The 144179-nt window shown below is 39.3% G+C and overlaps 1 protein-coding gene across 1 annotated transcript; it reads right to left on the minus strand.

Moving 5' to 3' along the window:
* Positions 1-10282: 10282 nt before the first annotated feature.
* Positions 10283-87078, minus strand: KCNN2 (potassium calcium-activated channel subfamily N member 2). The gene is made up of 8 exons (XM_075078905.1): positions 85921-87078; positions 85531-85626; positions 65720-66138; positions 33267-33408; positions 20056-20166; positions 17451-17578; positions 12491-12560; positions 10283-10612 (listed from the first exon to the last, which is right to left on the minus strand). The coding sequence occupies exons 1-8, from the start codon at positions 87076-87078 to the stop codon at positions 10325-10327; spliced, it is 2412 nt and encodes an 803-aa protein (XP_074935006.1). The 3' UTR covers positions 10283-10324.
* Between the last annotated feature and the right edge of the window lie 57101 nt (positions 87079-144179).

Raw genomic sequence — 144179 nt, forward strand, 5'->3', positions numbered from 1 at the left:
CTTCACTCAGTATCTAAGACTGTAATGAAAGTGGCCAAAATAATCTGATGGGCCTGATTCTAAGACAGGACATGCCTGATGCCTCTCAGGGCTGCAACAATAAGAGGCACAAGTGGGCAGGTCAGCAGGCTTGCCAGGTGCTGCCAGCTACAGTCAGGGAGCAGCATCATGCATCCAGGCAACATAAAAACACCTGCCAGACAGAAGTTGGTGCTCCAATGATCTGCTGGCTGATGGGACACATTTTGGTAGTGTTCATTTGTGGGTTATTACTGTGCTCAAACATAGTACTTGGACAGGTAAACAGCAATCTGTGTGTTGGAACAGATCAGCATTTACGCTCATAAAGCTAAAAGTATTGTTAACCTGTTGTGCTGGAGATGCTATAAGTGTTTCTGAATGCCGACAGGGCAATGAAGCTACTAGAAAGCAAAAACATTGAACTTGGTTGGGCAGCCTGTGAAACTGCCCGTCTTCACTGCTGGCTCCCTGTGGGATTAGTCCCCGAAGTACAGAATCATTCCATTATTCCTGGGAAAAAAGACATATTATTTGTTCATTCTTTCTGTTATATAAGAATTTTTAAAGCAATTATCTTTTTGCTTCCTCTTTAAAAATTGTTATAGGCTTTTCATTTTTTTCCTTTCTTTCCCGCAAAACCAAGGTGGGGATAGAAAATACCAGCACTAACTTCACAAGAGGCATTTAACAATGGCATTATTTCTCACAGCGCTTCTGGCACTTGCTTCACAGAGCTGCTTTCTGTCTGTTTGCGTCCAAATCCCACCAGACACAGCTTCCTTTTTTTTTCTAATATTACACTTCCAAAGGGTTGCCTGGTGCAAAAGTTCAGACTGTCTCTGACTCCAAAGAGGAAGCAGCAAAGCACCAAGTCATCAGGGCTTCCTCCCAGACAATAAGATAAGAAAGAAGCTGAAGGGAAATATATACTTTGTACTTTCTATGGGGATCTGAGCCCAGCCTTCCTGCTTTCTGGGGGAGAGTATCCTGTCACAGGGAGAATGAAGCTGATGGATGGGTAGTTATTAGAGCATGCACCTGGAAAGGAGTAGAGAAATCTGCATCCCAGTTCCTGCTCTAAGAAGTATCTTTATGTTTGAGTCATCTGAGCACATACAGGAAATTAGACAGCTGAACCAAACCACTCTGTAGAAATGAAAAGTCTTTTTTCCTATGAGTGTCATTACTACCCAGCTTTTGGGTTAATTGAGAGGAGAGGAGAGGAGAGGAGAGGAAAGGAAAAGGAAAAAGAAAAGGAAATGCCTTCCTTTTTGGCAGAGGCATGGAACTCCAAGTATATTTACAGGTGTGGGTGATGTACATCCATCCCTGAGGGGATAGAAATAAAATCTCAGGGAAAAAAGTGGTATTTCCTACAGATCACTTTGGATAGATAACTTTATTGTTCTCAGTGACTTCCCTTCTATGGGAGAGTTACCTAGCAGAAATGCCAGGGCTTGCAACAGAAATTAATTTATTTGCTGTCAAGATTTTCTGACAGTCATCTTGCAAATTACTTGGAGCAATAATACACATGCAACTTCAGGGAAGCTTCTGGCTCTGTTTAAGTGAGTTAAACAGAGCAGTGGGGTAGTGCTTCTTCTTTCACAAGACCAAAATCACCTCACCCTTTGCTGGGTTCCCTTGTGCAGTTGCCTTGTACATAGCCTTGGTGCTTAGCCTATTTATCATGCACTCAGCTGAACTGAGCCAGAACTGTTCAAACAACTGTGAAACAACTTGTGAAGCAATGCAAGGTGTGCTATTCTGTAGCTCCTTGCAGGGCAAATAGTATGAGTCAAGGCTGGTGGAACTTCATATCCTGAATTGTGCACTCAAATGCCACCAGCGAGTATTTGGCAATTTCATACACACATAAGAGGCATTTTCTCCACCAACTTAGAAGGTTACAAAAGGCCTCTGCATCTGACAATGTCTTTTTCACATCCACTAAGCAAAGATCAAAGGGGGGGGAGAGTGAAGACAGCTTTAAAAAAAAGAGAGAGACTTTGCCAATCTACTTGTCATTTAGAAAAAGCTTTATGTATAAATGTCATGGAAACAAGCTGTTCCTACTGAATAAAACCAATACTGTTCATCATATTTCTTCTTTCTTAATCTTTTTAATGCAAAGGAAAAAGAAAGCAAATGTTAAACAGTTAAGAGCAAATATTTTCTATGGTAGCAGTCTAGCTGTCTGTATTTTTTTTTTGTCTAGTCCACTTTGAATATTGTATCCTACAGCTGGAGATCTTTGAGCAGAAAGATGGCAGGGGAAGTAGATGTTCACATGGTCAAATTGTGGACTACAGACAGATGCCCTTGTGCTGCCACCAGACACCAGACCCTGTCTACATTATCTGTAGATATGGTCCAGGGCTTCTGCATGGCAGATGTGCACACAGCCTCCAAAGGACAATTCAGCTCTATCCATTGCCTACTAATAGAGAGCCTGCAGGCTGCACCATTTGAAGATCAAACGCTTTATCTGTCCTATTTCTACCTCTCTAAAATATGTTGCAAAACTTATTTGGAAAGCCTACCCGCTACTTGCCCATTTCTCTTCTGTTTCCCTTCTGCTGAAGAGTATCTGCAGTTCTGGAAATGCACATATTTAATGTTGCTGTATTACAGCAATTGCTCCAAGCTGAAAATAAATAAAGCTGAATCACTAAACACATTTTATAGGCTGGAGAAAACAGGGTAGCATATAACCTGAAATATAACCCTGAATAAGGGAGTTCTGGAAAAGCAGTCTATTTCTTATGTACAATTTTTATGTTTCTTTTCATGCGCTTGGTAATTGAAATAAGTATGGCCTAATTTCCTACCACTGCCTGATTAGCTTCCTCTGTGTGTAGATTGTAACTAAAAAGTCTGAAAGAACTGAAACCCTTCCAGCTATTCCTGCATTACCTTCCAAAGTAGCTTGGGAAATCATGGGGAAGCATCTTCTTCCCAGACCTGATTGGGGATGATGAGCTGAGCAGCCCGTAAAAGGTGTTACAGCACCTGCTGACCAGGTGGGTTCAGTGGGCATAGATATTTTCTGGCATGTCTATGGAAACAGCCTGGCAGCGGTGCCAGCTGAGCTGCCTGAAGTTGATACACTCCTCAGAGGGTCCTGGGCCCAGCAGTGGGAGGTGCTTTCAACGTGTGTTGAAACCACAGAAAATGCAGTGCATTTGATTCATCGTTATTAGCCAAACTGACTGAAAGCTCTGTTTTAAGGGAAGTTAATGAAGCTAGGTGGCTTGCTAGCACATTTCAGCCTTGGGACTGTATTCTGAACTTGCGTGCTTGGGAGTAAATCTGCAGGTCTTTTTTCTCACTGTCATGCAGCACAAGTGAGATGCTGAACTCCATCCAACAGAGATATCAAGAAGGGTTAATTGACGTCTCTCCTTGCACCATTTTTCCCCCCTCTAAATTTTTTGGAAGTAGACCTTAATGTTTAACAACTTAAAAGCTAAGCTCCTAAATCTCATTGCTCAGCCAGAACACCTTACTAGAGTTTATTCCCCTCGAATCTTGATAACTGGCACTGGTAGAGTGCTGTCAGTTTCAACCTCAAAAGCAGGCAGCTGTCTGAAAGGGTCCTGCTGAGTGCCACAGCATTGCCCTGTGCTTGCAGTGGAGCAGCAGACCTCGTGCTTTCCTCACAGCAGTGGCACAGCCTGTCAATATGAGTGAGGTCTTATCACGCTTGAGATGTGATGGGAAAAGCATTTTTCAGTCCATAAGACAATTTGTGAAATATAAGAATTTAGTGATACAGTGATGCAGGAGCAAGAACAGACGGAGTCATGGTAACCCCCAGGTTACAAGCCACTGCCCTGCCAAGGGGTCATGACCACCTTCAGATTGGGTCTTGCTATCTGCTCTCTCCAATTACACGCACTGGGCCAGTGGCCTCTCAAGTACCCCTCGGCCACCTCACCTTTCAGATCAGTACTGGCAACTCTGTAACGGGGACACTGACAGAGGCAGCTGCAGTTCCCCGTGTTCATCAGCTGCTGGAGGAAAATGCATAGAGCAAAATGTTGAGGGTGGGCCGGAGCAACGGAGGCAGTGTGGGTGGCATGTACTGTTGACAGACCTTTTAACCAAAGCGTGTGTGTGCACGTGGGTGTGTGGTAAGCGATGTTTGCAGAACTAAAATCTTGGAGCTCTGATTGTTACTAAAACATTACCCAACCACGTATGTGCCACAACCATTTGAAACTGCAAGTTACGTTTAGGAGTGATTCTTAAGATAGATTTCTTGTTCTCCCACATGCATGTCAGGTTGATGTTCTGACCATTGAACAGTTTTAACTTCTCCAGCAGGGATCTGGACTCAGTCACTCTCGAGAGGCAGAGCAGTGTCACACTTCATTTTGCACAGATTTGTGCTACTCAGCACATTGTGTAGTTTGGGTGTTGTTTTTTTTGTTTGTTTTGTTTTTTTTTTTTAAAGAGAAATTCTGAGTGTGCAAAACTTCTCCCAAAGTTTTGGGTTTTTTTAATTGATTTTTGTTTGAGACCATTTGAAACCTCTTCTCTTGCAATTTTTCTGGAGCACAGATGCCTGTCTTATGAGACAATAATCTAGGACAAGCTCTTTCAGGTTTTCTCCTCATTCCTATTAGAGTTTGGAGTTCTTTGTTAAAAAAATGTTGCTTTATTTCTGTATGATAAGCAGTCCTCACACTTCTGTAATAACTTAACTAGTTCTCCATATAAGGTGATAGATAGTATTAAACACAGTGTGTCCCTATTGTTGATTGTCAGGAAATGTAATTGCTCAGTCTCTTACTTTTCATTGATACCCATGACTGACTTACAGACCTGGAGTGAGGCTTCATTTAAACCTCTTCTAAGCTCTAAAGCCTGTAGCTGGTCCATTCACCTACCTGAATCTTTCAGCTTCATTATTAGTCCTTGTGCCACATGATGTTTGACCATTTATCTTGACTGGAGGTGTTTTTCCACTCAGACACCTGCTGTGTTGTAACAACATAGCAGACCATGTGGCTTCTCTTTAGACTCAAGATGTTTGGAAATGCAGGTGTGGAAGGCAACAAGAGGTTAGAATAGGCATCACTTTGAAGTAGAACCTTTTCCTCTAACTAAAAGCTTGTTGCTTGCTTCATGTATAATTGAAAATAGTCTAGAGTCTCCTAAATATTTGAAGATACTAATGGGTTTAAGTGAATCTGAATGCAAGGGAAGTCAGCATAAAACATTTTATGCTTCGCTTCTCCATCTGATTTGGTCACTTGCCACGTTAGATTGCAACAGGTTCATGTTTGTGGCTTATGGTTTTTCTTGCACTGCAGCTGTGTTGCAGAGCCTCTGTTATGCAGAAACACTTCGCATTCCTCTGCAGGAGAATCTTTGTCATATACAAGCCTGAAAATTATTGACCTAATGGAGCTTCAACTGTATCACTGTAATAAAGTCTAATATACAGAAGTATGGTCATGCTAATTCTGGCAACTGGCTCCATTTTAGCTTTCTCAGAGCATGTCTGCACACCCTAGCCCAGACTATGCTGCACCTGCTCCATCCATGTGCTGTACTGCCCAGCTGCAAGCAATTCTTGGCATGGAGTCAAGTGTCTGCATTAGGTTTGGTGATATGCTAAGCCATAAGTCTTGCGCAGAGTTGAGTAAATCAACTCTCCTGTTTACTGCGATCATCTTGTGCATCAGGCTGATCTTGAGAGATGAGGCTTATTTACTCAGTCGTGTGTTCACTCTATAGTGAGTGAAAACTGTGGTTTCTGGACCGGAGTTGACATGCAGATGTTGAGGCACTTGGGCAGGTCAGAGCCATACCTGTGCACACCTAACTACAAAGTGTCTCCAAAGCATATCTTTTTCTTTAATGTCTCAGTCATGGAAAGGGCAAAGATATTTATAGATACTCCTTACAAGGTTTGGAGAAAAAAAGCTAATGGACATTACAGCTCAGTCTTCTCTGCACTTGTGCTAACAGGTATAGGATCAGATTCATAAGCCCTGATTGAGAGATGTAGGTTAATTTTATTATGCATACACATAGTTCCACATACATAAATCGTTGGCTCTGAATGTGTGTAAGCTCCAACTCAGGGCTGTGCTGATACGGCAGCACTCTTCCTGGGCTACAGCTGGCTTGTATCTAGGTAGCCAGGAGTGCTGGTGGAGGAAATCTGTGACTGTTTTCTACCTGAGCATGTAGATATGCCGAGGCAGGGGTAGGTTTCTTAAAGTGTGACACAGCAGTGTTAGCTCTTTCCTCCCTCTTTATTGGGCTGCTTCTCACCATTTAATAATTGAGAGGGGTGGACTAAAAAGGCAGAAGGACTTTTAAGGACTTTCTTTTGAAAAAAGAAACAATATGAGCAACAAAAAATTTGGCAGATGGGGAGAACAGATTTACTAATCAGAAAATCTTCCTTCCGTACCAGGAATTTTTCTTAACTTTTAGTTAGGGAAAAGAGGTTTCAGACAATTTCCATTTGTAGTAATGGTATGGGTAACAAGTTTTATTCTCAATATTAAGACACTTATGTTTAAACCATTTATTCTTTTATGCTCAGATATGCTTTTAGTGTGGGGTGTATCTATTTGTATGTTCACATATCTGACATGGAAGCAGTCTTATAAACTGAGTGGCAGTAAAGTGGTGTGCCTGTCACCTATCTTTGACCTCTAATGATGACAGTGATTCAGACCCAGCCTGAGGAGCCACAGGTTTCAAACAGCTCACAAGGAAAGGTATGGACTTCCAGAAGGTGTTCAGAGCTCCTAAGCTGGATGCTTAACTTTAGGATAGTGAAGCTCTTTCCACATTGGATCCATCCTTATAGAGCACCAGGAGGTAAAGCACAGCTGAGTCGTGCAAGTCTGTCCAGCAAGATCTGCAGGCTTACCACAGATAATGATTTGCACAGTTAAGAACTGCTAAGTATTTACAAGTATAGTATATGTGAAAGTATTATTCTGATCCTGCAGAAACTTAAATGTAACTAAAAATACTATTTAAATCAATGTACTTAGTTTTAAGCATGGAGAATAGGGCTATTTGTGACCTTAGATTTCAGTCTTTACAGGCAAGATACCTTTGCTTGGTGTCATTAAAAATGCAGGGATTAGCAACAAGACTCCAAAGTAACAGATAAATAGAATTGGTGTCTGGAATGCAGTGAAAAGGAGAAGTTCAATAGCACCTGAAAGCTGAATTTTCCTATTGTCATCATTTGTAAACAATCTTTCAAAGAAAAAGCTACGTTCAACTGCGTAAGCAGTTTCAGAGATCTGTCATAATTCTACTTTTTCCTTTTGATGAGCTCATACACTGAACACAGTGAGGAAGCTTAAGTTCTGGAAATAAAAAATCAGTAATGGAATTTGTGGTACTACAAAACTCAGACAAGGAAAGGTTTGAAAAGAGTTTTGTATCAGGAGTAAGAAAATAAAATCCATGCTGCTTTGTGCCCTCCTGAATATAAGTTTACATCTTTCTTTTCTTGGACTGGATTCACATGTAGTGCCTAAGTGCTTTTCAAAACCAGGTATTAGAAGAAAAGAATCATTAGTACTAAAAATGCAGATTAAATATTTGTAGTGAGTTTTACAGTAAATTAAGGAACTGGAGTATTCCATGGTGTCATAATTTGTTGTTTTCTTTAAAAACCAAGAAACAAATTAAAATTTGGCAGGTTGTTACAGAACCCTACTGATGGGGATAGTCCTGGAACCTCTCACAGCTCTGCTTGCATAAAGCTGCTGCAAGAATTTAGTAAGTTCAGACTCCTGAGTCCTACTGTGTAAAAGAAATTGAGAGGTGAAAAGATGACAGTTGCTCTTTCACATCAGAATAAACCAGCTCAATACTTATAGCTAGATCTTAATTCAAACTTAACTCTGACAGATTGGCAGGAATTTTCAATGTGGAGCTACAGTTCTTTAAAAATCCAGTTGTACAATCCAGAGGACAAAAAACTCCCGTGTCTTACAAATATAAAAAAGATGTTGTACACAATGAAAGAGCTAGTTCAAGTTGACACGACCAAAAGGAATGTATTCAGGCTACAGCAAGTGTATTTCACATTCAATGACAGGAAAAATACTCTAAATTAAACACACACAAAAAAAGGGAGAATGGACAAACAAAAATCTTCAAAATGGAATTCTAAAACTTGACTAATAAATTCCAATATTATTAATTACTACTTCTACTCCTGCCAAGAGTATAAAGCAGGTGGCCTCATGACCACTCAAAATCTCATCTAGTTTAGGACTGGGCTAGTACAGTATTAGCACTATAATATCCATAGTTTCTTTTGGAAATAAACTTCATAAAAACAAAAGTAGAACTGAAAATACTGTGTATACTGCTTGTTATCTACAGTGACAAAATATCACAGTCTGTAAACAAGGCAGTCCAAAGGCATGCAACTGTCCTACTCATCCAGGGGAAAAAAATACTGGAAAGTTTTTTTTTTAAGTATCCTTCTCAAGGACGTAAGTGTTTGGAGAAAATCTTGACCTTTTCATAAACAAGCAATGCCTCTGGATGTAACATATTTGTTAGTTATGTATTTTGTAGTCCCAAAAAAGGCAGACCCTTTCTTTTAAATAGGCCTAAAGTGCCTGCTGTTTTTCAGTGCCTGCTTTTCAGATTATGTAAGTGGCTTGGGGAATTTTTGTTTCTGGAGAGAGCAGCACTTCTGTCTTGTCCAGCATGGCTGTGCCCTGACTTCCTGCACTACTATCTTCCCTGCCTGTTGCTACCATCCAGAAGTCACAATGTCTCATTGAGCAATAGGCATGTCCTTCAACGTGCATGTTAGTTACTTCTAGGCAGACATAGTATTCCTTGGAAACAGTCAGCCATGCCTACTTGATACGCTTAGCTATAGTGTCACCCTCATCTGTAAACTGGGGATGGGACAGGACTAGTATATTTCATAAATAGCAAGTACTATAAAATATTTCATAAAATCAAATAATTTCCTGTTTATCATTAGGAATTGTGAATAAAAGTTGCATGTGCTGAGCATTTAAGCTCACCAGGTTTAGCTACTCTGGAATAAAAACCAGAAGAGAAGTCAGCCAGGAATTTTTTGTGAACGTGTATACTATGCTTTGTGGCTTTTGTTTTTTAAGAAAGCAGGAGACCTTATTATCTGTGCGTGAAAGTAAAGTACCACAGATACCCCACTACCATAACTCCAGTCTACAGCAGGTTTTTTACAACAGTTTTTGGAAATATTGCTAAACGTGTCTTGCTAAGCATGACTGCATAGCATAAAACATGGGGATCACCCAACTGTAATGTATACAGACACTGTGCTGCCATCACGCAACTGTGTATACTATAACTCCGTGTGTCAGTCATTCATTCCAGAAGCATTAAACAGAAAAAAAGGGAGTAGGGAATATAGTAACCTAACACTTTCAAAACCCAAATTGCATTAATAGGGGACTTCCAGCTTGGAAGTAATGCTTCTGTCTGGACATACTTACCTGGCATAACTAAATGACTCTGAATAAATGAACAGGACTTTACCTGTGCTTTGTGCATGCCAGTAGCTTTAGAAATAGTCAGTTTAAAAGATCTTTGCCATGGGCATTGCATAAATAATTTTATATACATACGTATATATGTATATATATTATCTATGTGTGTGTGTACAATGCATGTTAAACAAAAGCCCTAAGAAGATTTAAAAAACCCATAGCATACTTCATAACTTATTTTCTAGGATAAACTGTATTTTTAATTAATCACTTCAGAAATCGAAGCTGCCAGTGACCTTTTAAAATGACTATACATATACAGCACACTGTTAGATGAATATTGATTTTTTTCCCCCTCCACTGCAAGCAAAGTTTTCATACTGTGAGAGATAATTATTAAGCTTCAAATTTGTTTCTTAAAAGCTTACAGTTCGGCCTTTTGATTGTGAGTTTTTTCAGTTGTTAAGTCCAAGTAACCAAGCAACTATGTGCAGAAATTAACCTTTTTATTATATTATATACTGTAGTAGTAAAGTTTGTTTGAAGTGCATGAATAAAAAGTTAGTGAAATTACAGGAGGAACAATCTAATATAGCAATAATAGGTGCATTCGCTGTGCATCTGAGAGGAGGAGGGGGGAAAAAAGAAGAGTTTTCACTCATTTTGGCCTAAAATGTGTTCAGGTTTCCAGGATTCTGATATCAGAACCCAGATAACACTGGTTAGAACCATAGGGCTTTACAATAAAAGCTAAAATATTGACCATATGATGGCAAAAAGTCTTTATTTTGTGGTTAACTTATTCTCTTCTAGCTACTCTCTGATGAAGTTGGTGGTGCTGTGGAGGATGATCTCCTTCTTCTTGACAAAGATCGTGATCGTTCAGCACTGTAGGCAACGTTCTTATCATAATTTTGTATCTGAGCCTCGAGGAAATCCCTCTGTTGCTGGCTGATTGTCTGGCTAATCAGTCCAGGGAGAGCTTGAATGCTACCAATTAAGGTTTCCAGTTTAGTTTCCAGAGTAACAATTCTCTTCTCAAAATCTTCGCTTCTTTCATTTAAGTCAGAAATCATGTCATACATGATGTTTTGAGTCTGAAAGTAGAAGGACGTAAACAAAGGTTTAGAGAAACCTTACAAATATTGTAACAAGCAGCATAACTCTACAAGGGTTTGTAAATGCTTTTGCACTTCACAAAAAAAAGAAAAGGTATGAATGTTAATATCTAGTCTTGAGAAATAATTTTCCTTGTAGGTTCACAATAAACTTTCTACTAAATTTGTTGAGCAGAAATGTAATATATTTTGAGTAGCACTTTAGCTGTCAAGGTCACAAAAGACAAGATCTTTTTTGGAAGTTCAGGTGCTTAGAAATGCGCCGTGCTAAGCTTTGTTAACAGTCCGTTCTGTACACCACGAGGAGACCAAAGGCTCCAAAGCCGTGACCCACCCTTGGCTCTTCTGTATTTGCTCTGGTTTTAAACACTGTCATTTTTCTAAGCAGAACACAGATGTTGTTCATTTGTTTTCTCTTTAAGCTGACCAGGTTTTCTTGAACTGACTGTATTAAGAGCAGTTGGATGGATTGTTTTTGAAATGTAGTACAAGGAGTAAAAACTCAATTGTATGATTCTCTACTTCTGTGTTCCCCAATCTATCTGCCCTCAACAACACAGTGTTTGGTTACGGCAAGTATATAGGGTGCACTTTAAAATGCTATTGTGGTCAGTAAAAATGTAATCTGAAATGTGTTATTTCATAGATACTTGGAACTGGTTAAAAATAATGACTGAATTTCTCCCTCTGATAGACTAAGACATCAGATTAGATTTAAACTAGAGTCAAAACTGGATGTACTTCAATAGACGAACTGGTTGACATTTATAAACCCTCCAAAGGGAATGAAAATTAATTGAATGATTGGCTGCCTGAAGTAATGCACTTCAGTATCAGATGAGTGTCAATAACTCATTTCTCTGCCCCCTGTTTCAAGACGCTAGCATAACTCTTGAAAACAAAATAGTCTACATTAAATAGTATCTGAAAAGCCCTTATCAGTTGCCAGAAGCATTAGGCTGAAATGTATTTTCAGCAACTGAAGCTGTCACATGGTTCTCTAAAGCAGAAGGGGAATGAACACTGAAGAGTTTAATCTTTGCTTTGATGCACTTTAAATTGAGGAGGGTTTTGAGATACATGAAGAGGTGTATAAGAAACCCGTAGGAAAGGTGCATTAACACCTCTAATGTAGCCTCAAATTAAGATCAAAGTAACTGTTAAATACTCAGGTCTAATGTGAAACCTGGAATGCTATCAGCTGAGCCCTCCAACTCTCTAGTTATTATTTTATATTAATGAAAAATCCCAGCAACAACAGACAAGCAGTTTGCAACAGAAGAGCCTCTTTTACCACATCTCAGATGGCTTTAAAAATATTAATAAAGCCTTATGATATAGAAGCAAAGTAGGCAGCTATTATTAATTATAAAAACTTGAACAATTGCAGACCTAAATTTACTTTTCCAAAGTCACTGTTGAATAAGACAACAGGAATAGAAAACCAGAATGTCTAATTCCAGTCTGCATGAGAGCCTGTGTACTATGGACCTTCACAGCACAGTCACTATAACCTGATGGGAAATCTCTTTACTACACAGCACTACACTACTATGGCCCATTCACAGTTCAGCATTTACCATGACCACTGCAGTCACTTCAGGAGCTCTCAGGATCAGCCTGTGATTGTGAAATCTTTTTCAAATGTCAAAAAAAAAAAAAGGCGAATTCAAACTTTGGTCAGAGCCATAAAAAAAGATATTTCATTCAGTAGGTGTTACCACAAAATACACACATATTTTCATTTTCTACAACTAACAAGCTTGTTAAAAGTATTTGCATTTATAATGCATAACATTTTCATATGCAAACCCTTCATTTTTAAAGGATGAATGTTAACAGTAATTGCCTACTAACCTTTGCCAGGTCCACCAAAGTGTTGGCTTGATCATTCAGTTTCCTTTGTTCCATTTTTACACTTCTTAACCTAAAAAGTAGAGTTTTAAGTCAGGTTTTTTTGCGTATGTGGTCTTATTAGGATTTCTAAAAAGCATGCACAAAACTTACAAGAGCAAATAACTGCATGGACAATGTCTTGAGTACTTTGTGTAAAGTCAGAATTGGTCATGTGCCTGCTACAATGAGAAGCATGCTTCTTCAACACCGCAAAAAAGGAAAGAGCAAGGAAATGTGATGTCCTTGGGAATACCATTTGCCATGGTCAAAGTTGAATTCAGAAGGGAGGTAATTTATCCAGACTATATGAAAGAAAGCCAAAACATTCCTCAAAGCCTCAGTATCGTGACAAGTAGATATAGGAAGAAACATAGAACAACTGTTTTTTGTCATTAATGTTGTAGCAATCAAGAATCTTCCCATGCCTACATGACTAGATACAGGTATCAGCCCTGTTCTGTCGGAAATGGATTGGGTTAGCAGGTGTTTGAACCTGATGGAAATACAGTGATAAGTGAGTTTCTCATTACTTTAAACAGAACTTATATATGACCAGCAGCTAAATAACCAATATACTTGCCAATACATTTGATTTTCTTACATAATTTGTGAATCTAAAGATGACTACATTTTAAACTTACATTAGATATTCCTTTTCAATGTACTATTTAAATCACAGCATTGAAAAGCCGCAGCAAGGGTATATCTTTCTCTTTGATGCCTACCTATCTGTGTTGGTCTCTTCTCCCAAGTTACTAGTGATAGGACAAGAGGAGATGGCCTCAAGTTGCATCAGGGGAGGATTAGATTGGATATTAGGAAAAATGTCTTTACTGAAAGAGTGGTCAGGCATTGGAACAGGCTGCCCAGAGAGGTGGTGGAGTCACCATCCCTCGGGGTGTTCAGAACACATGTAGACGTGGCACTTTGGGACGTGGTTTAGGAGGCATGGTGGTGCTGTGCTGATGGTTGGACTTGATGATTTTAGAGGTCTGTTCCAAACTTGATGCTTCTATGATTATTGTTAGTTACGCACATTCTTTGAAAGATATATACATGACCTTTCTTACATGTTCCCTGAAACAAAGTCCACGTTTTTCAGATTAACTGCTAGAGGAGTGTTTTGTAAATGTGATTTTCACAAATAAGCAATTTTGCCCTAAAGTAAAAATCATTTGTTCAACATTTCCCAACAGAGAAATACTTGGACTTCCAATGACTTTTCTGGCAGCTGTTCTGAACAGGAAGTAGCATTTTTCAAAAACAACATATCGATTTATAAACAATGTGTGATACAACACCATGCAGTCTACTCGTATGTCAAGGGCTAACCAAGCTCACCATTTTGTTAGCCGTCAAATGAAAATTTGGCAGCATTCTGTGGCAGGTGGATTGCTAATGCCTATGCCTATACTCTGACTATTTCTCAGTGATGGCGTTACTTAGAAAGCTAGTTTAAAGAAAGAGTTCTTGGAGATATTCCAAAATCAAGACGTTTCTGTTCGTATCTTTGTAAGTTACCAAGCATTTCCTTCCATATGTAGGCTAACTGTCATGAGAAAATAAGTGGTGAAGAGTGAAATATCTTTTAAAACACATGGAAATAACTCTGTTATGGTAGTAATAAATTGTTCACATAAAATTGACATTCCAGCAGCTTGTTACTGGAATGTCATATGCTCTTCTTCCCCTGTAGGCTTCCTTCGGGGCACAACATAAATGCAGACTGTATGAATGGTGCTTTCAAAGGCTATGCGCTGGAGCTATTCTAAAGCAAAAAATATGGAGGAGTCTTCAAGGTATGGAGTTATATCATTACAGTCTCAGAACAGAGTAATTACTCAAAGGTAAGCATGTAATGATTTGGCTGGAGAATGATAACCCTAGTGTTTTGGTGAGCATCTCTCAAATAATTTGCAGAATATGTGTTTTCTGCTTTTCTTAAGATTCATTGACTCATCTGTTTGCCAGTTAGTATTTTAATTTTAAAATTCCAATAAATCCATTGTTATTGTAGCAATACAAGTACCAGCTGACACCAACATGATAATTCCTCATGGTAACCAACCCAATACCTATCACAAATTGGAAAAAATGTATCTCTACGTAATGGCAAGTCTTTAGCTGCAGCAGCCGGATTTAAAGAAAAGTGTCAGACTTTCGTTCCTAAATTCTTTAAGAGAAAATATGAAACATCTTGATTTTATGAACTTCACTTATCACAGCAGAAGATCATGATCTGGACCGCGTTTCCATGGCAGCAATCAGACCACTGAGATTCACAAATAAAGACTCTTATTTTTTGCATGCAGACAGTGGTAAATTCTGCAAATTTAGAAACGAACAGCTTATACAACTTACTTCCGAGCTCTATTTTCATTTTTGTTGAAATAAAAAGACAAAACAAAGGAAAACAAATTGTAAAATATACTAAAACAACCAAATGAGCACAGTGGGCTCGATTCAGCAGGTGGGAAGTCCTAGGGAGTTGCTGCTACTTTCAATCAGTAACTGCCTGAGGTGGAGTCTAACTTGCATTCATGATGAAGGAACCTGCAATAGCTTCAAACCTTGCCATTAACAACCATCTGTAGATCTTCTGATTCATATAATACATAAAATACCTTTTAATAGTATCATTTAGAGTGATGATTTCACCTTCTTCTTACTTAGTGTGCATAAGGAGCAAAAAAGACACAGATCTACTGAAGGCAGTTTTAGAGCTATGACCGTGAGTTTGAGACTGTTATCACTATCTGCTTTAGTTTCTTGTATAAAACTGGACCTGAAACTTCACTCCTTTTATTTCGGGCTCCAGTGAAATGGTTGGAAAGGTGGCGGTGGAGGATCAATAAAAACCTAAGAATCTGGAAAACTGAAAAGAGCCATATACTGCCATGAGTCACTTGCGAAAAGTCCAAAGATGCAAAGGCAGAAAAAAATAATTTTTACCCATCTACTCTGCTACAGCTGGAAGAAAGCAAACTGCTAAGCAATGTTTTAATCCATGGCACATTCTTCAGCATATTGAATAAATTATCTTGTTTGTTTGTTCGCTTAAAGACAAAAGTTTTGGGAGTGGGACGCGAACCACTAAAGGACAGAGGAAAATGCATTATTAACATAGCTGTTCAAAGTTTGGCTGGCACACCTAGGAAAAAATTACAGCTGCCATCTTCTTCACCCCACCTGACTAATGAATTTTTAAGGCAGGTGCAGAACATCACTTTACATCCTGTGAAGCTCTTCTGCGCTTGAATGATATATAAAGCTGCAGATCAAGCCTGCTGTGCTTTTTAGATTCTTTCAAAACATGTGTGCGCACACGTGTGCATACACACACACACAAAAAAATAAACAGAAAAGTTAAAATGTTAAGGAATAACCATTGCAATCAAGGATTCAAGTCCAGCAAAGGATGCACAGGACATGCCACCCTCTGTCCCAAAAAACCTGCCACTCCTCTCTGCCTCCCAATCCTTTAAGCTAAGCAGGATAACCAAAGTTGGAAAATATATCTTTTATATCCACAGAAAAACGTCTCAACTTTTGTAATCTTTTTATTCCTTCAAATATTTCTGCAATAGCACAGTAATATTTAAACCTGCAAGTTTGCTAAATATAATATAGTAATCAAAGTTTACAGAATACTTCATGCTGTAAGCTTAGCTAGCCATTGCTTTAAAACATTGCTATGAAACAGAGAAACAATGACTGTTAGCCTAAATTTACTAACAGGAAATATGATAACCTGGCCTTTCCTTCCTGTCTTTCCTGCAAGATGACACATAGGTGTTCTTTTCATGATGGATGCTTCCCTCACATCTCATCACAGGCTGGCTCAGACACAGACTCACACTCAAAAGTTATCAAAACATCAGTTCAAAATTACACTTACTTAATTTATCGACATCTCCCTAGTATCGCATGAAAACTAATTTCATAGGCTGTACAAATGGCTGCCTCAGGCTGGATGTGGACATCGAATAGATCAGACAAACAGTGGCATGGGTCCTGACCACTCCTCAAGAAGAATCTATGGTTGCTGAGGATAAAAGTCTCTTTTTTTCTCCCATGTAGTCCAAGGAAGAGCAACTGAATCATTGTGCAATTCTGCTGGTTTTGATGTGCTTTACGACAAATATATATTATGAATTTTAGATAAATACATATAGTCTGGCTATACCACAATTCAGCTTAATCCTACTACTGGTTACAAATCTCAGACTTGTTTTCAGTCTCTCAAGATTTCAGTGGAGGGAAAGAACTCATCTGAATCATGCCAGATGTGCTCACAGGTCACACAATGACTGTTGGCATATACTCCCATTTTCCTGAACAGACGTCAAGGGTCATAGCTGACACACTAACATTTGATTCTATGCACTGAGAATATATGGTGGAGAGAGGCAACTAATTGCTGTTGGGCTGTACAATGACGCTTGATGCATATTCTTTTCATTAAACACTATGTACATACTCACAGGCTCTCTTACATAATTCTGATTTTATATTATTAAAATATCTACTAGAAATGAACTTTTTAAATTTTTTTTGTCTGTTGTAGTTTGCATCTTACTACCTGTAAGCAAATACATAACAACAAAGGATAGTCTTAATGGCAAAAGCCAAAAGAAGTCTTAGATCATTCAAGAAGCATGGGAAACTTCTAATAAAATACAAAAAAGTTTGTTTTACACCATATTGGGCACACACACCCAGCATACTTCTATATTTTTGTAAACAGGTAATACAGTAAAACTTTGTCTTAGCCTTAGAGAAAGCAATGTTCTATGAAGGCAGGGGGAGAGAGAAGGGACGAAGCAGGACGGGACATGGGTACTAACAGTGACTATAAGGGAGAGGGAAACTAAGAGAGAAGATAACCTGGAGAGGAAAACCAAAGCAAAACTGTACTTACTGATGAATAGCTTGCAAGAATTTGCGTTGATGTTTCCTTACTTTTGCATGGTCTATCTTTTTAACCAGCTTTGTGTTTTTATAAATTAACCATGTTTCCCTGAGTACATTGGCCGCTGCATTTTTCACCTGTTTAATAGAAGAAAAACACCAGGCTGACAAAAGTAGCATTGTATCACATTTTGTCTTTTCTAGTATAAATTTCTCTAACACGCTTAAACCTCTGCCTAACTATGGGAAGTGGGTACCTCAAGAAGCTGCAGTGATGAGGGCAGAAAACAATAACTGGACCAAGGGGACTGCTGAACAATTTCTGTCTTACTTATAAACATGATATTGGGACGAGCTCTCTCTGCATCGGGGAATAATTTGTCCCTCTTTAAAGAGCTAGCACCGTTTGGGATTATGGCAATATAAATTACAGTGAGAAAATTATAATGCATTATCTGTATGGTAATTAAACAAAATATATTTAATAGGATCATAACATTTCTCTGTTTCTTGTTCTATGGTTAGTACCTTTTCATTCTCTAGTAATTTAACATCCTTTAAATTTCCAGACCTATTTGAACATATCTTTTTGGTTTCCATTTTTATTCTTGTTTCTTTTTTACCTTTCTCTGAGGAGATGAAAAATATCTTGTCAATTAATGTGGCCAGTGTTCTGCTTCATAAGTGCTTTGAATTATTTTTTTAAATGAGGCTTTCCATAAAATGTTAAAGGTAAGAGTACCTACAGTTCCTTCTTAGGTCCTCCAAAATTTTCAAGAATGCTTGAAAACAGCAGACAAAGAATTTCAATATAATGTTGATTAATGACAATTCTGTCACTAGGTTACTTGCAAAGGAAAACTGTCCTTACTATTCATCTTTATTTTTTCTCCCTCCAACTTTATATCATGCTAAGTCAATGTCTAAGTAAAGGCATTGCAGGAATGCCATGCAGTAGTTCTTCCCAGCAGAGGTCCCCACCTGGTACCTGTGGAAGTGTTGAAGAACCTTGGTCCTGACATCAGTGGCAGCACAATCACATTTTAGAGACCTCCTTACAACCTTTACTTAGTCCTCACATTTCCACAAGGTATTGCTGCTGTCTTCAGGCTGTGAGGAAACCTCTCTAGTATCTGCGTAACCTATTTGTGACCTGATGTGCATGTCAGATTTGTTTTCCTAGTTTGCGTTTCATGGGTCTGAAGCTACCAAAGCACCACTTGGATACAGTATGAGACCGTTATTTAGATTTCTATGAAGGAGAGCTAAATAACATAAACTTTAAAAGGCACAAAATAACACCAGACTCAAAATCAAGCCAATCTTTACAAAACCTTTTTCCCTCCTGGGAGTTATTTTGAGCTCAGCTGTCAGATTACACTAGAAAAGTGCCTGTGTTAGGGACAAATTCTTGTCTGTGGTCTAGTATCAACAAGACTGTAACTGACTATAACAGGGGTGTAAATGAACAAGTTCAGGTCGACACCTCAAGTCAGACACCCTTTACACCTATACAGTAACATCCTTCCCACCCATCCTTAGCCTTTCCCCACAGTGACTGCTTAGGGAAGATACAGGCTGTTAGTGGTGACCATCGTAGAAACAGGGAGGCAGCACAACCAAAGCAGTGTGCTAACATGTCCTGGAAACACAGCGTATAGAGACATGACCTGTGGCAGCGCAGCCCGGCACTGCTGCATGGAGCTGTGCTGAGGCAGCCAACCTCCTTCCCACCCGGAGCAGAGCCATGGTTTCCAGCTCATGCATCAACATCCCTCTCCACCCATCTGTAAGGACAACCTCTGCTGAGTTCCTGTTGTGAGTGTAAGGACCTTCCTCTCTGTTTTGGCTCTTCTCAAGAATGAAGATTAAACAAGTTGAGAGGACTGTGTAGCTCCTGCTCATTTTCTTGTTCCCTCAACACTAACCTGTTTTATTTCAAGAAAGGATTTCTATCGCCTTGTTTACTGCATTCTTTCATTTTCCAAGATGTTATTCTAATTTAAGTTATACTTCATAAGGAAAATTTTAAAATATTTTTTATGAATTCTAATGATTTCTAGAGATTTCTTTTAAATAACCACTTCTAAAAACATTATTATCTACAAATATCTTTCAAGGCACTTTAGTACTGTGTGCCACTAAGTGAACCCTGTGTTGAGTACACAAAGCAATTGGAAAGACTGTCTGACTCACAAACTGTGAATACGTCTTTTTCTTAAGAACGTCCTTCATAGCTTGAAATTCTTGTGTGGATCAGTCATTTCACCTGTTTTATGTACAAAATTTTTATAGTCTTCTCATATGCTGCATGAAAGTTTTTTAGTTTAATACAATAATCTTTAGTTTCACAGCATTTAACTGTTGGTTATACCAGTCATCTTCCAGCTGCAAGGACCCTCTATAGAAGAATACTCAAATCCTCAAAATCTGATGACAACTTGCAGTTGCCCCCAATTCAGAGAAAGGCTCATGGCATTCGATTCCTCCTCCTTGCAAAATCACACCTGTGCAAAAGTTCAGTAAGCGAACGGAGCAGAAGACTATTTAAAACAAATGCAGAAATAAATTAACACACGTTTCCTTTTCAGTTGTGAATATAAAGTGTGACTTACTCTTTTAGTTAGCTGGGTGTCCATCATGAAATTATGCACATGTTTTTCAGCTTTGGTAAGTTCTAACTTCCTTGCCACCACAGCTACCACCAGGGCAGTGCACCCAGCACCCTGAAAACAATAAAACAAACCCCCAAGATGTTACTACTGCATTTTGCAGAGTTTTAGTGGAAGTTTCTCCTTTGCAGTAGAAGTATGGCAGGCATCAGGTGATTCACCCCTGGTAAGTCTAGTGAACACGCTACAGCTATTTCAGCTCAGAGTAATCGGAAAAGTCAGTAATTACAGGCTGGTAAACTGTCATGGCATCAAAATAATTAGTGAGCAGCATCATTTAAAAGTTCTGCTTTTTTTTCTGCAGGGGTTGAAGATTTGAACACATCCCATTTATAGTGCAGAAACAAAGAGGGTGATGAAAAAAACTTTTAAAACCCAGAATATTAGTAAATAAATGCAGAATACCTTGTTCTTAACAATTGCCTCAAGGTTACACCAATTGCTAAAGAAGAAATAAGATTAGATTAGTATTTTGCATACAAAAAAAAAAGTTTCTTAGCATTTTCTGTAGGGCCTAAAAATAATCATAAATTCAGTATTTAATCACTTTAGTATACTTCTCTATTGTTCTGTGAGTCGTACAAAAATCTTTTCCTACAGTATTTATGCTTATCTTATCACTGTTTAAAATAGCACACATATACAAGACCATTTATTCAAAGCTTGGATGGAGAAAATATCAGTTTTCTTATTTTTGCTTTGTATATGTATGCATATGCATGTATATGTGTGGACACGCGTGTTCACAACAGGACAAAGCCAGTAGGTGCCTGTTCCTTTGAAATGACAGTGCCTCTACCAGCATCACAAATTCAGATGTTTTCTTGGGGGGGGTGGAAAGGAAAGAAGGCTAAAATGAGCCAGGTAATAAGACATATCTGGAAGTATCCTTTACTTTAATAAATTCTGCTGCCTTGTTTGGTGTTTTGTTTTGGTTTTTTTGGTTTTTTTTTGTTTGTTTGTTTGTTTGTTTGTTTTTGTTTTGTTTTTTTTATCTTCGCAGGTTCTTTTTAAAAAAGTACAAAATCACATTAAATATACAATGCTGTGTTTAACTTGCAGGTTCACCTCAACCTAGTTGTTATTGCACCTGTGTCAGTTACTCTCCAGTATAAAGCACACTGAAGCTTACCACAATCTTCTTTGCAGAGCTTTCTTCCACTCTCTGTATTTCTCCTATTAATTTACTCTCTCTCCATTCCCCTCCTCTGTAACTGCCTTATGCTCTCCAGAAAATCCAGAAGAAATCTCTGAATCTAGCTTCCAAAACACAAATTCCATTAATAAAAACACAGAGACTACAAATTAAATTAACTCATTGGTAACCCTTATTGGCATAGTGTCCTCAAAAAAATTAATCTGCTGCCTCTACTTACTTATCCAATGAATTTTATGAAAGTCTCCAATTAATTAATTCTCCGTTCCCTGGTAGATTGTTCCAAGAAATCCATCTGCTCCCTCACAAACACCTAATTCTCTGCAATTAGTTCTCAACTATCAAAGCTTCTATCCCCAACAGTCCCTTGAGTGAGTCCCTTGTAATTTTGCTACATTTCCTGTCTCTCTCCTATCCTCAGTACTAATATTTCTAGCTTTGCTATTCCTTCTCCCTCTGCTCTCCAACCCTGTGTCAATAGAAGTTAATAGAAATTTACCTGAAGTTTTGCTCTCTCCATGAGATGAGTCAAAATGGGGCTATAAGTTCCTTTGCTTCCCCAGATCCCACTAAGAGTTAAAAAGGAAGATGACAGCCAATGCACTTAAGGTGAAGGTTGAGGTCTTCAGAAATGCACTGAGCCTCCTGAAAAGAGGACTAGGAAGGCGATGCTCTATCATATGCCTTACCTCCCTAGAAAATAGACAGCTCTCCTTTGGTCTCCTTCCTGTGAAGGAGGGCAGGAGGGAAGCGCTAATATGCAGAATACTTCTCTGTAGGCAAATAAATAAATAAATAACCCTATAGAATAGTAAGAACATGAAGAGAAAAGCAGACATTTTTTATCCCAGTATGTCAGGATAACGGGACCAGATGTTGATTTAATGACATGAGTTCTACCTTCTTACAGCAAGAATGCTAAAATGGAATGAGATTGTTTATCAACACCACTGGCAAAGTGGCACAGAACAGCTATTGATGCCAAGTTACAAGGGGAGAGAAATATTAGATCCCCATTCCCAGCCTGCCCCAAAAAGGCTAGAGGAATGGTGACAGACAAAAGGAATTTGGTTTGAGTTTAAATCATTCTAGCCTTTGCGATTAACTCTCATGCTTTTTATAAGGGCTGTACGCTGTTAAAAACAGTAGCTTTATATCTCATGTGAAAGATGCTGCCTGCAGCAGCAGAATATTATCACTGGTGAGCTACGACAACCACCTCTGTGGTGTATATGCACCAGTATCTTCCTTATCTCCAGGACAGGTTACTGCAGTGGCGAAGTATTCTACATTCAGGTTACCCCTCTTGGCTCTCTGGGATATGATGGGGTATCAGGATATCAAAATGAGATCTTTTAGCATTTCTGCAAAAGAGGGAAGTATTGTGTTATCCGCATGTTTATGTTTCACAGCACCTTGAAGTAAAACAAATTACACTCATTCTTTAAATTACTAACAGCTTACAGAAATAAGACTGAAATCCCACTTAAAGTACACAACGCTAATTAATGTTTCATGTTACGGTGCTCTGCACTACTATATTGCTTCCCTAAAGACCTTAACATCATTAAAAATACTAATAAAGTAAGAATTATTCCGAATTGCAGAAATGAGAGAGGCAATACAGTTACTTTAAAATGGTCACTTTGTAGGCATCATACTTGCTATGTTTTTGAATACCCCGATTCACACAAAAAATCAGTTACATGAATTCAATGAATTAATACTCATATGCTCGGGTTTTTTTGTATCAATACTACATAATGCAGCGGCTACCTTTTTATTAAAATTACTTACACTAAGTAAAAGCACAATATAAAAAGTGTTATATTTTATTACTGCATTTTATAATTTCCAACAACATTCTTTTTATACTGTTTCAAAGTAAACAATAAACTAAACACTGCTTCAAGCTCTTGCTTAACTTTCAGGGGAATTATATATCATACAAAGGAAATGAAAAAGGCAGGAGTATATATATTTTCAAGTATCAAGGCAGTAATTAATTCTACTTGGAATTTGCACTCCTCAGCCAGCCCCTGTCCGCCTCTCGGATTGCAGAGTTATTGTAGTGTATTTTGGCTTGGTAAGCATCGTGATTTTAAGGGCACTTAGGACTCCCATTATGTCAAAATTTGATGAAAAAGAGAATGAAAGAATGAATATTCATAATGTTCCCACATCAGTCCACTGCAGTTTTAGCTAGAGATATATATGTATATCTGAAAACTACCAGCTTCTACCCCGTTGAACAGTCCATTCAAGATGTGGCTAAGGTAAAACATGAGAAAGCAAGCATCAGATTTCAAAGAATTAAAAAGCATCAGTTTGTGCTAGCTAGTAAAAGTTCGTAACCACATACATCAGAACTAAAAAGTCTGACTTAACACTATTTCACAAAAAAAGGGAAAAAATGGCCAATATTTAATTAATTAATGTTGATTATTCAGATTTTCAGTGATTTCAGGCAAATTTGATAACCAGACAATTCAGCTTTCACAGTTTCTCAAAACTGAAGAATTCTTTTTCTATGCAGAAAAGTTTTGTATGTGTTCACACGAAATGAAGCATTAAGCAGTTACAAGATGTGTTGAGAATTTAGACATAGCTGTTAAAAAATCTGGACACATATTATTACAACACATGCAGTGTAATCAACTTGGGCAAGCCAAAGTTAAAGTTTGAGAATGTTGCTCATTTACCCCATTTAATAGAAATGGATAATAACAGAATTAACCATCCATTATTTTGATTTCTTTCAAGTACTTTATGATCAAGGGTTTGCTAGCAACCACCAGTTTTAAAAGCTGATCTACCTGAATTTTTCTGTTTTCCAGAAACCATGTGCAGGCTGAACAAACTTATCCACTAAACCAGGAGAAGCCCTTATAGATTGTATATTTAAAAATGGGCTTCTCTGAAACAAGAAGACCAGGACTCTGCTGATGAGCTCTGCAATGTCTATCTTCTATTTGCAAGGATCTGAAGATGAAGTACATGAACCTCATCCTGAATGCACAATATTTCTTACTTGATATGAAACGGTACATATTAGCCTTCAATGAAAGCAAGAAGTATGAAAACAAACATATGACACATCCTCAGGCTTTCAGACAGGCAAAGCAACAAACACTGGACTGCACAGTGGCATCAGATCTCTGATGGTGATGTAAAACTTGCGTTTGTGAGCAGTACAATCTTGAAGCAGAAGGTTTACAGCCATTTACACTGGACAGAACTCGCCTTGACTTTCAATCTTTTTAGCTGCTGTCCTGTATGAAAACATTTTGAGGTATCTATCTGCAAACAACTTCAGGACATTCTTAATCTCTTTAATTCTAAACATGCTGCTCCTGTTCAGGACAAAGAATGATGCCTTACATTCAAATGCTCATGTGGGTAAGCAATAGTCCATGAAAGCCCTCCTTCGGTACACTTTTTGATGCCTAGAATCCAAAGTAAGTTGCCCTGATAGCAATAAGTGTATATGCATATTTGACTCACACATATACTTACATGCTTGTTAAATACTAGTAGGCTAATTATTTCCTCAGTTACACAAGCCTAAATGATGACTGATGTTCCTTAGAAAAATGAATGGAAGAATGGACTAAGCTGAGGGAAAAAATATGTCAACAGGCATTGGCTTTTTGACATAAAGTCCATGCTATTTGGAAACAGAAAAGAAATGTGAAAGTCGTTGTATTTTAAGTTTTACTTTAAATTTAGCAACTGAACAAAATGCTTAAGCACACCCATCAGAACAAAATAGCTATCACTTGGTGTTATCTTTCACCTTACCCTTAGGCATCATAAACTGCAACTTTCCCTATCTGTCCACACAGCATCTCCTCTGGGCACTCAGTTCTGACTTATTGCAAGCTTCCTTTCATCTGCTTTAATAAAGCAAATTATCTCTTTCTTAGCCATATCAGAGATGGCTGGAATAGTTATTTTCTTTGCCTGTCATTTTTACTATGTTACTCTGCCTTGTGTCCATCTAGTCCCTTCTCTATGAAGTTTGGATCAAGACCATGCCTTTCCTACTGCTCACAAGTGCTAAGACTGAGGGTTCACACTGGTGCAATACACAGTGATTGCAAAAATGCAGGGTTTAGGCTTCAATGAAGTCTAGCATTTACATCTAACATTCCAGTAAGGGCTCAGTTTTAGTGATAACCAAAGAGAGGTGCTTGCAGCTCTTCAACTAAAGGGTTACTTAAGGCAAAGAATGGTTGTAACTGCCTGATAAGCTACACTGAAAACAGCATTCGGTCAGCAGAGAAAACCTGTACTCCTCTAAGTAAAGCCCCTGGCATTTCCACTTGGTTCTTTCTTTGGCAAGGTTCCAAAATACCTTTACAAAACAAAATGAATTGAGCCATTTCTGAAACTGCCTGGAGGTCATACGTATGCCTGGAGGGTGATATTGGTGAGACAGGAAGCAACACTGTGTTTTGATGTCTCAGCTGAAAGACTCCTGGCAGCTTTCGTTTACTGGACTGGAAGCGAAGTGCAGTCTTTAGTGCTGAAGTTGTCACAGAAATGTCCTGCTATACTTGCCTGTAGCTGAAAGAAGGCAGTTGCCACATTTCTTGCTCATTTCCCTTGGGATCCACTGAGGGAGAGAGAAGGTCCGCTTTGCAGACATATGGTTCTGGTGGGAAATTTAGCTCTGCACCAGAAAAGGCACAACATTCCTCCTGCTGCTCTGCATAAAATGAAAACCCTGTAAGAATTTAAACAGGTACTCTCTTCATTTGGCTCTCTAGAATTTGGACTTACAGGACCACCAGGGAAGGGGGATAAAAAAAAATCTTGCTTGAAGTAAAAAATAAAACCTCTCCAATGCAAGCAATGCAAAAGGTGAGGGAAGAATCCATCCACAAGACAGACAGGGGCTAAGGAAATGGTGTTGTATAAATGTGTTTTTGCATTTGTCATTCTTTACTGGGACAAACGTGTAACCCTGCAACACTGAAACAGAATAGGATGAGTAATAGGACAACTACTATGTCATCTCAGCCAAGGTGACCTAAAATAGTTTTGTATTATTTATACTTTCATATATTCAGTATTTGCCTGGCTTCTAATTTCTTCGGTGGAGTTTGTCTGCACTGCACTACACTGCTAGAATTTTATTGCAACATTTAAACTTTTAGTCTGTACAAAAGCAGATGAGCAGATTCCTTTATTTCTAATTAGTCTCTACGGTTTTTAGCAATGTTGCAAAAATAAAAATTATGAAGAGCATTAAATGTCATACACAAATATGAAATTGATTCAATACTGTCAGACACAGTAACAGGTAGTGGTCGTGGGGGTGAAGTAAACTCTTCTTGAGTAATGGAAGCAGGGTACTAGAAAAGGCTTCTGAGACAGCACTGAAAATGATGATTTATAAAATGAACACAGTCTCTCTTCTACAGGGGATAGTACTGGTCTATATAACAGTGTTCTAGGGTCTTCTATAAATGACAGTAGTATTAACTCAGAGAATCCCAAGAATTGAATGCACCCTGTTGGCTGGGCTCCTGGGAAACCTTCAACAGTCATAACAGCTAAAAACTCTCTGGAGATCAAGACAGCTTCTGCTGATGCGCAAAAACCCTTTTTGCTTATCAAGGAGGTGAAATCTGACTTCACTAAGCAAGCAGGCTCAACAGCCTACAATGCTGATAGGAAACATTAGCTTAATAATTCAGGATGACGGTTACTGATAATGTTCTTGTCCAACACGTGTGGTGTAAATAAAAAAGTTTCATGAGAATACCTGTAAAAATATATTAAAATTGCTGTATTAAATCTGAAGTTATTGCTGATGAAACCAAAACAAATTACATTTTTTCAAAACAAAGTAGAAGTTTTGCTGTAACAGTCATCAGCTCCAGTCACATCTATGTAAACAGAGGTATCATGGAACAATTGCTGTTCATTCCAGCCAGTAACTGGCTGCCTTTGAACTTGCTGAAATATATCTGTTACTCCTAGCTAGACCTAAGTTCCTCCGTCCTCCAACACTTCAAAAACTTCCCTGCTCTACTGCTATGAATTGAAGACCTTCCGAGGGAGGTGTTTTCCTTAATTTTTCTAATTCTAAAAGAGGGTTACACCTTCCAGGAGATTTTGCTTACTCAAATGGAGACAGAGCCTCTGCTGTCCTCCCACATTTCAGATTACTGACCTAACAACCACTGCTTTGGAGATCACTCTCTGGAGCTTCTCAACTAGAATTTGGTAATTTATTTTTCTTCAGTTAGGAATTTCATCCCAACATGCGATAGCAATAAAATAATCCCAAGCTCTGTTTGTTCCTTACAGAAGTTTCCATTTTGGCAACCTGGTGTGCTGGAACAACAATAATAGAGGAGTTGAAGAATTTCTGAGCAGCCCAACTTTTAATAGTTAACTTTTTAATTACATGCTTAACTTCTTTTTCTCTTTTTCAGGAATCATCCCAGAAGATCTGCAGCCAATGGTAACTATGCAGTTAGAATTTACTTTTTTTTTTTTTCTTCTTGTTTTTCTTACAATCTAGTAACTGTTAAATTTCAAAGTTATTACGCTTCAGATTTTGCTACTCAGATTTTGCTACCAACAAAAAAATATATGGTTAACAACTTTGACACTCTATATGCCATGTTCCTCTTGTTGATAGTTCTCTGTATTTATTGGTACGATCCAGCTGGGGCTGAGATAAAACTGAATGCACAAACACCACAATATAACCTTAGATGAAGAGTCCCCTGTTCTCAGAAACACTTCATCCTTGTCACTTTTTCATGATGCACAGAAAAGGAATTGTGAATTTTCTGAACTAAATGCAGACTTCCACAAGTACATTAAAATCTGCAGCATGAGAAGCTTCAAAATCAGATCTGATTAATTTTTTATTCACTACTTAATACTAATAAAAACTAGTATCCCTAACGTCAGATTGTACACATTCACTGCATTGCAACTACAATAAAAGTTCTTCATCCGCATGAAAGGTGTTCAAATCCTGTAGTTAAAAGATGTTACTTTGAAAATTTCCAAAAGAAACACCTAAACTTGTCCACCTTTATGATGTAGATTTAAGAAATCTTTCCTAATTTATTTGGTTCTTTCACAGGCTTAACAATTTCTTTGAAGTTCATTTCAGTAACAGAAGCATTTAAGCTTCACTTTCAGCATTAGGGAGCCAGACACTCTGAAATATCAGCTATTTCATTTAAAGCAATCTTCATCCAAGCAATAGCCAACAACCCTTCTGCATCCTGTGACAGGACAATTGCAACTCATCTCTTTTATTGTAGCAACATAGGTTTGGCCTACTAGTTCTGCATATCTGTTTCTAACTGTTGGTTGTTGGCTCTGCAGGAAGATTCTGCATCATACAATAAATGTACTAGCTCACTACTTAATGCTGGATGTAAAAGGAAAAGAATCGTCTTTAAGCCTTGCAAGAGATCCTTGCATTTAGAGTCAGAAGTATGGATTGCCATTATTTTATCTAGTGTAGGTGCAAAAGTTTATAAAGATCTGTTAAAATTATCCATCTCGTAGTCAATAATTATGCATCTTCCCATATCTTCTCACACTTGTCCCCTCCTTTTACTTCTACTGATTCCTACTTGCCTTTAAATTTTTGCTAACTTGATTATACTCCTCATAAAGCAAGGAAAATTTGGCAAACCACTCTAAGGCCCTAACTCAAAAAAGCCATTAAGGAGGTGAAAGCACTGCGTATATAAACAGTTCCACTTAGAACCAGCACAAAGTGCTCCACCTGAGTCTGAGCTCAGCCTGCTGACCACCATCTGAGAGATCTGCTTGGGTGTGCAGTGACAACCATGATGGTGGCATCTTCAGTGGGCAGACAAAACTCCTCATGAGCTGCATGGCACAGTGAAGATACCATAGGCCTCCCCACCTCCTCTATACCATGTCCTGATAACAGTGACAGCACTCATATTTCTATCCATCCATCCATCACACTCTTGCAGACGTACTTAATATATACAGACGGCAGAAGATGCATTTGCCATCTCATTTGTAGTCCACCTGGCCCATAGTCTACTACTGCTACCTAGTCAAATCTCATTGGAAAACACTGGTAGGCAATCGAGTTGAAGTACTCAGTGCAGTTTTACTTGCCTGTCTGTAATGCATGTCTGCATTAACCCATGCCACCAACTCTGCACTGTGCTGTGTCAGCATTTTCATTAAAGTTTCACATATTTAAGTGTTTTGCAAGATCAAAAAGTTCAATATGACAATATGTATTTTTTCAGTATTTGCCTTCTTTGTTCACAGGTTTCTGTTTTGAGTTTTTTTTTCTTTTTAATTTTTCTAATACATCAATCAGACTTCTTTGCTGGCTTACTCTTAATGATTCTCAAGGCTTTTTTCCTTCTAGTATAATCTGAATAAGTGTAAAGATTTTCCTATTTTCCAGCAGCGTGCATCTGCAGAATTTAAAAGATGTCACTTGAAACAGTGCCTCAAAATAGCAGTAGCTGCAGTTTCAATAGCCAGCACAACATGGTGCCATCAGCAGCCTGCATAAAGTCTACTTCCCAGGCTGGAGCACACTGCAGGGTTCAGCTTGAGCAGTCCAATTCCCATTGCAAAGAAAGAAATCCCTGAGGCAGAAGTGGGAGGACAGCCAAGGCACCTGGGCTCTCCCGTCACTGGGGTCAAGACACCGAAGGAGCCCTCGATGGGCCACCAGTTTTGCAAAGCCAATATTAACTCTTCAGTGGTCTGTGTACTGTGGTATTCACAGCTATGTATATTTATTCTCCCTTCCACTCTTTTTAACAGGGACCTTATCCAAAAGCAAAAACTCAGTGGTATTTGGTATTGGTCACACTAATCCAACAACATATTTGCTATTTCAGATGCTAGGGAATTATATTTTCCCTCTTAAAATCACATGCACAGTTTGATTTGGTTACATTCATTCAACAATTATCCTGGCATATCTTTAATTAGACCATCAAACACTCCTACTGAAATAAAAATCAGTAAGTCTGTTCTTTCAGGATCTTTTCCACAGCAAACATTAATTAGTTACTGTACAAGTTTCAGAAGAATAGCTGTTTTTAAAGAATTATATTCAAAACCTATAAGCTTTTTGGTATTGCAGGTTAGGCTGGAAGATGGTTCATTATTACGTTCACTGTTTCATAGCTCATATCTTTCAGATCCTTTATCAAAAAAAAAAGAAATTAAGACTAATTTCAACATCTGCCTTTCTCCCATTGCTCCATAATTTTTTTTCTCAAAGGTGAGGTTTGCCAAAGCCATACTGTGGATGTCCTTAAAAATATATTTACAGAATCACAGAATCACGGGTTGGAAGGGACCTCAGGGATCATCTAGTCCAACCTTTCTAGGAAGAGCACAGTCTAGACATGATGGCCCAGCACCCTGTCCAGATGACTCTTGAAGGTGTCCAACGTGGCCAAGTCAACCACTTCCCTGGGGAGATTATTCCAATGGGTGACTGTCCTCAGTGTGAAAAATTTCCCTCTGGTGTCCAGTCGGAATCTCCCCAAGAACAACTTGTGTCCGTTCCCCCTTGTCCTCTCCATGTGACTCCATGTAAAAAGGGAGTCTCCATCTTCTTTGTAGCTACCCCTTAAGTACTGGTACATGGTGATGAGATCCCCTCTGAGCCTCCTTTTCTCAAGGAGGAACAAACCCAGTTCTCCCAGCCTATCCTCATATGGCAGCTTCCCAGTCCTTTGATCATCTTGCTGGTCCTTCTCTGGACCCCTTCCAGCCTGTCCATATCCTTTTTGTATAGGGGTCAGGCTTTCAGTATTGTTTTACCTATCATCACACACTAGCTACCTGGCTCGTTCTTTTTTGTTAAGAATGCTTTCTGTCTCTGGAGGTATTTATCCCAAACTCATTACAATGAGGTTCTGATTGGAGCCTTCGTGCTTCCAAAGCAGCTGCCGAATTTTTAATCATAAAAAAACAATCAAAGACATGAAGATGAGTATCATCCATACATCTTACAAGTCTAATTTTCCACAGAATCTTATTTCAGTTGTGAAAAAGCAATGCCATGTGTGCAAATGGTACGTATTAATCAGCACTTTCGTTTTTCACCAAAGCAAGGGAAGCAACTGCCATAAAAAAATCTTACATCTGAATCCAAATGGTGCTGTCATAAGCAAAATTACAAATATATCTTATTTCTGCTTCCGTGTAGTTCATACACAGGTGTATAAAATAACATTTGCAATAATCTGGAGTCTGTTTTTCCAATTTTATTTGTACCTTGTTTTCATCATAATAAAATCATAAGCCTACCCCCACCTATTAAAAATAACTACCCAGATGCTGCTATCATTTGCACTAGCATAAACCTAACAGCAGTGTGAAACCCATAGATGATTAGTATCAATACTCCTATTCCCATTGTACTTCTGCAGAGCTTTGAAAGCCCTAGATTTCTGTTACTGTAAGTTTTTATAATAATGAAATGCCGAAAAGTACTGAACAATTTGAGGGAACAAAATGATCTGGTAACTGCACCTTCAGGTACTTGCTTCTTATTTCTAAACAGTGCCTGGGAAGAAGAAAAGCTTTATAACAGGGTTCTGACCCCATTCTGTACCTCCCCATGGCAATGTGTACTGCTCGTCCTCATTTTTTCCTAATGAACTTATGACCACATTTTATTCTTTCTGGCATCACAATCCAGCTCAGCAAGAACAGCAAAGGCAAACACCCCAGAAGATGGCAGATTTGAGCTTAGCCAACAATGTTTTAAAAAGCCTTCTGTGTCATTCCTCTGCTTTCAGCCAGTACCTTCCAGCTACATTGCAAACTCTGTATTTAAGCATATGTGCATTTGCCACCACTGGCAAAATGTGCTGGAAGTCTTTCTCAATAAAGGCTAATGACCTGAAACCTGTCAGATGTTTAAAAAAAAGAAAAGGCATTTGGGAAAAATTCTTAAACATTACAGAAAGCCATTGATCTATTTTACTCTCTGGACACAAAATACACTCTTTTAAATTAAAATTCTACTAAAATAGCTGTTCAAGAGGGGCAACGGTTTGATACCATTTGTTTTCAGCCATAATCCCAATATACCTGTTTTAACAGAAAATAGATATTGGAGCTACATTACTTATGATCAATGGCAAAAATTCAGAAACAAGTATGTATCTTACTGTTATATATGGTATATATGATGCTCACTCTGCCCTTCTCATTCACAGGGACATTTACACAACAGTTGATACAAATAAAAGTGGCAGAGTCCAGAGCTTTTTTACTTCTAATTTACTGTAGATATGCATAAATTTCCCAGACGTTATAATACACCACTTTACTCCCTGCTTAACTTTGATGAAATAGTCCACTACAGAGAAATTAAAACCAGACAGATATTAAGTACAGTCAATAAATACATAATGAATATGCATAGACTTAAAATTGCTGGATTGTACCAATGGTAACAAAAACTCTTACAGTGCAAATTGCACTACATAAATCCACTTAAAGCAATGGAATGCTATGGATAGTATGTTGTTAGACTTGTAAGAAATAATGTAGAAAACTATGCTCAAGCAAAATGCTTTAGGAGATTAGCCAACATCACGTTTCCTTGTTTGTGAGTAACTTAATTTTAAGAAAAAAAAGTCAGAACTGTAGATTCATTATTAGTACTGGTCAAATTACATGTCCAAAGATAAATGAGATTATATGATATATTAACATTTAATGAAAGACCTTATTGAGATTTTGAAGCTGTAAGTTATGTCAGGGTGGAATTTGTTTCTCTGTATTTCATTACATAGCTGCCACATTTTACCTAAAAAAGAAGAAAACCCTCCATTCCATTACCAGGAATGAAAGAGCATGGGAACAGTGCGAGTAAGTATATATACTCTACAAGCCAGCAAATAAATATTTCTTTATGACTACCACAAGTTTTGGGATTAATTGCAGCAAGCAACCTCATATGAATAAATTCAGAAACACTCACCATGATTCCAGTGAGTAAACAGACTCCTTTCCCACAGTATGTATTAGGTACCATGTCACCATATCCAATGGACAAAAAAGTTATTGAAATCAACCACATTGCTCCAAGGAAGTTGCTAGTAACATCCTGTTGATCATGGTACCTGAAAAGAAAAAGAAAATTCTTTCTTTATCATGAAAATGTTTGTTAAACTTTTGTGCTGTCAGAAAGAAATCTCATTAACTGGTCATACAATCATGCTTGTGTTCTATAGTTACTTCCTTTTCAAAAGTACCTATAAGGAATTAAATAAAACTCAAATGCAGTGGCATCAGCAGTAAAGAAACAAAGCACAATAGCACCAGTAGTAGAGATATTCAGGATGGTTTATAATTCAGTATTCTGTTATTATTATTAAAAAAGCAGGAACCTCTTGTTTTTCAGTAGAATCTCTTCATCAGTGATAAGATTCCTGCTAAGCCTCTGCAGCAGCATAAGACACCAGTCTACTATAGTTGCTGCACCCTGAGGCAAATATAAAAGTCAGAAAAGGATGTGTGAGCAAGCAGACAGCAGAACACATCTCCATCTCCTTGCTCTAAATATAAGTCTGTGATGAGAAATCTCATCATGAACTGTCATGTAAATGATGACTTTGACAACCTAAGATCCTCTCTCTCCTTCAACATGTCCAAGAGAAATAGAAAAGTATGCCATTGTATTTCTCATCATCAAAAGATAGAATAGAATATACTATTTCAGTTGGAAGGGACCTACAATGATCACCTAGTCCGTGCAACTGCCTGTCCCCTTCTATGCTGACCAAAAGTTAAAGCATGCTATTAAGGATATTGTCCAAATGCCTCTTCAACACTGGCAGGCTTGGGGCATCAACCACCTCTGCAGGAAGCCTGTTCCAGCGTTTGCCCACCCTCTTGGTGAAGAAGTGTTTCCTCATGTCAAGTCTGAACCTCCCCTGGCGCAGCTTTGAACCATTCCCAGGCGTCGTGTCGCTGGATCGCAGGGAGAAGAGATCAGCACCTCCCTCTCCGCTTCCCCTGCTCGGGAAGCCGTCGAGAGCAATCAGGTTGCCCCTCAGCCTCCTTTTCTGCAAACTAGACAAACCCTGTGTCCTCAGCCGCTCCTCACAGGACATGCCTTCCAGCCCTTCCAGCAGCTTTGTTGCCCTCCTCTGGACACACTCAGGTGCCTTCGCACCCTTCGTGAACTGCGGGGCCCAGAACCGCACACAGCGCTCAAGGTGAGGCCGCTCCCACGCTGAATACGGTGGGATAATCACCTCCTTTGGCTGGCTGGCTGTGGCTGTGTTTGATGCTCGCCAGGATGTGGTTTGCCCTCTTGGCTGCCAGGGCACACCGCTGACTCCTGCTGAGCCTGCTGTCAACCAGCACCCGCAGATCCCTTTCTGCAGGGCGGCTCTCCAGCCGCTCCGCTGCCAATTTATACTTGTGCCCAGCGTTACTCAATCATTGGCATGGTGTCCAGCACTTGTTCTTGTCAAATTTAATCTCATTAATCATTGTCCAATGCTCCAATCTATCTAGATCCATCTGCAAGGCCCATTGTCCCATGAGAGAGTCAACAGCACCTCCCAGTTTAGTATCAACAGCAGGCTTGCTAATGTGCATTCAACTCCTGCATCCACATCATTGATAAATATATTGAACAGAACTGGCCCCAGAACTGAGCCCTGAGGAACACCGCTGGTGACCTGTCACCAGCCAGAGGCAGCCCAATTCATTACAACCCTTTCAGCCCAGTCCTTCAGCCAGTTCTTCACCCAGTGCACTGTGAACCTGCTCATCCCCACAGCTGGACAACTCATCCAGAAGGATGCTGTGAGGGACAGTAACAAAAGCCTTACTAAAATCCCAAAAAACTGCATCCATCACCTTCCCTTCACCCACTAGGTGGTAGATCTTTACCTTAAATATGGAAAACCTCCCTTTTATGTCAAGTCAGCTATTAAGTGTAATTTCCTGATGTGCTATTTGTTGTCTTACTTTCAATATTCTAACGGAATATGTTAATTTTCCCTTTCAAAGAAAACACATTCAGATGAATAACCTAGTCTTCACATGACATATACACCTGATCAACTTGGAAGCCATAAGAACATGTTTTAGGGCTAAAACCTGTTGTGACCACTCACTCTGTGGGGGAAAAATAGCCTAATGTAGGTGGAATTTTGCTCCCTGGAGAGGGTAGCTCTGCAACAGAGATTATCTGTAGCAGCCACTGCAGCCTCAAGGTTGCAATATTCCCAGCAGCTGATGTGTAGCCTCAGGTTAGCTATCTGTACTGTGGATGCTCAAGGGTATTATATTAACCAGTTCCTAAATCTGTGTCGCACAGTGGGTCCCTGAAGGCCATTACGGAATTAGTTCACAAATCCATAAGCAACCTGTTTTCCACAAATGAAATAATTGCTTCAGTTTTCTTCCTTTCTGGACTGCAGCCTCCATGCCGGAGGAGGAATGCAGAGTGAGCACAAGGACACTCTCAGGAAATTCCCTATCCTCTCACTTGCAAGATATTCACTATAAATATCTGCAAAATGCCTTCTCCCACCTATGCCCTGATGGTTACAACAACCTAAAAACTCTTTGCCAGAGTGTACAGCAATCACCCCAAACAAGTCTGTTCCACATTTTGCCTGTACTCTTCTCTCTCCTGGTGTCAGTGTTGCCTTTCTCACACCCTTTACACAAGCTTTCAAAGGCTTTTTGTTCTGCACGTAGAACTATGCAGTAACAGCCCACATCTGGAGCTCCTAAGGATGACAGTGACAGAAATAATGATAATCACAACAGCAACAAGAGCAGTAGAAGAATAACAGCAAACTTGATTTAACTCATGACCACAGAGCTCTGCACAACAAAAAGAGATCTGACACTGCTTTTTTTCCCAGTCTGCACTAAAAGTTATGGACTTTAGTCTCCACTTAACAAGCTTAGCAAATCATGGCTCTGAAGTATGTGGATACAGGGAGGGAGACCTATTCATCCCATCCAGGAGGCAAGAAGAAAGCCTATGTATCATGCAAGTCCCTACAGAGTATCATGTAAGTGATATGACCTTTGGATGAGCTTCACAGAAGGCCACTAAAGCCACAGCACATATTCTAAGGCTAGCAACTAATCTAAATACCAGAAAATGCTTCCATAAATATTTATCATACTTTTCTTTAATGCCCCTCTTTGGGTTTTAGACCTGGCCATTTCCATACTTCAGACAGAAAACAGTTTTCCTGTGAAGATGAAAATGCAATGCAATGCTTTTGATTTTTATTATATTTTGTCCAAATGGTTACATCCTTACCAATTTCAGCCCTACCTGGTGACAATTACAGAAATCTTGATATGACTGAAAACAGAACATTCAAATCCAACCCAGTGAGCTCCTGAACATTCACATAAACAATGCCAAAACCTCTCGCTTAAGCCTTGAACAACACAGGGAAAAGATAATGGAGTCTTTATCCATTTATCCTCCTCTACCCATGCCAGAAACCACAGAAGCCAATCTACATATGGATCATTTAACAAAGGTGACATAGGGTTAAATTTTAAAAAGCACAACAGTAGTTTTTCAAGTTTCATTGGAGACATGGATCTTAATTAGTAAGGTCCCCTCAATGAAATATTCATTAAAGACATTTGCATCCATATGTAGCAGCACACTTTAAGGGCCTGTTCAAATGTTTTTATCTTGTTAGCTCAGTGCTCTTAGATTTCCTACTCTGAATATTTCACCTGGTTGTGATTTTAAGATTATAGTTCAGCAATCAAATGGTGCACACTTATTTTAAAAAGTATCATCAATACTTATAACTTTACTGTGACTAAGAAACAAAGAATACTTTGTACCCTCTCTATGGGCTCAACTGCCAAAGCATAGCAAAGCATGCAAATTACAAGCTAACTTCATCTTCTAACAAAACCAAAAACTTTTTCTCTCACGACTGTACAGGGAAAGTTGAAGGAATGACTTCTCAAGCTAAAAATCTGTAAGTAGAGACAGTCTAAAAGGGTGTGTGTGTCGTTGTCCTGAAACTCCCATGATTTCTATGCTAGATAATAGGAAGGTGGATTTGTTTTGTCTTGGTTTTTAGCAACCTCACTCATGATGTTTTGAATCTCTATGGTCAGTAATTCTGGTACACGCCTACATCCTTCTGATTTTCATATGGTTACAGTTTTGCCAGCATACACTTCCAAGTGCTCTGCTATGTCATTAGGCACCAGCATTGCTTGGGATTCCAGCGCGAACAAGCAAAGCCAAGGGAGTCTTTGGCTACCCTGCATCCACCATCAGGTAGCAAATGATTACGCCTATATCAAAACAGGAAAAGCAATTTATTTAAAAAGTAGGCATTGCAATGTCTTATTTGTCCAGCCATGGGAATGGCTGAAAATGAGCAGTAGAGGCTTTTAAACTGCTTTATTTTGAGGAGGGGGAATGAAATCAACTCATTTACTTTACACTTGCTTTCAAAGTTATCGCAGCCCTGAAGACAGAACTTCTACGTTTATGCAGAGAACAGTAAAAAGAACACAACAGAAGTTAAACTTTTCCATGTTTTTCCATCAGTACACCTCTGTCATGGTTCAGCACCAGCTGGCAACTAAGCACCACAAAGTTGCTTGCTCACCCATCCCCAGTGGGATGGGGGAGAGAATCAGAAGGGTGACAGTGAGAAAACTAATGGGTTGAGATTTAATATTTGAAATAAAATATAATAATAATTATTAATAATATTGATAGTAATGATAGTAATAACAACAATGACAAAAAACTGTAATGAAAAGGAAAATGACAAAAAGAGAGAGAAATAAAACCCAAGAAAGGCAAGTGATCCAAATGAAAAACAATTGCTCACCACCAGCTGACTGATGGCCAGCCTGTCCCTGAGCAGCAGCCACGCCCCAGCCAACTCCCCACAGTTTATATGCCAACAATAACATCATATGGTATGGAATATCCCTTTGGTCAGATGGGGTCAGCTGTCCCGGATGTGCCCCCTCCCAGTTCCTTGTGCACCTCCAACCTTCTTGTTGGCAGGCCAGTATGAGAAGCGGAAAATTCCTTGACTGCTCAGCAACAACTAAAACATCAGTGTGGTATCAACATTATTCTCATCCTAAATCTAAAACACAGCACTAAACAGCCACTAGAAAGAAAATTAACTCTGTCCCAGCTGAAACCAGGATAGAATCCACACCTTATTCTATACCATCTACGTTATGTCCAGGTCCCACGCTGTCCAATATGTTCCAATTAATCACCACCCCTTTTCCTGTCTTTTGATATATACACACAGATATCATTCCCTTAGTCTACAGGCCATCCCTCTAAAACATCCAGTGAGTTCGTTTAGTCCATGACTTTGGGCTCCATTTGTCATAACAGTCCTTCAGGACAGGAGACATGGTGCGTGGTGTTGGATTGTGGAGTGCTGAAACCAGTTTTGGTTCCATCACTGCTGCACTTATCCAGTTCCATCAAAGTTCATTCTTCATTAATCGGGGAGACCCTTACCGTAATACCATTGATAGGACATATAAGTAACCATACTAATGATGACATACAGTATTATATAGCAGTTAACATCACAGTTATCATACTTAGCATATCCATAGTATATGCTAACTCCATAGTTATGATCCTATGATCCTAACTATGATCTATAATCATAGTTAGCCTAGCCAATTCAAATCACTGGCTATTCTCACTCAAAATCAAATCCCCTTGAGGTACACATAGGACTTTCCATCCTTCTGCATCATCCACAAAGTGTTTCCACATGGGAAAAGCAGTCCCACAGATGAGTTTGCCTTTGCTCAGGGAAATGGGGCATAACGTGCTGGTTTTGGCTGGGATAGAGGTAATTTTCTTCATTGTAGCTAGTATGAGGCTATGTTTTGGATTTGTGCTAAAAACAGTGCTGATAATGCAGAGATGTTTTAGTTACTGCTGAGCAGGGCTTACACAGAGTCAGGGTCTTTCCTGCTTCTCAAACCACCCCACCAGTGAGGAGGCTGGGGGTGCACAAGAAGCTGTGAGGGGACACAGCTGGGACAGCTGACCCCAACTGACCTAAGGGATATTCCACACAATATGATATCATGTTCAGCATTTAAAGCTGTGGCAAGAAGAAGGAAAGGGGGGACATTCAGAGTTATGGCATTTGTCTTCCCAAGTAACCATTACGTGTGATGGAGTCCTGCTTTCCTGGAGATGGCTGAACACCTGCCTGCCGTGGGAAGGAGTGAATGAATTCCTTGTTTTGCTCTGCTTGTGTGCACAGCTTTTGCTTTACCTCTTAAACTGTATTTTTCATAACTGATGAGTTTTTTCACTTCTACTCTCCTGACTCTCTCCCCATCCCACCAAGGGCGAGTGAGCAAGTAGCTCTGTGGGGCTTAGTTGCTGGCTGGCGTTTAACCAAGACAACCTCTGATGTGTTGCACTCAAGTCACCAGAAGGCCTGAGAAAAGTAATTCCCATCACTGTATTTTTCACTTTGGTATTGAGACTATCCCCAGCAGAGACAATTGCAATGGTGAGGACAAAAGCCATCCACACAAACAGCTGGAGCAGAGCTGTCTCACTCACTGTCAGTCGTCATCAGCCACTACAAACATCTCCTCATTCCAGCTGGACTGTGAAAGACAGCTTGGATGTAACAGCCTCCAGAATTCAACTGCAGTTTTCCTAAACTATCCATTCACTCTCTCTCTGAGAGGTCTGAAATCTCACAGGAAAACATTGTACTATGAATAGCTCAGAAACCCAAAAGCTCAGGAAGTGAAGAAAAAGAAACAAAGACTTTCTTTCAGTGACAAGTTCCACAGAATGCAAAACCAAGTCATTAACAACCAAAATCCAAATCATAAGCTTTTTTTCATTAATCTTTAGTTTGATACAGGTTTTTATTTTTTACATTTTTATTTTTAAAATTTGAATCACTACAAAAATATTTATTTAAATATTTAAAGCCCACTATTCCTAGCCAATAAACTCTTGCACTAGAAACAGTGAGCCACTTGAAGATAAGAGCTCCTATTTAACTGTGTTAAAACTGCAGCTATAAACAGGTTTGTTTTCTGGATCACATCCAGTCTCACATGGCAGCAGAATAAAGGGTCATTTAGAAAAGCTGTGTACTCCCCTGAGGCAGGAAAATCCTTGGCTGAAGTCACACAGGCATAAGTATTATTTATCACTTTTTCTCTCCTTTTATAACAAGGAATGTGCTAGCAGGCACATTCTGGTGCACACATGGTGCTGCAGCTGGAACACCCTACTCACCAGGCATCCTCATCCTGTGAAACACCACTATCCAGTTCTCACCAGCCAGCATATATAAGTCTTGAGACTACTTTAATTTAAACCAAAAATAGCTGAATTATTAGATTCGTGCAAAAATAGCACGGCTTGATTCCTTCCCAAGCCAAACTGAGTGGGAGTTTTACCATTCATCTCAGTAAGACATAAATATATTTTTCAGCTGACAACACTGCAGTGGCTTGGGTTGTCAAAGCAATATTCCAGATTCTTTATCAAACAGCAGCTCTTTTCTGGTTTCACTATTGGTATCGCGATTTTCAGTACTGCTTTCCTTCACACCTATGCTCATATTTGATGAGGTTTCAGTGAACCAGTAAAACATCTGCTTTTTAGCTGCACACAGTTATCACACATTGACGTCTTGACATCTAAAACACATTTGTCTTAAAAAGCAATGAATAAGAAAAATCAAGTATAACATTGAGCTTGACCACTGGTGCATTAATTCACACGTAGCAGCTTCATTTCAATTTATCTTGCCTCCACGGTCAGACCCTGATAACTTTGCCATCTTTGTTTTGCTGTCTTGAAAAAGACAAGGAAAGAACTAAAAAAAACGGTTGAAAAGATTACCCTTTTTTGAAGGGAAGAAAATGGCCTGCTTTTACCATAATCATGAAGAAATTCCTGGCCTGCACTACAATGGCAATCCAAGCTGAGTTTAGTCTTGTCAAATCTTAAAAACTTTTAGACTAGTAACAGTTGGAAATGGGCTCAGCCCATTAAATCAGAAACCTGTCAAGACTCTGCTGAGGCGCTGATTGATCTAACCAGCTATTACAGCTCTCCCACAGTATCAGTCCATTCTGTTACTGAGTGCCTTTTTAGTCTTAGTTAGATGTAGGTACTGGCACCTTTTTTACTGTTAATACAGTGATGATAATAGACAGGCCTTTTAATTCCTTCTCACTTCCTCTTGTTTAAAAGGAAAAAAAAAAAGAAAACTAGAATGGCACTTGGAACGAACAGCAGGGCTGACTTAAGTCAATGGAAGATATTTTGCCTACCTTGAAGGGTTTAGGATCAGAGAGGCAGCTTGAAAAATGCATGCCACTCCTCATCTTTTTTCTAAAATGTCTGTTGACATCCCCCAAATATTTATGAACGGCACCAAAAATGTTCTTGTCATAAAAACCACTTCATGAAAGTGCAAAACACCATGGCAAATGTCTGGATTTCATACAGACAGACTCACATCAGTCGCAGCTCTCAACCCAACCAAAAGTAATGGATGCGAGTAAGCTGTCTGAATTGCTTCTACAAGGGTCAAAATGTTCATGATTTTTCTATTAAGAGTATTTCTGGACTATTTATGGAAAACTAATAAATCCAATAGAGAAACGTTAAATATCATTACATAAGTAGCATATGTTACTATGTTACCTAAGGTAGATGGAAAAAAATAGTCTAAAAGAAAACAAGAGGACGGAGAGAGAAAACACAAAACCAGAAGGGTGAGATGGCATATTTTGAGAAATTTAACAATTACTCTTGAATATAAATTGCAGTTTAAGCATAAGTGTGAAGACATAAAATTATTTAAACCCCTAGATGCTGTCAGATATCTACCTCTCAACGCCTGGGCAATGGGTAACCTGCCAGTAGAGAGACAAGGACTAATTGCCATTTTTTCAGAGAGTATCAAACTTCTATTTGACCTCCTCTGGTGAAGGTTTTGCCTTGTTTTCCTGGTGCAGTGAAGAGCTGATGTTCTGCTAAATCAGTATACCTGTCTGCAGCTGTGGTAGACAGAAAAATTTTCCATCTTTACAAGAGAAGCCATTCAGCTACAAGCATAATCTGAAGATACCAAAGATGCTGAAGCTCCTTGAAAGTATTACCTGGTGGTTTGTTTTGTTTTTTAACCTGCACACAATAAATGTGTAAGAGTGTTATGGAAAATCTGTTTAGTCAATTCTACAGGTATTATGAAATTGGAAAACCTTTAAATTTGTGACAGACAGCAATCCACTAAGAGGAACAGCAGCAAAGATAGGAGAGCTCAGTATTGGTATACAAAAAAAGTAGTGCTGTGAATAAAGTGATATCTACTGCTTCAGAATGTCTTAGATTATATGAAAACACTAATGTGTCTTATAAAAGTTTTCAGAGAGTTTGCTCAAAGAGAATTTTTTCTTGCCTCAGTTAAGAAACACACAAGCGCACCAAACCCCACCTTTGGGGCTTATCGACTAATATAATCATATTCTTACTCCCACCATGTTCTTTTCAGCAACTTCAAGCTCTTTTGTTCCTGCAGTGGCATAACTGAAGTAAAATCTTACCTCCACTGAGGTCAGCAGCAAAGTTCCCATTGACTTAAGTGGGACCAGGGTTTCTATTCTTTTTTTTTTTTTTTGCCAATGTTTCCACAGATCATCCTTTAAAATGTTTCCATTTAGTTTCTCCATGGTTATCCATTTCAGAATTCTTGCTTTGCCTTTGCCTTTATCTCACATTTTGGCTGCCAATACAGCTTTGCTTTATTTATTTTATCATTATGTATACCAAGAAACATCCTAATAAAATTGTTAAGCTAATTGAACTAAAAAAAGTAAAAATGTATGCTTCTCCCTTTCAACACTTAGAAGCATAATAATGAAATTAATCATTCTTTGGGGATTTAAACTTAGCAATAACATACATTTCCTTCCAAGATGCTTGTTGTGACACAGTAGAATCATGAATAACACTAAAGATCATGGAAAGCTGCACCCAGAGCCTTACACCAACCCTTAACTCCTAGAGACCTGAATTAAGTCTGCGTGCAGTAGGGTTTCTTAAACATATATCCTGATTGCTCTCAAAAGCATGTCTAAACATGCCTCATTTTAATAAATTATGCACAAGAGAAATAGAAAAGAAGGTCAGTAGGAACAAAAACAAATTTTGTTTGGGAACAAAATTGCCAATTGAACCAAACACTGACCCACCATCAGTGAAGGAAGAGTTAGTATATGAACTACTACAGGAGCTTGATCCCCGCAAATCAATGGGCCCTGACGCCATCCACCCGAGGGTGTTGAGAGAGCTGGCTGACGTCATTGCAAGGCCACTCTCCATAATCTTCGAGAAATCATGGAGAGCAGAGGATGTCCCAGAGGACTGGAGGAAGGCAAATGTTACCCCTATCTACAAGAAGGGCTCAAGGGAGGATCCGGGTAACTATTGGCCCATCAGCCTTACTTCAATCCCTGGGAAAGTTATGGAATGAATCCTCCTGGGGGCCATCACAAGTCAAATGAAGCACGTGACGGGGAAAAGCCAACATGGCTTCACTAAAGGCAGATTGTGCTTGACAAACCAGATGTCCTTCTATGACACAGTGACTTGCCTGGTTGACATGGGGCGGGTGGTGGACATTGTCTACCTGGACTTCTCCAAGGCCTTTGATACGGTCCCCCCCAGTCTTCTCCTGGAGAAATTAATGCGTTATGGCCTAGACAAGTGGTCTGTGCAGTGGGTGGGGAACTGGCTGACAGGCCGCACCCAAAGGGTGCTGATAAATAGCTCTTGCTCAAACTGGCAACCTGTCACTAGTGGAGTCCCCCAGGGATCGATATTGGGCCCAACGTTATTCAACATCTTTATAAGTGATCTGGATAACGGCATCAAGTGTAGCCTGATGAAGTTTGTGGATGACACTAAGTTGAGTGGGGAAGTAGACACTCCAGAGGGGAGAGCTGCTCTGCAGGGAGATCTGGATGGGCTGGAAGAGTGGGCCAGCAAAAACCTTATGAAGTTCAACAAGGACAAGTGTAAAGTCATGCACCTGGGAAAACATAATCCAGGAGTGCAGCACAGACTGGGACCCACCTGGCTGGAGAGCAGCTCTGTGGAAAGGGACCTGGGGGTCCTTGTGGACAGAAAGCTCAACATGAGCGAACAGTGTGCTGCTGCGGCCACAAAGAAGATGGAGACTCCCTTTTTACATGGAGTCACATGGAGAGGACAAGGGGGAACGGACACAAGTTGTTCTTGGGGAGATTCTGACTGGACACCAGGGGAAATTTTTCACACTGAGGACAGTCACCCATTGGAATAATCTCCCCAGGGAAGTGGTTGACTCGGCCACGTTGGACACCTTTAAGAGTCATCTGGACAGGGTGCTGGGCCATCATGTCTAGACTGTGCTCTTCCTAGAAAGGTTGGACTAGATGATCCCTGAGGTCCCTTCCAACCTGTGATTCTGTGAAATACCGTTCTGCCTCTCAGAGATGAAAGCTGGGACTAACAGTAGCAGCTGCCATGAAGGTTACATGACTGATTCCTCACATTTCAGAGAACTTACAGTATTTATCCTTTGTGCAAAATTTTGCCCAATGTTAAGTATTTGGACTAATAAATTTGTTATATTCAGACAATCTACTTTTGGACAGATCTAGCTTCCTAATGCTATGGAGCAGGCTCAGGGATTCAGCTTTTACCAGCTCTATCAAAATTTAATTACATTTGATGTTATTTTGTCTCCAAGAAAAACAGTTTTCATGTTTCACAGGGTTGCCTTTGGATTTTAAAAACTCTACTTTCCCAGCTCCTATATACATGTCCAGACCATGAGAAAACCTAAGCATGGTTTGTATTGCTCAAATGCTAAGAGGCAAACTCAAGCTCGAATGGTTGTTGTTAGCTGCTGGATGAAGAGTAGCCACTGGAGCTGAAACAGTAAAGCCTGGAACAATCTCTATTCGTGAACTTTGGCACACATTACAATGTGCTCCATATTTCCATGATCGTATGCTACTTTTTAGTTTTCACAAAAATGTTACCTTTTTCAATACAAAGTATTGAAAAAAAAGTATATAAAAAAGTATTGCTTCAGGGATGGACAACCGTAGCACAAAATACTTGATTGTCATACAGCTTTCTGCCTCATTTTTTGGAAATGAAAAGTCGTGTTTTAATTTTTCATAGCTCTCTGACAGACTCCTTGCATGAAGTTAACCATCTTAATTACAGCTTATCATTATTTTGGTGGTCTTCACTTTCTGAGCTATCAGCTCTGTACTTCATAGTTTGATCAGCCTGGATGCTCAAAGCTCCAACTAAAACCCAATGAACTCAAAGTCCTCTATAACAATGTGTATGTTTAAAAATAAACCTCTTAAATTAGACATCCAAAAATTGCATAACACCAAAATTCTCCACTTTGTCAAAAATAACAGCATGTCCTGAAGCAGAAAAATAGCCCTTTAAATGCCTCAGTATCCATATGTGAAGCAACATGGATGACAAAATTCTTAGGGAACAAGTAGCTGATCAGGCTTCCCACAATGCACCGGAAAAAGTGGTGTTGGTAACCTCTTTTCACTTTAGCAGCTTAATGACAAGAGCATTCACCATGGGAGCAAACTTGTTTTAAGTCTCCTCTCAAGAACAAAGCTGATAGACATCAGCATTGTCTTACTGCCCTACCTGTTAGGATACAGATGGTGAAAGTATCTCAGAATATTTTATGAAGCTATTTCAACTTTACACTGAATTAAAAATGGAGAGAGCATGATTCTCTAATCTAGCAGAGAGAGAGATATTGCCTAAAAGGTTTAGGACAGGAGCTGGAGAAGGGAACATGTCTGTTTCAATCCCTGACAAACCCCTCTTTTGAGTAAACAATAGCTCTGCTTTCAAAGCAAAATTCAACATGTAATCCAGAAAGTACTGAGTCTGCAAACACACTAACAGAAATAAAACCCAAATTATCCAAGAGCTGCCCTTTCTGTAGTTCTGTATATAATCTTTATCAAATGAGGTTCAGTATAAGAAGCTACTATAAATGCACAGTTAAAAGAATATTATATGCATGAATATTAAAAAAGTAAACTGAAGTGACATAAGCAATCTTGAGCGAAAACTTTTCAGCACTGCACTTCGCAATCTTATTTTAAAAGATATATAAATGCATGTATATTTCCTTTTGCATCCATATTTTTTGCAGTATATTTGAAATTTGTCAATAAAGTAAAAATGAATCTTATTTTTAAGCTTTGCTTTAATTTTTTGAAGTCTGTAACACCATTGGTTAAAGCTGTGTTATGACAGAAATATGAATCATTCAAAATCAAAGAGTTTCTTAATGAGCTGTACTGTGAATCATTCATTATATTCACTAGCAACTAATTTACTTCTAAAATTTTCCCCTATCTTGCATTTTGCGTTTTCTCCGGAGACACCCTGTTACTATTTTATACACACAAGCCCCCATCAGAAGGAGGAAAGGTTTGCATTTTGTTCTTTTTTTTTAAAGTTGAGATAATCAGAATCAATTGATGTCTAAAGAATCTGAAGTAATTTGCTGGAGAAAAACTTCAGAAATAGAAGTTTCAGAAATTAGAAACAGAATTAATCATTATGCAGTTAAATTTAAGCCCACCCTTTTTCACAACAGAAAATGGCATAACCAGGTAAAAGTTTGCCTTTCTTTTCTTCTGTATGTGGGAAAAGGAGGGAGAAAAGAGGAGGAGGGGAAATTATACAGCAAAGATGACGCTGAATTCTCAGAAAAGACTTTCTGACAAACTGAGCACACTGAAGGCATTTTTCTCTCATGGAACTAGTTTCATTTATTATGATGCAAAGTACTATTTTTCAGTATTTGTTTTTCTACAGGAGAAGCTGATGTATTGCCCTCCATAAAAAGGAATAAAGTACAAGGTCAGAGCCACACAGCCTGCTTTGTTTTGGTCCGAACTTCACAAGAATATCAACAATTTTACCAACATACACACATTCTCTAATGAAATGGAAAAAAAAAAAAAGCCCAAGCCAAAGTCAATTTCATTTTCCTTAGAAATAAAAAACAAATTCATAAGATTTCTTCAAAACATATGTTTCGGATAAACTGGAGAATAAAAGTGTCTTATATAGCACAGCACCTTACCAGTAACTGCAGTCAGTGGAAAAAATTTCATTGACTGTCTCAGATTTGGGACTAGGCTCACACCCTGCATCACGGACACTGTTGGAGCCATATGCTTAACTTAAATCAAGCTGAAGTGTATTTATTCCTGAATATATTTTAAATTCCCTTATGAAAAGGAAAGGCTGTATTGAGTTTAGCTTCTATAAGTCACACTGCTTGAAACTAAACAGATTTTACTGAATATTTATAAAGACAATTCTAAACCCAAAGCCTGTGTACTTTTCAGAGTCATCTGGAAGTTGTGCCAGATTTCACCAACAGTTCGTTACTGATGTACTGGGGACAGTTAGTACCTTTAATGTTATGAAACGTAACTATAAAAACATAACTATATACTGTTATAGAGAAAATGAAACAAGGAAAGCACTTGTAACATAAATATTTTCCACTTTTATTTTTACGTATGAAACTTCAGCATGAGGCTGTCAATATTAAAAAAACCCTATTCTCCCTTTTTCAGTTCTGTTTTTTTTCCATCAAATCAATCAGAAGGCTAGGAAAATACTTCAGGTGAATTTTATGATTAATCTAGATACCTTCGTTTACCAGGGATCAAGAAATGTTATCTACGCAGAAGACAAATTTTTGTGTCTCTCTGGTGCCTTACAGTGGAATGGGAGTGTACATGGATCAACTACAGGACAGACTTCTGCCACAAGCCTCTCAAGGCAAACACAAGTTGAGGGAATAACTTAGTTTCAGTCAGGCTACCGGAAATGTAATATGGCTGTACATAGTGCTTAACTCTGGTGATGATAACAAAGGAACATCATCCTCATTTGCTTATAGAGACCTTTCCAGTGCCAGTCTTGAAGACAGATGTATTGCTTAGCTAAACGCACCCAAAAAGAAGATGATTAAGAGAACTTTACCGTAGTATGTTAAAAATGCCAGATGCAGTTATGGTTTTCTTTGCATCTTACAGTCAAATCTGTAATGCTGGGAGTGTGGGGTTATATGAAGTCTGACTCTTCTACTTTCTTCCCTGCTTTCTCATTAACATCAGGCTTTTTGGGTTTGCTCACTTTGCATTTTCAAGTTCATTTGTTGTTGGCTTTCAGCACAAAATAACTTTTAAGTTCACTTACCCTGTAGGGATCACCCTTATTTAGGACAAACATTTACCAAAAAAGAAAAGAAGAAAAAAGAAAAAAAAGACCTTGCAGTATTTTCTCTAAAGGCCATGCACAGGAGGGAGATCTTTCTACTGCCGAATTATTTTTACCAAGACCATTTTATTGCCTGGTATCTTGGCCTTCGTTCAAGATTTTCTGACTTTTCATTTCTACTGACTTCAGTGAAAGACTGAAGAAAGGAATGAAATTCTGTGTTCTGAAGGAACTCAGGCAGGTGATGTTTTCAGCAAAAAAAGGGCAGTTACATTTTGTCACTCTGTTGTACTGGAGGGGAGAAGTCTGGATGGAGTGGAAGTTGAAATTTTTGCATTATCTACACTTATAGCATGTGTCTTGCAGTCTACGTGTTGAACATGTTGGAAAAGTCCTTTAATACAACAGAAATCATCTAATGCCTATTGTTTGCTCTATTGGTAATTTCTATGCAAATATGTGAGGCATCTGTGTGATTTTCACACTTAAACTCACCTCTTTGGTCACAATTCAGGCAGGCAAGCACATATCAGGGGTCATGCTTAACTAAGGATGTACAGCATGGGAACATGCGAATTTGGGCATGCTGTCTGTAACTATAGTGGCTTGATATGAAAACTAGATTTAATTTCAGCTATTACTAATTATTCCTTTTCCAGACTCTGGAACGGTTCCTAAAGGCTGTCAACATAATTAGTAATAAATTGCAACAAAGAGTACAAGCAGGAAAATGAAATGTTAAACAAACTTGAAATTTAATTTACAGTGCTTGCTTGGCCCTAGAAATGATATGAATTCACTGATGGGACAAACATGAGGAGGTGTATATGCACGAGCAGATCTTGTTCTAGTGAGAAGAATGCTGCCCTTAGGGAGCTATTAATCCTCCTCCTTTCACTTGTTTGGCAGAATTAGCATCTACAAGACTTTACATATACAACAGAAACCAAATCCAATTGAAAAAAATTTTAAAATCACAGACATTTGTAGAGCTCCAAATGTGACTGCAGAGCTACAACTTTTCTGGCATCTTAACTGTTTCAGCTGTCCTGCTTCATAAAAGGTATCTGAGATCATAATCTGAAAGCAACACAAAGGATAACAAAAAGAGGTTATTTTTTTATTTCTTGACTCTCATTTTAAATAAGTAATGACCACCAGCTTACAGGTCAAAGACCCCTTACTCCATTAGCAAAGTCCATGACATTAAAGAATAAACAAGTCAGAGATTCTCAGCAGAAGATATTTGGTTTGGGAGAAGAAGAAGAAGACTGGACACTGAACTAAGACATGTGTCTCATTCTAGTAGAGTTGGGACCACTTTATACCTAATGTTATATTTCTGCAGCTACAAATTATTCAACCACATTTGAATGCTACCTTTTATAGAACTCAAGAAAAGATGTGACTAAAAGTAAGATTATCTTTCATCTTGAAAAGAAAAAAATCTTGGGTTTCTCTAGATTGCGACTTTTCAGTTCAAGAAATTTAGCCATGAGTCCCCCAAAGGGGAAGAGGACAATGACTTCCAACCGTAAGGATTAAAAATCCCTGGAAAATACATTAAATCTAGTCTTACTTTTCCATGGCACCCAGCATCAATTTCTCCTTTAGGTTTCAGGAGCTATAACTGAAGGGAAGTAGCTGCAGAGCTGCAGTATAGCCTTCTGCAGGCGATGGCCTATGTTTTTGTGAATATCTTTCCCCAAGTGTGAGCAAGCATACAGAATTAATCGGATTTCCTGCATTTTCACACCCCTCCACTTGCTGCTCAGAATGAGTATAGCTAGATTGCATCTCCACCTGTACAATAATTTTAATAGAATCATATAATCGTTAAGGTTGGAAAAGACCCTTAAGATCATCGAGTCCAACCGCTAACCTATCACTGCCCAGTCCACCACAAAACCATATCCTCAAGCACCACATCTGCCCTTCTTTTAAATACCTCCAGGGATGGAGACTCAACCACCTCCCTGGGCAGCCTGTTTCAATGCTTGCCAACCCTTTCAGTGAAGAAGTTTTTCCTAATGTCCAAGCTAAACTTCCCCTGGCACAGCTTGAGGCCATTTCCTCTCATCCTATCACTAGTAACTTGGGAGAAGAGTCCAACCCCCGCCTCACTACAACCTCCTTTCAGGTAGTTGTAGAAAACAATAAGGTCTCCCCGCAGCCTCCTCTTCTCCAGACGAAACGACCCCAGTTCCCTCAGCTGCTCCTCATAAGTCTTGTTCTCTAGACCCTTCACCAGCTTCATTGCCCTTCTCTGGAAACGCTCCAGCACCTCGATGTCCTTCTTGTAGTGAGGGGCCCAAAACTGAACACAGTATTCAAGGTGTGGCCTCACCAGTGCCGAGTACAGGGGCACCATCACTTTCCTACTCCTGCTGGCCACACTATTCCTGATACAAGCCAGGATGCCATTGGCCTTCTTGGCCACCTGGGCACACTGCTGGCTCATGTTCAGCCAGCTGTCAGCCAGCACCCCCAGGTCTTTTTCCTCCAGGCAGCTCTCCAGCCACTCCTCCCCAAGTCTGTAGCGTTGCATGGGGTTGTTGTGACCCAAGTACAGGACCCAGCATTGAGCCTTGTTTAATCTCATACCATTGACCCCTGCCCAACGATCCAGCCTGTCCAGGTCCCTCTGTAGAGCCTTCCTGCCCTCCAGCAGATCGATACTTCCACCCAGCTTGGTGTCATCTGCAAACTTACTGAGGGTGCACTCAATCCCCTCATCCATCAGTTAAGACATTGAACAGGACCGGCCCCAACACTGAGCCCTGGGGAACACCACTCATGACCGGCCACCAACTGGATTTGACTCCATTCACCACCACTCTCTGGGCTCAGCCGTCCAACCAGTTTTTAACCCAGCGCAGAGTGCACTTGTCCAAGCCATGAGCAGCCAGCTTCTCCAGGAGAATGCTGTGGGAGACAGTGTCACAGGTCTAACTAAAGTCCAAGTAGACAACATCCACAGCCTTCCCCTCATCCACTAAGTGGGTCACCTTATCATAGAAGAAGACCAGGTTAGTGAGGCAGGACCTCCCTTTCATAAACTCATGATGGCTGAGTCCGATCCCCTGGTTGTCCCGTACGTGCCGTGTAATGGGATTCAAGATGGTCTGCTCCATGACCTTTCCCAGCAAAGAGATCAGGCTGACAGACCTGTAGTTCCCCAGATCCTCCTTCTGACCCTTCTTGTAGAGGGGCGTCACATTCAGTAGCTTAACACTATAAAAACACTAGCACTGCGATTGTACTTTACTAGGACTTTTTGCTCGGTAAGTTCAAACCATTTTCTTATTCAGTATAATGACACCACACCAAACAGTAACAGTAAATATAATTCTCTGCATGGAATAGACACGAAGAGGTTAAGTGACTTTGGTCAAGGTCACAAGAGAACTGTAGGACAGATTCTCTATTTCATGCATTAAAAAACAGAACATCTATATCATTAAATAATGGCATTTCCACTAAAATTTTCCACTTTTTAAAACTTTTGTGAATGCATCAATTATTTGTATGCATTTGGCATACTTTTTTTGGTATACTAAAACCTCACTTCAATCTTCTATTGAACATTGTTTCTAAGTACCAACACTACTGCTCGTTACCTGAATAACAGCAAAGCACTAGGGTTGATCCTATTAAAACCATGCTAATGCTATTTTAGTCTAAATTTTTATTTTCCTTTGAAAGAAAGTGAAAATGTACTGCTTGAATGTGTAGCTCCTGGTGCAGATTGTTATATCTCCAGCAGACACTTCAACATCAGGCCATGGCATCTGCTACTTGGCCAATTATCTGTGCTAGATCTCGTTTTCCAAAAATCAAGAGAAATCATACTCCTTGCCATCAGAAATACAGAAATACAATCACTGAAGGACACCAGTGTCCTGCTGCAGTACACTGATTGCATCAGCAGGTCTTCTGCTTCCCAGGCCACAAAGAACCAGAAAGGCAACCAATGTGGTCTGCTTGCAAGGAGATTCAACTGTTTGAGCAAATACCACTCTAAAAGCAGTATTATCGAGAATTGTCATGCACAACTTTTGTTATACACTGGTAGGCTTGGAAAAGGAAGAATATTAATGCTGCAAGTACTACTGAGAGCTGACAAGTGTCTTTGGTGTTAAATTAACTAAATGTGATGTATAATTTGCTTTGAATGCCTTGGAAAGAATCTACTGTGAAAGACTGCACTTTAACACCAAAGTTTAAACAGTTGAAATTGCAATTTTAGAAGCTCATTAGTCTGAAGGTATATGATGATTTTCTCAAAAGATGAATGATTAAAAACAAAGTCAAAAGCAAAAGACATTTAGGCATGAATACTTCATCTGAAATCTCACTGTTCAATTTCAGGGAATGTTGCACCTCTGTGATTTCAGATTTTGGGAAGCTTTGCAGGTTACATCTGCTGCATTCTTATAAAATAAGAGATCACCCTTAACTCAAGGCATTAGAACATCAACTATCTTCTTCTGAAACTCAGTGAAGAGATAAATTGTTTTTCTTAAAAGACCATTACTTAATGTAAATCATTTGCAAGGTCGTTTCCCACATATGCTATTGCATGCCCAGAAATATGCAGTCCAGCCCCTGGACTGACACTAAGGTCACAAAGGAATCATTCTGGACGATTCTCAGGTCAAGCTAATTAAACTAAGTGTCTACACAACTGATAAATTTAGGTTATTCAGTAACAACAAAGAATGCAGTGGCCAAAGGAGACAGGACAAAGATTAGCGTCATCCCTCTGTAACTACCAAAAAAGCAAGCCTGAAGCACCAAATTGACGGTGCGCATGCCAAACAGCACCTACACCAGCATAAGCTCCACATTTTTCTACCATCACCCCACTGCAAACCCAGCAGTTGGTGTACAATGTTCTATAAGCCCTTGTTTAAGTTTCCCCCTCAGATGTACCGTAGCCACATACTGAATTCAAAACAAAGCTATTGACCCTTCTGACATGACTGATTATTAACCAAACTACCTTCCATGCTCTTCCATACTCTTCTCCAGAGCCCACCCAAGAGAGAAGCTTCTCCCCTTTATATCTCATGTCCTATATTCAACCTATACCTACTAGAGAGGTGGCAGCAGTAGAAAACAAGCCAAGAAAGGAAAACGCCCTTAGCCAAAACCCTCCTCTCCCCTCAATCAGCATCAAGCTGCAATGGGACTAAAGCATTTTTTCTTCTTTTTACATCAAATTCTTCTGTTTAACACTTACACAGTCAGCAAGGCCAACAATGCCTTTTGTCTCCTTGTTGTTTTGCTTCCTTTCAAAAACATCCAGACAGCACGAGACTGCTAATATGCAGCAAACTAAGGGCAGAAAATCATTGCTGCCTTGTAGTCCTTTTGCACACAAAGACGATGAACTTCAGCTAGGTTTTTTAATATTATTCTCTCTTGCGTTCGTGAAGATCATGGACTTTAAAGATAATAATTAGGTACTAGTTTATGTCTTATAAAAACTACACTTCCATATCACAGAACTGTTAACTTCTAGATAATTGAGCACCAGTTATTCAATAAGTACCCATCCCTGAACACAGATTTTCACAGCTCTAGCCAACTTACCTTACAAGAGCATGAGGTCACTAGGTCACAGCTTGAACCTCCACAGGTTTTGACAGCTGAGCCCCAAATTTTTAAAGATTTTTAGTCACATGTCTACCTGTTCGCTCCACTGTTCAATGACCAGATGCATATTACTTTGAAACTGTGTCCTTTTTATCTTTATTGGTCTTTTATTGATCCTAAGAAAGAAACATCCAACCAAAGATGCAAGGATGAAATAAAATGGAAGTTCAGCTACTCTGCTCGAGCAACAACATGCAAATGTTTAATTTTCTACAAACGAAGAACACATTCCAAAATGGTTATGCATAAACTAGCAGTGCCTTAGGTCATAATCACTAAATTTTACTCTAACTAGAAGGAACTACACCTCCTCTGCTTGAGAGGGACAATTAGTAGTCAAGGATTCAAGAGGTAGAGACCCAACATGGAAAGGTAAGTCCTAAAGGAAAAAAACAGAAGGCCAGCCAGGATGGCTGGTCTGTCTGGGGCCAGGAAGGATCATGCATCCATCAACGCCAGCAGCACAGCAGGAGGTGGCAATGCAGCAGCACAGCAAACTGTCCCTGTGAGCTGTGGAGGCCAGACCTTCACTGCCTAGCTCACACCTGCCCAGCCAGCAAAAGCTCTCTTGGTGCCTTACTGGGGTGGTCAGTATCCTAATGTTTAGTCTAGTAGTTCACTAAATTCCAGTTACCTTTTGGGTGCATTAGTAAGTAATAACTGCTTTGCACTTTCAAGCTTTGCATACCCTGCTTGTAGAGTCTCTTTGCACCTGCTGAAGATGTCCAAATAATCTGCCACAAAAGAGGGGTCACAGCATTATAGACAAGGGAATTACAGCATAGCTGTATTAAGTGAAAACATTGGATTGCAGGGATGGCTCTGGAAAAGCTAGTTTTTAGTATCCTAATCTTCCTATACAATATTCTGATCTTTGAATGAATATGTTCATTTTTCATCCCACACAACTCTCAATTCCTACACAACTCTCCTAGGTTTTTAAAACCTTTCTGCTTTGTACTCCAAAATTGCCTACAATTCAAAATATTTTTAGTACCAATGTCCAATGTCCAATGTGACAAAACAAATGCTATGTACCTACATTTGTATCTACTCAAGTTTATGGTTAAGAATACCCTTTAACAGATCATGGCCTGCTTTATTATGTCATCATAACAAAATAAACATCATAGCAAAATAAACACTGGTGACATCATAACAACACAACATAACAAAATAAATAACAAATAAATAAAATAAATAACAAAATAAATAACATCATAACAAAATAAACACTGGTGAGCAATACACCATTGCATTCCTAAGACTGGGACACAATCTTGCAGTCCTGGCACACCCACAGTAGGAATCCCATTCAGTTATATATTAAGTGAATCATTTGTTTACACTTCTAGGTGATCATGATTATCGCAGAAGACTACACTAACATTAATATCAGTAAAAATCTTCTGTCCTACAGTTCCACCTTTAATCATTCTGTCATTTCATGTCAGGTATTACAATATGTTTTATTGTTTCAAAGACAGCATACATTATTTTTTACTGCTATTTTCACCTTGTAAGTAGTCTTTTGCAAGTCAAAGCTATTTGTAAATATTTAGTGAATTAATGAATAAATAAATCTTTTAAAAACAACCAAAATAGCCCAAAACAGCTGTTTTATACGCAGTTAGTGTCAGATACCCTTCTCCCTTTCTGCTTGCCTCTCACACAAATGCGCACTGAGATAAGACACTCTGAGGTGATGATAACATTGCTTTTCATGCACACTGATGCTAGTATGAGTGATTGCAGGTTTTTTCTGCCATGCAACCCTACTGCCTGGCATTGCAAAACCTATTGTCAGACCTATACACAATTCCTTACAACTGATACTTAAGTTTGTACCCATGGTTCATCCCAACAACTTGGCATGATTTGCATGATTACACAGTTGCAATCATTATGCAGGATGCAGTCATTTTAGCTTCATCATCAAAGCCCTTAAAAGCAATACAAGTCCACTGGCTTCCACAGATTTTGCATGAGGTTCCAAAGCGGGCTGTAGCCCCAGGGCAGTGAGACTATCTGTAACTGTTTCTGCTCTTATCCTGTTCAGGTACTACTACTCTGGGACATTTAGAATATTTTTTTACCTTCATTGCACCTCCCCAGTGATCAGGGACTGGTCTCTTTTGCTGTCAAGCTTGGCATCAGAAGTTACACTTAAGCACTGCACCACAGACACCTTACATGGAAGTATAGCACAGAGACCCCAGTTTAGTGCCAGGCCATTCCAACTTAACCTGATGCATGCTTGCAGCATAGTGCTGTGCACAGTGCTTGCACACACCTAAAAGGAGTACAGTTGACTGACCCTACTAGACAGCGGAATTTAAGGTCCCATTGCCAGATTGACATGAACATAGCTTTCCCTCTGCAAGTCAGAATACAGAGCTTCTCACCTCAGCCCTCTCCATTTCAGGCAGTGAGTCTCTGTGCAGGAAACAAGCCAGCTAGCAGGGCCTTACTCCTGCCTGGGCAGTGTTCTCAGCGCAAGCTGTCAGCATGCTTGGCATCAATCAAAACTGAACAGTTTGTCTTAAATTACTATATGAACACATGAAGGCATTAATCTTCATCTGAACACCACTGGTTTGCAGAAGCGTTTCACTCCCTTTTTCCCTTGTTAGAAATTATTATTAGTACTACAATATCATACATGTAAGTGTTATTCGCAGGTACCACTGTGCTAAGCAGTGTGCAAACACAGAACAAAGACAGCCCCTGACCCAGAAGATTGCAACTTAAATAATCTGAGATATTCACCCAATTGATATTGCACTGATAGCTTCAGTTTTCCATTAACGTACTTCAATTCAGTGAACCACTCTTGTGGAAACCCATAGGAATTTTGCCCGTGGATTTCATTTAACACAGGAAAAGGCTTAAAAAGAAATATAGGATATCACTGTTTTAGAGAAAAATAACTGCAAGTAGATTCATGTTCTATTTTCTAATTCAGGAATGTTCTTGATTGATCAGCCTACAAACTTGGAACTAGTATAACATCACTGTTTTTGGAAGCATGAGTGTAGGTGACAACATACACCAACACTTGCACAGTTAAAAGATTAAGAAAGTCACGTATGATGGCCCTAACTCCACATTCATTGTTAGTGAGCACTGTGAATCTGAGAACACTGAGATCCCAGGAACACATACACACCCAATGGGTAATGATGGAGGAAAACGGTCCGCAAGCTTCGTTTAAAAATAAATCATAATGCATTCCTTCTGATTCAGTAACCCAAAGACAAATGTCTAAAACATACTACAAATGTTAGAATGTAGGATATTTAGGATATTTTTCTAAAAATATTTAAAATAATTCAGTATAAATAAAAGTGAAAAAGGTGTCTGGATTTCAGCCCAGAAATACCACTGAAGCTTTACACAAATACTTGTATCAGGATATAACAGGAATTCCTGTGCTTTGGGCCAAAATGGGGAAGAACCTTGTAACTTGCAATGAATATAGAAGGCAAAAATGCCCTTCCCTCTGCTACTTTGTCACTTTTCCTTTGACTAACAATCTTTTTTTTTTTTTTTTCTTATAGAAAACCAGTTAATAAAGAGATACTAAGGGTGAGCTCCTCGGAACAGAAGTGCAAGCTTTGGTCTGACTCTTCAGGGAGAGCTGCATGCGACAAGTGCGCCCATCTCACAAACTGACCCAGGGGGTGTCGTGTCAAGGCGTCTCCCTAATCCCTGCTGTACACATCACTACAGTTTGGTAGCGCCTATTTCCTGCAGCATTAATTTCTTACAGCAGCAATACAGACCAAGTCGTGCAGGCAGAGCTGTGCCTTTTTCCACTAAAAGCAGGAAGCTGCCATTTCTAAACTTGACACTGATCTAGTACCTCAATAATATTCCAGAAGGGCTGGTGATGGGATCTTTCCACTCACAGGGCACTGGTCTGCAGCATGACACAAAATTAGGGCTCTCTGTAATTGCTGTTAAACTTTGTTGCAGGCTTAAATATCAAATTTTTCCATAGGGATTATGGGCTTGTGTACATAACTGAGCTGTACTGAAGGAAACACTGTTGTGGATCCTTTGAATAAGCAGTTTTAATATAAGCTTCTTTCAGCTCTGCATAAATAAAACAGTACCAAATTATGTGGTAAAAACTGAAGTAACCTGCAAATATGTAAAGCTATGGGACCTATTGGTAGCAAAGATTTGTCTGGTGAGCTGTACTCCCCATATATATGTTAACTATATGGGGATATAGCACAGCTATATCCCTAAGCAGAAGTTGTAAGCATAGGCTGGCCACTAGTGTGATGCCTTTGCAATACTTACTACTGATATTCTGCAAATCACTGACCACCTCAAGAACAGCTGTAGCAAAAACTACAGCTGATTTTTAACTTTTCAAGGCAAAAAACTTACCAAGCAAAACAAATCCGAATATATTGATACAGAAATTAAAAGGGGGAGAAGCACAGAAAGGGAAAATAAAGAACATATAAAAATATTTAAAAAGCACCTTCTGATGTTTCCCTCTATTTAACCATTAATTCCTTTAAACTGTGCAACTCCCCCCACACTAACTATCTCCTGTAATTGTCCTTATAGACTTTTATTTTTAGGACTGAATTGTAAATTCCCAATAAAAGAAATTCTTTAATATCTAAAGTCAGAGTTCAGTCAGCACATTGTCCATTTATTAGCACTGAAGTGACAACCATGATACAAACTCCTCACTGTGGCCTGGTACCCAGATCAGGAAGCAAAAGGAAACCAGCAGTAAAGCCTAAATCCCTATTTCAGGGTGCATTATTCAAATCCATTAATCTACTGGAGCAATGAATTACATTTTGAAGCAGTAAGAAATTGATTTCTGCTTCAGTGTGATCATATTTTCTAAGGACTGCTTTTAAGCTATTACAAAAAATAGTTTTGACTCCTTATGAAGCAAAATATTCTGAATAGTTTGAGGTGTTTGTTAAAATGGTGAGAAAATGAACTGCATTTAGAAATGCAAAGACTAGAGGCTGTATCTTTGCATCCAGTAATGCAATAATGATAAAAAATGTCCATAAATTGCTCTCTTATCTGAAAGAATCTGGAGTGGGTACAAGCATTTTTGCTGAACAGAAGAAAGATTGTTCCCTGAATTATGTTTTACAGATTCAAGGTTAATGAAAGAAAAAAAGGATATTTTGTACTTGAAAACAGGTAAGTTCTCCTTTATAGGTATCCTCATTCTCTTTAGGCTTTTGTGTTTAGAGAAATACTTATCACTTTGCTCACCATTCTTATGAGACCTTGAAACTATACATAAGCTTTTCCACTTCATTCTGTTCTCATACAACTGTTGTACGTATAAATCCTTTGTAAATAAAATGGAATTTAACCTAAAAAAAGTTTTCCTGCTCTAGTTAGGTGACCCTGAAAAACAGATACACTTTTTTTTTTTTAAAGTAAGCAAGGAGACTTTTTTGTGCTGTTTTTTAACGTTCTGTCTTTTGCACTCCATTCCCCCAAGTTGGATCTGCTATTTCTGGACTGCAGAAACACTAGTCTATCTTGGCTTGATAAACTTTTGTGAGGGGATGACTATATCCACTGAGTTACTGCACCAGTTATTACCTTCCATAGTTATAAGGTTAATTCTATAAATCCAAATAAACAAAAGAGTATGTTCATATTTGTATTCCCAAAATGTTTTTGCTGTTAATACACAAACAGCATTGTTCCAAAGGGAAGCAAAATGTGAATTAAAAGAATAACACTCAAACTCTACATGCATTAGATTAGGTCCCTCTGCTTCCTCCATTAAATGTACACACACTGGTTTGTCTTCAAGCAGCTGAAAAACACATAATTTAGCTATTAATCTTTCTGGATACACCTAGCAAATAAATTTTTTATTTCATCAATTTTCTTTCTTGTATCTGGGTTACATATATTAGCCATTCATGGATGTACTTCTGGGATAGACTCCCTTGTTGCTTCATTGTTTGATAAAACAATATACCTGATGTCTATCGGTAACATTTGCAACGAAAATGCAAGCAGTTACGTCTGGTTTTAGTTATGAGTGGCTTTGAGATGTAAATATCATAAAAGAGTAACCTAACATTTACAGTTAATCTACACTCAGTCTTCAAAACTAGGAATTAAGACTAGAAGGCAGAGAATCATTCATTCATAGCACAAAGTCAAGATGATGATGATGCGTGATCTTTCATCACCGTTGTGTTGAATATTTAACGGTTAACTTTTGCCACCACTGAAGAAACCTGACTGCAAGTAGCACATTTTAGTTTCAGTGAGCCAAGAGAAGGTCAATAACTGTGATAAACAGCCAGCACTGTCAATACATGAACATTATTTGATCTGTTGACAATAATTAGACATATTAGCTAGAAAAAACAAAAATGATACATCGTCGCTTCTGTGCTTTTGGGGCTAGAAATGGGTTTAAAACTAAACAGCCAAGCTTCTTGCTGTTCTGTTGTTTGTTTGTTTTTTTTTTTAAAGTACTAGGAAGAATCTTCATACTGGCACTGCAGAGACTGCTAAAGGCAATTTCCAGTTGACTGTGGCCTTCAGGTTATACACGCAGCGTACAACATTAGATAAGGTCCTCAAGCCAACCAAAGAAGCCAAACACATACTGTGAGGAAATTAGATAGCTAAGAAATTATTTTTCCTACATGAATTACAGCTGCAAGCCTCAGTCCCTCCACCTGCTTGTACCAAATGAATCCTTAACATTTGCCTAGCAGTTGTCATGCGCGAGCTGGTTACTGAAAACTTTGTGATGGCATCACATTTCCGAGAATTAAGACAGATATTTATTTGTAGAAAGCATAAATGAGCAGAGCGCAGGAAAGGATTTTGCCATGACACACAGATGGATTTTTCATTCTTTGTTTGGTTTTTGTTTGATTTTTTATTAAATCAAGGAAAGAATACAGAGCAGAAGCTGATGGAAGGAAAAATGCTGACTAAACGAACTGCTCAGTCTGAACTGACTTCATTGCCAGAAGTTAGAGAGGTACAAACAGAACCAAAAATGGTGCCAAAAATGTGCTCTCTGGGGAAGCAGAAAATCCACTTCTCTTCTCAGTTCTGCTGCTGTAAATCCACAGTAACTCCAGGCATGTGATACGAGCTGTTCTGGACGTACAGCAATGTAACATGGGCACATGCGGCTCATGTTGCCCTGATACGTGGGCACATTATAGCTATATATGCATTCAGAAGGCAAGGTTCTTTCTTCCTTTACAGAGAAAATATAACAAGATCAACAAGAGCAACCAACTACCTTCCAAATACCCTAGAAAAGCAGCACACTTCTCACAGCAGCAGAGACAGGTCTTCTCCACAAGAGCAAAGCAAATTTGTCAGACTTTTCAATGACATAATGCTGTGGATATTAACTTTTCTTTTTTGACAAACAAAATCTTTCTATTTTAACTGCTATAAACAACTGATGACCACACAGAGAGCTATTTCAGTAACAAGATCGGTATGGGAGACTGCAAAAAGTAATCTGCTAACAGGACTCATAATTTATATACGAAACTAACATATTCCTAAGTGTTCTAGATCGTGTGCCTCAGAGATGTTATAAACACAAACATCTATTGAGTTAGACCTAATAAAAAATTTAGATTTTCATTATGAAGGCCACGTATGACAGACAGCAATGTACCGATGCTGGCAATGAAAAGACAGGTATTAAAACCCATGTAATATAATCTTCCCCTGAAAACAGATATAAAAACCTGAGCAATAAAAAAGCACAGGTTCCTGACATTGTGTATACAGCAACACTTCCGTGCTTTCCCCACCTTTTACTCCCAAACTCCCTCAACCAGATCACTGTGCAACCCTCGCAACCCATTTATGCTCAGCTGGCCATCCACCATCATTATCTGTACTACATTCTGCCCTCGTGGATGACCTTAAACTGCAATCCTGGAAAATACCTTGCTCACCAACCCTAAGTGTCACTTGCTATAATTAGCATTCTGGGAGCTAACAATACAGCCATTAAGGCACTGAGAAAGACACATGTCCTGCCTTAGTTTAGTGTATATCAAGTGATCAGCCAGATGACCATTAAAGCAGTGAAGTCTAAATTCAGACAGTCAACTTTCCTGCCTCAACCCATAACCTATCTCAGAGGGTTTTCACCAGAGAGGTGGATAGTGATGCTCTTTCATGTTACCTTCCTCGCTATGAAATGCAGTGCTTCCAAATCTTTGTTCCTATTCCCAGGACAGCCTGCAATGAGAAAAACCTGACTTCAAATAGAACAACAGTCTTAAAATCAGGCTGTCATTCAGCAGCAACAGCTTTTGCTGAGCACACACAACTTTACAGTAAGGACATTGCCTACTGTGACTTCCCCATTCGCCAAGGGCATGGAATAACATGAGAATATTTCATCTCCATTCCAAAGGTTTAATATATTAAAATATTAAAATTTATCACCACCACCTTGTTCCAATTTGGATGGCCAGATAACTGATTTAATACACTGAAGAAATACTAAAACCGCTAGCGCAAAGCTTTATGTAAAACTACTACATACCATAAATTAAAAAGCTTGGTGCTAGACTGATGCTGAGTTCCACTTAACACCTTCAAATTTCATTCAGGTAAATCCCCCCTCATAAAAAAAAAGCCACCACACTGCTGCCTAATTCCTAATTTCTCTAAGTATACCAAAATTCATTAGGGTTTCAAGTACAGTGTCAAGCAAAATAGTAAATACTCTTTCTAATGAAAACATTTATTTTCAGGATCATTCTGTGTACACAAAATAGTCTATTTTCAACAAATAAAGATGCTCTCTAGTTAAAACTGACAGAAAAGAACAAAACAAAAAAACAGCTTAAAAGCAGACGAAAGAAATGTATTTTATTTGTGTTAACTAAACTTTTAACTACTGAGCAAATCAAAGCCATTAAGATCTCGGTAGACATCTTCTGAGGACTATGACCTCTGCACACCACAAAATGGATTCAGTGGCCATATTTGTCCTTTCCCATGACACATGGCTATTACATCTCTCTCCAGCTATACAAAAAGGGTTGTTTAGCTTCAGATGGCAGACTGTTAAGAGCATTTTGATATGTGGGGGTTTGGGGTTTTCTTCTGGGAGCTTTGTTTAAAAACTTACTTCTCTACGGGCTATGGATCTACAGGTTTTTGGTGGACTAATCAGCAACTGGAATGCAGAGCCAGTATCATTCATTTGGCAAAATACTTAAATACTCCCTCAAGGGAAAATCTGACACAAAACACACAAAATTGGCTGTGCAACTAGCATGAATGACACAAGTAACTAATTCCCAAAGCCAAAATACACCCCTTTTAGTGTTTTTGAAACATAAAATCAATGATTTGGTTAAATGTGAAGGAACATAATCTTGGCCTGGACACCACTGACAGAAGGTAATTATGCTAAAGATATATTAATCTAATACTCACTTCTATATTTAACTTGCTTTTAGTTGTGTTTTGTTTCAGTTTTAGAGGAGTCAGTGGCTATCCAGCTTACTGTCCAAAACATTACAGTCACTTCAAGGACAGCAACTGCAAATTAAAATGTGGAAAATCCATTACTAGTTTAGCAGACAGTTGAAGGAAAGTCAGCCTTGTTTGCAACCCTGAGTTCAGCGTACCTGACCAAACAAATAAGCATCTTCCCAGGATCACAGTGATGTAGAAGTGCCTCAGTTGTTTTTCAGTAATTTTCACTGAGAGAGGCACAAGTTTTATATGCTTATTTTGAACATGCATCTATTTAAAAGTTAATAACACAATGACTATTAAATGCTTAATGAGAAATAATAATAATAATAATAACAATAATAATAATACAGATTATTAACCAGTGATACATAAAACAGTGACAGCAATGGATGCTGAAGTTATTCAGAGCCACTTCAGAAGTGACAGTTTGGGAAATGCCTGAGTAGACACTCAGGAATTCCTAAGCAGTAATTCTGTTGAAAGAAAACTTCTGGGAACAGAGGTGAAGAACATGAGACAAAGAGGAGAGGCTTTGCAGAAGCCAGCTACATCTGAAACGAGAACATTCTTACTAAAATACAACTATTGTACTTTCAGTCAATATCTAGAGTGCTCCATTGGCTCCCACTATGGGGAATATTTTGAAACTATAATATGTCACTGTTAATGTGGCATTTTCAGAATGTTCTTAAATGATTAGTCTTGCCATAACATGAGGAAACAACATTGACACAAAGCATCTACTGTAACAAACTACATTCCACAATTCCGGCAATTTTAACAATAAAAACTAAAATGTCAACACAATCTCTACACCTGGTTTACAAGACCAGTTATTTTCTTTGTAACAAATTGAGTAGTGATGCAAGGAGTAACCTCCAAAAGTATCATAAGCATAACAGTTGATGTGCAATTTAACTGCTGATTTAAATCAGTTAGCTGTCACAATTAACTCCCCCAAACTGCTTCTAAAATGGCCAGACGTGGAAAGGAAGAAGAAAAACAAAATGGTTAACAACCAGCAGCAGAAATGTCTTAAGTATGCTGAAGATCTTCCAGCTTAACTAAGGAGAAATTCATTCCAGGATCTAAGAGCTGTGCCAGGCATTAAATCTTTCATAGCAAATCATCCTAATTGCCTCCATAGAGTTAACCTATCTTATATTCCTAAGCAATCCTACCAATGAGAAGGTCTCTTCTTTTTTGTTAAAGCTTTGTTTGAGAAATTCAATTTCAAGCTGTCAGCACTCATAGACATTTATTCTGCACTTCCAGTGAAGTCTGTGGGAGTGGGAGGTTAGAAAACCAGCTGAAATGAATTAAAGTCTGCATCTCCAATGCAGTTTTCCTGATTTTTAAGGGAAGAAGAGTTATTACTGTAATTGTTATGCCTGTTCCCCTTTTTTGATCTTGCCAACTCCCCAATAATATTTTGCACTTCCTTTTGCACTCAAATTAACAAAACCCCAAACATTTTCCACTGGAATTTTACATGGCCGTTTTACCTACCTTATCCTCAACGAATATCTTACAAACAAAATAAATGAAAGCTGATATAAATCCAGAATATCAACAACCACTCTTAATAACATTTTATGGTACCTGTCCACTGTGTTTTAGTAAACGTACCTAAAATTATACCAAAACACTGAAATCATATCACAATGGTACAGTAAACAGTGTGGCACAAACCCCTCTGCAGAAGTCCTTCAGATTAAAAGGCAAAGCATTCCTGACAATCTGTGACACAGAATACAATCAAACCAACACTCAAAATATTAGGGATCTTGAAGCTCCATTCCATTACATATTTAGGTCCCCTGAATCCAACACTGAAGAGGCAAAACAAGAGAAAACTAGAAAGACAGGCAGAAAGAACTAAGCAAACAGAGCAACCTTACCTTTCACAAGCTCGGACTGTCCATGCAGCAATTATCCATAACGAGATACTAAAAACCAACAGTACAGTTCCTGGACATATTGTCATTAGAGTCTTCATAACAAAACGGGTATTGAAGTTTATCTTATTTAATGCTCCAATGCTTCTAGATGAGGCATCAGTGAAAAGTTTGCTATGCAAAAGCATAACTCTGGCAATAAGATATAGTCTTAAGAACATTGGTATAGATAAAATAATATCCACATCAGCTGTTGTTGTGGATGGAGCGTAAGAAAAGGCGAGCCGGGCTGTCCATGTGAATGTATAGTTCCCAGGTATGGGATGTATAGCACACACCAGTATTTCCAAGCAGATAAAGAAAATACGCTCATAAGTCATGGCTATTCTCCAGTCATCTGCTCCATTGTCCACCATGAACAACTGAAATAATAAAATATAAGGTTAACTTTAGTACATCATTAATAAACCTTGTTATAATTCTGTCTTAAAATACCATAGTTTTCAGAGCTGCCAATGACTTCTAAAAAGAGAATAAATATGCCATTTCAGAAAATGACATTACTATGTCACTATGAAGCAAAATAACTCTGGTTAAGGTAAAAAGAATTTTGCCATGCACTATTTTTAAATCTGTACATGAAACTGAATTTTCCTATATTATTTCCTAAGAATTCCTTGTATTTTCTTTAATTGTAAATTCTGGTAAAACAAGACTCTGGACCAATTTAAGCCTTGTCCCTTCAAAAATCAATTACTTATTCTAAGTTCACAAAATTGAGACAAATTTAAGAAACTGTTTTCAGAATGGGTATCTAAATTACAAATTGAAAATACTTTCTAAGATGCAATGTTAAGCACACCCTACAGCATATCCATACTTCAGACAGAGTGATACTACAGCTTCTGTAGAACTATCTAAGCTTTCTTCAAGCTTCAGGCACCAATACAAAACAACATAGGATGCAAAAGTGCATAAGAAACTTCACAAAGACTCAAAAAAATATCTCATGGTGAAAATCTAAAAAGCAAAAGCTGGCAAATATCAGAGCAGCCCAGGCAGCCAGGTGATATCTACTAGTAGGTGAAAATTAAATGCATATGTTAGTTCTTGCACAATCAAGGCCTTCAGTTTGCCATCCAAGAACAAAGGTATTGAAACATTTCACACTGTTTAGTAAATGTTGTTCCTGATGATTTACTAAACAAACAATCAAACAGCATTTGGCACTAGTAGAGAGTAGCAGTGTGCAAGAAGTTGCACATAGGCAATTTTTCAAAAAGGACCATAACCCATAATGACAAAGATACAATCTCAGTGACAGGAGAAGACCTTCTCATCACTTCAGCTACAGTCTGAATTTAAACAAGGCTGTTCAACAGGGAATGAGGAAAGGATATAAAAATACTTTTGCAGGATTTTAAAAATTAGATTATTAAAAAATTTCTAAGTAATTCAATAGGTGAGAGGACAAAGTATGCAAAGAATGCCCTCTTTAAAGTAAGACGAGTATCTTCAGCATATACACAGCCAAAAAAACAATTACTCATCTGCCCTGCTCTTCGCCCCTTTCCACCTTTCACGAGTTCAGAAATACAAGCCTGATCTCTCTGTATATGTTTTTAGAAATCAAAAACACACTCTACATCCTCTTCCCAATGCATTCAGTTTATCTTTCAGAAAATTGCTCCAGTCATTTGTTTAGGAAAGTGAAAACCACAAATTAACTTTATTACAGTTGAACTGATACTAAAAGAGACAAGTTAACCACAGTAAGAAATAAAACAAAATAAATTTCTGTATTTCTGGACCTGTTTTTCATCCCTTTATGTTCTTTCCCTCCGTCTTACTGTATTGAGTGTCAGTGACAAGGTTTTGGTACCGGGGCGGGCGCTGCAGCAGTGGCGTGTGCAAGAAGAGATCAGGGACTGCTCTGCAGTGGACCCACTGCAGGACATAGCTGAGCTCATCAGTAAAGCTGGTGGTGCTTCTGTGAAAGCCTATTTAAGAAACAGCAAAACATTGCCCAGGCGGTGAGGAATGAGGGGAAAAATCAGTGGAAAACAACCCTGGAAATGCTAAGATCAGAGAAGAAGAAGGGGGAGGAGGTACACCAGGGACTGGAACAGAGATTTCCCTGCAGCCCATGGAGAGGACCGTGGTGAAGAGGTATTGCCCGAAAGCCCATGGAAAGGACCACACTGGGGCAGATACTGGGCAGATACCTACCCTGCAGCCCATGGAGGGCCCTGTGCGAGAGCAAGGTAGGTACTTCCTGATGGAACTGCTACCTGCAGAGAACCCACACTGGAACAGATTCTCCTTACAAGAACTGATGCCCACGGATGACCCATGCTGGAGCAGGTTTAGCCCAAAGGGCTGCAGACCATGGAGAGGATCCACACTGGAGCAGTGAAAAACCACAAGGAGGAAGGAGCGGCAGAGAGTAACTGTCGTGGATAGACTCCCATTCCCCATACCCCCTGTGCCACTCACGGGCGAGAAATAGAAGCGTTGGGAACGAAGGAGAGATGCTGAGCTTGGGAAGAGGGGGTGGTGCGAGGCCTTTTAGTTTGTCTTTGTTTCTCACCATCTTACTATGCTTTTAACTGGCAATAAATTAAAATAAATTTCTGCAAGTTGAGCCTGTTTTGCCAGTGCTAGTAATTGGTAAGGGATTTTCCCATCTTTATATCAACTCACAAACTTCTTAATCTCATTTTCTCTCCTTGTGCTGTTGAGGAGGCAGAGTGAGACAGCAGCTGGGTGGGCGTCTGGCAGTTGGCCAAGGTCAAGCCACCACACTTATGTATAGTTCCTACCTGCACTGCAATACTATGAAAGACAAAGCTAAAGACACACAGTCAGTGAAATCAATGTATGCATCATGAGCACATACATTTTCTTTTACCTGTGGTCTTTCTGCAAACTTTGTATACTAAATATATGAATTGATACTGGAAGGCCAATTTATGTATATATGTAGGTATGCATACAGGTATTACCAAAAAAGTGATGGTTTGCACTTAGCAGATGTACTATTTGGTATGAAGGGCCAAACTTTCAAAGTACAGTATGGCTCAAGTGCATCTGATTCTTGTGACTAGCCTCTAAGTGCTGTCAGTCAGATTACAGAAGTGTTACATTAGTTATGAAGAGGTCCAGGTATTTAGAAAACCCAGATTACAGATGAATAGTAAGAACCTTGACTGAAAAAGAGATAGAAAATTTAAAATCTTTCAAATGCTGCGTGGGTTTCTGAATAAAAGAATTAATTAACAACAGATTTAACTATTTCAACTCTCAGATACATATCAAATATATGTCAAAATGGCAGTGTTTTTAGATTTCCTTTCAAGTTGCAAAATCTGCTGAAAAAAGCAATGGTCTTTTGTCCTCCCTTTTCATCTACCATCTTCACCAATTTAAAAAAGAATTCTATATGCAGAAAGGCAATTAAAAAAAAAAATGATACCTTAAGTACTGATTCAATTTCAAAGATGAGAACAGAAGAATATTGAGTTGAACTTAGGCATTAAAATTTGATCTTACAATTTTCACAGAAGAAAATGTTATTTAATCACTGAGTTTTTAAAAAACTTTAATATGTCCTTATGGAATACATACCTGATAACATATTCACCTGTCAGCAGAAGAAATCCTAACATGCTACAAAGAAAGGAGTTTCTCTGTAGTGCTCAGTGGAATGGGTTACTTTTGCAGACACAGAAAATCCCTATCAACTTTCCTTGACCGCAGCGGTGCCTATTTCTTCTAAGGAAAATAACATTTTAAAGTGACAATATCTTCAGCTGTCACGTAATGAGATTTAGGAGGTTAAAACATGGACAGTAGAAAACATCAGAAGACACAAACGTCCACAGATCCAGTGCAAACATTTCCACTTCATAAAAATACTGACATTTCAAATCACATTTATGAGGAAAATTTCCTTACAATTCTCTGTCTCTAAATTAAAACTGTGACAGATATCAAACACTCTGGAACGAATATGAGCCTCTAAAAACAGGCCATGAATGACAATTAAATTGGGACATACCAAAACGACATGGAAATCAGTACAGGTTTTTATGTATATTTTATATACTTGCAATTATGCAATCTAATAAATGCAAGTTTCACTTTTAATTTGGAAGATACAGAGGTATTTGTGCATGCCTGCATGCTTGGCTGGGTACATTTCCTATCCAGAAAGCAAGGAAAGTATATGAAGGAAGAAGAGAAAGAACAGCTGAACAGCACAATTTAAAGGGAATGTACACACCCTCTCAGCTGCTTTCAGTCAATCCTGTTATAATAACCATGCATTAATTTCAAGATACTACTCCCCATTTGAATGGAGAACGATGCTAGCAATAAAAAGAGAACATAATAAAAGAATGAGCAAACTCCTCCTACAGATTTGAGTCCTGCACTCCACAGAGAAGGCCAAGCTCCAGTCAAGGTCAAAACTGTTATGCTTGTTCATAGCTTTCCAATTTCTTAAAATTATTCAGTGTTGAAATCTAATGCAAGTACTTCATCAGTGCTCTGCAAGGTTCTTCAAATACAGAACTCTCACATACCTTTACTAAATCTGCACTCTATATGAAAAATTTTAAAGTTATTTTCACCTGAAATTATGTAACATATTTCCAGAATGTGACATGTAAAAGTAAGGCATAAATCAATCTTAAACTTCAAATAAACTTGATATTTTTAATGCCACACAGTAAAAACATAAAATATCATATCATAGATATTTATGTGTGTGTATTTACATAGCACTTTGTTAAATTCGTGTAACACCAGATGAGAAAAAGAGAAACACATTCAAAGTAGACAGATTGCACACAATGACAACTTAGATCAGAGATCCTAAAGCTACTTAAAACAAAATGAGATAAGTTAATTTTGTAAATCATTAGTATATCAAAAGAGATTCATGGCAGGCAATCAGAGGATGTTGGTGAAAGACAAGAACAAGGAAACTAGCCATTTTCTAAAAATGCCTTTAACATCCAGGTAGAAGAACAAATCTGAAAACTGTATCACTACCCTGCTGTAATACTATAGCGATACATTAACACAGGAGTAAAAAGGAAGCAACAAACTGTGATAAAGTATCATCAGCTGTGGTCCTAGAAGCATTATTTGCAGAAGAGGAATAAACTGTACTCACAAACATATTGTTGCAACTGTTTAATTTAAAAATCCAGATTTAAATGGTTAAATACTGGAGTCACTTAAACCTTAAAAAAGAATCAATGGGACTATGATCCACAGTAGCAAAATATAGCCTCTGGGCATGCTTATTTACCAAAATTTGTGACCAGACATTTTTCTATAGTTTGTAGTCTCAAAAATATCATTTATACAACCAAAAAGACCATTCTGGTACTAAGAGGAGAAGAAGACAGAAGATATCTCTTTTGTCTTGCTACTCCAAACAGCCAAGTTATTGACCCACCGCACCCTATTAAATAAAAATTATTTAAAACCATATGGTGGTAAAAGATAGATATCTCAAGCCTTTAACACAGTTCCCCCCAGCTGGGGGATGAAAAAGACGTTCCTCCATCAACAGAAGACACATAATCAAATGGTCTGTAAGCTATCTAAAGGCCTGTCCTTGACCTCGGAGAGCCTGCAGGAGTCCCTGATGGGTGCTGTACTCCTCATCCTAAATACAGTACCACAGGGCAGACACGTTGGTGGGTCCAAGTCGTACATAAAGTCATGAGGCATCAAACACCTTCTGCATGCAAAGTACGGAAGGCAAAGTATGTTTTTCACAAAATTACATGAGGGCTTGGCTATCTTATGTTTTCCAGAACATTTGCCACATCCAGATGTAAAACCAAACTTCCTAGTAGGTCATTAGAAATTGATCCACAAGGTCCTGTGGATATAGCTATCTACTGAAACATGCTTAGTTCATTCAAATGTGGAAGCTGGACTGCTCTATCACTTATACATGTATACGTGCATACACACACCCCCCTCCCCTAGTATATAAAAAAGTCATTTTAAACACAACATTGTAAAAGTTTTGTATTTAGCTTCAGCACAAAAATTATTATTTGCATAATATATTTATTTAAATTTAATATCTCTGTGAAAAATGAGTTTTTCATAGTTATTGACATTTTGCTATAAACACTGTGTACATCAATGCACGTAAAGAAAGATTCATGTTATTGTCTGCTGGTGGCTAAGAAGTGCAGCATAAAAAACTTCACTTTAAAATATATCTGAATAATACATCTTAGTTACTCTGACAGGCCACACATATCCATAGCCATTTCAAAAATTAGATATGTGTTAAACAACGCTCTTAACAGGTTTGTCTCTGTCTTTTGTTAACCTCTGTCTCTCAGATCGTTATAAAAACTCTACCCCAAATACTCTGTGTGATTTTTTTTAAAAGAAAGGACGTTTATGATCACATAAACTAATACAAGGTTAAATTCTCCCTTAGCACACAAAGGTAAATTCTGCCTACCCATTTACATTACCCATTTACATTCTGTTTTAAATCACATACTGACAGTACCCTTTTCAGCTTTCTCTTACCAAAGATACTTAGAGGCATTGCTCAATATTTTTGAATGGTACTGGCCAGATTTTCAGTTCTATCATTCATCTCAAACAACTATGAAATAGCTTGACCTCCCAACAGCCCACAACACCAAAAGACCATTATACACTCAGCAATTGCTGGGACGTAATGTAATTTCTTTTCATATAAGTTTCTCCATATATGAGTATGTGTTCCAGGGACCCAAAGAAGGTGAGATGCTCCTAAAAATGCCATTCTTTCTACCCAGTAACTTTCCATGCAGGTAATAGTATTACAAATTGAAATCCAAGGACTACAAACAACCAAAAAAAAGGACATTCCAAGATATCGAGATTTCTTTACTAATGCTATGGAGAAGAACCACCTGAGAAAAGCATAATAACGCACAAAACTAAGAAATTCTCACAAGCTTCTAAATATATAACAAAATCAAAAGAATTAGGTAATGAACTTATTAATAGAAAGGGCTGATTTTTATATATATAAAAGAATATTATCAAAACAAAGTATTTTCTCACTTCCATTATTAAAGAGATATTTCACAAGGCAACCTCCTAATTTAATTTAATTTGGACACTTGCTGGAACAATCACAGTTCAGCTTCCTCAGATCTGTAATCAACAGGGACGTATTTAGTTTTAAGAATTTTTATGAACCTTTGAACCAAATCAGAGGTCCAGAAACAAAAGTCTACCACTCAGGGTTACCATATTCATTTCAGATACTCAGCAGCTCCACCAGAAAGTGACTGAATTGATCTGACTGAATCAGGAGTTTCTACAAAGTCAATGTCCACAACATGTATTTCTTCATTTTAACAATATTCTTACTTTAACAGCTACTTCATTAGACCAAAGTTTCAGATCCCACACTTTCCAGCTGCTTAAAACACAATGCAAATAAACTCCTTAAGTTACCACATGTAGGGGCTTCCATCCATCACCAGCAGTTCCCAAAAGTTCTTGTGACTGGGGTTGACAGTCAAAACTGATCCAAGCAGATACAGAAGGAGCATGACTTAATAAAGCTCTGAATATTGCTTAAGTGCAAGAAGAATAACGCAGAAGGAACAGCTGAGATAGGTCTTTTGCATGAACATGCAAAACAGGAAAATGGGACTAGTTCACTAAAACAGCATGAATCTTGCTTTATACCATTTATAATTCTGTTATTTAAAAAGCAGGGAAGAAATAACAAAGAAAATAAAAATCATATGTTTCCTATTACATAATAGATGTACTTACTAGAGAACATACTGGGTGACCCAGAGCAATCCAGAATAGCAGCTTCATGCAATAGACAGAGATCGAATGAAAAAGATACACGCTTTTCAACCACAGCTTTTTTTCTCCAAGAACCTAAGGACTGAGACAAAGTTATCTGGATGTAGCCAGCCCTTAGAAAACATTTCACCACCTAACCTAACCTAGCCTGATCACAATTTATTCAGAACTCAGCTTCCATCAGCCACCACTCCATGCTACCCTCTGCTTTCACTGGCCTGCTCTGGCTCACTCTCCCTGCTAAGAGAACGAGGGAGGACATGAGCTGTGCCAGCTTTATTACATCTAAAAGGAAAAGCTGCAAAGAAATAGTGACTGAATTGCTTAGGTTCCCTTTGTACTTTCATAAATATAAACAAATGACCATACTGAACAAATTACCATGCTAATAAAATAATCCAAAACCACCAGCAGCAAAAATCTCTTTAAAAACTTCTGGTCTTTTAGGCCTGCTGTAACTACTACACTGATTTTGGCAGTACGGGGATGGAAACACTGATTTCTGAGTTAGGGATGAATTTAGTTTTGCACTGATAGAGCAGTTCCAAAACTTCATATTCCAAGAACACGGCACATCTTCCCGTAACATAACTGTGCTATTTTACAGAACTAAATTTTAGAATGCATTTTTTAAAAAACCTAGTGGTCTGTGTTATCTCTTTCCCCTTCTCGAGTACCTCAGGAATAAAGTAACTCTGATTCTACAGTATTTTTGCAGAAGCAAAACTCACCGGGGAGAACTATCTACATTTCAACATTTTTATATCGTTAATTTTAAATTATTATTTTACAATTCTTCATTTAGGATTTGTTTTTCTTCATTCAGTACTAAAATCAATTTGTTCTACAGATCACTGCATGAAGAAATGCCATCTCCCAAAACAGCTGCCATCTGCCACTATTCCCAATGCAAGAGAAGCCTCACCCTCTTAAGGGATGATCAGCTTCATTACTCCTAGGAAAACTGGAACCAATTTTAAAAAAGGATGTATTTTCTCAAGAAGTCGGCAATATTTTTGCAAGTGAATAGGGGAAACAGAAGTTTAAGAAAGAAGCACCGAATCTGAAGCTAGATAAAATGAGCTAACTCATTCATTCTGCCAAAGGAGTACACCAGTGACTCTAAACTTAGGAACTTGTTTTTAAGGAATGGCTGGTACCAACCTGCCATATACAAAAGAATCTGTCTTCTCAGTTCCTCCTTTAGTGTTTACTTATGATACAAATACTTCAGGTATTTGAGAAAGTTTGTGTTTAAACTGGGTAAATTTTTATTTAACTGACAATGGCTGAATACACATCAGTACCACAGGAATTATAAAGTCCCTGCTGTGTTTTTACTGTCTCAGAAACACAGTTAAACTGGGAACTTCATTTAAGGGTATGTTTAAAATAACTCCAAATACAGAACGCAAAATCTAAATATTTAAGCATTGTCCTAAAGCATGACCACTTAAATAAGGGAAACTAAGAACTGGGCAGCAGGAGAAGCAGAGTGGAGTTAGATGTACTTGTGTATTTAAAAATCCTAATAAACACAGTCACACACTAATCCTAAGAGTATAGCGGCATTCCTGCAAGAAATGCCTCTGTAATTCACCCTGGCAAGTAAATAAAGCACCAATAAAGCAGCTACTTACTTAGTATCTGTTACTCCTGAAGGCCTGAAGTGGGCTTCTGGCTAAGCCATATAGCAGATACAGTCTTCAAACTGCTTCAAAGATTAAGTTAAAATATCATTAAGAAAGGCAACTTTCAACACCAGGTTAAACATAGACTCAAGTTTCTTTATATTTCTATACATCTGAGTTTCTTTATAGGTAAAACACTGTTTTACTTCATCACTAATTATGACTGCAGCTACTTCCTCAGGAAAAAAAAAAAAAAAACACAAAAAAAACACAAAAACCTCCCCAAAACCCAACATCTAAGCATATTCTGTCAAACACCTCTTAGCACACACAGTTCTTGTTGTTGCTCCATTAATTATTTGAATGTTACAGCTTCATCAAATCTGTCTCGTTTACAGAAGCTCTCTCAGGTAATAGATGCTCTGTCCTCAAAGCTACTGTTTTTTTTAAGAAGTCTGCAAATCAAATACACGAAACGAGTTTGCACTGAATGCTGCCAACCCCATTATCTCCACAGTTTAAACATAAAATTGCTATTCAAAATATTTTAGAAAGCTTTATTTTCACAACCATTATGCTCAACAGGACAGTCGGGCACCAAAAAGTCCAGCAGTTAATACAGAATGACACCAGCCACAACATACATACAAAAGTCACGGGTGAAATGCAAGAACTATTAATTTTGGATGAGGTGACATCTCTGATCACAAGCTGGATATAAAAAAACTGTTCATCTTTTTTATTTTCCTTCCAAGTGCCAAATGGCAGGGTAAAAGAATGGTCTGCCAGCACACAGCCACACTGCTAAATTTCTCATCTGGCTCGCTGCATCCAATACTGCTGCTGGGAGGTAGACAAATGTCTATTGATATATGGCTGCACATAAAGATGAAGAACCAAACATCTTCCTATCTGACAACCAAATCTGTAGAGCAGGCTGGCTATGTGTAGTCTTCTGTCAATTGGGTTTTTTACATAACTTGCCACTAAACTACCTTAAAACTATATGGAAGCCGAACTGGGAATACATCAGGCACAGCACTGGTCTATCTACCACATACAGATTTAGTTTTCTGAGCTATCACACTGCAGGAATCACAACAGAATGCAAGTTATTGGTTTTTACCATGAAGCCCAAACTTGAACAAGAACAAAAATGGTGGGGTGGGCTTAGTGTGAAGCCACTCTACCCATGGCACCATTCAGATGAGGATCATGTTCAGTAGTAGCTGTAATGGCGTACCTTTTCAGATACATTGGAACTTGGATGGACAAGAATTTCCCCTGTATCAGCCCACTCCTTAAGCAGAGTCCAAGAACAACTCTTGGGCAGTATCCTACAAAGGAATCTACAGTCAAAGGAACCCACTATAATCTGGGTGCGGCAGCTTCATGGCCAAAAATGCATTTCACAGCTATTGCAGAGAGCAGCTCCGTGGGCAAAGAAAAAGCAGGTAAAGAACATCCTTAGCTTATTCATAAACCAATGTCTGTTCAAGAGTTTCCAAGTCTTCTTGAAAACATATTTTAATAATGACAAAGGTGTTGCATATAATGAGGATGCTCTAAACTGAAAGATCCCACTAATTTAGATACTCACAAATACAGATTCTCCTCTGAAGTCAAAACACACCTCAAATGTTTGTGACTGGTGTAAAAATAGTAACTAATGTTGTACCAGAAATGCAGTGAGAATACTTTTGATGAAAACTTCATTAAATCTGGATGCTACCAGTGAATGCTGAGTGATTATTATTGCTAGTTGTGTTTACTATTTGTTTCAGGTAGGAAACAATTTATTTTGTGCTGTCTAGCCACACCTGAATATTCAGTCTTTCTCCAGTTTCCCAGACTAAAATCAGAGTTCTATGCATGCAAATTTTATGGATGCAATGGTACAGACTGCATCAAAGCTACTATGCAATTTTTATTTTTAGTTAAGGACATGCCTCATTCCCCAGCTGCAACAGATCTTACCCTTAAAAGTGTAACAACCGTCATGAACAAGAAATACCATTCACCGCCTGGGATGAATCTTTGTTTTGTTAAGAGACTGAAGATGAAGCATTGCTTCATAATGCGTTTTTCTAGTGAAAGACACTACTGTCAGAGGTCAGGAGTAGGGCAGGTGTGAATGTCTGCGTACACCTGCAGTGATGCTACAGAAGCTGCAGTGCTATGAAAGCTGGAATAAACAATTGTAACACAAATAAAATGCTTCATTAAAATTCCCAACAGTATCTCATTAGGGCATACTGTGGAGCACTGCATTAATTTTACATAGCAGTGTTTGGGACATCCACTAAAGCAGGTTGTTCTTGAAAATTATAGGCATAACTGGACGGCAACAACGGTGTCTTATTTACGTGACAAATGACTGATTTGAGCATAAGACTACAAGATAAGGAAGCCTGAGCTTCAAATGTCATTACAAAGGCTTCCCCAGATTATTTCCACAGCACATGAACTCTTGGTCTCAGTCTCCCCTTTTGTAAAAACATCATCTAAGTGACAGGAAAAAATGTGAGCATGCATCCAATTCCCTCTGACAATGAAAACTACAATATAAGTGCTTGTTACACACCTGTTTCCTTCTTTACAGGCTAACTTATACCTACCCATCAAACCACAGAACTGATGTGTAACTGTTTATGGAAGACACACAGCTACACTCTAAAATACTACAAGCAATAATATTTATTGCAGACTACAGGTAAGAAAGCTCAGGAAGCCCTTTACCCACAGGGGACAATAAAATTTATGGATATGAGCCCATATATATTTATTTCTCAATTGTTTTTTATTTCCAATATGCTCTTTTACAAGCAAAAACTCTTCCTTTGCCTCAGATATCTTCTTCTGAACACCTAGACTCAGTATCAAGCTAGGTTCCCACCCTAGACACATCCTAACCAGAAGCAGGGTTTTTCACACAGATGGAGGAGCACAACTGCAGGGACTGTTCAACAGGGAAAAGCTGAATGCATCTCTAAGTTACAAATGTGCGATTCCCAGCAACTACATGAAAACAGTATTGTATAAAATATTTATGTATGATATTAACTGAACATTTTTGACTGCAAAGGCCTGGGTTCAGAAACATCAGTTTGAAGTACAAAATGTTCAAGTTTTACCATGCTCTTTACACATGAATTCTTTCTAAGCTGTAAAACATGTTCTTACTACAATCTCTTTTGATCTTCTCAAAACTGTAAAAAGAAAACAATGTAGCTTTCATTAAAATAATGGGTCAAAATCAATTTACATGACTTCATTAAAAATACACTGTGATACATAGGTATTTCACATATATTTTTTGAATGGAAGTTTTTCCATTCATATTTTTCAGAGTACTATAGCTTATGTTATTAAACAAAAAAAAAAAGATTGAAAACAGTTATATTAAATTTTATTTTTTCGTTGGTTGTAATGATGTGTAACTTTTCTCTTTTCTGCAGAACACAGCTGTGGAAACTTCCCCACGAAATTACTTGTTTTTCTGCGTACTTTACGGTTTATTTTCAGTTAATAAAAGAAACTTTGTACAATGACCAGTATATCCAGCTTACCTAAAAGCTAATTATAAGATCAATTACAGCCTTTTCTCTTAGGAGTAATCTATGTTTTAAAAGAAGCTTCATAGGCTCAGAGCAGTAATTCATCCTCTAGTAAGGGAGTGTGACAACAACTTTCATCACCAAAATCAAGGGTGAAAACAGCTGATTGAAGTTGCATAGAAGATTCCACACAGCTTTTTAATTCTCCCAAGTCCTACTCAGCAGCCATTCCTGTCTGATCTCTGCTCAAAACAGACCATAAACATGTCTCAAATCAAATTCAAATCCCAGAATACTACATTTAGTAGATCACACACAAACCAGAACCAGAATCACAAGACCGTTAATCTACACTTGTCAGCCTTGGCACACTTTCACTTAAACTCAGCCAAACCAGAGCTGCAGTCAAGTACCTGACAGAATTTTCTGATCTGAAGTCCCCACAGTCAAAGGATCTGACACGTACAATACTTTCACATTAAGATGTGCATACAGAACACCTCTAAGAGAGCAGACAACAGTATCTCTGTTGATTTCAGCTAAGGTACACAATGCATAGAAATCCAGAATCTGATCTCTGGTTACAGATGCTTTCCTCCAACAAGGGCAACAACATACCATCTCACACTTCATTATGCACTACTGTGTCTTGATAAATCTCTAACAGCCTCCTTAAAAAATGTGCAGGACACTGGTGCATATGAATAGGTAATCCTAGGTATGGCCAGGCCAGCTGTCCAGCGTCCGGACAATCAGGCACAACCTTCTTCTACATTCTGATGGAGCCTGTTGGAAACACATGCATCTTCTACATGTAACTTCAGTGCGAAAGGTTTCAGATCCTTTTCGATGCTGACCAACGTTAAAGGTTTTTCTAGCCTGCCTTCTGTTCCGTATGCATTACAGTGCTGCATTTCATAGACACTGGGCACTTGTAACTTTTCCTGGGTAAACACATTCTGCAGATATAATCTATCAAAAATGTACTGAATGAAACTAAAACTAAGTATTTTTGCAAAAATACTCTGAAGTGTTAATTTGACAGATATGGTGTTAATTTGACAGATGTGGTGTCCTTGGATTCCTACATGATTTTCTGCCATTTAATACACATATGGAATGTTCCGTTTAATACACACATGGAATGTGTACTAAACTTGATTGGTAGAAGGGAATTTTTGAGTCTGCACATGAAGTTACTGTATCCTGGATCAAAACTGCTACACAGTGAATTTTGTTGTTGCCTGATCCAAGGCCTATTAAAATAAATAGGAAAAGAAATAAATAATTCTCAATGGGCTTTAGATCAGAATAAAGTTACCACTCAAAGTTTATTTCTTAATTTTCACCTGTTATTCAACAGACTTGCTCTCTGTGCTTTTAATCTATCTCATTTGTTTCTGCAGCAGAAGTTTTACAGTCTGTGTGTGCAATCCCTGATGTTTCAATATACCTAAACAAAGGCAAGTTAGACTCAGCACAGAGACAAGAGATTGCCAACGAGACAGCTAATGAGATGTGCATGTACCACCCCAGTGAAGGCAAAACAATAATATAGATGTAAACAAATAAATAATTTGGCCTGCAGAACACCCATTACTTCATATGACAGGAAACTGTATGGGAGTTTCACTTTGCATTTTTCATGAGTGCAAAATTTTTACTGCAGAACTTTCCACTGATGCCAATAAGGTAATCAAACTCCCACAACCAGTGTTTTTTACTATCATGCATCATGGAATTGATTTGCACAATAAACAGGTCAAGATATGTATTTATTACCATCCTTTGCTATTTCCTAATACTGCCTGTTCTGTTTCTTCAAGTTTTGAGAAAGAGGGAAAAGAAGCAAAGATTCTTGATTCTTCAGCAAAATATTTGGGCTCTCAGCTGCGGTAACTTTCCATGAAGTTAATGAAGACTGAAAGTGTTTCACTCCAAATCCATTAGCAGCACATTATTTTCACACTGCTTCAGAACCAGCTCGGGACTGAAGGTGCTTTCTCCCTGGAGCCCTGGCAGGCTCTGCCGTGAAACGAATGGCTTAACCTTAACCTTGGAGTCTGCAAGACTTTTGACACGTGTTATACCCAAGTATGAACTAGCTATACATTTCAGAAGTTGTTAGAAATCAAAACAGACACACAAAAAAATAAATATTTCTATTCACTTCTACCAAATAACAACAACTTTCATGTTTCTGCATGAGTGAGAGCATCTGTACCAGGGAGAAGGAGAAGATGTTCAGATTCTGTCCAGGACAGCACAGGTTAGCATTACTCAGGTTACTACTATTCAGGAGAGGAAGTAGAAGGACAATGTTTATTTACAGAAGGGGTACACTAAGCAGTCCAGCAATAAAGGAGGAGTGTTCCAGTGGTCATATTCCTCCAGTGACCATGTACTCTCTGGCTACGGTGGAGTGCCCAACATAAGACATTAAAGACCTGTTACTGGGCAACCTCAGAGCATTTTGATGTTAATCCTTTGCGTAATAAAAGGAAATGCCAGTAGAACTTCAGGAGTGCATACTTAAAAAGCATTTCCATCTCCACCAATACTAGAGAGAGACACAGGGGTCTATTTTTCAAAAGAATTAGAAAAATTGCAGCTTTTCCATGTGAACTACCATCCAAAACTTTCTTAAATTCCACTTTTTCATCAATCTAACAGCAAATTCTGCTGGAGAAATATGGAATGGAACAATAAGTTGTCTAGGAACTACAGTTTTAACCATGCTCCATGCTGCTGCTTCAATTATGTAAAATAGTATTAAGTAACAAACTGTTTATGCATGAAGTGGATAATTTGTACACCAAAAAATAATTATGATAACTGGATCATGCTATATTCTTAGCTCGTTCCTCCTCTACCTCTTCAAACTCTCAAGTGGAGTGATAGTCAGAGAAATACCTGTTCTAGGCTGGGATAATGATGAATTACATTTTTCTCATTGATGTTCCAAACACGGGGCACTTGCTCTGAAGAACTGAATCAACAACCACACAAGCTTGGAGACAGAGCAATGCATATTTCATAATCTCCCAAGTGTGATGTTTTTAACAGAATTATAGGCATGACAACAATGAACCAAAAGGAGAACACACAGATTTAGGGTCACTATCCTCAACTCAAACATCATATCATTACCATTGTTCATTTCGGTTTGTTGTGGGTTGTTTTTTTTTGGGGGGGGTGGGGAGTAAGGACGGGATATGAAGGAAACTTGCTTAAAATTTTTACCCTCTTTTCTGGAAATGATAATATAAGTTATGATTTGTCATTTAAATACAGTTGGTTTCAATTGACTTTTATTATAGCTTTAACACTAACTCACATTTATTAAATTTAATAACAGATCCTTAAATTTATAGAGGATAATACAGAACAACCACTGAAAACCTATTTGATAAAAATAATTTAACATTTCCGATATTTTGCAAGACTATGCTGTATCCATACACTTATTCTTGTCTAAATACTGCAGCTATACCCTTCTGGAGCCTTTGGTCCGTCAGATGCAGAACTCAGGGCAAGTTCCAGGGAATTAAAAAGAGAAACCCGTTTTGCTAACAGGTTTTGAACGCGGGGCTACGAACATGCCCAGGGGGATGCACGGCTCGGCGGGGACGGGCGGCGGCGGGAGGGGACCTACCGCCTACAGGGACCGGCCCCGCCGGGACCGGACGGGACCTGCCGGGTTGGGACGGGACAGGCCCCGCTGGGACGGGACAGGACCCACCGGGACCGGACGGAGCGGGACGGGACCCACCGGGCCGGGCCCCGCCGCCGCGGGCCGCGCGCAATGTGCGGAGCTGTCTGCGGTGCTGAAAAGGCGACGGCGGGAAACGGCCCCCCCCGCCCAGCAGAGACTGAAGGTGCTCCAGCTCCTCCGCCGCACATTAACCGCGGTCTAACCGGGGGAAGAGGTGGCAAAGAAAACTCATTCCTCTCCCGTCGGTGTAAGGCTCTCGGGAAGAATCCCTGCAAGTCTACAAACTTCCCACTCCCTTAAAACGTTCAGCAGGTGAAGGACAGGCGAGCGCTGGAGTTTGGTTTAACTGACCGTCTGGCTGTATGTTTTCAAAGCAAAACATATGGGCAAGGTCATTGTAACGGCAAGACTAGAATCACCCACTATGCTGCTACGCACAGCCATGGGCTTGCTCGCAGCACAGCTGTTCAGACCTCCTACCAATAAATCAAGGTCACAGGCTACCGAAAGAATGAAAAAGGTGATTGCCATTTGCTGGCATTTTACATCACCAGGAGCTCCTAAATATTAAATCTACAATCAGTAATAATTACTAAACTGTCATCTTTTTGTTTCCCAACATGTTTTCGCTTGTACTTTGGAGAAAAATCTACTTACGTTTAGGTTGGTTTGCTTCTACTGGAGTATGAAACCTACCACACCACAAGCAGAATACATTGACCTTCTTCTGTTCTATGGAAGAACTTTTCTCAATGAATTCCTCCTTATTTACGATATATCCACTGGTAAAGTATAAGTACGTATAAGAAATTTTCAAACTTGAATAGGATTGACAAATAGCTGGTGCAAACAGTCCTCCAGGACACAACTAACCATCTCTGTGCATGATTCTACAGATGTGATTCATTCTACTGCACATAGCAGGATATTTGCTTGAATTAAATACAAGTGTCACTTCAGAAAAACAATCAGCTTTAAAGATTATTTAAAAACCTTTAAAGATTATTTAAAAACCATTACATTATCAGGGTTACACAGTACTTTATATTGTCTGGAGAAGATTCCTTACATTCCTAAGCCAAGTACTTTGAAAGTACTTCTTGTTTTCAGATGTCATGTGTAACATAAATTTACAACCACAGATGGATGTAAATTTTGCTCTGCATGTTCTTCACCTTATTTTTTAAAAGTCAAGTCTGTGCACAAAAAAAGACTGTGCCTAAATTAAAAAGCTATCCGGTATCTATTAGCTAACGGTGGTACTATGCCCTTTCCTTCTAACAGGTTCCCTGAAAAAAAGAACTTCTTTTTCATTTTCGAGATGAATGACAGCCCCTCGAAGCTGCAGCTCACTCCAGGCCCTGCCTTCACTACTGCAGTTTTTGATGTCTGTCAGAGCAAAACATAGGGCATTGCTGTTTTACAGGCAGGTATACTTGTGTTCTGTACTGTCAGGCAGCACTGAAAACTACATTAACCTTGATTAAGTCACATGATTGCATAACTCCTTCCATGTAGCCGCATACATGAGCGAGTTCTTTAAAACTAATAATTTAAATACCAAAAACCCAGAATTTTTTTTTGCGTTGTTTTTTTCTGTTCCATAACACACTCCTAAGGGAATGAAAATTTGTAAATATTTACCTGAAAAAAAACCCAAGCAAATCTTGGAATAACTACTTAGTATAAGCTGATGCACACAGGGACCTACAACCGTTTGGTTATCCTGCATAAAATTTTCCATTTAAAGTTTCTGGAAAATGCATAGAGTAATTCAAATGTTTACAGAGATTTTTTTTCAGCTTTGCTCTTCATTCCTGAAGCACCACTTGTGGGAAGAAACACGGGAGAAGAAGGCTCCTACATTGGAGCAGTGCTATTTATTTATTTTTATGCAGATAAAGAAACCTCTTCATTAGTACTCCAGTAGTTTATAAAGATGCTCTTTCACCAGAACACTTGTTTATTGAGTACAATATCATTAAACAGAGAAACTGGGTTCTGAGCCAGGAATAGAAATTTTACATGTGCAAGGACTGCACAACAGGATCTAATTTGGCAAAGAGTCTTCAGTAACATAATACTTCTCTAACATTACCCGAAGTAGGAGACTAAGGTGCCATTTCACATTGAAACTACAGCATTCTTTTGCACAGAAGCAGGGTACTGTGCAAGAGTTAATTTTATTTTTTTAATGATTGGTACCAGTGGAAAAGTCGTCTTTGCCCTTGAAAGCTGTCATTTCAGCTTGTAGATCAAGGCATCTCTAGCTACTCTGAAAAAGCAAATGTACCAATGTATCTGTGAGCAAGGTGTTTTTCCCTTCAAAACTCTGAAATCTATCTGTTTTATGTTTTAGTTGAGCTGAAATACCAAATCTTAATTTCTTGGTCAAAAAAATTACAACTGAAATTAGAACTGACTCCCTGGGACAGAACCTGTGACAGTATTTGTAACACTTACTCTACCGCTTTGATCGTTACGTTCCCTCCACCTTTAGCCCTACCTTTCTCGACAAGTTTTCCTCTGTCACATTCTTAGTGGCTGTACAGCACTAAAAAAAACAAGCCAAACATACGTCTTCCCCCTCCTCCTAAACATTATCCTAGACTATGCTCGTATCTAAGACAATGCAGTGAAGATTACATACCTTGCACAGTGAAGATAATTAACCTTGCTGTCAAGAAACACACAGCATGAAATTTAGTCATTGGGAAATAAGGGACTGTTGCTGTACCTCTGCTACAGAAGACGGAAGGCATGTCACCGAGAAAGCATGTTATGACCTCGGGGCTAAGCGGGCCTTCAGCATAACCACAAGCAACGGTCCCTAGCAGGCAGAGCTTCCCGCATGCATACGCACGCCATGTCTCTCTCCAGGGATGGGGTCCATCCACCAAACTTCGGCAGGCGCGCAGCGATCACTTTTGCTCTCCAAGCCAGCGGGAAGTGCCAAGTACTTACCGCCACTGTGCCCCGAGACAAACCGCCTCGCAACCCCTGCCACGCCGGCAACGCTCGCTGACCCACCGAAGGAAACGTTACCTGGATTTCCCGTGCATGGTACACGATGATGAGCCCGAGCAGGATAATCGTGGAGAGGCTAATAAGGCATTTCAGAGCGAGGGAATACAGCGACTCCTGCAAGAGAAAGACAGCGCCGTCCCTCAGAAACCCGGGCGCGGGGGCCACCGCCGCCCCACCGCCACCCCCAGAGACCCGGGGAGGGCCGCCTCGCCCCACGGCGCCGGCGGGGAGCGGGGGCCGGCGGTACCCCGCCGCAGCCCGGGGCGGCCGCCTCGGGACGCGGCCGGCGGGGACGGGGCGGGGGGACGAGCGGCCCCGCCGCCCTGGACTCTCTGAGGGGCAGGGGCCGCCCCGCGGAGCGGCTGCCGAGCCGAGCCGGGCCGGCCGGGCGAGGTGAGGCGCCGATACCTTGGTGTAGGCGCCCCAGGACAGCTCGGTCTCGATGACCATGACGACGATGCCGAACATGCCGAAGATGAGCGCGTAGTCGCTGAGGCGCTTGCGCTTCTCGAAGAGCGCCCGGCGGTGCCCCAGCTTGTAGCCGATGTTCTGGTTCTTCTTCTTGCTGGACTTGCCCCCGCCGTTATTGGCGCCGCCCGGGCCGGGGCCGGGGCCGGGGCCGGCGGGGCCGTAGAGCGCCAGGTTGTTGGAGTTGTTGTGCTCGGGTTTGGAGACCACGATCTCCGGGGCAGCGGGGGTGCCGGGGGCGGCAGGGGCGGCGGCGGCGGCGGCGGCCGGGCTGGCGAGCGGCGGCTGGAGCGGCTGCGACTCGGAGTCCAGCTCCTGTAGGTTCCTGCGGGACGAGCTCAGGTTGCTGAGCGGCCGCATGACGCCGCCGTTGTACCTGCAGCTGCTCATGGCTATTTCGGTGAAGGGGTTGCTTTCCCGGCGCTGCTGCTGCTGATGGTGGTGGTGGTGATGGTGGTGGTGGTGGTGGTGGGTGCTGCCGCTACTGACACTGCTGCTGGGGCTGGCTGCCTGCTGCTGCAGGCTGTGGCACTGGTGGTACTGGTGGTACTGGTGAAGCTGCCTGGACGCGCCGGCATGGCTGGACGGGGTGAGCTCGCTGACGTTCAGCTGGCTGCCCTGCCGGGAGGAGGCGGCGGAGGAGAGCGGCGAGGAGTGAGTCCGGAAAGCGCCCGAGAGGGGCGAGGACGCGCGGAGCAGCAGGGGCAGGTTATCCCCCGCGGCTGCCGCAGCAGCCCCGTAGTAGGCGCAGTTGTTGCACTGGAGGCATGGGCTCTGCTGCTGCTGCTGCTGCTGGAGGAGGCTCTGCTTGTCCTGGCCGTGCTGCTGCTGCTGCTGCTGCTGCTGACAGTGCGGCGGCGGCGGCGGCGGGCGCTGCTGCTGCTGCTGCTGCTCGGGGCCGAACCCCGGCGGGAACTGGCGCGGCGCGTCCATGCCGGGGCCGTTAAAGCCGCAGGAGGACCGGGCGGTGGTGCACCCTGCGCAATGCGTTATGGTCGGCAGGGGAGAGTCCTGCTGCCGCCACCGAGGGCCCATCCCGGCTCCCGTAGAATCCAGCCGCCGCGTCCGATTGGTCGGGCGGACCAAAACAACGGGCATCACGTCACCTGAGGGGGGAGGAACGGGGAGTGGGGGGGACGGACCGGCCGCGGCGTGAGGCGGCGTGGGCGGCGCAGGGTCCCCCCGCTGCCCCGCCCCGCGCGGGGATCCCGCCGCCCGCCCGCCCTGCGCCGCGCCCGCGGGTAGGGGCTGCCTTGGCCCCCGCCCCGCCCCCGCAGCGGGGAGCCCCACGCCGCGGAAACCCGGGGGTTCCCGTGGGCGGGGAGCGCGCTGGCTCCCGGGATCGTCCCCGCCAGGAAGGGCCCGCCGCGCCGGGGTTCCCCGGCTCCCCCCAGCCGCTCACATCTGCGCCGCCTCCGGAACATGGGCGCCGCGCCGCGCTCCGGAGCTGTCCAGCGGCGCCTCCCGCCGCCGCCGCCGCCGCCGCCGCCGCCGCCCTGCAAAACACAGCGTCGCGCTCGGTCGCCGCGGGGAGCGGGGAAAGGCCGCGGCCGTCGCGGCGCCGGGCTGCGGGGCGCCCTCCCCGCTCGCGGGGGCCTGTCACCGGCGGTGGGGGGGGCGGGAGCGGGTTTGCGTCGGGCGCTCCTTCCCGCGGCTGGAGAGGGGAGAGGAGAGGGAGAGGGAGACGGGATCGGCGGCCGCCGGGGCGTGTGGCCACCGCCCGTGGCACCGCGGCGGGAGGGGCGGGGTTGGGGTCCGGAGACCTGCCCCGGCGCGTCGGCAGGAGTTTTACCGTCAAACGGGGCCGGTGTCACTGGGCGGCCGCCTTCCCCGCCCGCTCCGGCTTCCTGGCAGACAGCGCCAGCGCATTCCTGAAGTTGGTCGCCTGCTACCATTTTGCCTCTTCCCCTTCCTCTCCCTCCCGAACTCCCACTGAGTAATTCGTTCCCGCAGCTCCCTTAGGCAGAGCAATGTCTCCACCAGGTAAAGTCCCCTTTCCGCATTTATTTAAGGCTTTTAAGATTCTTTAACGGAAGAACTTTGAAAACGGTAAGTGATTTACCTTGTTACAGCTGTGCCATTCTTGTCACCTGGGTCACATTATAAGAGGGGTTTCTTTTTTTTTTTTTTATTCCAGTCAGACAGGGCTGTCTTTGCAGCTTGAAAAATCAGCTGCAAAGTTCAACAGCATGGAAGGTTGCTTTACAACTTTAACTTCTCTCTAGTGTCAAAGACAAAACCCGCTAAGCCTTTAGAGGATAAAAGCCCACGTCTGTATGATTTCTGTGTCTCACATGACCTTCAGTTTGCTCTGAAACTCTACACCCTTGAATGGCTTGCGTTTTAGAACTTTGAGTGAGGCACCATCGATAAGGAAGTTTTTAAATGTGCTCTGCTATAAAATTTCAATGATTTTATTCCTAATCAAGGTGTACCTTTTAAAGCAAGCACATATTGCACACACAAAATCAAACAACCCTCAGTAATGTTTTAAATATCATGATTGTACAATATAGGTACATTACTCAGGGAGTGACCAAAAATATAAAATCCCGGTGTATGTTTACATAGCGTAGGTTATTTTGGAAAAAGCATGCATAAATAGCTGTATCTGTGATACACAGCATCATAATGCCTTGTGATAATCCACAATTTGTTTAACAGCCAATTTGTGAATAAAAATACACACACACATTCTTGTATGAATGATAAAGCACTTTCCAAATACATCACTCCGTGTTTTTAAATTATGCTATAGTGTATTTGGATGCTCTCCATTGTACTCAGTTCTCCTGAGCACCAAAGACCAAAAACAGAAAAAAAGACACTTTTATTTTTAAGAATGAACACTTTGTCTAACACAGCTTCAGATCTTCCATTGTTTGGTTGAAAAAACATGGTGCTATAATTCAGTCTCACTGGTCCTATTTTGCCTGTGTTCTCAAACACACACGTGAATTACATGGATGTTAGAATATGAAAATCTTAGGGAACCCGCGCTTTTATCACACTGTACTTAAAAGTCCTGCACAAATGTGCTGTCAGAATATGTATTTGGTGAACTAGTTAAAGATTTAGATAGGTCTAAGTTTTGTCTTTCCTTTTCCATGCACATGTCTTTAATATTTGCTTTAAACACTTCTTTTTTTTTAAGTGTTCTCCTTAACAGAAGATAAAGTCCTCAGGACCTAGTTTACTGTGAAAGGCTTTTTAAGAAATTGGTAAATCTTCATGTTTTATTTAGAAGTCACCAAGGTTCTGTCCTGTAATTTCGTCTCCTCTGGTCATGCAAGGTTTTATTACAATTGTGAAGAAACAATCCTTTTAGTCTTGGTAGAGTAACATACATGATAGCTGTGTTCTATATGGGGAAACACTTGCATTTGTTTTTCTAATTCATATGTAAAAGTTACAAGTCCCAGTTGTACTACATCTACTGCTGATATCCTGTTTATCTGTAGAAATGGGAAGGACAGCATTGTTAGCTTTTAGATATTTCATCTACTTGCTTGATTGTTTCATTATGCAAATAAACAAATGAATATTCCTGTGTTAAACACAAGAGGTCATACTAATCACACAGCATTTTACAAAACTAGTCAACTAGAGGTCTTATTTCAGTTCCATTGTGCAGCTTGGGATATCTCAGCACAAAGTCTAAAATAAGAATTTTTGAGAGTCTGCATTTTCATAGCTAAAGCGGTAAACCTTCCTCTATGGCACTGATTAATGAGCTGGAATCGAAAGATGCTATTTAATATCTTCTCTTATAAAATAATTTTAAAGTTGACTTTTAAAAATTAATATATTTCTTTTCCTAAATAAAACACATTCTTCACATTAATTGAATCGTTATATTCTTCTGTATCACAAATAAATTAGCATGCACAGCTTGGAACTGCTACATCATACTAAACTAGTAACAGTGACCCCAAAGAAACAAACATCTGTTAGAGGTCGGGGGTTGTGGTTTTTTCCTACCTTTTCATTATATATATATGTATGGAACTGCTCTTACTGATTATATCATAAGTCTTGCTGCTGCTTTGCCAAAGAAGCTGTCTTTTCACACGTGTGTGTGTACACGTGTGCATGCACCTCTGTATAAAGTAAGAGAGAATTACTGCAGACCCCATTTGATAAGTATGAATATTGGAGATGTTTGGAAAACGAATTTTTTCCAAACTACTAATTGCAGAAAGAAGATAACTGCTGTTGAGCAAAACTCTATCAATAGCAGGACAGAAAGCTCAACAGACACAGGAAAAATAAGATTTCTGGGAGGAAAAAAAAAACACTATGAAATATTTGAAGAGAAAGCTAATGGCTAGTCGTTTGAAAAGCTCACATGACAACATCTAATGGAGATGCAACACCTAGAGGCTGCAATAAAAGGTAGTAGAAGGCTATTTTGGCTGTTACCCTATTGCCCCTACTCATGCCAGCCTCCTGCTAAAATCACTGAGAATTCTGCACTCATAAAAATGTCAAAAAAAAAAAATAGAAAGATAGTAACGAAAAGGAAACAAAAGGAATTATAAGAATAAAAAAGCCTAGGAAATTCCATTCTGTAACAGTATTTTGAACTCAAAGCATATTCTGCACAAGACCTGGGAGTTTCTAGAAAGCACTGAAGGAAACAGCCTTGTCCAGTTCAGAAAAAGCAAGCAGATACACAGCTCCATGTATACACAGAAGGATGACATTCAGTGAAAGCAAAGTCATGTTAATAAATACAGAAGTAACACGGACAGCAGTAGGGTGTCGTGAGATCATTCCGGGGTATCCATGCAGCAGTAAAAATACTCTGAGACAACACCAAAGTGACTGCGGTACAGCTGCCAAGACGACGGCATGGAAACTAACCATGAGCCACATGTGTAAATTACCTTTTGCATACCATCTGGCAGGGCTTTTGCTCACCAGATGTCTCTGGCATTCGCCCCAGCAACTTCTCTTGTCAGGTAGTTATATGCCCTAACTGGAATCCTACCCCTGCTGGACCTGTGCTCATTTCAAACACCTTTTGATAATGCCCACAGTCGTGGGGGAAGGATAAGAAATACCAAATGACGACTCCATGCAGATAGAACACATACGTATTAGAAGGAGGCATGCTTTACTGTTTCAACTTTTGGTTCTATACTGTTCCACTAATCTACACTTTCTTCTGCTTCTTTAGCATATCACCAATGAAAATGCAGATTCAAAACCTACATCTGTTAGCTGAACATAGAGGATACAAAAGATAAGGACACTGGATTGACAGCTCTAAAATACTAACCAAAATTTTCAGATGTGGGGATCCTTAATTCATGGGGGTGCAACTTAAGGAATAGGTAGAATTGCTACACACGTTTCCTCCCGTCAAGGGGCCTCCGTCAAGAGATGGAGTTTTTTCTTTTTTTTTGCTAACAACATTTTTTATTGCTATTGAACGTGCTGAAAATATTGAATGGGGTCCACAAAACAGCTGGGAAAATATCTCTTCCCTTAATTCACTTTTCCGTCCTTTATGGCTTTTTTATGGCACGTGGAGATCACACAAACCTAATGACTTCTTGTCTTGTCCCTACTTTTTTCTCATTATCAAGGCATACTGCCACCTACAAGGAGTTCCTGAGCTAGCTAATTGCATCAGTGTTAATACTATTTTGCACAGCCATCACGGGTGCTCAGCAGATGACTTATTAAATTATGTTTAATCTGACTACCTTTTATAATTCTCACAGAACTTTAACTCAGTTCAATTACTGAAATGATAACATCTTGCAGCATTTCTGTTTCAGCCTATGCCAAAGCACAGAGTGACTTTGAATCTGTGGGGTTTATCAGGTGTTTAGGCTTACTTTTAACCTTGCAGAATCTGGTATTTGAAGATTTTTGAACCATTGAGTCCAGTGAGACAGTGTTCACATCTAAATATAAGATCATCCCTTGCAAAGTTGGTAGTGCACAAATTAAAGACGTTAACAGCACTTTTCCTTTCCATAAAATACGTAATTTCTGATTCATGCAGCAATTGATTCTATATAATTAAATTTCTTTTGCCCATATTTGAAAAATAAATATTTTTTCCACTGGTACTTTACCATCACTGCTCACGTTTTACCATCTGAGCATAGTTACTATGGATTTGCTCTGGCATTTTTACATTTGGAAAATTAATTCTAGGTTACTTAATAACGTGATCCCTACTAGGCTGTAAAATGTGGGAGATGGACTTTGGTTTTATCAGGTGACAAATGTGTGGTGTGTATGATTGCTTTCAACTCTTAAATGCACTGTAGGTTCTTCCAGTCAGTAGCCCTCCCAATTCAAAACATGCATAAAGTGTAAGGTTGCCGCTTTGGTTGTGTTTACTGGGGGCTTTTTTATTAGTTTCTGCAGTCTTGAATCACCGACAGACTCTGCAACTTCCACAGCATGTTCAAATCCCATGTCACAAAAGTCCATTTGCTCATTGTCATCATTATACATAAAGCCTTTTGGATACATTCATAACACATACGAACGTCATTGTACGTTGTGGTCCTGCTCCCAGAAATCATATCTCTAACAAGTTTGGAAAATTTTTACACTTGCAGAACAAATGGAAGCAGGGAAAACATGAAAGGTAATGTCCAATTTTATGTTACCTGCAGTCCTACTTTATACTCAATATACACTTAATTGTATTTGTGCCGTTGTTTTCCTAATCTATGAGATGGCTAACTTGAGGAACGAGTTCAGGACAGAGGAATGGGGCAGTCACTGGGGGAAGAGCATCTCACTCCTGCCTTCCTAGCTAGGTTTGTCTGCAGCACCGTCTTTTCTCCCCTTCACATTGCCCCTCCTTCTTGCACTTCCCTACTGCAAAGGAGATGGGATGCTTACTCGTATGGTATGACATCGGTATGGTATGAGATCAGCCCTGGGTCAGGTGGCAGAAGACAGGGAAGAATTCTGTGGCTCTGCTTTTGTCAAAGTAGGGAGCTATTCAAGTGATCTGTGCTTCAGGCTGGCTCTAGCTTGATAAGCTCAGTGACTGAGCAATTATTTGAAGTGATATTCCAGAAAGTGCTGTGAAGTTTTATGAGATTTCCATTCTCTGAAGTATAATTCTTCTCACTTCTTTATCCCTTATATTTCCATACTACTCAACCAAAAATTAACTGTGTTTTTGAGGAAAGGACTAGGCAGTTTTCATTATAAAAACTAAGTTTAAGGAGAAAGGGCTTAAGACTTTTCACATAGACCATAAAATCTTATCCCATTCAGAAAACATTTCTGTAGAATTGAACTTACTTCCTTCCAGCTGGGTAAAAGCCATCTCTGCAACCCAATATATCAGATTAGTAGCTCTTGTATTAGCAAAGTGACATTTAAAAATACATGTAACACTGTAGACTGCTTTAAAAAGTTAGGATAACCAGACCATCTTTCAAAGGAAAAACTATAATTTTTTTTCATTCTGTCTACAACTTCACACATTCAAAATATATGCCACATTAGAGCAGAAATGGAAAATATATGAACAGTATGGTTTCTTGATTCCTGACCAGGAGTTTAGGTTCTTAATCTTTTTGGAAGGTCAAAACCAAGTCTGAAATTGGAAAGATCTTCTGGCTTTAATTATTAAATCTCTGCTGGAACTATTATAAAGTATGTCCTAGAAGTTCTTTCTTAGACTAATTTCCTCATATTAAAAACGTATCAGTGTTCAAGCTGGTCCAAATAAAACTAGTTTTTCTGTCTCACAGAAGGCTTTCCTCTGGATAAGAAAGCCACCCATAGGTAGGGTAGGAATCCATTTTTCCCTTTGCGATCATTACCGCACAACAAACAAGGCACGTAGTAAGACATCTTCCTGCACCACCTCAGGACACAGCAATGCAGATATCAGACAGTGCTGAGAGCAACAAGTCACAAAATTGTCACATACTACTCGGTAATGCAGTTTCTTTTTAAGGACAGAATTCCAGTATTCAGCCAGTCATGTTCTCTGAAGGGTGGAGATGCAACATCTGCCTGCACCTCCATGCACCTCATTTCTAGGCACCTGACCGCTGCTGCAGAGCTCAAGCACATGGGTTAGAGGAGTTAGCAGTATGCGGAGCTTGAGCTAGTCCCGAGTGTGAACTGAGAATAGGAATATGACCTCAAGACCAACACTTAAATGACAACTCTTCTATTCAGAACTCTCTTATGATGGTGTAGGGGCCTAAGCATTTTCTTTTAAACACCATGAGCTGTTGTGTTCTCCTCTTAAATGTAAGCTAATTTATTCACCACATAAACATAGTAGGGAAGAAAATGTTATTTTTCTTTTCTGCTAGCCTGGATGGGCTCATGTGCACACTCCATCTCAGAGACCAGGTCCTAAAAATCAAGGTGTGTTGTAGGTGGGGAAGGGACAACGAATCCCTCCCCTTACAGTTTTCTAGCCATGAAATATGAGATGTTTCACTAGGTCAGACAGAATGAAAGTATGCAAGACACAGGGATCTAGCCAAAAATAGTCACTCTCGTCAGAGTAGGAGCAGAAATCCCCCTCTAGGAAATTAAAAGAGACCCTTTTGCAGACCCCTCTCCAAGAATAGTGCGCAAATAGCCACCAACCCCTGCAAGATCTACCACTTTCCCCTTTGGAGGAGCCACAGGAGTCAACTGGCCATCTCTAGACTTTCTCATGTTCAGGCTTCTATGGCTGTTTGCACATCATAACAGCATTTGAGTCCTTGGGCAGCACTTTGAACCCCAGATCTTAAGGCTACTTTCAGAATTGGCCTGAGGTCTTGAGGGTCAAATGGCATTTGCTAGAAATTTCTAATAATCTCTAAGGGTTTATTGTGACCTTCAAGAATCACTTACACTTTACAATACCCCAAACAGTTGTCACTGTTAGCCTTGTGCGTGAAAATTGATCATTTCATCTGTTAAGTATCTAGCAAAAAGAAGATTCACTGCAAGCTAATGTTGTCATATTCATTTGTCATTCAGTTAACATTCAGTTGTCAGTTTAGATAAGTTTTTGTCCTGCTGCCCTTCCCATGCACATGCTGCATAACTGACAGGACTGTCATTCCAAGAGGTGATGCTGCTACGTGACTGCTAGTTTAAAGCAATTTTAAGTGTCTGCATGTGCTCTTTACTAACCCTGGAGAGCCACTTCAGCTTTGGCCAATCTCTTTTTCAACTTCATCATCTTTTTTACGATTTATGCTTTATGAGCATGTTTTGCATAACAGAAAAAGGAAGAAAAGACTTTATGTTTGACATAAAGTATCCATGATTTTATTTATAACATGGTAAGTGTGGCATTGATGGAAAAAAATTAAAAGCTACATTAGAAAATGTTTGGCTGTGTTTATTCACAAAAACTGCCTGGACTGTTTTTACTCTGATCTATCAGAAATTTACTTTTTAAACTCCTGAAGAAAATTTACCAAATCAGTATCCAATGGTAACTAAAAGGTAATACTACAATTGTCCCTCTTAAATTTTACTATCTTCTAGACCTAGTGGCCAGTTTTAAAAAAGTTAGGAGTTTGGTTCTACTGTGTTTTGTTTTTTTTGACTGACGTGAATGTCAACATGGTATGACTTTGCAGAAAGTAGGCTCCAGGTTGTATTTGCCTATTAGGTTAGTCAGTGCTACCACGCAAATAAAGGCAATATCAACAAAATTAGGTAAGATTGCAGAACTATGTGCTGTGGCGATTCCATAAGTCTAGAAGTAGTTATGATGAGGAATAAAAATAACATACTGCTAGATACCTTTGCAATGCAGGTTAGAATGAACTGTCACCTTTTCACATACCTGGTTGAAGCCGCAGTTCCCCCAAAGCTGGATGATTGTTTGGGGTTTTCTTTCCCCTGACAGATACATTTTCCACAAAAAAATGGTGCCTGTTCCCAAGCTGTTACATGACAGAAGTAAATCATCTGACATTGTCTTGATAAAAATAATAAAGCCCAGCTCTGCTTTCTCAAATAATCAGCTGTTATTCAGTGATCCCAATTCGGACCCTTTTCATGCTCCCTTCTGTGCATGAGGGTATTAGAACAGAAGTTTTTTTTATTTCTCCTGAGGCTGTTACATTTAATGTTAAACAAAAAAGTCACAGAATGCAGTTATGCCTTTGAAGTCTGGCAGCTAAGACTTGAAGGTGAACACCATCATTTCTGTTCCTGCACCAACGAATAGCTATCTATCCAATGCAGAAAAATACCACAAGGGTGGCACAAGAATGCCTCTGCTCAGAGATTGTCTTGTGCTGTGCTGTGGGCCTGATCCCCCAGGCAAAGCCAGAAGGGGATTGAAATTTTGCAGTGCTCTGGGTGACTTAGTGAAACAATAGGATTACTGAATAAAGGAGAGAATAATGCCACCTACTATCAAATTATGTGTTCATCTCTTTTCCTTTTATTGCAACAGCTAAAACTTTTTTTTTTAATTACATGATATTACATCTTGAGAGTTTCTGGTTTCATCAGGGATGAAAAAGAACTCCTAAATCTGGTTTGATGCGAACCTAAACTTCCTAACTTTCCTGCTCAAAAATAAATTATTCACAGTTTTACTCCTAACTTTGTTCAACTCTGTTTTGAGTGCAACACTTCCATTTCTACAGGCAGGTATTTACTGAGACCAAATCTGTGTGCCAGAGAATGTTTGTTCATGTCTTTCTACAAACGTATCTCTTTGCAGATGTAAACATAGATTTAGTAGACATAGTCTAAATGTTTGCTTTTGAAAACTGTCCTAGAAGACAGTGGCAGATGTGATTGCAGAATCTAGGTTAGGATGATAAATCTACAGTAAGTGAAATACAGGAAGCATTAATAAAAAGCCATACAATTATAAGTGTCATTTTGTAATGAAATATAATGTCTTACGTTTGCAGAAAGGTGTCTGCTGTATGGAAGGCACAAACTCTGCCAGTATATTTGCATCTACACATGCACCTGTAACTTCAGGGCTGCAAGCAGACTGGAAATTTACGTTCTAAAGCACTGGAAATGGATGCACAGTTCCCACACTGGTGGGAAGAGTGGCAGTTCTGCCTATTGTGTGGGAAAGTGTGAACGTGCATGAAAATGCCTCCTAGTATGATCATAAACAATTTTTTGTAAGCAGCTAAAAGCCATTCAAGTGGATAAGTCTTGCTTATTGGTCTCTGATCTGTAATATAAAAGTAACTCATGACAGCAGAGCTAGAAATGAAAATAAGACAGCAGTCACTATGAAGGAATATTGGCACTATAGAGATGAACTATGTGAGGTGGACAGAATGGTAATGAGGGGTAAAAAAAAAGCTGCATTTCCAAAATAGATGTGACAGCAGATCTTGAAAAAAAAATCTGAGACATGGGAATTCAAAAGTGTAATTACAAGAATGAAAGGTGATGTTTTGGCCAGAAATACAATACAAATACAAAAAAAATTGTCTAAATTCAATGTTCCACCAGCACTGAATTTCTTAAAGTGCAAGAATGTCAGTAATTAAATGCCAATGATAAATTCTGGGAACAGATTTTTTCCATGTAGAATACAAATATCATTTTGGCCTAAGTCCTGAACAACAGGAGTTGGCTTGCTGAGGTAAGATAGATGCTCTTTTTAGAACAGTTCTACCAGTGAGATCTTGTTGTCTTTACAAACTTGATCTATGTCCTCAGTAGATGTAGGAGATGGCTCACATACCCCTCCTCTTGTGCTCAGCTTTAGAAGGTGGATAAGGCCAGTGAGCACCAGGACTGTCCTTTGTAATCTGTGGGGAGAAAGCAGTGTCCAGGCTCCAAGTTTAGATGAGTATCCTTTCCCTGATGGGAGCTAATCAGAGATTCACTAGACAGAGAGTGCTAAGGACTTGGCAGTCGAAACAGGCATAATCCGTCCCCCTCACTAGGGTTGACAAGGGCAGGAGAACAGCGATATATTCAGGCTGACTTTCAATTATGTCAGAGGCAGAAGTCTGGTGACCAGTGCAGAAAGATTGTTCCATGTGGAAGGAGGGAAAACCATAGCTCTGCTGCTGGTAGGATCCCATTTCCAGTGCACCTCCCTGTCAGTGAGGGCATGTCTGTCTGATCCCAATTCTGCCTGTAGCAGTTTTGGCAGTGATGGCTATGAGGTAATAGGTTGGGTCTCTCTTCCAAGGTCTCTTATTTAAAATGCTAGATATAAATCTAAATTGATACCCCAGCTGCCTTTTAATCTCTCTGAGCTAAAATCTCAGACTTACTAAGACAGTAATTTGCAAAGGTTCACATTTTATGAAAACAGAACCCCATTATCAATTTTAAATATTCCCATTTCCTAAATTTCATTTACTTGCCTCTAACTTTTCTGATAAAAGGGAGAAGACACAGGTCCTGTTCTGTTTCTCTCTAACGTGTATTTTATTTTTAGACCCTTTTATTTAAAACACATTTTAAACCACTTTTTTTTTTCTTATAACATTGTGGGGTGCAGATATTAAGAAGACTACTCAAAAAGGGTAAGTGAAGAGGGCACGTAGTATGTTTTTTTCCACAAGTGTTTTCTATGCCTTGCCAATGGAAATTATCCCTTTCTCAGCCTCCTTTAGCACTGAAGTGCCCTTATTGAAAGGAAATGCCCAGTGCAGCACTTCAGAGAAGGTGGCTACTGCCTTGCCTTCAAAGTTATTAAGCTATTCTCCTTGTATTCTTCATCCTTTTACTTATGCGTCTTTGGCTGTGACTGCATGCTGAGGCTGTTCACTTAGCTACCTGCAGTGACTGGTAATATTCCTACCCCTGTGACTTTGTAAAATAAGTTTAAATATTGTTCATTTTTTGCTATATTACAGCAGTAGTTTCCTAAGGTTCCCAACTTTATATTATTTGATGAAGCCAAGTTTATCTACACTGTCCAAGCAAAGAACTCATAACTAGTAAAGACCAGTCCACCCCAAAATCATCTATCCTGTGAAGGCATGTGCAAAGATTAACCCTGTTGACTATTGATATTTATGCATGTTTGGGTTTTTCTAAATGTATGTGTAACAGAGCAGAGCAGTCAAGCGGACAAATCTGGTTCTGCTATACCTGTGAAGAATATGGCTCAAGCACTCAGCAAGTTATGTCAAACTCTTGGAGGCAGTGTGCCAAATCTTCTGGAACTTCTTAGCTGATGCATTTTGCCAAACTGACAATTAGATCAGGAGCTGAGCAATTCTGAAAATTAAACCAATGACTATGATACTGACAGGTTTAGTACTCTTTCTTAATTCTAGCACAAATGTTTGTTTTGTGCTACTAGGCAGAAGAAGGGTGCAAGTGTTCCAGGCCTAAAGAAAATAGTGGCGTGGTGGCAGTGCAAGCAAACACAGGTGATTTCCTTGGATGTAAAGAGTTTTTCTAAAAAAATATAAATAAGGCAGTGTCTTTCATAAGGTTATAGAGAAAATGGATACCAAATATGTGCTTAGTGAACCATCTGAGAAGGAAGTATTAGGATAATCAATAGTTTTGATTTAGGACAGCTATTTTTCATGGTGGCATTCATTCTTTTGTAGCATTAAAGTAAGAGTATTAGATATAGACATAATATTAAAAATAGATTACTGAAATTACGCTAGTTCAAAGAAGAGGAAAATATATGAAAAGAGGTGATAAATACTGAAATCAGACATACTGAAAACTGGAAAGTATTTTCTCAGTAACGTGAGAGTGGACACAAATAAGATGGTAGGTGAGAAGAACTTTCAAGGAGAAGCATGAGAAATTTGTATGTAAAATTTGAAGAACTATGTACAATATTATTTTGTTTGGCCACCTGATGTAGCACTTTTGCATTTCTGTGTCAAGAGATTGCATAAATATGTTTACTACATGAACATGTTGTATATGTTCTTGATTATATATGAATGAACGAAACGGGCAAGGAGATTCAATGCAGAAGACTATCTCTACTTCTTACAGAAAGTAAATCCTTAATTTGGGTTTATTATAGTTGCCTGGCACATTATAGCCTCATAGGCATCTCCAAAATTAAAATTACCCAATAAAAATTTTGTGTAATTCTAGACATTTCCTATGCTAAGCAGTTATCCTTTTGCATGTATTTTACTAAAGATAATCCCTCTCATTTTGGCTAACTGAAGGAAAATGAAAGAATAAGGTCCCTAATGAATTTTAAGATGTTTAACAGTAGACATTAAACTCTGAATAAATAGTTAATGGTAATGAATAATCATGAATTGACTACTAGCATTTTTTCCATGCAACTCCTGCATATAGAAATAATATTTATTGCAACACTGTTTTCAGTCCATCATGGATTTAAATATCCACTTTTTATGATAAACTAAGTAAAATTATTCTCCTTTGGCAAGGTGAATGTCATCATTTTTATAGACTCTGTTAAAAAAATCCTTTTGCATTGTCTTAATCTTCTCTGAACACCTGCATTCCCTGAGTGTCTCAAGAGTGAAATTTCTGGGAGTAGTTTTTGGCCACTAAAATGCCCAGCTCCAATCAGCTTTTTCCAGTGATCCAGTTTAGCACTACGTACAGGACTGTGCTGGAATGAAGATGTGTCATAATCCTGTTACTTGAGAAATTAAAAAGAATCAGTGAAGCACAGAAGATGATCCTGGGCTGCATCAAAAGAAGTGTGGCCAGCAGGTCGAGGGAGGCAATTCTCCCACTCTACTCGGCTCCCACGAGACCCCACCTGGTGTACTGCGTCCGGCTGTAGGGTCCCCAGCATAAGAGGGACATGGACCTGCTCAAGCAGGTACAGAGGAGGGCCACAAAGATGATCAGGGGGCTGAAACTGTTGGGGTTGTTACACCTAGAGAAGAGAAGGCTCTGGGGAAAGCAGCCTTCCCATACTTCAATGGGGCCTACAGGAAAAAATGGGGAGGGACTTTTCATTAGGGAGTGTAGTGATAGGGTGAGGGGTAATGGTTTTAACCTGAAAGAAGGTAGATTTGGATTAGATATTAGGAAGAAATTCTTTACTGTGAGTGTGGTGAGACACTGGAACAGGTTGCACAGAAGAATTGTGGATGCCCTATCCGTGAAAGTGTTCAAGGCCAGTTGGATGAGGCTTTAAACAACCTGGTCTAGAGGAAGATGTCCCTGCCCATGGCAGGGGGGTTGGACTAGTTGGTCCCTTCCAATTTAAACCATTCAATGATTCTCTGATTGGCAAAAGAAGAAACTATTAGAAGATAATCCAGATTAGCATCTTGACAATATCTCACAATCTTACTGTATTTACTTAGTTTTAGAAATTAATTTGAAAAGGTGTTAGACAAATACATGTTGTGTATCCTAGAACACCCTCTCTCATTTCAAAATTTGCCTGTTTTGAATAGCTGCTCAGTAGCTTGCATATTCTAGGTTCCTGGTTCCAGAATATTTCCTAGTAGATGGATTTCTTAATCATGATTTACATTAATAAGTCTCACCTGACTACATCTTTACAATAATTATGTAACATGATTAAGTCTATAACACTAGGACATAAATGATATAACTCTAAAGCATTTAACCACTGAAAGTCCTCACTACTGAATTCCCGCTCTGCTCCACAGAGCATCACTTAACCTTTGTGACAAGAAATAGAGGTTCAAAAACTGCACCACATCAGCAGTAGAACAAATGCTGTATTTCTTAGCACTATAACAGTTCTTGGGTATCTAGTTACGAATAGAAGCCAGAACCTTTACCTGCTGATTACAACCAGAACCTATACACAATACACTGGAAGGATTAGTTATTTAACTGTGAAACTGAGAAGCAAAATGTGAACTTGATCTAGCCAGAAGACAACTGCCGTCTGAGGGACAATGGCATTGCCTGAAATAAGATGCCACCATAGAGTACACAGGATAGACCCCAAGATCCAAACTGTTCCTGGGGCACAGTATTCATCTCCACTTCCTGCAAAACAGACGGGTGGTGAAAAAGGGAGTAAGAGGATGCAGCAGTGCCTATGCCATGTTCTACCTGCTCAGCACATGCCCAGATGCAAAACAAATAGGGTCAATATCTTCCTCTGCTTGATGAGCATTAATATACATCTCTTAGTTCAATGCTTTAGCCGCTAACCTAGAGGGCTTTCTGAAATGGGACTCTTAACAGAATACACTTTAAACAGTCATTAGTACAGGCACTGGAATCCAGGCTTCCAAGTCTCAAATTACTTCCTCAGCCATTATTCTGTAGAGCTTTGCAATAGCTATTTAATTATTCTGTTCAACAGTGAGAGTAATTGAGAAAACTTTACTCCACGTTCTGGCAATTAGAGAATTTAGCTCAAGAGGGGTTTAAGGTTTTTATCACACAGACCTACAGCATGGTCTCTCATGTGCTAGGGGGCAGTACTAGCCCCTAAGATTGTTTAATAAGTGAATTTGTGGGGACAGGTAGCAGCACCTCTGTTTTGGGAGAACCTGTGAGGAAAGAAGAGGAACTATATAGTGGCTTGCAGAAATGCCTCCTGAATTTGGCTGTGGTGATTAGAGAGGTAGAAGAAGTAATCAAGATCAGTTTGTTGTGGGCAGACATAGATATGAGCTGGGGGCTTAGCTGATCATTACATGTAAGATTTTAGTCCTGAGCATCCCCAAAACCAGGTGACTCAAGAATTTCACTATTAGAAGGGAAATAATCTGTATAAGTTAGTAGCAGATATGATGGAGGCCTTGAAGCCTTGAGTCCTGACTTACATCTTTCAACAAGTCCGCCCATAAAGAAGGGATCCAGACAGATAATTTTAATAACTATCCTATCCCATATTGATGTTTCAGTAAAAGATGATATGGGAAAAATTAATAAAAGGGGCACTGTCAGCTAGTATTTACCTATGTATTTGGTGATTCAAGATGAAATAGCTGAATTACTAACTGCAGAATATATAGCCTCTTGCTGAAGACTGCATTGACACCACACGGCTGGCAAATGGTCAATATGACACCAAGGTTCCTGGGAAGACAAATGACACTACAAACCAGTAAACCTGATGTTGAGACTGCAAAACAGTGAAAACTATAATAAAAGATAGAATTAATACACACATGGATCAATATGATTTGGGGAAAGAATCAACTCTTTTTCTGCCCCTTAAGGAGAGGCCCTATCTAAAAATCCAGTGGATTTCCTTAAAGAAATAAGCACAATTGTGTTAAAAAGGGAGAATCATTTAATACACTTGGATTTTCAAAAGGCAGTTTAATGGGACCCTGAAATCAAGTTGTTGTCACAGTAAATAATCATTACTTCCCCCCCCCATATAATTTTTCTTAAGCATTACATTAGACTGTTATGTGGCAAGGCCAAAGCAGTAAAATTTACTAAATCATATTGTTTATTGAGGCAGAATAGCAAGTTATTTAATCAAAACATTTAAAACTCATTAATTCTAACAGTGTTTTTCCTTCCCTCTGCATATACACCTTAAGATTATATTTGTAACTACTAAGAGGATGCGTAGCAGCCCTGATCATCTTGCTTCTCTTCCATCAAGACTCTACTGCAAATAAATAAAATAAAGGAAAAACAACAAGTGAATATGAACAAACTTTGCATTAAAATACAGCATCCCTTTATTTTGCCTGTTGTAAGGGTGTGAGTCGTGTGGCAGGAATACCCCTGCTAAGGTGGCTAGGTGACTAGTCAGTGGACAAAGAGAGAGACTCCTCCAGCAAACCATTCAGGGAACTAAATCCTGAAAAAGCTTTTTTGCTCTGATTTTAGAGGAAGGCTATTCATATGACTGAGTTAGCTGGATAATCAGAGCAATTAGATTTTAAAGTGAACAATAAATAGCCTTTTATCAAAAGTGATAGCTTTATCAAGGATGATATACAGAAAGATTTCTCCACTGGTTTTGTACGCTGTATTTTTTTTCTCCCTTCTCTGTCACCCTGTATGCATATAGTAGCAACAGCTTGACTTCTATACATAACTACATGCCATTGCAGGCTGATTTAATAAAAAAAATAAAAAGGGAGGGGGAATAGGAACCTTTAGTCACTTTGTGACTGACAGCTGGTCAATACTTTTCAAGCAACATTTTTCTTCACCTTCCCAAAAGGAATCATGACTAACATTTGTTTGTCATGGGCAGAAAAAAGAAGTTTCAGATTTTATTCCTTTTCCATTACACTTTATCTCCTTCAGTAAACTGGATTTGGAAAGCAGTTTTCGCTGACAATATTGATTTCAATTATATAAAGAGGGAAGATATACAAGGATTATTGAAAAAGAAAGAGGAAAAGAGGAACAGTGTTGCAAAATGCTGATCTTACCAAAAGAAAAGCACCACTGTAGTGGAGATATTCGGTTAATGGAAGATAAGCCAAATCCACTTTGTATATTAATTTCTTCTTTGAATTCTGTCTCTTTCATCTAACAGGAGTCGCATTAGCAATCTATACAAAAATAATACTACTTATATTGTAACCTTGTAAATGTTAGAAAAACAAAGGAGAAATGAAGAAATGGAACTTCAGCATTTGCAGCTGGACTATTTATATCCAATCTATAAATATATAGGACATTGTTTTGTACTCCCTTTGTTTTATTGTACTCCCTCACATGACTAAGCCAAAGACAAAAAGGATCTATTTTAGACTTAGTTACAGCTTTTGCAGCACACAGTATTGTGGAAAAGACAGCTTTCTACTTCAGTACTGCTTCCCATAATATGTGTACTTTGCAGATGAGTTACAAAAGCTTTGATTTTAATTTGGTGAGGGGAATCGAAAATTACTGAGGCATCAGAGGACTGGATAATCCTTCTAGATCTCTTCTTCATAAATTGAGTTGAGAGCTGGATAACACAGTATGTTTTTTTGGCACATAATACGTATAACTATACCTTATGTTCGTTTTCTTAATTCATTGGTCTGCTTCCTGATAAGTGCTTTGCTAAAGAACCTAAAATTTTTGTCTCTTTTAAACCTTTTTTTTTTTCAGAAATGGCTTTTTAATTTGTCTGTCTTATTTTTTGATAGATTTACCTGCCACTTTAAAAAGGCCTGAGCTTCAGAAGGTGCTGAGAATCCAGTCTCAAATATCAGGCCTTGTAAAAGCATAAGGTTGAGCAATGAAAGCAGTCATTGTAGGCCTGTGAAAATCTTGGTCTTACTACATGTCCTATATAACTGCTGCTGATGCAGGGAGAAATATCATTCCCTATATAAAATCCCTATCAGAATTGTGTTTGAGCCTACCTTTTAGTTCCCTTTGTTCTGAAGTGTATAAGCCAAATTCCTCAACTCAAAATCTAATATTCAGTAGGATCAAATGCTTATGAGAGTGAAAAGATATTAATTTCAATAATGCTGGGGCAAAATTCTATGTACAGTAATATCAGCTACTCTACCCTCTCTGTATCTGTCACATTTTGCCATGAAGCCACTCTGGTGTCACAGTGCTGAGCACCGCAAAAACCTAACTTTCAGGTAGTGGAACCCAACCTTAAGCACCTAGGCTCCCTGTGCAGGAGAAAGGTATTTCCAAATGGGATCCTCAAGAGCCAGCTAATAGCTAAATACAAGTGTAAATAGTTACTTTATTTGTGGCCTGTTCCCCAGGTTAGTAAACACCAGAGGTGAGCACTTCTCTCCACTTTGAATTCAGAGCCTGAAACCTCTTCTGAACACACATCAGTATATAAAAAAAGCCAGAACAGGAACAGCATCTTCATTCCTACATCGTCATCTCAGGATTAGAAACTCATCTCCTACCCTTTGGAAAACCTCCCAGGCTAATATTTTACTGTCTGTATCTTTCCCCTGCCAAAGCATTGAATAAAGTATTTGAGGAAGAAAAAGAAGAGAAAAGGAGCGTGACTGTACAGCCTACAGGTTCAGTAAGACAGGGATTCCTGACTTCTGAGGCTCTGACATTTGTCTTATACCAGTCCAGAGCATCACCTCCATCCCCTTTTCCAGCCGTGTTTTAAAGAAAGCAATGTTTGCCATTATATTTCATTAAAAGTGCAGTCCTCTAGATTTTGTACAAAATGTGTTGTACAAAAGCCTACCAGAACACTGCCTCAAAGAGACTGATGGAGTAACATCTAATTTCTGTGTCCCAGTGTTTACTGTTCAGCAAAGATAAGACATTGCTTTCTGGTGTAGGAAACATTTAGAGGCAGAAGATGATTGTGTATTAGGTCCTGTGGATTACCTCTGAACAGGGCCCTGAAGAGCTCCCAGATGGAAGTTAGTATTTGTGAATACTTATCGTATTTTGCTAGTTGCTTTCAGGTAGACAAGGAGATGAAAGAGCATAAAAAGCCCTCCTGTCTGTGTATCTATATATCAACACAGCAGCAAAGCACCACTACAGTCTTGAGCTCTCTTGTGTTGCCATTTCTTGTCATGCCTACATAGCTCCAATGATTCAGCATCTTCCTACATTTCCCATGTGACTGGTCCCTAATAGAAAGAAAAGACAAAATAGCTATGGTTCATTTTAGGTTTCTTATTTGTGATTCATCAGCAAAAGCTTTAGGGTTTTGTAAAAATATGTTTATTGAACTCCAGCGAGATGGCTAACAGCAACAATGATTCTGTCTCTGCTGGTGTAATATCCCCAGGGTTGAACTGTAAGTAATTATTTGTATTTGGCTATATTCATCCTTCTAGCTGCTGTTTTTCCCCATGAGAGCTGTAGATCTGTTAATGCAATAGATACAAATTGAATAAACAAAATTGTTGAGAGCATATTACCTTGAGCTAGTAAGCACAAATTGCTTGTCCAGCCAGCTCAGGTATGTCCCACAGCCTTGTTCCCTGCACTTATGGACTCAAGGTGAGCGGTAGAAGGCAGAAAGCCCAGGTCTGTCGGACCCCATTAGTGTAAAAATATTGTAAGTCTCACTGCTCTTCAAGGCTTCTGTCTTAGTCAAGAATCCTCTTCCAGTCACTTGTGATTCATGGTCTGGAGTTGCCTTTCTGAGGTAGGAACCTCTCTCCTTTTGAAAAAAAATAGAGCTGACAAAAATAGACATAAAACACAGTTTAGAACATTTTTTTTCCAGGACTTGGATGCAATGCCTCGTTTGCTGAAGGTAATTCTCTGGGAGATCCCAGCTCATGCTGATCTAGGCTGGGCTTGGGCACAGATGGCACCCTCATGCTTTCCTCCTAAAGCTAGGCCACAATTTGTAAAGAAAGCAAAATTCACTGGGCCACAATAGGTGCTAGAAGTGCAGGCATATACACTGCATGGAAGATGTCAGTGTAGCAGTTGTTACAGCAGAGACTTGCACATCAGTGAAGCAATTCAGCAAAAGAAATTTTGCTACACGTTAAAAAAGACACTGATGAGGTGAAATTTCTCTTTTGTATATATCTGACTGAACAAGGGAAGCTTTATATCCTTCTGTTTATATCTTCTGCGTTTTCTGGCGTGCCCGACAAGCTCAGAGGGAAGAATCACATTTATTTAGAACATCAAATGTCATTCTTCACTTGTGCTCTCCTGTGCTTCCTTATCCTGTGATTTCTCAGTGCTCCTGTCCATGCCAAAGCTCTTGGAGAAACTCTGGCCCCAGCCCACAGCCAGAACAACAGAGATGTGTGCTGTGTGTGCCATCACCATGGACCTTCACCTGGTATTCACCTATAAATACTCCTTTCTTCTCAGCCATGTTCTGCCTCGGTTCATGAAAACTGAAGTGTTTTTACATCATGCTTTAAGTGTGTTGTAATTTCCGTTTTCCCTTTAGCTACCTTAGCATAGCCAGGCATCTTTCTGTATGTGGCCCAGTTCCTGTCATGCTTTCCAGTAACTTGGTAAGTCTGTAAGCCAGGAAAGCAGGGCAGCTATGTTCCTCACATCTCAGGACTTGGGTACTTGATCCTTGTGCAACATACAGCCTTAAGCACACAAGGAAGCAGAGCGTGGCTACAATGGTATGTAGTCCACTCCCTCTTCTCCATCTACAGTAAGCTCACTAGAGTAACAAAGTTATTGAAGGTCAGAAAGTCACTTTTCAGCCTGAAAAGATCCGGCTTCTTTTTTCATCAATATTTGCACATACTTAGATACATTAGCAAGAACGTTTTGGTTGAAATCCTGCCTGTCATACCTATGTGATTAATCACATTATGAGATAAACTTTGAGGAGGACTAAACACTTGAAAGCATAATTCATTACATCTTGATATAATAAGTATTCATTGTTCTCATTGATTTCAGCTATTGAGTTCAGTACCTTTCATGAATAAGGCTGGATTTCACCCTAAACATTTGCCTCTCAAAATAAAATCAATTGTAAACAGATTAAATTCAGTATCATCCAAGCGGTAGTCCCCAAGGTAGACAAATATTTAAAGATGTGATTTGTAGTTGTGGTCTACCATTCCCCTAAACCATTCTGAAGTGATAAAAATGGAACACTTTTGCCCCACTGTTAATTCTTGGCGTCCTTCTAAACTGAAAAGGAAACAAATGCTTTGAAATTAAATTTGATAACATAGTGAAAAAAATAAATATTTCCAAATAGACAAACACAGGGTTCTACAACAGTCATTCTTGTGCCATTCAACATAATCAGGCTGTGCCTCCTCAGAAGCAAAAAGACAAAACTTCTTCACAGAGCAAGCTCCCTTCTGTGAGCTTGGTAACATTATAACAAGCTTCCAGAACATCCCTAAGCTGCCTGATGCATTTTTTTTACAGTTAAAGACTTCCTTTTTGAGAGGTGGTGCTCTGTTTTCTCAGTATTCAAGACATATGTGGCTCCTGTATGGGCCCCAGACTTCCATTATTTATTACTCTACTATCACTCACTCTGTCACCTTGTTTTCAGCCATATAGAGCAATAATGCAGGCACACATGAAGCTAGGGAATTCTTCGTTTTATCTGTTGATATGTAAGTGACATATGTATTAACATTGAATGGGCATATTAAAATAATTGACAGCCTTATTATATGAGAGCATGGTAGCCATCCTAGTAGGAAGACTCAAATCGTTACACATGCACTGCCCTTTAAAGATACTCTGAGAAATTTCTCAAGGAGGTGAACATTAAACCAGTGTCTTGTACAACATGTAGATACTAAGGTTGATTCTTCATTAAAAAAAAAAAAATTTGAAAAAGAAACCCCACAACTGTTATACATCAGAGTCAAGTTTGTGATAATACATCATATTGGAAGCCCTTAACCAGACAGGACAACCTAGTATGCACTTGCCCCTGCAAGGTCCTGGGAGACAATCGCATCTCCTGCCACATGACTATAGAAGTGGATTGGGGTTTGCATTTAATATTGCACCAGACTGAATATTCATGTCTACACGCACACACACACACCCCCCTTTCTCCCCCACGCCTCTTAAAGAAGATAACCCCAGCTGGCAGTAAACTCGAGAGGGATGTGACACCAGAAGCGTGCCCTGACACTGTTAGACCTGCATTATTTTCTAGAGTGGATCTGATATATTCCTTGAGCATTTTTGCATCCACAAAACTGTAAGCTAAAGATACTACCATGGTGCTTTTACTCACAAGCATTTCTGCATCTTCTATGAAATTACATCACTTAGTAGATATTGAAGAACAGGAAAAAGTTCTCACTTCACACAAGATTTCTAAAGATGATTATTCAGTTTTAACAATTTTGCAGTGGCTGCCAAATACTTTAGAAACCAAGTAAAAGCCTGGAACAGGTTCTGTTCATTGTTATGGGCATTGTTTTGTGCAGGTAATGCAATTATTCCAGAGGTGATACCTCAGAGTAGAGTCTAGCCTTCACATAAGGGCTTCTGCTACCTAAGACTCCTGTATCTAGATGAACGAAAGGTGCCTGGCATTCTTTAGTACCTTTCTAAGAGATGCACTGTATTAATTAAACTGAGCAAGAGACTGAAAAACAGATTGTGCCTCTAGCTCATGTGTGGGACGCAGTGGAAATATTTCAGTGAGCAGGAGTTTCAGTCCCCTGGATTTAAGCAGGTTTAATTATATTGTGATTTCACTAAGGCCATAGGTCGAAAAAGATTCAGGCCAAGGTGTAACTCCAAATATTTTTATCAGTACAATATCTCATGCTGTTCTCACAAGTTGCAGTCCCTGTGACCACAGGTCGGACTAGCAGCATAACAGCCTGGGCCTGGCAACAGTAGCAAGAAAGGCATCACCCACCCTTGGGGTGAACTGCTCTGATGTCTTTCCAGCAGCCAAACAAGCCAACTGCATAGCTCCAGGGTAGCTGACTGTCTGAATAAGAGTGGTGGAACCCTAATACATTTATTGAAAAAAAAAATCATGCTATATCTTACATGATAAAAGAAACATTTTCATTTAGGTGTGAGAAGAATTTGACACATTTTTGTATTTGGGAAGGGTGGGTAAAAGAAGAAGAAAAAGGAAAAAAGGGCAGAAATATGCAGCTTTTCATCAAAAATCAGTATAAGGTTATCCACAGTGAGTTTACTTATTTGCCAGTACTTGTGTTGCTAATCACAGGTATTTGAATGTTCACATCTGTAGCCCCAATGTTTTCAGTACACGTGTTTGCATCTACAGTATAAGGGATGAGAGCTTACAAATCGTTTTACACATCAATTCTCAGCCTTTTTCAATATTCCAGATAGAATCAAGACTGCCTTTCTCTTGACAAGACCTAAGTTGTTGAGGAACTTAGACAAACTTAACAGACTGTTTGGGCAACAAACATTGGAAACAACAAAAAAGCCAACTTCTTAAGATTACTCCAGAATATCTGCTAAGTCAAAACAAAGTGTCTTATTGTTTTGTTTGTTGACTACAACAAGAAATAACATAACAAATTCTACAATCTGTATTTGCTGAAACATAAGAATTGCCATTTTTTGCCCCTAAAAGAGAGATACACATTATCTTTCTAACTGGAAGAAGAAACCAGGATAGACAAGTACATGGTTAAAGGAATACTCAGCCTTCAGAAATGGCCTACCCAGAACATCAGTTTCTGCCTCTGCCCACCTTCTGTGCAGTCCAGTCTTGCTGTCTAAGCCTCATGGAAATATTAAAACAACTGTCATGCAGTTTTTATATGCACTTGTTTAATGTGTTTGTGCAATGGAAAACATAGAAATAAGGTGTTAGGCGTCACTACTTGTACTATTGTTTTAAGCACCAGTTATAAAAAAAAAGTTATTGCGAAGGGCCAGATTTAAGAAAATGTATTGTTATATAACTCTTACTTGATGAAAAACTGCGTTTCGGTACAGACAAAAGTCCAGCTTCTTAGCTGCATGTATTAAGTAGTACTAAGCTCTTCTACTGCCACAATAGTAATCACAATAGGGCTGAATAGGTGCAAACCAGGGCTGAGGCTGGAGGCAACTCTGATATCAACAGGAAGTTATCATATGCAGGTGAAGCAGAAAACAAAAGCTGTTTATCCACTCTATACTCCTTTCCCAGTATTTCTTTGCTCTGAGAGCTGTGAACAAAACAGCTATTACATCTATTTTCAGTGCATCTCAAAGCACTTGTCCTTAAAACATGGCTCATGTCTCTCCCTTTCAGCCCATTATTCATTCTGAAATGGCACACAGAATTATATCACACCTCAGCTCTGCAAAGAGAAAGGAGGACACAAGCGCAGGCCTGAACCAAGGATGTGCAAGTGACTCCTATAACTCCATGGAGGCCACTTCAAGCTGAATTGGTTTCAAAACTTCGGTGTCAAAGCCCTTGGAAACTTGGTGGTGGATTTGCAACTAGAAAAATGACAGCAGAGCAGAAGGGAGCTAAGGGAGTCCAGGACAAACTGACAAGTTATTTGTATTGACAGAACATAAAATATACAACTACCAAGAAGATATGAAAGCAAAGAGTCCACTAAGATTTTACTCTGGGATCTATCCTTACTTAAAGGTAAGATGTAATCCTGAATAACCCCTCTCCATTTCCCAAAAGATTTTTTTCACTAATATCGCAATGCATCTCTTTGTTCCAGCTCTTTCCTGGAGCACATATAATTGAGTTTTATGTGATAAATCTCTGTAGGCTGGATTCATCAGGCTTATATAAAGCTAGCAGAGTGCCAAAGAGCAATCTAGCCAGCACTGGCTTTCTGTCACAGAAAACAGGGATGAAATAGACCTCAAGATGTCTTCAATTCCATTAGCCAATTGCCTTCTGGCATTCCTGACACCAGTTTGTCTAACCTAAAAGCCACAAGTAAGGGAAAATGCATAGCTTTCCAAGAGAATCTCGTAAAGACTAAAAAAAAACCTTAGCAAGCTGTGTAGATTGACAAAAGACACTAGATGCAATATCTCTTACTTTAGGGAGGGTGTTGACTGTCTCTCACAACCTTTCTATAAGTATACTGCAGAAATACAGTCCAGGTGGGAGCTACTATGAAACAAATATAGAAGTGATTAGAAAAGTCATAGTCAGAATAGTTCTTAATGGTTCACCATCAAACTGGAAAAATATATCAAATGGGTTTTCACATTAATGATCTGAATCCTTGTGCAGACAGTGCACTTAATAAGTTTGTGTGTGTATGAAGTGGAAGAGATTGCTCTCTGGCAGATAGAGGGCATTTAAAATGATCTTGACAACTCAAGGAAATATCTGTGCACAATATTATGTTTCTGTGGGAATAATCAACTACAGAAGTTCAACTCGAACATTTATGCAGCTGCTTTGCAGGAAAGGAACTAGGGATGGAATGACTCACAGACCAAAGAGGTTTTACCAACTCATACTTTTGCAATAAGGCATTATCTGAGGTATTAATAGGACTCAGTAAGGAACCCACATGAGTAAAAGCCTTACTAATGGGAATACTCTCCTCTAAGTACCACAGATTAAACTATTGTTTTAGTGAAAAGTTTCTAGAGGAGACTAACAACAACAGGAAACACATGGGACAGGGGGGTGGAGGATGTTGGAGATGGCAGGGATATTTTAGTCTAGGGGCTACACTGCAAAGAAAAAATTAATAAATATTTCCTTGTCCTCATGGATGTAGGAGGAGAAGCAATAATCCTGAATTGCATATAGATTATATGTTTTTGATTGTATGGATGGTTAAGGGCAAGAATGGATTATCTAGGAAAGACTATAAGATCTCCTAGAAAAAACCTTTTTTTAGGAAACTTTCAGGCAGAGTTCCTGAGGTTGGGAATGAACTAGATAATCTTAAAAGGTCCCTTCTAGATGTATTCTCTGTTGTTCTATCTTTAAGAGCTGAGCATTCAGCTCCTGCTCTCAGCTAGTTTTAGAAAAGCTTATGACATATTCTTGGCCTGATGTATATAACAGCTCACCAGCTTAAATCATTAATTTCCTGCTGTGGACCTCATCCACACAATGTATGCCATTCTTACCTCAGCCGGTACTGCTGCCTCGCACTGACCTCTCCAGCACCATCATCGACAGCCTATGTGTTCTGACCTACCTTGTGTTTGTCTCCCTGACACATACTGAAGGGCTGATTCCTCTTCCAGACCCATAACTGTTTGGCTTTTCATTAGGATTTACATTAAATACTTCCAGTTTTTATGTGCCAGCCATGGCTTTTTTTATCAGCTCTGCAGCAGTGACACAATTTAAAGTTCCATCTGCTGGCGCACAAAGAAAAAGATTTCTCCTTACTGAACATTTTGGGTCTCTGGTGTTACGCCAATGCCATATGATGCAAACGTGAGCACCATTGTGTTCGCATGCCTATTGGAGCACAATTTGTGGTGCAGCACAATGCCATGTGTCAGCTTTTGTCTGCTGATGGCAATAACCCCTTCAGCCAAATACATCAATGTATCAGAACAACAATTGCTTTCTTTTTTTTGCTGTTTCTAATTAAGAGTAACAAATGGTTTTTCTTTATTTCAGCTATAGTTAGTTCTAGTAAGAGAGTTGGACTGATATCCACTGAAAACAAAGCTGTGTGTTCACCCTTTCTTCTATGTTATTGCTGCAGAAAAACAGCTTTAAGATACAAATACTTTAAATATTGTGTAGGTAATCACCTGATGAAAAAAAATTAAATTCTCCTCTCTTCCTGCTATCTCTTTTAAATCGACACAGAATTATCTCCAATAAAAGACACACACCACCACCACCCCAGGAAATTGTATAATATTGCTGAGAGCAAGTTCTGGTCCGAATATACAAGAATGATCCATATTTTGGCTGAGGGAATGACAGTGTCCGCTACTGGCAAACTTCTCTCAAATCTCAGGCCTGTCATCCTCTCTGATTTTCATAGCAATACTAGCTGCAGAAAATTCTTCAGTTACTGCTGAATCTTCAACTTCACTTCTTCAGAAAAGCATTAAAGAAGTAATGAAAACTAAATTCAGACACTGGAAGTCAACCTTCAGCATGGAGATACCAGGGAAGTCTGAAGTAATATATATCAGAGGACAGATTACCTCAAAAAACTGACTAGAACATGATTTTGCATGCGCATCCCAAATTACCTTAATTTACCAAAGAGGCCCAAAACCTAACAGGTCACTAAATCAAAATGGTGGGGTGATACTAATAATGGCACAAGTGTCCCTTTATACCTCCAGCTCACTAGAAACTGCTACTCCTCAAAGAGGAGAACCCGGTTGCAGCATCCTTGCTACGTATCTTCTTCATCCAGCACTGTGGTAAACCTTATATGTTAGATGCATACACATCTAAGTATGAATAAAAATGTAGAAATAATTTGTTTATCATGTGACACACCAAAATCTGTCTTAGTTTGTCCATGAGAGGTGCTATCTTGTTTTCACTGCAGATTTTCAAAGGTGTGGTTACTCCAGAGGCACATCCCTCTCCAGGAGTCCTCTAGGACCACTGCATTCTTCTGAAGCAGGGCAAAGCACACAGGTGAAGCGAGCAAGAAGCAGAGAGGCCCTCATGACTGAATTTCTGGAGGACGTCAATTCACCCTTGCCACATTGCAGAATATTCCCAGTAGAAGTTCTCCTAACCATAACTATAGAAGGCGAAAAAAAGGGCATGCACTATGCAGTCTCCCACAGGTAGATTCTTCTGTATAAGCATGGAAGAAAAGACTATAACTCCTCGCAATCCACCAGACATTCTTAACCTGCAAGTCCAGTTTGCTAAGGTATTGCCTAGGTGACAGTTTTAGAAATTTCCTAATACAGATTAACACCCTGGGCAACTTCTTATTCAGTAATCCAAAATCAAATCCTCAACATACATGAGTGTTCCAGACCTCTTGTGACTCACCTGCAAGCTGCATAGTCTATGAACTTGTTGGCACAAAAAAGTGCGTACTAATTAATAGATTCATTATCAAAACGTGACACATATCATAAAATTTTTATATTGTCTTTGATTCAACTGTCACTGGCAATATTACAGTGAATGGTAACTACTTTAAGTTATCATATTATTATCCTTCTATGCATGTCTAAAATTTGCAAAGCTGCAAAGCATTAATTTTGTTCACAGTTGGGGTTTTGGTACACTGATATCTCACTTCAGCAGTTTAAAGCAAGAATTGAAATCTCTCTGCCAAAACTTTTCTTCTTTTTTTTTTTTTGACACTGAGTGACATTTTAGCTGTCTTGAAAATACTTCCTCTTTGTAATGAGCAGGAGACACTGTTGGTGTTGGGTCATAATGCCTCTCTTCCTTTTTGGAATTTTTATTTACCAAATTATCACTTCAGTCAGTAGAATACCTTTGTTATTTAGAATAGAATAGTATTTAGAATATTAATTAATTAAGCATTTGCATGCATCAGTATGCAACCAAAGTAGAAATTAAAATGCTGATATATCTCCATATCTTATAAAAGGAGTTCCATACAAAAGCAATTAACAGTTACGGCTTTGCTGCATGAGAGCTAAGTGGTTGACCTTTTACTACTGTTGCAGAAAAAACCACCTCCATCCACAGGCCCTCCCCAGCCCAAAATTAGAACAACACCCAAGAATACTGTGGTCATTTTGCCCATGACAGACAGTATCTGTTGTACTCTTGCCTTGGATCTGTATGTTCTTTTAAGAAGACTGAGGCAGGCAGAGCTCCATGGAGGGAGGGCAAAGGAGAGGGCTTTGTGCTCCTACTTGACCCTTCTCAAGCTGAAGCACCATCTCAGGGAGAGATGTCCCAGCAGCAACAGCATTTGGCTGACAAGAGAGCAGTAGACAGTGAGTCTTATACAGACCCTTTTTACTTCTGTTCTGACCTAATTTGTTGCTTTGTGTTTTCTTTATTTCAAAAGAGTTACATTTCTAGCTTTTTCAATGAAAAATTGGATTTTCTGATTTTAAGAGTCTTTTGGTCTTCCATTGAAGTTCGCTGTAAGGAGAAAATCTGAGCAGATCTGTCTCAGAGTTTGGACCAGGTTAGCTTCCCATCCAAATGCCTATAGAGCAGTATATCTTCATTGTTGGAAACAGTCAGATGATACTTCTCTGTCACTTTACAATTTAATATAAAACATGAACATCATACAGTGTTGTGGTCACCAGGTGATCTATGCATGGCGTAATGCAGATACCCAAAACAGGGTCAGTGCATGCTACAAAATTATTTTTTTACAGTAACAGCAATGAAGCAATGACACGTAGAAAAATAAATTGGAGGAGGAATAAAATCAAGGGACAGGTTTTTATTTTTAGGGGCTATAGAAAAAGGATTTATTTAGGGACTCTGTATTTGAGGTTTTTCCCTTTTATGGTTTTTAAAACAGGAAAGTTCCCTTATTGCATCAAACATAAATAGCAATATCTGAATCTTATGTACAAGAATCTACTTACATATCATACATATTTTTGTTCCAAATCTGGCCTGACAAACAACTGCATCTAATTCAAACAACTTTAAAGAACGGAGAAAGAAACATAAGGGGAAAGATGTGTGACAAAAAACCCCAAACAAACAAACAAAAAATCCCAAAATACCTCTCTCTACCAACAAGACAATGGAAGTGCTAGTTTTAATAGCTATAGTTACATTAAAAGCATGAGATAAATGTTTCTGTTTTATTAGAACAAGACTTGTGAAATAACCTCACCATACTTCCACTAAGAAAAGTGGGAAATCTTATCTCACAGCATTTTGAGACTTAGGTTCAAAACTTCAGTTTTGCATGAATTAATGCATAATCATTCAGCAGTTTATCAAAATCAGTATCAGAATAATAGGTTGGAACCAACACCTTTCAGCCTTTCCTCATATATTTCGATGAAAACAGGATGGGAACCAGAGACAGATACTCACTGAAGCAATTTCTGCAATGGTTTAAGATCTTACTGTCCGAAGTGAGAGTTCAATTCCTAAGCCAAAGCTGGTGGGATGAATCATGCTCTTTCTCCTCAGAGTGAGGTGAACAACTTAGTTAGGTTAATATGGTTTTCTTTGTCCTAAAGGTAATGACTGAACACTGGAAAGACCCTTTCCATCTATTTGTTTTAAGTTCTGGCAAAGAGACAATAGTAAATAATCCTAGGAAAAGAGCTTTTTAATCCTCTGCATTTCTGAAGTGAACATCTAGGTTAGGCTTGATAAATTTTTAACTGTTTTAATTCCAGAATCTAAATCATGAAAACACAACCATCTAGAGGAACTTTTAGCAGCGTATTAATGAAACATGCTGCAGGGTAATAATTTTCTTTCCTTTTTCTCTCATGAGCTGTCTCCTGCTTCCCACAGATTGTTGTGAAGCCATGTGCATGCACACAAAGTTATAGGCTCCTTTTATCTTTAGTAACTCATCCAAAGCTTAACAAGAATGCTGAAAGAAGTTACATTAACAATGAATGTGACTTAATGGACCAAACTTTCCAGCACACAAACTGCTTTCTTTAGTGAACATGAAACACTGGATTTGAACTAGCCAAAGGTCTGGACTTGAAAATTAATTGAAAAAGTAACAGCAACTTTTGCCAGACTAAAGCTAATAAGATGTACAGCCACCTTCTGTGCTTATTACGCTTACCGTTCTGAAGAGAAAGAGGCTGTTTGATGTTTGCTAAGGACAGACAGCATTGAGCCGCACAGCTTGTATCCCATTACTTTGCTTTACAGTAAGCTAGTACCGGTAGCTCCATGCTACTGCCTCAAGCCAATGTTACAAAAAAGGAGGATCAGGGAGTCAAACCCACCTCCCAGCCCCTACTCACCCCAAGTGTAGCAGAGAATGGGGACAAGGAGATTTAATCCCTCTTACTTATGATGTTTAGGTGATACAGCAATACAATGTACAAAAAACCAGTTTCTATAGAGCACTGGCATGGAGAACACCCCAGGCTTATAGAGAAAACACTGTATACAAGGACACCAAATCTAAAATCCAAATTTCACACCAATGCTAAGATTTATTTATTTATTTTTACTGCTAAGTATCAGATATAATTGAACTGGTCATGAATAAAAATCCTAGCAAGACATGACAAAAAGTGGAAAGAAGGGAGTGATATTACTGGGTACACCTTCTACAGTGGTAGGGCAGCTAACTGTACACGGACCCTGAAAATAACGTATTTCTAGATATACTTGTAAAGCTTGGACCACCTGTTGAAATGCTTTTGGGAAGGCGTTACAGCTAAATGTCCAGCTGGAAGTGGAAGAAGGTGACTGCTGTCACATTGCCACATCACAACTCTAAACTGTGAACAAATTAAACTTAAATTGTGGTCCCTGAATCCTGAGTTTATTTAACAATGGTGCTGTTGGAATGGAGATATGCTAGTCTTACATTGCAGAAAGGGCATTAAAAACACAGTTTATTCTTAATTATGAGAGAAATAAATTATATTTAGAACAGCTAGAGGAAAAAGACTGGACTGGTCACACAAATGAAAAAGTGAAGTGAAATCTTTAAAGCAAGTTAGTGTTCTGTTAACAGTCAGAATTAGGTCAATGGAAGTACATATATACATATATACATATAAAATCTCAAAAATTTTTGTGTGTAGTTATTGTAGCAATATTGGCAAAGCCAATGGCAAGCCCCAGTAAGGGAGAATTACCAAACCTTAGAGGGAAACTGCATGACTTTTGAGCAGTTTTAAACGTGTATCTATCGTCATGTAGTAGGTTAACATGCTTTCTTTTTGGCATTTTAATTTTTTCATTATGGTTTTAATTCCAAGAGGGTCTTAAAACACAGACTTCCTTATCTGTGAGAGTTAAGTGATTCAAAAAACTCCTAATATTATTATGTATATCCACTACCTAGCAAATTCTGCTGAATTTCATTTGATTTTTCCCCGTAAACAGGAAGAGTCCAAGCTGATTTGACATCTGCTTGATCTGATTAGAGACTGGGTCTAGGTTTGTTTAAAATTGGCTCTAGGTTTGGTTTGGTTTTGGGTTTGTTTTTTTTTTTTGGGTGGGGGGAGTTGGGAAGGAGTCTGCAAGTATGAGCAAGAGGTGGGTCTGAAAAAGAACTGTATATCTCCAGCCAGGTTAATAACATACAGATGTGTATGTGAATTTTTGCAACAAATACACACAAGCCTAACCTATGCACAAAGGCCTGGTAGGTTGTTTGTTTATTTGTTTGTTCATTTTGTACAGGTTGTTTTCATTAACTAGAGCTTTATTTCCAGGATGGTAAAGATGTGGTGAAGCCCAAAGCCTGACACAGCCTACAGGCAGTGCATCAGCTACTATGAACACAAAGGTGCCTTAAGACACCCTGTGGAAAGAAGACTCTTTTGAATAGAATTGTGAGATAAGTTACTGGAAAGCCACCAGATTTAAGTAGCAACATAGATGAGAGGAAAGGACAGAGTGAAAATTTAGAGGTAAATCCCTTGCAGCCACAGTGGGAGCTGAAAGAAATGCTAAGAGATCATAGGGTGCTACAACTTGACAGAGAGGGAAAAATGTGAGAGTTATGATAAAGGCTTACCATGCTGTGCACATTGCTAGCTATGAAGCCCCCATGTTGCTCATTGTACTCATTTTATCTTTTCCTCAATTCAGAAAACTATATGTTTCCCAAAAAGACTACATATATTTTCACATATTCCTACATTACCAGGACAGTGGAACTCCTATGTTGGGCTAGGATAGCCTAGTGCAGCAACAATATAATAATAATGATATTCTTTACAGATCCTACAGGATCCTAAGTTTAAAGACTGTCAAGCAGTTAGTGTTACTATGGGAACTGATTTCTTGGTTAGTCACACATTCAACGCATTTATCTACATTAGCATTTAGCTACAAAGAAGATGGAGACTGCCTTTTTACAAGGAGTCACATGGAGAGGACAAGGGGGAACGGACACAAGTTGGTCTTGGGGAGATTCCGACTGGACACGAGAGGAAAATTTTTCCCAGTGAGGACAGTCACCTTTGGAATAATCTCCCCAGGGAAGTGGTTGACTTGGCCACGCTGGACACCTTCAAGAGTCATCTGGACAGGGTGCTGGGCCATCTTGTCTAGGCTGTGCTCTTCCTAGAAAGGTTGGACTAGATGATCCCTGAGGTCCCTGCCAACCTGTGATTCTGTGATTCTGTGTGTTCTCATTCTGGACTTACTGTTTGGTGATTTTGTTCCAGGGCTACCTGAGTTGAATGGAAAAAAATGTTCTCTTTACTAGAAATTAATCCACTGCAGTAAAATATTTTTTTTTCTATAGGAACACATTAAATTAAACCAAGCTACAGTATTTTCTGGTTAACATTGGATGCACTTGTCATTCCAGCAGCCTTAAGGAGTGGCAGAGCAATTAAACTTCAAAATCGTGACAACCACTGCAAGGTTGCAGAAACTGTAGTGCCTAGACTGGTGCCTAACTAGCCTATCTGTGTGGAAAATTCCCAATGGTTGTTATTTCCTATAGAAAAGGCAGAGTTCTTCCTCTTCTTACTGACCAAGAAATCTCACAATTTCCTTTCCATAGTAAGATAAATTAAAATCACAAATTATGTCAGAAAACAACAATGAAAATTCCTGTAGGTCCAGGATTAATTTTATGTCAGAACATATATACATTCATCTGACAAAGTTCTGGCATTTGACTGCAACGCGGGAAACACAGATCGAGAACTCAGTGGTAGTTGGTAGAGACTGCACTTGAACCTGGGTTAAATGTAAGTGCTATGGGTTTCTCATTCTCTCATAGGTTCTCCTCTCACATTATCTACCCTATTGAGTTATGTCACACAGGGGGGTAGAAGCAGCGGGGTATGAAGAAAAGGTTTTGGTTTCTCCCCAGCCCAAGTGCACTCTTATGTACAAAATCAGTTTTCTCTCCAGAGGGCTCAGAGAGTAAATTCTAACACACGTCTGGAGAACCAAAAAATTGCTCACTTAGAACACTCTTCTATTCTTCTTTCATAACTATGATAAATATTTGTGGATCCAAGGCAAAAAATGAGCCTAGACTCAGGCAGCATCTTTAAAATATTTTCAGTTCACTGAGATTGCCAATGTTCGACGTTTTTGCCCTCAACAAGCATTTTCTCCTCACTCTAACAATTAGAATAAATATATATATTACATACACATATATAGCATATATATAAAAATCAGTGTTTCAGAGTCCCTGTGTGAAAACGAAGAACAACACTTACTATGTTTATACTTCGCATGTACCATAGATTTTAGGCATCCTAGAAGAAAACAATCACTCTGGAAATTTTATTCACCTTTTATTGCTTTGAAATTGTTATAAAACATAATACCTGTAACATCCTCCATATAAATTACCTTTCTAACTACTCCTGCAAGTCTCAAATCATCATCTGAGGTATACTGCAATAAAAGATGCTATTAAAGAGTGAGAATGTGGCCCTTGTGGAGCATGCATGTGTAAGAAAAACGTATTTGTTTTAACTGCACACTCTCTGAAGAGTGATAAATAGTTGTTACAGAAAAGTAAGTGTCTTGTGTTGCATTAGGCCACATCACAAGTGACAAAATACAAGGTTTTCTTACAGAGCTAATGGCATAACAGCAGATCATCCACAGACTACACCTGCTAGCTGCTGGGAAACTGATAGGCAGATGATCCCTTGGGATCTAATTCAACAGTAAAACCTACCAAACTAACAACAATAAAACCCACAAAAGATTACTGAATACCCAAATAATTGCTGATGCACTGCAAAAGCAGGTGGGCAGAATTTAAACTGGCCTCTTGGTGATTATTAACTGCAACATGTAGTATAATTTGGCCTGAGGATATACAGCTTGACAGAGGTTAGAGAACAAAACTTAGCTTTCAGGGCTGAAAGCTCTAAATCCTCAGTATTTCGGCATACTCCTGCTTTCCTCTGTTACAATTTTGTCCATGGGATATATAGTAGCTTTCAAGTATTTTGATTATTACAATCTTTCATTTAAAAAAGCCTAGTAAATAAACAAGTGAGGGTTTGTTTTCTTTTCAGGTAACTGAAGAAATGCACCTACAAGAGGGATCTAGGGGAGAGGTGAAGAACAGAATCGCTTAAACTCAGCAGTACCTGAACATGGAGTGTCAGAAGGGAAACAGCAGAATATCATACTTTTACTTTGAGTTCTAATTTCTACTCTTTGTGACTTAGAGTCATATGTGACAAAAGCACTTTACTAGTGATCAAAAGCAATCCTATTTTAAGAATACAGGACTGCTACAAGTGCCCTGCCCTCAGTGACAATTACATATTGGCAGGATTGCAATTTTCTAATGTTCATGGTATAAAACTCCAGTGGTGATGGAGGGGAAATTGTATCTGCCACTGGGCTCACAGTTCAGAAGGACATTATTATGTCAGCTACATAGAGTATGCAATAGATTTTGACATCATCTTGATAATGTTGTGGCAGATCTTGATAACCACGGTGAATATTTCATTGAAATATGTGACATGGAATTAGAGACTGTTATTTTGCATCCAAATTCTGGGACATTAACACTTTTGGGAAGGAAGGGAGTACTTCATAACACCTATCATATTATCATACCTCTTGCTATAAAAAATAATCATTTTCCATTAGCGAAGGGCAGCACTGATTCTTTATCTGATCCAAATCCCACTCCCACAGAAGCTGCCAGAAGAAGCAGAGGCACGTTATTCTTGTGCGGGTAAGTTTCCAATAATGCGCCTCTCAGTGAACATTATTTCCATTTAACATATGACCACCTGCTTGAAGGTAGCAATTTTTCCATGTGTTTTGAGAAAGAAAAGTAAAATCACATGTCACAGCAGTTATGAGTCATGCTTCTTCAGACAAGAAAGAAATTGCTATTGGCTCATAGAAAGTTTTCCAACACAGCTGCTTTTCCTGGAGCTTTGACAGCAGAGCTGTGCCTCTGAATTGTAAACATAGCTGCTGCTTTTGCCATCAGAAATTTGGTTCAAAAATATAAACACTTTTGAATAGAATATGCTTGGACTGTAATATCCCATGAGTTATTGAAAAAGATGCAGATACAATTGGAATCTATTCTTTCCCAAATGCTCAGAAACCACAGCAACAGTAATTATTTTTCCTCAAATGCTTTTAAACTCACTCCAGCCATTGTTCAGTGACTTGTAGGATCTGCAGGAAAGGAGATGGTGTACTTTGACCATTGTTTATTTTACCAGCCAATTCTATTCCACTGTTGTTTCAGACTCCTTCTTCTGCTTGTTGCATCTGTTCATTTCTTCACGTTATACTTGAGTAACTCTGCATAAGGGCAATTTCAGTGTTGTGTGTGGACCGTGCCTAACACAGGATGGCTCTGGCCCTAGTGCAGGTCTCCGGAGGCCAAAGTTAGACACTAAACAATCTTTTGGTGCCATGTGCTATCTTGGGTCACTTGAGGTGTAACTTCAAGTTTTTCATCACTGTACTTTTTGCCCAATTAAGGGACCTGGTAGACAGAAAAGCACAGTTCACTTGGTGGATTTCAGGAGAAAGAAGGTATCTAAGAAGCAGCAGAAATATCAGTCTATTGGACTGATGGTCCACTGAGCCTTCCTCAGGGAAAAATGTGTGAAAGAGCATGGGCAAAGCAAGTAAAAATGTTAACAGTCCTGTCAATGCTACTAACAGTTAGAAATGATACTGAGGAACAACATAAATGCTCTTCAGTATTTGATTCTCTGTAAGCCAATAGATAACAGATGTCCACTAATCCTCATCTCTCTTGTTCTAGTGAAAATGCTATGCTTGCTCTGAAAGTAGGCTCAAATGAACAGAGAAACTCATCCCAGTTACCTAACTTGAGGCAACCCAAACCAGTGGCTACAGAGACTATTTTGATTTGAAGTGGCCTACCCACAGAAAACAAGGGGTGAGTACAAGGTAATGACAGCTCAGTTCAGTTTCGAACCAGTACAAACAAGTACATCTTTTGTGTTTTAACCAGTTTTTCCTAAGCAAATTATTCCTGAAAAAAACAAACCATGACTTTTAAAAACATCTCTGTTTTATTATTCAGCTCTCTTTTACTGTTACTTTTCAATACCGTTTAAGAACCAGTACACAGACAAAGAGCAGCTGCTTCCTTTTGATTAGTCTTAATGCAACTTATTTACTTAAAAACAAACAAACAAACAAAAAACACCACCACATCAACTTTGATGAGCATTTGCACCACGTTCTCCCCCTGGGCACCTCGATCTGTAGGTCTGCATTTTCTGCTTTACAGTCTGTGTATGCAACTACATCACACCATCACGATGAATCACTGTTGCAGAGATTCCATTCCATTTGTACATTCTAAATAAAGAAGAGGAACATTTCTGAGTTGTTATTTAAAATGTAAACTCTTCGTAAATTGCTGGATCAAATGAGCTGAACGTATAAGTGGACTTGTCCTGTGTCTGCCCAGGTACTTTCTGTAGCATCACTACTCCGTGAATGAACTATGAAGTACTTCAGTTCTCTGGCACTGCAGCCTGAAGATTGTCCCATCCACACATCCGACCTGGCTGTATGTTGTTACATTGCCCCTTTATGAGGAAGCAAGGAACAAGTTCAAGGAGAAATGTGTATTGTGTTGCAAAGCGGCAGCACAACAGTATGGTGGGTGACAAATAACAGAAACAGCTAAAGCAGCAACAGCTGTCCCAGGAGGAACAAAGAAAAGGGTCACTGTTGTAAGCCAGAGTACATGTTTACATGGGTCTCCCACCCACTCAGAGCTAAGATTAGTTGGTACCTTCTGACATAAGTGCACAAGCACTCACAGTGCCTTTGGGGAAGGGAAATGGAGAGAGATGCCAGATGGCAATCCAACCAAGAGAAACCACTGCAAAAGCTACCCAAGCTGTCACCAGCCAAGACAAACTCTGCTTGCGAGCTGTCTCTCTTTCCCCATTTTTGGGGGATTTGGATATTTAGATTGCTTATTGTTCAGAGCCAGCATAACAAAGCCTCACTCTCTGTTGCTCACAGACATGTCTAACAGCAACAAGGGTAACAAAGACCTTTATTGCTAAATAACTCCACTAGGTGAAAACTAGTGAAGATTATATAGAACAAGTCTAGTGTTCTAATGCTACTTCAGGTATGAGAAGCTGAAATGATAGTAATCTAAACAGAAGGAATATCAACCAGAGTACAAGAAATAATACCAATTATTAAATGAAATTTGAACCCTTTAGAAGGACCTCTGAGACCTGTCCGAGCCCAGTGAGTCAGTGCGCTCGCATACACAGCGCTGCTGGCACAACAACTATTCCAGAGATACTCTAGGGTGAATGGAGTTCCTGCTGCAGGCTGGGCATTGAAAGGAACAGCCTCGATGGGAGTGAACAGGAGCTGCTCCACCAGAATATACTGTAACTTAGGAGTTAAACAACATGGTAAGAGGTGTGAGACGAAATCAGTTCCATGGGTAAAAGAAAGACTATCCACACTGAGCTGTTTGATGACAGAAGGCCACCAGCTTTTTTTCTGGGTGTTTTTGAAGAGACTGATGCAAGAAGCACCCAAAGGAGCTTAAGCAAAGGAAGGACCTACATTGCTGAATGTTTTCTGCAGAGATGTTCAGTGACTGAAGAATGCTAAAAGCCTCAGTGCATGCAGGCTAAGAGGAAACTGAACAGAAAGCTTCTGAGTATCCAAATTTTGGGCTTAGACACTTCTAAAGAAAGCTAAGAACATAAATAGTCTTTTTAAACATAGCCCTCCTTGTGAAAAAAAGGCATCACTATAGGATGTCATAAGGTTCTGTGGAAGTTTTAGAGTTTGCTTCTAGTCTGTGGTACAAAATTTGAGCCAGAGAAAACACCACAGAGAAAAGCAGAATGCACTAGTGTAGAAAGTGTTAAATGAGACCAAAATCTGCCTCACAACCAGAGATGTCTGTAAAGACTGGATGTTCTTTGACGCATTATGTAACACATTGCAGCAAAACATTCCGTTGCTTCCAGGACTCTGAAGAGTAACAAAAATAAAGTTATTTTTAAAAGAGATGAAGCTATGACTTTTAAGAATTTTGCTGAATAAATTTTTGTCCATCAGACTTCTTGTATATGAAAGTGCATTATTAAAAGTAACACTGGGTCACGTCATCTTTTGTTTCAAAATAAACGTCCTTTAACTTTTTTCTGTGAAGGGTATAAGGGTGGGATAAGAGGAAGCTGAAAAATTAACACCAACTCTTTGAAATGGAAATTGCCTAATAAAAGATTATCAGTGATAACAGATGATTTGTAGAATGTGATAGTGCATTATGGAAATGGCTTTTGAAATGCTGATGCTTGCAAGCCTCTGAAATAGATTTTTATTGCTATGGCATGTCAAAAAAATCTTGTAGTCCCTTACTGCACTATTTTAAGTATGTCTATGTATGCCAAAATTGGCAATTTACCTGGTATATCCATGAAAAATTAATTAGTTTTGAAAGAACATGTGGGCGATGCAGCAAGCATGACTTCTGCAGTATGCAGTAAAAAACTAATGCTATCGTTCTCTGGACTTTGATTTGTTAAAATTTTAAGTAGTAAAACAAGGTTTCTAAAGCATCTATTAATTTTTGTAGATTCCAGTTTATGCTTGGGATTTAAGCTTTCAGACAACTACAAAATAACTACAAACTGCAAAAAGGTGGATTCAGTGGGGTTAAGAACGAGGAGAGGGCTTGTAAGAGGCTGTTCTCATTTCAGATCACTGTCAAACTTACAGTCTTATCCCTCTTTGTGTAAAACATTACCAGCATGACCTGTTTTTGTTATTAAAGTGTCTTCCAATGACAGCAAGAGAAGACATCCTAGCAACAAAAGGCAATATAGGTTTCTAGTTTATTGAACATTTTATAGGGTTGGAATTGCATTTATATGTATTGCTCAGTCACATGTGTTAGTTCTGTCTTTGGGATTATGCACCAAACCACCACCAAAACCCCGACTTTTTAAATAGATATTATGTATACCTGACACTTCAATTAAGTCATATGACTCTGCAAAGTGCAACTACTGCTTAAACATTTAGTTTTTCTAAACCAAATTGTGACTAAATGTCGATTCTATATTCGAAAAACAGAGTGGTGATTGGCTTGCATCCAGACTGAACTTCTGAGTCTGTGAAAGTTTTAGCTGGTGATTTCGGTTTGGATTAATTACAGAAGTGAAGGATTCAAGCTGCTTCATATCTAGACAAGTTGGTTGCTTTTGTGTTTAATGAAATAGCTTTCCCAGTTAGGAAACAGTGGCAGGGAGGGAATAGGGTGTTTTCTTAAATACCATAGGAAAAATTCGCTACAGAATCCCTCCAATGGGAATAGTGATGACAAGAAGTTTAACAGATTTCAAGAGGCAGCTACTCCCTACATTTTATGAAACTGGGACTATCTACAACAATATAAGGCTGGCCTCTAAAATCTAGAAAGCCATTTTTCCTTGGTTAAAAATATTTCACCGTCTGAAAGGCTAAATATAAAAACCTACAGAAAGCATTCATTGCAGCAGGCTTGAATGAGCCACCAGATGATGTTTGACTGAATGTCACTATGTCACATTTTCAGCCATCTAACACTCTCCCTTCATAGTTTTAAGGCTGTTTTCCCTGAGTCATTTATGCTCTGTACCATGAATGGTTCTTTAACTAGAAATAAGAGTCTAAAATTTCTATTATTCCTATTAAATGAAGTATAGACGTTATCTGACACATACAATGAATGAAACCATTTTGGACAAACAAACAGCTCTACCTGAATTTTTATCTTACTTCCTTCTACTGCAGTATAACAGATGCTTTTACATAATTTCTGTTACAGAAAGTTTTTGTTTGTTTTTATATATTTTTTCTATAAGTTCATCTTGCTTTTTTCCATTCCCTCCGGCACAATGATACAGTAACTGAAGGTTTTCATCATCTCTTTCCCACAAGGAAAGTCTTGACTCACCCTTGATCTCTAGAGGACATTAGTTTAGATTAGACTGACTATTGATGAGTAGCTTCATCTTCCTGTGAAACTGTAATGGGTGCCACCCAAAACACAGAAGTCCATTCTGAAGGAGGAAAGCCAGAGGAAAATCTGAAGATATTGCCCTTGCTTATTTCTAGCCGAATGTTTAGAAACCAGCACAGAAGCAAACAAACCAAACAAAATTGTGGACCTCCTGTTGCAAGTGAGGATTTTGGCAAGTAAAATATTGTGGAAAGGATTTCATATACCATCATTTAGAAATTAATATTTGAACACTCAGCCAAACTACTGCTCCAAGGTCTGAAACATCATTGCTCTTACCAAAATCAAATCCCACATTTGCAAAATAATTCCCAATTATTTAAAATCGGGAATTTTAAAAAGTTGCTTCATTGGTACTGTTTTTTTTTGGCTCAGAGTGAATATTTTTCTTTTAATCTATTTCAGAAATGTATTTTCAGAGAATCATTTATATACCTGCAGAAACACTTTACGTGTCTTAAGCAGGTTCTCTTTGCCAGGAATGGTCCCTCACTCCCTTAAACTCTTATGCAATGTATTTATTTATATTTTAATAAGGAAGCCAATAACAAGAAAATACACATTAAAACTAAGAAAGATTAATTTACTGCAAAATCTTTCACTATTACTTTATTGCACTTTCATTAGGCCAAGTGCAAGGTCCTGCACATGGGTCCACACAATCCCCAGTGTCAATACAGCCTGGGTTGATGGATAGATTGAGAGCAGAGAAGGACTTGCGGATCCTGGTGGATGAAAAATTGGACATAAGCTGGCAATGTGCACCTGCAGCCCAGAAGGCCAACCGTATCCTGGGCTGCATCAAGTGAAGCACAGCCAACAGGTCAAGGGAGGTGATTCTGCCCATCTACTCCACTCTGGTGAGATCCCACCTGCAGTGCTGCACCCAGCTCTGGAGCCCTCAGCACAAGAAAGACATGGATCTCTTGGAGGAGGTCCAGAGGAGGGCTATGAAAATGATCAGAGGGATGGAGCACCTCTGCTAGGCTGAGAGAGTTGGGGTTGTTCAGCCTGGAGAAGAGAAGGCTCCAGAGACACCTTACTGTAGCCTTGCAAAATACAAAGAGGTCTTAAAGGAAAGGTGGAGAGAGAATTCCTACCAAGGCCTGTAGAGACAGAACAAGGGGGGACACTTTTAAACTGAAAGAGGGTAGATTTAGATTGGGTGTAAGGAAGATACCTTTTACAATGAGGGTGGTGAGACACTGGAACAGGTTGCCCGGAGAAGCTGTGGATGTACCACCCTGGGAAGTGTTCAAGGCCAGGTTGGATGGGGCTTTGAGCAACCTGGTCCAGTGAAAGATGTCTCTGACCATGTCAGGGGTGTTGGGCTGGATGATCTTTAAAGGTCCCTTCCAACCTGAACCATTCTGTAATTATCTGATTCTATGACATCTTACTGATAGATTCAATTCGTACAACAGGATATTGTTTTCCTACAGAGATCAGCCTGCTTGAGGAGTCAAAGAGGTAGAGGCAGGTTTGTGCATCTCATTCCATATTCATTCATTTTTCAGCTCCTTATCTCCTCTCCCTGGTACTTCCATTCCTTCTGTGTGATCTCAAAAGATCTTCTGTTCCAAGGCTGTCTCAAGTATACTTTCTTCTCTGCAACCCTGTCCTTTTACTGGTCTTTTATTCCAGTCCTGATTCCACTGCTTTTTTCCTGGTAACCTTGAGCACTTGAAATAATTCTCCCCTGCTCCATTAAATCTCTGTCCCACAAAGTTCTCAACTCACATGTCCAGGTTGGGGCATGAGAAATCCAACACAGTTCAGTCTATATGAATGTATACACTGCTTATGTACTCAAAGTGAAATGCCCTGTTGGGTTTGACAAGCACAGTCTGTCCCATGGAGGCTTATGCCCGTCTTTCATGGAAACCACAAGAGCTTAGAGAAGTTTTTTCACTTTTAAGTAACCTAATAAGAGACTCTGTGTTGATTTCAAAGTTATTTGATTAACCATTTTGGGCACTACAGACTAGCAGCTAAGAGCAGACCTTTCAACCAACTGCCTGAGCGGGCTGGGTATTGGAGCTAATACCATCACCTAAAGGCTTTCACGTGCCTTGCAATCTGCAGTCCTACATGAAGCCGAGAAGAACTTTTTTCTCCTTTTTTGCAAATACTTGAAATATGGTAGGTCTTCATTAAACCTTCTTACTTGCCAGGTGATTATTTTGCCCTGCTTTCAATGATTTTTTTTTCATTCATCCAAAACAGGCTGCACAACAAACAACATAACATAGATATTGGACAGTTAAACTGCAGCAAAACTAATTGCAGTATGAAAAAATATCCAGGACTTTCATTCTTCAAGCCTTTCATTCTTCTGTTTCCATGGCAAATAATGACATCTTAGTCCACTTCTAAATTACATGTGAGAAAAGAAATGACATCTTCATTCTGCATTTCTACAATAAACTGATGAATTCTCCAAAGGAAATGCAGCCTTAATAGGTATGTAAATGATCATTATAAAGAACCCAGTTCGTTAGGAATTTCCACCTAAAGGCATTTTCAACATCAGTTTTTCTCTATTAGCAAATGTTGACTTTTTAATGAGATCATTGCTGCAGTCTCCAGTGGTGCTATTTCAGTTTGCTCCAATTATAAACTCAGTAGGTCACAGCACAGCCTGAGGGAAGAAAGAAAAAAAAAAGAGAAAAAAAGAAAAAACCCACTAAACAAAACAAAAAAAGAAAGAAGAAGAAAAAAAAAGGAAAACCCCACAGAGAACCAAACCTATCAATAGCCCCGTTAAAAATATCAAGTACAAACTCTGGGCTGAGGAGGCAACCAACAGACACAGTTTCACAGTTCTATTTCATGCTGAAAGAAATACTAATATGTCCCCAAAGCGACTATAATTAAACCTTGTATGCCTGGGGGTTTCACTTGCAGAAAGACGAGCAGTCTGGCTCAAATACTCTGGGGGTATCACCTCAAGCCTGCAGCAGAGGAGTGCCAGGCTTACAAACATCCCTGTCGATCTGCCATAGTAAGAAGGAATAAGGACACAGACACATTAGCATTGTAGGCCAGATGGGGAGTGTGCTTTTGGAGAGAATTTGCCTATCGCCTCCATGTGTTGTTCGTGCTATGAAGGTGGCTCAGACCACAAAAGCTCTGTTCCTTCTGGATGACGCTGAGAAGGTAAACGCTCTCCAGGGACTTGCTTAATGCATCAGAGGACCAGACCAGCACTTGTTTGAAACAACTCACACACCACCTCCAAAAAACATCAAAGAGCCAACATCAGTACCATAGCACTAACCTTGTCAATTCCTACCAGGTCACACTATTTATGAGCATAGACACAGCTGACAATTAACATGACAGGAGACAACGTCAACTCTGATGGTGTAACTACATCACTGAGAGGCTTTTCCTTGACCTTAAGCAATTTTCTGTTCCTCTTGAAAGTATTCAGAAATTATAAAACTGACCCGTGAACAGAGCTTCCCTATAGAAGGAAAACTCTCTGCAGCTACCCAGTTAGCAATAGCACTGAAGGAATGAAGGGTCACAGGAATTTAACATTATTGCTAGAACTACTCAGAGAACTGTTTTGCCAAAATGACAAGGGGAGAGGAAGAGTGGGACAAATTGATCATGAACACATTTAGACTGGAGATCAGAAAAAGTCTTGTAACCCATAAAGAGTTTAGAAGTCAAAATCATCCCAGATGGTGCTGTAATCACTATTTCTAGCCAGTTCAAAGGTGGAGGTGATCATATTTTTAAAGGTATTATATGAAATACCTGGTTGTGAATAGAGTAAATTAGACTCTGTGGCCCAGTAAATCTGTTTCACTTTTAATTTCTCCTAAGCTTCCGGATAGACATTTACTATGGATAAGTGTAAGTGTGAATATCAGCAGGGATGAGGACTTATTCCCACCCAGATCCTGTGTTACTGCTGCCTTAGTAGGCGGGGATCAGCACAGTTCCTTCTTGTCAAACCCTTCTTTGAAGCCTGGAAGAGAAGGACAAAACATCCTAAGCAAACTTACAGGATTCCACTGCTTCTCATGTAGTTCTTCCCCTTTTCTGAGAATTATTAAAACAATAGTGGATGATTATGTTAAAAGCTTCTCTAGTCTTTATAGATTTGCAACCAAAATCATGGTATTTTAGCAACTTGTATATATAGATTACATGGCTATCAATCCTAATATAATAAGAAACTAACTTTTAGGTAAAAACATTTCTAGTGAATGTGGCAAAAATCAAAGCTATACTGCTGTGCATGTAGGTAGAGATGTGTGCATCTGTCAATGGTTGTGCTGGCTTTGTCTGGGATAGCGTTAATTTTCTTCATTGTAGCTGGTGTAGTGCTGTGTTTTGGATTTGCAACGAGAATAGTGCTGATGGCACACTGATGTTTTAGTTGTTAAGTAGTGGCTAAGTCTCCCTAAGTAGTGCCTATACCCTATACCTTTTCAGCTTCCCATGCTCTGCCAGGGGCACAAGAAGCCAGGATGCCAGGGGACACAGCCAAGGCAGCTAATCCAAACTCACCAAAGGGATGTTCCATAGCATACGACATCATGCTCAGCATATAAATCTGGGGGAAGAAGGAAGGGGGGACGTTCGAAGTGATGGAGTTTGTCTTCCCACATAACCATTACGCTTGATGGACCCCTGCTTTCCTGGAGACGGCTGACCACCTGCCTGCCCATGGGAAGGAGTGAATGAATTCCTTGTCTTGCTTTGCTTGCGTGAACCACTTTTCATTTTCATTATATTATTATGATTATTACTATTACTGTTTTGCTTTACCTATTAAACTGTCTTTATCTCAACCCACAAGTTTTCTCGCTTTTACCCTTCTGATTCTCTCCCCATGCCACCAGGGGGGAGTGAGTGAGCAGCTGTGTGGGGCTGAGTTGCCAGCTGGGCTAAACCACAGCAATGGTAGGTGAAGGATTACAAAGATTAGAGGAAGCTGGTAATTCACAATTTCCCACTTTATTCAAAGAGATGAAAAATGCTTCACAAAAAGGAAAGCCTACACTATTTCTATGTTTTAAATGCAGAGACAGATGAGAGGTGCATACTTCTTCACCCTTATTACAGAATTAGTAGTGTCTTACTCTGCAGATAGCAATACAGTTCCCCTGCGGTATGGGGCAGGTGAGACCCCAACACTGACCTGTCCAAAGTCATAGAGCAAACTGTGAAGTCAGGAACCTCACTGTCATCCTCAAGAAGTACAACTTTCCACACTCTCTTTTGCTTCCCAGCAGTTGATTCCTTTTTAGGACATCTCTTATTACTTGCCACCAGGTCTTTATCACAGGTTTTTCTTTAGCAATGTCAGGTGTTTAGCTCGGCCTGTGCTCCATGGGAAATAGCTCACTGTGCTGTTAAGGAGGACACGTGGTGCAGCTGCACCATTACTAAGTGTAACAGAGAATGAAAGGCTGCAGGCTTATGATCACCAGGAAAAGAAGGTTTGATACAGCAGAACAGAGGCTCTTGAACAAAATACATTTAAGATCATCTTGTACCATTCTGTTATCTTTGTTCTTCAGACTCCAGCCATGAAAGTGACTTTGGTCCATCCTGAAGTATCAGTTTCTTTTACTTTAATTGCCTCAAGGACACATCTCCCTCTTTTTTCAAGGAGAGTGTTAAAGTGAAAAAAAATTATGTTAACACTGCATGAAAGTGACAACAAACCAACTCATTTGTACAAATGCCTATCAAACTTCATATTTAGATCCCAGCCACTTTGACAGAAAACCTCTTACTGAAACAGATGTGGCCATTGCAAAAGGAAGGAAAAGGGGAAGTGGATGGGGGGGGGGGGGGGGGGGAAGACCTGTCTTCAGACTTTAACAAATAAGAGATATTCTAATCAACACTAGTTTCTGCTAATGGCACCATCCACTTTGCTGAAGCTGGCCTACACACTGGCACCATATTCATCATTTTCAACTGGAAATAAACACAGAAGATAAGCTGCAAAACAAAACCTAATAGAATTTTTTTCTTATTATCTGTCAGTACTAGTCCAGAAGAATATAAAGTGATTTTGGCTTCAGGATGGCCTCAGATTCTACTGTACATGCTCACAGTTTTGGGCTGCCACAGGCAATCCTTTCTCCATCTGCATTAACAAAAATACCCACATTAAGAAAAATTGTATAGATAATCACTTTATTTCATTTTTAATATCAGGTGTTTGAAGAATATAGCTCTAGGGAGTAGATAGATCTTCGCAGGTATATTTAGATTTTTCATTATTAAGATGACTATCAAGAATAATTTCAGACTTACTTTTTACTTAACCTTTCAGAAATTACTTTTCAGAGACCTGGCTCTCCAATGGCTTTCCCTCAAAGAAAACTTTGCAAGCTTAAGGACAGAGGCAGAACTGTTGTCCTTTCTCCTTTTCTGGAACAGATAATTTTGTGAAGTAAGCTTAGGTATTGTGAGAGACAGTGAGCATGCAGTGCTGGAATTGTGGAAGCTGCTGCAGAAGACTTACTGAAACCAATAGCCTAGTGCTCTGATGAATGTCTAAAAACTGAGATTGAAAATACTCTGTAAGTAGAGAGAGAGACAGGTAAGAAAATTGGTGGTGATACCACTTTCTGAAAAGCACCTGTCAGCCCCAGTAATGGTTGCTTTATGCAGTGCCCATCAGTGGGGCAATAAATATTTCTGTTTCTTTCAAAGATGGTAGTATAAAATAATATAAATATTATATCAGAGCTGAAGATTTTCATCTGTGACAGCGGTGCCTCCTACACATCAAGAACTAAAGTCAAAAGATCTGCCAGCTGTCTCAGTGAAGTTTGTTATTCTCTCCCCTACTTTGAGAGTCTTTTGTGCTCCTCCAGATTGTTTACCTTCCAATTGCACCAGACTTACAGCTCAACATTAAGTATCATAGGTACCTTTCGACTTTTCTGCCAAGTCTGACACTCCATTCAGACAATGTGCTAGATAAAATAGCGTCCAGAGCCTATGGAACGCTTTTGGCATACCCACGCCATTGCTGAGCATAAGAAAAAGTAAGAGAATATCATGCTTACAGTGGAAGCAGGATGTTTTGGCAGAAGGAGCCCTGGAAAACTAATAGGTAACTGAGTGAGACAGAAAAAAGAAGTACATGGAAAGGGACTCAAAGTTCAGCAGACAGATGTGAAAGCTAGGAAACTAGAAATAAATGGATCATGAGGATCACTCCCTGGACAAGAAGCACAGCGAGAAATTCCTCCAAAAAGAGATTTATAGTAAAGTCAGTAGCTTCCAAGAAGGCATCTGGGATTCCCTGAGGTCAGTGAAAGTTTTGTCACTAAGATCAGAAGGATCTGAAGTTTCATGCCTGAAGGCTTGTCATTCCTCTCAAGAGTGCCTGTTTTTACAGTAATGAAATTTCCTTGCTAGAGCAAAGATCAGCCTATTACATTTGTCTGAGCCAGCAGGAGCAAGAATGTCTCTGGAGAAAGTGAAAGACTACATTAGTGTATCAGGAAAAAAGTAATGTTGAAAGTATATTTAAGTGGCAGGTGTTTACTCTTAAAAATCCACCATAATATTGATTTACATCAGCTGTAGCACTTAATGGTTATTTACATCCAGCAGCGAGCCAACACATAATTTTTGGTACCAGGTAGCACTTTTTCAAAGCTTTAATGAACTGCCAAGGATTGGCAATAGGAGGAAGTCCATTAGTTTTCATCTCACTTCTATGCTACTAGGAAAAATCCTTACCTCACAACTGGGGGAAGCACCCAAAGTTGTTGTGTAATAATTACTAGTTTAACAGTTCTGGATTAATTTTAGCAATGCAGAGTAAATTCATGGTAGGTAAAGACTTCTATTGTCTCAGGTCTTTTTAGTTTTGAGGATCTCTGTCAAAATAAAAAGCTATCCTATCACTACTCAAATTCAAGCAGCACCACCATGATTTCAATGTCCCTAACACTTCCTAGAAGCTGCAAGATTTAGAAACAAATTACATTTTGATGAGGGGTCTGCTAGACAGGACACCTGCATTAGGTACCTACAGCCCAGTTGCAGACACATCTAGTATGTCTAGGAAATGACCCAGCAGTATTGTACACTTGGCCATAATAATATTATATGTTAGTAGTTCCTACACTAAACTAGTTTTGCAGCTTGAGGCATTCAGGTTTCAATTTGCTTCCTGTTCAATGCCCTCCTTTCAAGGTAATATGAGCTGACACCCAGAGCCCAGTGCTGCTCCCAGCCTGAACACAGGGATGCAAGAGAGTGAACAAGGCTATGCCCATGTGCATACACCCTTCTGCAGTGCCAAAGCCCGAAGATAATTGCCATGACCTCAAGCAATTTGTTGCAGACTGCTCAGCAGTGTGCAGCAGAGAAGGGCACTGGACCTGAACCCCACTTCGACGTCACTTTATAATGAGTACCATTTTAGGTAGTTACTAAAACTGGGGAAAAAGGAATGTAACCACCTTTATCATTTCCTCTGGTGAAGGCAAGCTGTAGCTGCAATTGTTTGACTGACAATCATATTACATAGCACATTCAGCAGAGTTCTTAAAAATCATCACACCTAAATTACTTCTAACTAAAGGAGAGTTAATAACTTTCAATAGCTTCCATCTAGAATTAGAAGATTTCCATTTTAGAGAGGTGATAGTACCTGTGCCTGAATAAAATAAAATAAAATCAAATAAAATATAAAATAACACCTTTCAATTGCATTTACAACAGTCATAGAATACAACTACTTTCCAAACATTTTACAAAGGAACGGAAGCATGACTGGGTGAGGAAGAATGAAGCAAAGAAAACGCAGGTACATGAATTTATCAGGTGCAGGTGTCAAGGTGTTCACAGTGGGGGTATTTAAGAAAGGGCAAAAACACCAAGCAGAGAGAGGGGAAGAGAAAAAAATAAAAAATTAAAAAAGTGTAAAACAGCAACATGACCACCAAGGTCTAAGGAGGAGTGAGAGGGTGTCCCCTATGGCAGAGCAGATGTCCACACTGCAGCCCATGAAGGTAAGCCCATGCTGTAGCAGTTCATGAAGGACTGTACCCTATGGGAAGGACCCACACTGGAGCAGGGGAATGTCATGAGGGGGAAGGAGCATCAGAAAGAAACTGTTATGGACTGACCACAACCCCCATTCCCCATCCCCCTGCACTGGCTGGTAGGGAAAAAAAGGTAAAGGAGTGAAATTGAGCCTGGAAAAAGGGTCAAGGGGAGACGCTGTTTTAATTTTTGTCTTTGTTTCTCACCATCCTACTCTACTTTTAATTGGCAAAAAATTAAGTTTCTGCAAGTAGAATCTGTTTGGCCCAAGACAGTAACTGCTAAGTGATCTCCCTGTCCTTACCTTGACCCATGAGCTCTCTCAACCTAATTTCTCTGTCTGCCCCATTGTGGTGGGTTAGTGGGAGAGCGATTGGGTGGGAGCATGGCTGCATGCCAAGGCTAAGGCACCACAATGACTTACTGAAGGTCACATAGCAATTCATGGTAGCAAAGCCAAGAACAAAACACAGCTCTTTGGCTTCCCAGTCCGATGTATGTTATTGTTAGCCAGCTATCTAACCTCCACCCCTGGGTATAGCTGCAGGAGGAGGACCCAATTCATGTAGACTTGCACAGGAAATACCAACAAGGTTCAGAGAGTAGCCAACAAGAGACCTGAGGCTGTAACTAATCCCTGACCCTGGGCAGCCTGAAAAACTTCAAAGTAAGCATTGCATTGGCACAGTATGGCTGGGGCTTAAGAGGCCTTACAGTTGATTTCAGTAAGTGCTTTCGGCACACTAGCCATATCAGAAACATTTCTTGCAAATAGAGTCTGCGGAATATCAAGCAGTCATTTCAGAATAACGTTACGTTATTTTTATACTTGGATTTATCATCTGTAGTTCACTCTAAATGCCCAGCTGTTATAGAAGACAAACCTCACACAAGGGAGTAGGGGAAAAACAAAACCCTTAAAATTTTTTTTTCTATTAAAATTTTCACATGCCTTCTAAACAACCCCCAGGTAATCTTCTCTGACTTAAGACACAAAACTTTTTAGCTTTTATGACATATAGCTGAAAAACAGTTTCTATCTGGATCAGAAGAGGCAGAAAATAAACCATAGTCAAAGTGTATTTATATATTTAAAGTGTATTTAAAGTAACTATAATGGAGTTTCACTAATATATCTACAGTAGAGTACTTTTGTCGAAGAAACCCTGATATTTATTCTGGATTTTGGAAAAATTCTGATTTATATTGGAAAATGTCCCATCTATATTGGAAAAAAAACAACTTTTTTTTTCTCTCCTCTCTAGTGCCATGCTAGTTGGCTCTGTTCCAATTCAGTACGCTGCCAAAAAAACCCCACAAAATACCCCAATGACTGTCTGTATATATGAATACACACAGGGCTTCCAAAAGAGCTAGTAAAAATCACATTGGCATGGACAGGTGTTTGGGTCTAAAGGCATTTTTTGGCTTTTTGATCTGTATGAGCTACTCAGTAGGACAGAACAAGTATGAATCTACTGTGGCACATAGCTGTAAATGGTCAATGACCACATCAATTGTCTTATCATTTTTTATATTTTCCTGCAAGCAGAGTCAAAGCCAGTTATTCTGCTAAGCAACTTGTCAGACATTTATTCTGAATTCCCCATAATTTCATGATCTGTTTGTTTTAGCATGTGTATTGTGCCCTACTGTTAGGGTACAAATGCTTGAACATTTTTTCAACATAGCAACTTACCCCATGGCAGACGATAATGTAAAAAAGTATATGCATAGACTAAAGTTGTGAATTTACAAAACAAAGCCAAAGTGACCAACTATTTTGGTACTTTTGCTTCATGCACCTCTGTCTGTATTTCAGCAGTTTCAAGGCTGTTTACAGAAATAATAAGATGTGTTACAGTGGCAGTAGCACTTGGAAAAAGAAGTTTTGCACAAGTTTTCCTTTCCCCAAATAAAAATGCCCTGTTAACTTTTTACAGAGTTATATTTCTATAACAATCAGTAGCAATGCAAGGTTATTACCAACAATATTCTTGATCAGGTTAGCATCATAGAAGGATGCTGTGCTTTGTACACTGTCCTATGCCAACAAAAATTAAAAGACATTAATGTATTTCCGTGGATGTATACTGGGACATGCAATCAGGACACGTAATCACTCTTACAAATTAAATATTTTAAGATGCATTCTCAGCACACTAACAAACACAGTCTTAAAGCTTTGATCTTGTTTGAATGCCAGGCAAAAGAAAGTATTTGATTTTTATATCGATATGTAAGAGCTATGAATTAGAACAGGCTATAGAAAAGTGGAAACAGAATCAAAATAAGTTTGGTCATGATAAGATTGTGCTGAATCTACAAGACAGAGTGCATAGTGAAGAATTAAAGAAGAGATAATGTTGGAGGACATGCTAATGAGCTGGAAGAGATCTAAGATCAAGAGTGATAAAGATTTTACAGTAAAAGTGGAAGGAAAGGCGTAGACTCTGAGCTCTGTAAGTAACACAGTGATGACAATCTCATCTAGTTTTGAATTAAAAACAGACATTATTCATTGCCCAAACACCTCTAGCAAGAAAATACATATTGCTGTTTCTATTTTATTAATAAAAGTTCCTAACAGATGATGCTTCATTCTTGCTCTTCACAAGTGAAATTGAAGGCAGGGGGGCAGGGAAAAGCTTTCAGAGTTCCTGCCTTTGCTTTTCTTAGTAAAACATAAGTTGTATAGGAGAATACAAAATAAAGGACAATGTTCGCCATCTGCCACTTGTATTTCATCAAATTATGCTGTGAGTTCAGATGTGACATTATCCCCAAGCACAGCTACACTATAAATGCATTCTGTCCATTATTTGAAAGTTAAGCAATACATTTGTAAGGTTTGAGAAATGCTATTGATCCAGTAAAGCTCCAAACCAGCTGTTTGACTTGTATTGAAAAGCACCCACAATCTAGGTAGCCCTTCTCACCTCAATGTGGAGCAGAAACACAAATTTGGAAAAGGAAAGACACACATTCTCATTTAAAGCATGTTCAAATTAAATGAACATCAGAGAAGCTTAAAGAAAAATGGATTGCTTAATACTATAAAAGGGTAAAGAAAGAGATGAGTAAGAATTATACAATCTGGTTCTCCCTTGTTTGAAGTCTTTGCCTCAAAAAATATTCCAGCTGTTAAAAGCACCTAACTGGCAAACTGTGTTTCCCTAAGCACAAAATAATTTCTCAGCTTACCTGTTGTGTCTCTCTATCAGCTCAGAGAGGTCCTGTTCTGACACGTTGTCTTTCAGCTGTTGGGATCAGCAAGACTGTCCCTGAAGGGCTCTTGCTCCTAGGATGTGGTGACCATCGATAGGCTGTGACCTCCTCCACCACTCACAGTCTTCCTGTTTGCCTGTGTCACTGCAAGAGTTCCTTGTGGGAGGGAGTACTAGGGGAGCAAGACCTACAGGTTTATTTCACTCACTTCCCATTTCCAGCTGAGGCACTATCCTGTCACTTCAAGTTGCACACCCTTAAGACAGGTAAAGCAGCAGGCGAGGAAGAAAATTATCATTAGCACACAAAGTTTAAAGTTTAAAAAGAAATACTAATAAAGTGTTGTGAGACATAAAACAACTTCTTTCAGAGTCAGTCAATTTCTGCTGCTGAGAGGAACTGGGAAATAAAAACAGAAAGGAACTTCTGTGCTTACAGGAGAGATATCTGACAAGAAAGAAGCTTATTGAAGTGGAGGGGATTGGCTACAGAAACATTTGCATGACTGACAGCCTGGAGTACCATTTTCCCTTTGATCCCTTTTCTTTATTCTGCACAGTGCAACGGACACCTGGATACAAAAATAGTGCACAGCTAGCTGTCTTCATGGCTGAAGAGATGATGCCTATTTGCTTTTTAAGCCATCTCCAACAAATAGGTGTTTCTACGTACAGTTTTGCTATGTTCCGTGTTTCTGTATTTGAGAATTACTCTTGTATTTTACGTGTCGCAAAACATCCTGATTTTTTACTTATTTTGGTTTTACAAGAGAAGAAATCATTTAACTATAAAACTTTTCCTCTTGCTTTTGGATAAAACTTTAACTTGCTTTTTGATAATCTTGCATGTCTGTCCTTTTTGTTGGAGAAAGGTCAACTAGAAAGGCACTGTGACCCTGAGTATCAATACTATTTAGTGAGGGATAGTTCCTATCATTCTTTGTCATCCTTCCTGTGTTAAGCGTCCTCACTGATTTTAGTGGGGATGCTTAATCAGTGACAATCCTCAGTGGGTAGGTAGTGTGAGTTATGCACAGTCTGGCTGTAAGTAATTATTTAAAGCTAAAGGAAAATGTTGGCTTGAGGTCCAGAGACGTGTCTGCCATTTATCCCAAATTCAACTGATCAAGCAGAAACACAATCTTCCTTTAATTAGCTATGGCTAAAAAGTAGGCAGGATGGAAGAGAAAAATAGATTACCATCTTTTCTTAAAGAAATCAGTTTCTTACCAAGTACACAATAAAGATTGTTCTGGATTTCACTGACTTTGTAATGTCACCATTCACTTTAAAGTGCTTTGGATGAAATCAAATCCTGTCAGTGTGGTGCAAGGTGGACTGCTATTACTTTTCAGATAAGACAACTGTCAACTTCCTGGTGGAAGAAACTGTTAACAGAATACTGCTTAAAGACTCTATAGGTCACACAGGGGTTTTTTACTTCTAATGATCATAGGTTTTATTTTCACAGTAATTCATAGGTTATTTCTCCTTGACTCCAGCCATTTTTCTATATATTTTTAGAACAACAAATTGTGTGTCGTCTCTGTGGGTACAGCCTTTCCAGTATGAGAATCAGTCACTGATATTATCAGTCTCATCTAAATTTTCATGTAGCTTTGCTTTTTTCTTAATTGCACCCAATTACTGTCCTTTGAAAGAGTACTGGACATTCAGAACATGCTCAGCTTCACATCTCAGCATACATCTTTATTATCAAGTGGGATGATGTCCTGCTGCTCTTCAAGAATTAATAGGTTGGCATAATTTTGAGGGAAGATGGACATCAGAGGTGGGCATGGAAGCTGTAAGTGCAAATAAGGAATTAATAATGTGTTTTATATCTTATGATGGTGCCTAAAGAGTTATATATTACAATGCAAATACACTTTGGAGTAGGTATTAAGAATATGTAATTCTTCAGGTAAAAATATTGGCAAAGAACAGCTTGGTATTTTGGTCCAGAACCTCTAGTTCTGACGGGAGTATGGTATAAAAACATTAGTCAGAGGATACCCCACATAAGAAATCTGGTGAGCAAGATACCTAAAGAAGAATCCCAAATTATTTTAAACAGAAAACAGTACATGTATTAACTCCCTTGAAATTACATTGCCAGATAATGCATTGCATTTCTTGTAAATGCTTTTGATGTCACAATTCTTACGAGGCAAAACATTTAAAAATGTTTAAGTACAATTCTTCTTAATTTTATATGGTGAGCGATTCGCAGAAGGCAAGGCAAAAGAATTGAAACAAAAGTGGTAGGCTCACAGGGGTAACTACTGCACTAAAGGGAATTTGCTAAAGAGAGTGAAAGAAATGGGCAGTGAAAGGAACAAATGACTCAAAGAACTACCTGGTTTTCTATGCAAAATCCACACAATCAGACTGCTTCAGAAAGCAGTTTGTCTAACCCGCCCATCTATGTCAACATCTATGGTTAGAAAGCAGCTCCTGCTATAAGTCCTTTCTTGCAGCCTGCATTAGTTTCTTTTTGTCCTTCCCCACAGAGGACTTAGGGAATTGTCACTGTTTCCTGCATGACACCTTTTGTGCCTCAGGCAACATTGCTCAAACATATTCTTCCTGCTGCTCTCCCCATGACTCTCTGTAGTGTTTTTGCTTCTTCAAAAAGGAGCACACCCTGCAGCTGAACTTGGGTAGCCCCAAACAGCAGCACTGTTATTTCCCATCCTTCCTTATAAAACCCCCAGGGAAGTACAACAGAAGAATGTTTGCTTTTCTAAGGCTGGCATAATATTACTGACTTGCATGCTTATCTGTCTTACAACCATTCTCTGATCCGTGACTGAAATCACTAATGGCAACATCCAATTGAACAAGGCCTGGGAGAGATCACCAAAAGCACCCCAAGCCTTTTCAGTTTGATACCAAAACATGACAATCACTCAGGGGATAGCTGGCTTCTAACCCATGACATTTAGAAAAAATTCATTATATTACTGTAAAGACTGCCTCACAGAGTACTCTCAGACTTGCTATGAAGACAGGACAAGTCACATCTTGCTTTACCTGCTTCATCAGTAAGCCAGCTGCTTTGACAAAGAAGAAAATCACATTAACCTGACTATCAGATCTTAAAAATATTCATGCCGGCTTTTTTTTTGGGGGGGGTGGGGAGTGGTGGGGGTGGGGTTGTTGACCTTTTAAACTGGCTAATTGAATATATTTATCACATTATTTACACTCCAGGTGCTTACAAAAATGAATTAACTTTTTAATTAGATCTTTCTAAGACTCAGAGTTAGGTTGACCAGCCAATACTTTTCTAGTTGCTCCTCCTTAAAAGATAAAATGTTATGTCACCATTGTAATTAAATTTATTAATTTCTTCACTAACTAGTGAAAGAAAGAATATATCCTCCACAGTTAGTGAGCATACTTTCCCTTGCCTTTAATGAGCAGAAAAAAGAAATGCTGCAGGGTTGCAGATTTCATTGATGGTTGGTATTTTACTGTTGATAGATAATATAGATATCTGATTTAATAATGGAATCATTAATCATTTAGGTTACCACCACCATTAAACATTAAAAAGCATACTAAATCCTGAAAAAAAAAAACCCTCATCATCACCTAAGTATAAATA

This window comes from Phalacrocorax aristotelis, chromosome Z, assembly GCF_949628215.1.
Source record: "Phalacrocorax aristotelis chromosome Z, bGulAri2.1, whole genome shotgun sequence".
Classification (NCBI taxonomy): domain Eukaryota; kingdom Metazoa; phylum Chordata; class Aves; order Suliformes; family Phalacrocoracidae; genus Phalacrocorax; species Phalacrocorax aristotelis.

What these genes read in the sequence shown, in the direction of transcription:
- KCNN2 (XM_075078905.1), bottom strand. Translation starts at nt 87,078, where the DNA reads ATGCCCGTTGTTTTGGTCCGCCCGACCAATCGGACGCGGCGGCTGGAT. An exon ending in ACCATGCACGGGAAATCCAG is followed by an intron (nt 66,139 to 85,530) that starts GTAACGTTTCCT and finishes TTATTATTTCAG; the next exon opens with TTGTTCATGGTGGACAATGG. An exon ending in GTTTACTCACTGGAATCATG is followed by an intron (nt 20,167 to 33,266) that starts GTGAGTGTTTCT and finishes TATTGTTTTCAG; the next exon opens with GGTGCTGGGTGCACTGCCCT.